We start from the raw sequence: 144,179 nt of genomic DNA on the forward strand, positions 1-144,179 counted from the left end.
TGAAACGGTGATGACTGGGCAAGCCATGTCGTGGTGTTCCATGGGTCCCATGGTTACTCTGCAAGGTCGCATTACTGTCAAGGATTAGGCATGGAAATGTGTGGTGTTTTTGGTGTTTCCGTGTTTTTTCCCACCCCCTGCACGTTGTATGTATCACTATAAAATTAATAACAAAGCAAAACTTTGTGTAACGTGTTAATAGCGTTATATTAAAGTGCCTCTAAAGCAAGAGAGTTACTGTTTCCCTCTGTGAATGACAGTTGTTTTAATTTACAATCACATATTCCATGCAGAGTGATTAATGGAAGTACAAACATACTCCTAAAAGCAGTTGGCAGCGTCGCACACAGGTATGATTGATAGATACTGTATCATGACGTGCGAAGGTAGGATCCTGTATGGATGTGCATTATTTTGAAAACAAAGAGCCGCCTTATACTTCACTCTCTTAGTAAAATAGTGTATTTTGTCATAATGTAATTTAATCTTAACATATTGCAACAATGTAGAGCTAAAAGAGCAACTTCATAAGCTCTGAAACAATCTACAGCGTTACTTTTGATATGATATCTTGGATCCATTCAATGTGATCATCGTTAGAATCTCTTTTCAAGTCGTAGCTGGATGCCACTTTTAGGCATCAGTATAATGGACATAGAGCTGTACTCGAGGTTCGTCACCGTTTTTTCCGTGGTCCGAACGTTGTACCTCGACAACAGGTAAGCGAGTCCCACCTTGACTTGCAACAGACCGAGCCTCATACCTGAAATAGAAAGACAAGTAACGTAAGGAGGCTGTGTATTAGGCAAGGCAACAGAGTGGTTAACTAAATCTCTATGTTATTGAAAATTAAACAATATTACGAGAGAATTCTATTTTTGTTCCAATGCACCTGTGTATTTATAATACTGCGTATTTACAAATGTTTACAAAGACAGTTGGACAAATATCAAACACTTGAAAGTAAAACTGATAAAATGGAAACTACAAAGTCGATGACATCAATAATAACAAAAAAATTCACCATATACAGTTACTTCATTTTAAAAGGCTTCGTAATTTCTCAAATAATGGGGAAAGTGGAGCTTGAGCTTTTTCCATCTATCATATATCGTACAGGAATGCAGCAGGGTAACGTTCTCGACAGACGGTGGTATTTCTAGGGGTGAACACTTGGTCGTTTTCAAGGTACGAATCCTACGAGAGATCACCGTTTACTGCATATGTGCTGTGAAAACGATGCCGTGCTCAGCTATCGAAATTTGGCAGTCTCGAAGACGTTATTTGGCTGCAGTCCCCCAGGGTTACTTTAATAATGAAGGAAATGTAGGCCTTGGTGATCACCGGAAACTGCAGCCTATGGAATAGTTTGAGGAATACAGGCTGTTTCAGAGAGAACAATAAATATTTTACAAAGTGGTTCTACAGACTAATTCGAATGAAACATGTGTCCAGGTTTTATTGGTAGCAGAGGTACAGCTGTTGGAATATAACCCACACAAATACGCACAGAAGGCACTGGACCAAGTAAAGGCAAGTGATATAGTACACATCTGATTTTCATAAGCCCATCTGCAATTTCATTGTACTTTCTAATCCTCTTGACAACAGCACGCGCTGTTTTTCTGAGTTCGTCTTGGCGTTTATTTGTAAAGGGAGCACTATTCGTAATCCGAACAGTTAGTTAGTCTAATGTGTTTACTTTGTATCTGCAGTCTTTGCATTCCAACTATTGCCATAGGCATAAAGCGCTGGAACATTGTTGGTCAAGGAACTTGGTCATTTCTATCGATCTATCTTCCACTGAATATTAGGTTTAGATTATCTGTTACTTGACGTCTATAATGGTAGGATCCCCGTCATGCTGGAAGAGCATACCCATGCTTGCAGTCAAAAAGGATCTCCTCCAATAATGAAGGAAGCTCTCTTTCAGGGAATTCTAGCTAATGGGGCCTGTACGAGGATGTGTTAGGCAAGAGGCCCAATTAGCTGATTGTCTCTCATGCCACAACACACATATACAGTGAAGCCTTGTTGAAAATATGTCTTCAAGACGGCATGTCGGCTTTCGTCGGACCACCGATGTTACTGAGGAGTGTTATTGACAGCATCACGAATAAAAATGGCTTTAGCAGCAAACAATACTGATGGCAGTACTCGGAGATTTGCAATTAGCCAACCACAAAATTCCAATCGTCTACCTTCATCTGTTTCTCCAAGTGGTCGAATTTGCTACAAATGATAAGGACTGAGGCCGTGAATACGCAGTGTTCGCCGTATGTTTGAATGTGAAACATCGATGTGTATAGAAATTCTGCGTAGGCTTGTTTGAAGGATTACGTTCTACGAGCTGAATAATTCATGAAATGTATTCGCAGTTGCCAATATAGACAACCATAAGTTCTATAATGGAATGAAGACAGTGAAAATTTGTCCCGGATCGGAATTCGAACCCGGATTTCCCACTTATCGCGAGAGGCCGCTTATCCGAGCACGACTCACAGCCGACCCGAACTTCCATAGTTATGTCGTCAACTGAATAATGTCTTCTACTTAATTTCCTCTCTGTTCATTTATATATTCAGATGAAAAATGAGTGCCGCGCGCTGCATCTGTCTGACACAGTTTAGTGAAAAGACGAGTAAACACTCATGAATGAAGTTAGGAAATCGTCTACCGTATTTCTTACAAGCAGCAGCAGTGTTTCCGTTACAAAACAATACATAAATACTACATCGGCATCCATCACATTCGTGAATACGTGCATTGTCAATCGCACAACAAATCACAATCACGAAACAATTCAAAAATTCAATTGTCTAAGCTCAAGCACAACTTTACGTAACTTCAAAATTGAAATGAAAATCGAAAAAGGAAGTCGCAGCTACTTGAATACCGACCCGCGAAATGAAAACTTATCTCCGTAGGCATTTGTATCTCAGTAACCACTAACATTACACACGTGTTACATGGAATAACGTATTAGAATTAGTCTATGTTACCAGCGTCTAAAATGTTTACTGTTCCTCATGAAACTCCCTGTATAGCAAACCGCGCTGGCTAGAGCAAGTAAACCAAATAGGTTCGTCTTTTTCTCATATTAAATTAGAGCACTTTCCAGCGAAAGGCAAAGGTCCCGAGTTCGAGTCTCGGTCCGGCACACAGTTTTAATCTGCCAGGAAGTTTCATATCAGCGCACACTCCGCTGTAGAGTGAAAATTTCATTCTAGATACATTTTAATTAGTTACAGTTAACGTAAGACATCAAACTTTTCAATTTATTCTAGTGTTACGTAATTCTCATAATACCGATACGTGTACCTTAAGTAGTAATTTTCATACATAATGAACATTATATTCTTACTTTTCGTATTGCTGACTTACAATTCACTAACATCATCATCATCATTATCATCATCATCATTATCATTAGCTGCAGCACCAAACTGGCACACAGTGCTGCATACAGGCCCTCTCTGCACTTCTTCGTGTCTTACAGTCTTCACTCACAGGCCTCTACACATTTGTATCAATGCAGTCTGCCCACCTTACATCAGGTCGCGATCCCTACCTTCTGACATGTCCTGCAATCCAACTAAACCGTCCGTGGTCCCTGCCAGCCGGCAGCCGTATTACTGGCACTATTTCCTACCGATCGCTATTTTGTTTCCTTTACATCCTGTTCCCTGATCATTTTCTTCACTTTGCTGTCTCTCCAAGCAATCTGGACAGGAATCAATCCGTTCCGAGCTGAGAGGCACTCGGCTTTCGAATGGTTTCCGCATCTAAGCTCCATCTCTCAGTGCCACAAGACAAAACTGCTAACACATGCTGATTGCTAACTTTGTATTCAGATAAACTGGAAGTTTTATTTTCAGAATTTTATTTAGTTTACAGGAAGCGCTTCAGGTCAATTTTTAGTCTTCTGCTCTTTCTTGGTTGTGCATCCAGTCGTCTTCCTCAACAGTGATAGATACACTAACACAAAAACTGAATTATTAAACTGTACCATCTTCTTTTAGATATGCCGTTTATGCGTTATTTATGTCTTATTACAGCTGATTTTACGAACATTTTTATACTTGCTTAATTAAGGTATTTCATTAATTAAATTCACTAGAAACAAACATTGCAATTTCATTAGAAAAATTAACAGTGGTTCAGTTACGTTCCATTTATCCATACTCCTTGTTTTGCCAATTTAAGGTTCAAAAAAGGGTTCAAATGGATCTGAGCGCTATGGGACTAAACTTCTTAGGTCATCAGTCCCCTAGAACTTAGAACTACTTAAACCTAACTAACCTAAGGACATCACATACATCCATGCCCGAGGCAGGATTAGAGCCTGCGACCGTAGCGGCTGTGCGGTTCCGGACTGTAGCGCCTAGAACCGCTCGGCCACACCGGCCGGTGCCAATTTAAGGATAAAACAAGTTACTCTAGCGCCGTGTCCTCGGCGTCTTTAGCGGCTACATGACTGACTAAACTGTTCACGGTTTAAAAGCCTCGTCATTTCGAAACGAATGGCTTGTAAGTCGAGAAGAGTTTGTTTACCCTAGCACTGCTGATAATTTTGGTGATATTGCATCTCCCTGTTAGACTTCTCTTTTAGTTTTGCACTTCACACTATTCTAATGAAGTCTAATAGAAACTGTTGCCTTAATGTGTATATTCTTCAGGAAGATAACTTTGTGTGAATCAACGCCTTGTTTCTCAAGGGCTCTTAGTAGAAGTTTTATTGAAAGAGAGTCAAAGGCTTACTCAAAATGTACGAATCCCAAGCGGAATGCTACCGTAACTCATACTTAGTGCCCTTTCTACAATTTCATTCACAATTTCTGAATAGTCCATTGCATTATACTGATTTCTACAACCAACTTTTTCCTTTGACAGATTAAAATTCCGTATTCTTTACTATATGGTTGGCTATAATTTTAACGAATACTTCGATGTGGAGACTGCTAGGTCTCTTCCTCTGCATCCCTACTCCGCAAGCCACATTACGGTGTGTGGCGGAGGGTACTCTATATCGCTGCCACTTCCCCCTTTTTTTTGTTCCACTTGCGAATGATTCGCAGGTAGAATGATTGCTCGTAATCCTCTGTGTCAGCTCGAATCACTCTAATCTGGTCTTCGCAGTCTTTTCGTGAGATACACGCCGCAGGAAGTAATGTAGTGGTTGACTCTTCTAGGAACGCACTCTTTCAGAACGTTAACAGCAAACCGCACCATGATACAGGGCGTCTATCTCTCAGCGTCCCCACCGGAGTTCACTGTGCATTTCCGTCACGCTTTCACACTTACTAAATGGATATGTAACGAAGCGTGCTACTCTTCTTTGGATCTTCTCCATTTCATCTATTAATCCTATCTGGTGCGGATCCCCCATTGACAAGTACTATCCAAGAAACGGTCGAATGAGTGTTTTGTTATTATTTCCTTGGCTGATAGACTATACTTCTCGAGGATTCTTCCAATGACTCTGTGTGACAGCTGCCTTACTCGCGATTAATTTTATGTGATTGTTCGACTTTAAATCACTCCCTACTCATTCTGTTAAATATATTATGGAAGATACTGCTTCTAGTGACTGTTCTGCAATCGTGTAGTCATACAATAAAGGATATTTCTTTCTCGGTATGCGCAATACGTTACGTTTGTGTATTTTGAAATCAGTAACCTCTCCCTGCACCGAGTGTCGGTCCTCTGCAGGTCTGCCTGCATTTCGCTACAATTTTATACGCTGCGACTACTCTATACAACAGCATCAGCAGCGAAAAGTTTCATGGAACTTCCTATGTTGTCCTCTAGGTCATTTATATGTACCGTGAAAAGTAATTGTGCTATAATGCTCCCTTGGGGCATGCATGAAGTTATCTGAAGACTTCTATGAGTCCAGAATGACATGCTGCGTTCTTTTTTAGGTTAGGTTAGATTTACTTTCATTCCAATTGATACTAAGTGAGGAGGCCCTCCAGGATGGAGAACACGTCAGAAAAACGATAATATGTGACAAATATTTACAACTGAAACAAATAAGCTAATGTACCTTCCACAGGTCCCAAGTGGAATGATCGTCATTTTTTTTAATGAACAATATATGAAAGGATCGTTTTACAACACTTGTTTACTAAGATCGCATTAATGCACTGAATTTAAAATTAAAAAAAAAACTTGTTTTTTGTTTATAAGGTAATAAACATATGATAGAAATACTACAATACTTATTTACAATGAACACATTAATGCACTGACATAGTGCAGAAGTTATGATTGTACTTTACACACACACACACACACACATACACACACACACACAGACACACACACACACAAAATCTGGAAACTCTTCAACTCAGTTAGCTGGATTCCGCTTGCTTGTGTTTCGTTCATTAGGCGGCAGTGCGGAACTGTATCGAATTCCTTCCAGAAGTCAAGGAAGACCCTGTATATACTGCTTTGTCGTGGACGATCAGACCGAGCTGGGTTTTACACGATCGTTATTTTTGGAATTCATGTTGAATGAATCTAAGTACTGTGGGACGTACCATCGGAGGTCATCAGGACATCACACGCATCCATGTCCGAGGCAGGATTCGAACCTGCGACCGTAGCAGCAGCGCGGTTCCGAACTGAAGCGTCTAGAACCGCTCGGCCACAGTGGCCGGCGGAATCTATGTTCACCTCTACAGAAGAGGTTCTAGGTCTCTGGTATTTCATGTCTTGTCTGCGTCCCTTCTCAATACGTAATGACTGTTACAGCATAGTTAAGTAGACAAAGTATTCCTAGAGTGAATAGAAGAACTTTCTCACAGTGAAAGCCTTCAGCTTGCGTTTGGAAATGTGCAGTTTGTCAGGAACAGCCCTCATCTCTTGTGGGAACCTGTTGGAAATTATCGTATATGGAGCATCCAGAAAATTTCCGTTCGAACCTAACCTCTTGCTTACAAGTCAGGCTGATATACCGACGTCGGAGTCGGGCGGGTTTGCACATACGCTGCAGGAAAAGCTCCGAATGGAAAGTTTTTGATGGATCCTTACAGCAGGCCGCTCGCCGGCCACTTAACGTTTCCGGCACAGGGCCCGCATGCAGAAAGTAGTCTGAATCACTGCTGGCGGCGCTTCTCCTCCGAAGACAGTCATTTGCTGACATTATAAATACATGAGCTGTCAAAGATCGTCGTCCTGGTGGAAAAGTTACTTGAAATCTCGGACTTTCAATATGGCGGTTTTTGTGAAAGATATTCGTATCTGTATTTGGAACGTCAGTGTCGTGCATAACAAAAAAAATTTGAATTACAGAATTTAATGACTGATGACCTCCGCTGTTAAGTCCCATAGCGCTCAGAGCCATTTTTTTGATACCAGGCGCTGTGAATTATATTTCCTTGATGGCCGGATTGGAACGGATTTTACTCAGCTTCATGAACTCAGGTGGGTAGATAATTGAAGGATAAGTAGCGGCTTTGATTCCTGAAGTTTACAGCGACATTCGCGTCCAAGGGTGAGGTCACAATCACATGCTAGCGTTATGGGCGTCGACCTGGCCGTAGCCAGTCTGAACTCTTGTGGTGTAAGAATTTTTCAACGATAGTGTTTGGCCAGAAAGGGAAGGAATTTGGTGGTGTACAGTTTTTGAGTACTATATCACGCGCCAGTACTTTGAGTTAAATCCAAAATCTCTCCACAGTCTCTCAAGGTGTGAGGTCATGTGATCGTTTTGACTGTAATCAGGTCTTTGGATGGGGACGTTACGTTTGGAGGCTAATTCGTTCTTGTCGAGAGTAATAGATCCCTTTATTCATAGAAACAGACTGCTGCACTACAAAGGAACTCAACTGTGTCATACATATGATACAGAAACATACTTCATCCAGTCAACAATACGAAGAGAGATAACGATAAGAATCTTGTCAAGAGTGTACCGCAAGTACCTCGTTTCAAGGTAAACCACAATCGTAAGGAGTGGTGTCACCGACGAGTTTAATGGTAGGTAGACAGAATACAGTACAAGAAGTCTCTCGCCAAATCAGTAACGGACAACAGACGTATAATTCAGAGCTATTACCTTGATACAGTGCAGAGAAGCCAGCGCCAAACACATGTACTCCTGCTCAAGGTAGACCACAGGGCACAGAAGCTAACAGGGAATTCACGATTGTACACTTGAAACGTTGAGACAGGTCATCTTTAATGCTGAGCCGCGGTACACAGCACACCGAAGATGATCCGTACATTCAGTAAGACAATGTAACATCTCCTTAATCCCGAACTGTGTTATGGGGCTTTACTGGACACACCGTGGGCATGAGAGCACTCGTGACTCCCTCCCATCCCATCCCTTTATCACCGGATGATCTAATTTCAGTCTGACGACATTAAGCGAGATGGCCGTGCCTTTGACTATCTTCTGACCATTTTCCATACTTAGCATTATTGGTGATTCAGCGGTGATATAACTGGAAGGCCCTCCAATGCCATCGCTGTCTCTTGGAATAGAGCAGAGTGTTATACCTAGAGGATAGAGTACCTCGGAACGCATGATGTTTACCGGTCGGTGTTTCACAGAATCACATGATGGAGCGCACACTAGAGACCACAATAAGCAGTTTCCGGTATTTACTACTGTATTTGTTGTTAAAATGCATTAGATGGTGTTTTGTGCACTTTTGTAACTATAACATATTCTACATATATAAGCTCCATGTAACATACACTGACGGAAGAAAATTCACAAATCAAAATGTAATTAATGTAGAGTAATGAATTTCGCGACCTCATTTATCGAGATTAACATTTTTAAGTGGTCAACATTGAAAGATCACAGGTTAATAATGTAAGTGCGAGGTAAGCCATTGCAAAAGATAAATTCTGGTACATTAATGACCGGTGTAACCGCCAGAATATTGAATGCAAGCATGCAAATTTGCGTGCATTGTGTTGCACGGGCGCCGGATGTCAGTTTGTTGTATGGAGTTCCATGCTTGTTGCACTTAGTCGTTCAATACAGGGACGGTTAACGACGGTTGTGGTTGACGCTGGAGCTGCCATCCGATGATGTTGCATATGTGCCCAATTGGAGGTAGATCTGGTGATGGAGCAGGCACTTTGTAGAGCTTGCTGTGTTACAACAGCGGTATGTGGACAAGCATTGTCCTGTTGGAAAACACCCCCTAGAATGCTGTTCATGGTTAGCAGCACAACAGGTCGAATCACCAGATTGTCGTACAGATTTGCAGACAGAGTGCATGGTATTAACACGAGAGTGCTCCTGCTGTGATACGAAATGGCACCTTCACCGTAACTCCAGATGTAGGTCCAGTGTGTCTAGCATGCAAACAGGTTGGTTGCAAGCCCTCAACTAGCCTCCTTCTAACCCAAACACGGCCGTCACTGGCACCAAGGCAAACCCAGCTTTCATCAGAAGACACAACAGACTTCCACCCTGCCCTTCAGTGAGCAACTAGCCTCCTTCTAACCCACACACGGCCGTCACTGGCACCAAGGAAAACCCAGCTTTCATCCGAAAACACAACAGACTTCCACCCTGCCCTTCAATGAGCACTAAAGTCGTATATGGCGGTGGTTTCGGACCAGTGGAATGCATGGTACAAGGCGTCTGGCTCGTAGCTGTCCTTGAAGTAATTGATTTGTAACAGTTGTGTCACTGTGGTGCCAGCTGCTGCTCAAATTGCTGTTGCAGATGCAGTACGGTGCACCAGAGCCATAGGTCGAACACGATGGTCTTCCCTCTCGGTAGTGCCAAGTGGCAATCCAAAGCCCAGTCTTCTTGCGACCGTACATTCCCGTGACCATCGCTGCCAGCAATCATGTACTGTGGCTACATTCCAGCCAAGTCTTTCTGCAGTACTACAGAAAGGGCATCGTGCTTCTCGCAGCCCTATTACACGTCCTCTTCCAAACCCAGTGAGGTGTTGATAATGGCGTCTTTGTTGCCTTAAAGGCAGTCTTGACTAACATCAACTCCCTCTTCCAATCTCAAAGATGACTAAGGTTCACGACCGTTACAGCGCGTATTTAAAGCAAAACTCATAGTCCTGCTGCATCATCTTTCAGATGTAGAAACATGCCTACCAACTTTCGTTTATGTCGCACAACTTCTTCTAGGTGTTGCGATTTTTTCCCGTCAGTTTACTATAACTAGTTAGAAGATCTTCATAATTCTTCAGTTACAGAAGCTTACGGTGAGCAAAATGCTGCATATTTTTAAAACTCGTTACATAATATATATGAAAATAGTAATGTTTTCGAAAGAACAGATACCATTGATGACCGTGCACCTTCTCTAGAATAAATGATAATTAATTGAAACCCTCAGCTGCCGACAGGTGCTGTTGATATACCTAGATCTGGACAGCTGAAATTGTGTGCCCCGACCGGGACTCGAACCCGGGATCTCCTAACATGGCAGGCGCTCTATCCATCTGAGCCACCGAGGACACAGACGAAAAACACGATTGCAAGGACGTATCCCTTGCGCGCTTCCCGTGGGACCCACATTCCCAACTGTCCACAATCTACATACGTAATGTTCCTAATGCATATTTGCCCATCCACTCATTACCCGCGCCAACTAAGGTGACGATTCCCGTAAGAGTTCTGGCAACCTGTGTGCATTCGCACAGACGAAGGTCAATGGCCGGGTAGCCTTTTAACTATACATGAAGATAGTAACTGTTCTCGAAAGAACAGATATTATTGATTACCGTGCAGCTTCTCTAGAATAAACGACGATTAATTGAAACCCTCAGCTGCAGACAGGTGTCGTTGATATATCCCGATGTGGACAGCTGAAAATGTGTGCCCCGACCGGGACTCGAACCCGGGTCCTCCTGCTTACATGGCAGACGCTCTATCCATCTGAGCCAATTTCAGTTAATTATCGTTTACTCTAGAGAAGCTATACGGTCATCAATGGTATCTGTTCTCTCGAGAACAGTTACTATCTTCATATATAGTTAAAAGGCTACCCGGCCATTGACGTTCATCTGTGAGAATGCGCATAGGGCGCCCGAACTTTTACGGGAATCGTCACCTTAGTTTGCGCGAGTAATGAGTGGATGGGCAAATATCTATTAGAAACATTACGTATGTAGATTGTGGACATTTGGGAATTTGGGTTTCACGGGAAGCGTGCAAGGGACAAGTCCCTTCAGTCGCGCTATTCATCTGTGTCCTCGATGGCTCAAATGAATAGAGCGTCTGTCACGTATGCAGGAGATCCTGGGTCCGAGTCCCGGTCGGGGCACACATTTTCAGCTGTCCCCATCGAGGTATATCAACAACACCTGTCAGCAGCTGAGGGTTTAAATTAATTATCATTTACTCGTTACATAATGTTTGGCCGTATTTCGTCCATCATGCACCATCTTGTAGGTTGAAAGGGAAGACCTTCTACCATGGAACAAATGATATTTACAAATGAACTGACAACGGAATGGTCCAATCTGACATGTCGAAACTTTCCCTGAAATATTTTATGCAGGAAGATCCTCTCAAAATTTGAGCTTCTCAGACGAACTAGGAGTACCAAAAAAAAAAAAAAAAAAAAAAAAAAAAAAAAAAAAAAAAAAAAAAAAAAAAAATAAATAAATAAATTTGAAGGTTGCCAAATTCAGTAGCTCGGCAGATGGCTGGAGAAATGTACAGCTGTACTGTAGCTGCAGTAGACTGCGCATGCGCAACATGACAGCGGCATATCCTTAGTTGACAGTACTTCGGTAAGCAGGTAACACGACTCGGCGCGATCGCAATTCGTGAAGCTAATTTTAGTTTTTGTTGATAGTTTCTCTGAAATATTTGTCCGCAGTTACTGCCCAATCAAATCTGCAGTTACTTCTGCGGTGGCGTAAGTGTTAAAAATGGAGTTTAAACTTATTCATTGTGTTTAACACTTAATGTTAAGCAGCGTGAAAACCCGGTTTTACTTCGTAAAATCTGACTGTGAAATGTATAAATGGATGAAAGACTTACACAAAGTAATAAATAAGCGTCATAAAGAAACTCGCAAAACTGTGAAATCAAAACTATTATAAAAATTTATTGCACAGATTGGTCCCACAAAGCTCCGACACCCGCATTAATAAACATACTGAACCACGAAACTTGAATAAATAACATGAACAACAGCTTCTTAGATGAGTTTTCTTGAGTTATGAACCATGTAGGGCTGCTCCTGCTCTTGAGAGGCAATGCACTATTACCGATGGAAGCCTTTGAGAGTGAACCTTCGAATTGGAACTGAAATGAACAATGCTGAGCTCACGTCTTTTTCCATCTGGTTGAGCAGATTCAAGACACCATACAATATAGGAAGTCACAAAACAACGAAGTTTACGTCAAGTAAACGTCTAGAGAAGGTGCCATTAATTCATAGTTGTCGTGAAGACAAAGCTGGATGTTATCCCTACATCTGATGTATCTATCGGCAATCGGCCAAGCTTCGTGAAAGAACTGCGAGCAAACCACACTTTAATATTTCGAGGCGAAGAAAGACAGTTTTTTGTGTAACTGATTAATGCTATGGCATTCAAATAGAACAGTGGTAGTGATAAGTGTGGGTGGATTATTGTTTCCACAGCTTCAGGGACCTCAAGGCATATTACGACCAAACCTTAAAGGAAAGGATCGTTCAGAAGCAAAAATCTTGCAACAGGCCTATCAAAATCTGGAAAAATAGGAAAGAATAATTTTTAACATCTCATTCAAAATGGTTTCTAATCAGTTGCAGAAATTAATTCATAGCTCTTGTTGCACTCTTGGCCTGGAAATAACGATACCCGCCTTTCAGGAGGATGACGAAAGGACTGTTGATACAATTGAGATTCCACCAAGAACGACAAGTGTGAGTCTCGAAAAAAACATTTTTTCGACTGTGGAAAGTATTTTTAAGGAAATTGTCGGACAGTATAATTGCCGATATCTCCATGTCATTTGAGAATTACCAGGAGAGCAGTATTCTTAAATTTCAGTCATTTGTACACTGCCAGTCTGTTTCGGAACGTTTTTACGGACTGTGCACTGTCAGTTTGTATCGGCACAGTTTTATGAACTGCTTGAAGTATGCTCGGCATGCAGCACAATAAGCAGGCAATGGCGAGGACCATTTCTATGTCTTACTCCATCGCAATTCTGTCTAAATAAAACTAGTAATTGCTATGACGTTTCCCAAAGCATTAATTTTTCTTTCGCCGGGTGTGCCTGATGTATGGAAAATGTTAGTTTTCGTCATTCGAATGATACTTCGCTTTATTGTGACGACTATGTGAAATGAACAAGGAACTGTTTCGGTGTTACTAAAATATACATTATTCAAAAATTACAAGAACTGTGCTACACGAATTGTAACAAAATGATGTATGTGGAAGAATTATTTCGTTTCAAAAAGTTGAAGTCACGATTGATGGAAGTTGTCTTAAGGTAACAGCAAACACTGCCTTGATTTATTATCCTCTACTAGTCACCTTGAAAGAACTACATACGCAACAGTTCAGCTGTCAATATGAACCGCCTCTTATTCAAAATATTAATGACACGTGACATTTTTTTTAATGTTTCACGTGTTACATATTCGTTTGTCACTCCGCAGCGCTATGCTCTCTTCTCACAGCCGATCGTGCGCTAGGCAAGCGGTTCTTCGTGCGACATAAACGAATAACTTCAACAGTTTTGGAAAAAAATATTTGGGTGTGTCTCAGCAACTAAATGATGACAGGTCATTTCTTTCATTGCGTTCTTCCTGCATAAAAATTTTCAGGGTGGATTTTGACATGTCGGATTGGACCATTTCCTTGAGTGTTTCTTTAATGTCTTAACAGTCTTCCCTGACTTGAAACGGAAATTTATGTTAGCTGGCAATAGCTTCGTGGAGTAATGATGTAGGTCATAAAGATGAAGGTAGGCACATCCATATTGATGATGATGATGATTACTGTCCGATAATAGATGTTCTAATACTTTTGCTCAGATAATGCAAATGCTCCGAAAGTTATTGAAAAGTGCATGGCACAGTGTGATCCGTACCAACATAATCCATTTTCATTCATATTCTTTTCACGTATTCAGCGAGGGAAAGCTGGCTATATATATGTCACTGTTACATTCCCTAAACTCTGTTATCTTATTCTAAAGATCCATACGCGATATACAGGGTGTTACAAAAAGGTACGGCCAAACTTTCAGGAAACATTCCTCACACACAAAGAAAGAAAATATGTTATGTGGACTGTGTCCGGAAACGCTTACTTTCCATGTTAGAGCTCATTTTATTACTTCTGTTCAAATCACATTAATCATGGAATGGAAACACACAGCAACAGGACGTACCAGCGTGACTTCAGCACTTTGTTACAGGAAATGTTCAAAATATCCTCCGTTAGCGAGGATACATGCATCCACCCGCCGTCGCATGGAATCCCTGATGCGCTGATTCAGCCCTGGAGAATGGCGTATTGTATCACAGCCGTCCACAATACGAGCACGAAGAGTCTCTACATTTGGTACCGGGGTTGTGTAGACAAGAGCTTTCAAATGCCCCCATAAATGAAAGTCAAGAGGGTTGAGGTCAGGAGAGCGTGGAGGCGTTCGATACAGTTCCGCACTGTCGCCTGATAAACAAAGTAAGAGCCTACGGAATATCAGACCAGCTGTGTGGCTGGATTGAAGAGTTTTTAGCAAACAGAACACAGCATGTTGTTATCAATGGAGAGACGTCTACAGACGTTAAAGTAACCTCTGGCGTGCCACAGGGGAGTGTTATGGGAGCATTGCTTTTCACAATATATATAAATGACCTAGTAGATAGTGTCGGAAGTTCCATGCGGCTTTTCGCGGATGATGCTGTAGTATACAGAGAAGTTGCGGCATTAGAAAATTGTAGCGAAATGCAGGAAGATCTGCAGCGGATAGGAACTTGGTGCAGGGAGTGGCAACTGTCCCTTAACATAGAGAAATGTAATGTATTGCGAATACATAGAAAGAAGGATCCTTTATTGTATGATTATATGATAGCGGAACAAACACTGGTAGCAGTTACTTCTGTAAAATATCTGGGAGTATGCGTGCGGAACGATTTGAAGTGGAATGATCATATAAAATTAATTGTTGGTAAGGCGGGTACCAGGTTGAGATTCATTGGGAGAGTCCTTAGAAAATGTAGTCCATCAACAAAGGAGGTGGCTTACAAAACACTCATTCGACCTATACATGAGTATTGCTCATCAGTGTGGGATCCGTACCAGGTCGGGTTGACAGAGGAGATAGAGAAGATCCAAAGAAGAGCGGCGCGTTTCGTCACAGGGTTATTTGGTAAGCGTGATAGCGTTACGGAGATGTTTAATAAACTCAAGTGGTAGACTCTGCAAGAGAGGCGCTCTGCATCGCGGTGTAGCTTGCTCGCCAGGTTTCGAGAGGGTGCGTTTCTGGATGAGGTATCGAATATATTGCTTCCCCCTACTTATACCTCCCGAGGAGATCACGAATGTAAAATCAGAGAGATTAGAGCGCACACGGAGGCTTTCAGACAGTCGTTCTTCCCGCGAACCACACGCGACTGGAACAGGAAAGGGAGGTAATGACAGTGGCACGTGAAGTGCCCTCCGCCACACACCGTTGGGTGGCTTGCGGAGTATAAATGTAGATGTAGATGTAGATGTACAAACCAAACTTAAGTGCCTGGAAGATTGTTCTTCGAACGGCCTTCAGACTATTTCTCCTCTGTTCGAATCACTAACAGCGCAGTAGGAAAAATGAACACTTAAATCTTTCCGTACAAGCTCTGACTTCTCTTATTATGGTCCGATGATCATTCCTCTCTGTATCGATCTCTGAGAACAAAATATTTTGCATTCAGAGAATAGAGTTGGTGATTAAAATTTCGTGGAAAGATCTTGATTTCCACCCCAACTCGCTTATCACATCCGTGACACTCTCGAGAATTTTGCGACAGTAGGAAATGTGCTGCCCTTATTTGGACTTTTCCATATTCTCTGTCAATGCTATCTGGTAAGGATCCCATACCGCACAGCAATGCTCTAGCAGAGGATGGAAAAGCGTAGTGTAAACAGACTATTTAGTAGATCTGTTGCATCTTCTAAGCGTCCTGCCAATAAAACATTGTCTTCGGTTTGCCTTTCTCAGAACATTATATGTGATCGTTCAAATTTAAGTTGTTCGTAATTGTAATACCTAGGTATTTAACTGAATTGACAGCTTTTAGATTTATATGATTTATCGTGCAACCGAAATTTAACGAATTTCTATTAGTGCTTAGGTGGATGCTCTCATACTTTTAGTTATCCAGAGGCAATTGCCACTTTTCGCATCTTACAGGTATCGTGTCTAAGTCATTTTGCAACGAGTTTTTATCTTCTGATCATTTTACAAGGCTGTAAATGACGGCATCATCTGCAGACAATCGAAGGGGGCTATTCAGATTGTCTCCTAATCGTGTATATAGATTAGAAACTGCAGAGTGACTATGAAACTTTCTTGGAGGTTGCCAAATATCGCTTCTATTTTACCTTCCGTCTAATACTATGTACTTTCTGACAGGAAACCACAAATGTAGTTGCACAACTGAGACTATAGTCCACAGGCACGCAATTTGATTAGAATTCTTTTGTGAGGAACGGTGCTAAAAGCCTTTTGGGGATCTAGAAATATGGAATCAATCTGAGATCCCTAAATCTTCCATTCACCTTCGGCAACACTGATTTTGCGTGATGGTGCCATTTCATGTTGCTTCTTAGTGGTACGCAGTAACCATAGCATGCCATTAAAAAAAATTACTGCCATCCAAATGTTTTTCAAGAGGTTCTAAAATAAGGATATATGGATCTATAATCAGATCGGTATTAATATATTGGGCACAAATATGGAGAACAGATGAGTACACAGAGAGAAAGACAAAGTTTTTTGAAACGAAAATTCTGAGGAAAATATTTGGACCAATATGTGAGGGAAGAGGATGTTGAAGAAAAAATAACAGGGGGATATATAAAGAACCAGATGTTGTTGCAGAAGGCAAGACAAGGAGGCTGAGAATGGGCAGCCATATCTATAGAGGAGATGAGGAGTCGAGATTGAGGGGAGTGTCAGAGAAAAAACCCAAAGAACGAAGACATTCAGGAAGGTCGAAAAATAAAATGGAGAGACATGGTGGCCAACGATCGTCAGATATTTGCTGCAGGGAAAAAAGACGCCAATAACAGGAGAAGCGTACTTGACGAGGCCAAACACCGACGGCTATTTACTGTAACCGAAAAATGCAACTACATTTTAGAACTCACAATTTGAGGACTTTATTGTTCTTCACATCGAGACACAAATTGGAACTGAAAGATATGACGCGAGATTACTCACCTATACAGATGCGGGGGCCCTCCCCGAACGGCAGGTAAACATAGGGGTGCCTCTTGGCTTTCTCCTCCTCCGAGAACCTCTCAGGGTCGAAGCGCTCTGGATCCGGGAAGTACTTGGGGTCGTGCTGGAGGCCCAGGACGGAAATGGCGACAGCCGTTCCTTTCTCCAGGACGAGTTCGCTGTCAGGAATCCTGTACTCTTTGTTACACTCCCTGTTCAGGATGGGCAGGGGTGGGTACTTCCGCAGTGTCTCTAAAAGAATTACACAATCGATGGATTAAGGATATGCTGTGTAATCTACCAGACTAGTTTACAATACAATTCTTTAGAATGCTGAAGAATTTGAGCCGTAATTCACAGGAATGATAATGTTTGTAACCCCTTTTAATAACTTCGTCATTCTTAATTCCCATGTAACACGAGTGTACAAATGTTGTTATACTTAAAAAGCATACTGTTGAACGTAATTTTATTATTTTGTGTATAATTGCTTTGAAGAATAATCTGAAGATAATGTGATAACTTGAAATTAACTTAAAGAATGTACGAAATATTTACCAAGTAACGAAATAAACCTCGGGTGAACAGCCTGGTATGAGTGTGCATAGGCCACAATATTTCGGAAATTGACCACGTTGCCATCATCAGGTGCCGCAGGTCAGTACGTCAGCGCACCTGATGATGGCAACGTGGTCAATTGCCGAAATATTGTGGCCTATGCACACTCATACCAGGCTGTTCACCCGAGATTTATTTCGTCATAAAATACGCCTGGAGAAATTGAAGAATCACTTTACCAAGTATCTAACTGATATAAATTTTTCAACATTTGTACGAGAACGTGCTAGAAATTTAGCATCAAAATTGAAAAAAAAAATGAAAAAGTATTTATCTTCGGAGACTAATTATGTGCACAAACAAATGTTATTAATTTTCATTTTGAGAATGTACGAGGGGCGTTCAATAAGTAATTCAACACTCTTTTTCCTCGGCCAATTTCGGCTGAAAAATGCGGAATCTGTTTTGGGACTTCGTGGTATATTCCGCCCTCAGCCCTTACAGGTTCATGAAGTTCAGACATGTGATGGCGCTTTACGTAGCTTTCAGAATGGCGTCTGTAACACGGACGTGCATTCCAAGCAGAGAGCTCATTGAGTTTCTGTTGGTGGAAAACCAGAGCATCGCAGTTATTCATAGTAGCTTGCAGGATGTCTAGGGAGACCTGGTAGTGAGTCGCTGGGCGAGGTGTCTGTCACCGTAGCAACGAGGTCGGACGGACCTGTCCTATCTTCTGCGTGCCGGCCGGCCGCGCACTGTGACACTTGCAGTAGTGGAACGTGCGGACACTCTCATTCGAGTGATCGACGGATCACAATCAAACACCTCGCTCCTCAGCTGGACATCTCTATTGATAGTGCTGACACACGCCTACCAGTTGGGGTACTCAAAGGTTTGTGCACTCAGGGCTCCTCGCCACCTAACGGAGGACCAAACGAGCAACGAAGGACCACCTGTGCGGAACTGAATGCGCGTTACGAGGCTGATCGTGACAATTTTTTGTTGAACATTGTCAGAGACGGTGAAATATGGGCTTATCAATTCAAAATGGAATCAAAACGGCAATCCATGTAGTGGTGTCGCACCATCCCTCCTCTGAAGAAAAAGTTCAAAGCCGTATCCTCAGCTGATAACGACAAGGCGATGGTCTTCTGGGACTCTGAAGGGTTATTCTGTCTGATGTTCTCCCTTTTCGTGTAACAATCAACTTGAAAGTGTATTGTGCTTGCCTCAGGAAATTGAAGAAACGACTTATGTTCGTGCCAAAAAGAAAAAAAAAAATGCAAACGAACTTCTCCTTCTCCATGACTACGCGAGGAGTCACAGAAGTCAGCGCACCAGAGAGGAGCTCACAAAACTTCACTGGACTTTTCTTCCTCAAGCACCCTACAGCCCGGATCTCACACCTTCTGAATTCCTTTTATTTGGTCCAAAGAAGGATACACTCCACTGGAAGCAGTTCGTGGATGATGGGGATGTTATTGATAGAGCAAGACGTTGGCTCCGACGTCGACCAGCTGATTGGTACCATGGGGGCATAAACGCCCTGCCAGTCAGGTGGCGTAAGGCCGTCGCATTGAACGGAGATTCTATTGAAAAATAGGTTTTTGTAGTCAGAAGAGTGGGAAATAATATAGGATATTGGAATCCTGAATAAAACCGAACCACTTTCAGAAAAAAATGTGTTGCCTTACTTATTGAGTGTCTCTCGTATTTGTATCAAAACTGTGGTAAACATGTTACTATACTCTGTAAAATCTTATCTCTGCACTCGAACTTTTGTAGACATTTTAATTTTGAACACATTCCAGTAATACTTTGAAATATTTCAATCGTTTTAACTCATTTATAGGCCAGCGGCGGGGGCGCAAAGTGATTTATTTGAGAGTTCTGGAGAGCTATAAACTGTATATGCACTCATCTCATTTCAAAATCCATTTTGAGTTTAGTAAATATGAAGCGATGTTATAATCTCGTACTCTTCGAAGTAATAAACAGAAAAGATGGCGCAAAAAGTTGTCTGATAATTATCTTACACATAAAATTCCAGGAAATATTTAAGCTACACTTCCACAGACAAGAATATTTTCAAAATTTATTTCATTGTACGTTACCACTCACTGTTATTTCTACACTGTGGTACATTGGCATTATGTTCCAATTGAATCACTTACTGTTTTTAAAGCCGATTTATGTGAATGATAACGATTATTAAGAAATATCGGACGATTACATTACAACAGCAAAATATAAAGGGCATGGAAGGTAGTTGTTTAAAGAAGAGAAACGGAACAAGATTTCGTAAATGATGAAGGTGAGGGAAAAATGTCCGACGTTGTAGTATGACATCCAATATAATTTATATGAACGAAAGTGAAGCATATTTAGTTAATTTGAAGCGTGATATTATGTACTGCAACAAGTTAACGCAGTGGCTTCGAATTCGAGAGGACGGCTGTTGAAATCCCTGTCCGACCATCTAGATTTAAATTTTTTTGGCTTCCCAAAGGGAAAGGACGGAATGACTCGTTTTAGAACAACGCAGCCGATATCCTATCCATCATCCCCGAACCCGATCCTGTATTCCGTCTCTAATGATCTCTTCATCAAACTGACGCTAACTCCAATCTTCTTTCTCATTTTTCGAAGGAAATACCGAATAAGGCCTAAAAGCCGGTGGACGCCAGCTGACATGACCAGTACACCGAGTATCTCCAACACGTCGACAACAAAACGCTGCTGTCAACGACGCTGGCTTCGTAACAGTGCTAGAAAACCGTCTTATCATACAGAGTAAGGCATTTAATAAGTGTCCTGGCTATAGGGAGTCTGGATTCATAGTGAAGGTTAAATTGACTTACCGCACACAACTTTGTCGAGGTAGGACATTTTTGAAATGGAGTCGTAGGTGATGTCCGTTCCATATTCTTTGAACACCGAGTCAATCTCCTCTTGCAGCTTGGTCTGCAACGAAGGATTGAGAGCCAGTTCGTGCAAGGCGAAGCTCATTGTCGTCGAAGAGGTTTCAAAGCCGGCTGCGAAGAAGACGAATGCCTGGGCAGCCAGCTCGTTGAGAGTCAGCTCTGCAGAAAAGTGAATACGGCTAAGAAAACAATTTAAATCTACTTCTGCATCTATATTCCGCAATGCACCTTACGCTATGTGACGGAGGGTGAATGTCGCACCACTATCATGTTCTCCCTTCTCTGCTCCACTTGTGAACGACCCGTGAGAATAACGAGAGTGTACAAACTAGTTTCTCTGATTTTTTAGTCCTGATATGTAGAGGGACATACATGAGTGGAAGTAACAAATTGCCCGCCACTTTTTCGAAACACATTCTGCAAGTTTCCTCTCCGTGATATAAAACGCCTCTCTTGTAGTTACTGCCAATGAAGTTTTCTGAGGATCTTCGTATCGCTGTCGGGCTTATTAAACCACCCCGTGACGAAATGTGTCACTCTTCTTTGGAGCTTCACTATCTCTTTTGTTAATCTTATTTACAAGGGAACTTTCCCAAATGTCAACAAACGTTTTTGATGGAACTTGGCGGGCATATGGAAGAAGTAAAATAATCCAATACTTTTTTTTTGTTTGTGTCCCATTACACTTTTATTGGGTAAAACATGCCCCAACAGGTAATTTGACGTATTAGGTTTGGAGAGAATATCTTCGAAACGATTATATATAAAAGTGTTTCCCATACGGAAGCTGATACGTAATTCATGTTCTTGAAAACTGTATAAACGAATTTCACAATAATTTGAAATTTTGTAAAATACTCCACCACCACTAATTAATTTTGAAAAATGAAAATTTTTGCAATATAAATGGAAGCTACATACATCCATGTGCAATAAAGCTAGTCTCTGAAACACCATTTTTGTAAAATACGCTCTTCACAATGTGCTGTCAGCGTACTTTCGACATACTAATTAAAATATCTAAACGCTCACTGTTAGTCTGATTTTTAATTTACTTGTGTTTATCTGAAAGGGAAGCAGTGGTTGGGAAGGGAGTGAGACAGGGTTGTAGCCTATCCCCGATGTTATTCAATCTGTATATTGAGCAAGCAATAAAGGAAACAAAAGAAAAGTTCGGAGTAGGTATTAAAATGCACGGAGAAGAAATAAAAACTTTGAGGTTCGCCGATGACATTGTAATTCTGTCAGAGACAGCAAAAGACTTGGAAGAGCAGCTGAACGGAATGGACAGTGTCTTGAAAGGAGGGTATAAGATGAACATCAACAAAAGCAAAACGAGGATAATGGAATATAGACGAATTAAATCGGGTGATGCTGCGGGAATTAGATTAGGAAATGAGACACTTAAAGTAGTAAAGAGTTTTGCTATTTGGTGAGCAAAATAACTGATGATGGTCGAAGTAGAGAGGATATAAAATGTAGAATGGCAATGGCAAGGAAAGCGTTTCTGAAGAAGAAAAATTTTTTAACATCGAATATAGATTTAAATGTCAGGAAGTTGTTTCTGAAAGTATTTGTATGGAGTGTAGCCATATATGGAAGTGAAACGTGGACAATAAATAGTTTAGCCAAGAAGAGAATAGAAGCTTTCGAAATGTGGTACTACAGAAGAATGCTGAAGATTAGATGGGAAGATCACATAACTAATGATGAGTCATTGAATAGAATTGGGTAGAAGATGAGTATGTGGCACAACTTGACTAGAAGAAGGGATCGGTTGGTAGGACATGTTCTGAGACAGCGAGGGATCACCAATTTAGTATTGGAGGGTACAAATCGTAGAGGGAGACCAAAAGATAAATACACTAAGCAGGTTCAGAAGGATGTAGGCTGCAGTAGGTACTGGGAGATGAAGAAGCTTGCACAGGATAGAGTAGCATGGAGAGCTGTATCAAACCAGTCTCAGGACTGAAGACCACAACAACAACATATTTATTTTATGTTTCACACTGTTGTTTTACATTTTACATTGATTTTCTTCTTCTTGTTTCTAAGTTTACCGTTTCACTTAAGGATACAGGATTCTTTTGTGGCTCAATATTATGAAAAAATCAACACACATTTCCTTCAGGCACTACATTTAACGTGTATGTTTTTCAGATTTTTATGTTTATATCAGGTAATGCAGCACACTTTCTAAACAAATTAGAAGCATTCTGAATATTTTTGAACCTGCTTAGGGTTATTAAAATAATTACCAAGAAATTGATGCATTTTTTTCCAAAATGCTTCCTCAAATTGCGGTAGCATTTAATCCAACGCTATACATTTGAAAGAGACCAAATTTTTATCAGATATATATGACATGATGGCTGAGTTACTAGACCTATTTAATTCCACCTATTACGTATATTACAAGGATAAAAAGTATCACATCTTACATTTTAATTTTTATAACTTTTTCCTAGTAAAAATTTTATTTTTCCTATAATTTAGTTGATTCTACAATAAAGCTTAGGTCTACTACATAAGTATGGACTATTGCAAGTTACAGAAAAACATTAGAGCAAAGCTTTATAAACTTTAGGAAATATTTATACCTCAATTCTGAAAAATACAACTTGTCGCAAATTGCGAATGAAGATATGAGTCCTATTAGACTGTGCCTCAGTACATTGGTGAAGCATAGTTTTCATCCTGCAGCATTTCTTTATCTTCAAGCTTGCTCTTGGCATTCCTTTTAGCACTTCTTGCTTCTCTGGTAATTTGAATGCACCTGTTGTCTGTCACACACAAGCAATTGAACTTCCATATTAGAGCCACATTTTATGCCTAAATTTCTCAGGACTTCCAACCTTCCTATCACTCCATCATTGAAACATATCACTGCGTCTAGAACACCAACATTTAATCTATTTATTCCTACAAAAACATTCCTCGGTCATCTTTCCCATATGCAATGGTTGAAACTTTTATTTGTATTCTGCATACCCCCATGAAAACAGGGTCACTCAGGTCTCTAAAAAGTAGTTTTATTTCATTCATAACAGGCTCAGGAAGAGAATGCTTGTGATGGTGTGTTTGACCACTTTCTGTTGCGTTTTGGTCACCACACCAAGAATCTGCTCCTTTAGAGCAAAGATCGTGAACAGGGTGGTCATCTGCGGACAACTTACGAAAGTAGTTGGCCCATACAGCTTTTGTCATAGCTGTAACATCATTCAGCGGTGCAGTTTGTCTAATCGCCAGTCCATAATAACTCTGAAGAAGGTCTATTTCAGTTTCTGTCAATCTGCCTCGGCCAGCCAGATTTTCTATCAGATAGCAACTTTCCTTTCATTTCTCTTCGTAGCTTCGTCAATATAGCAGCCATCCTCTTTTGCTTATGTCCACAACACTTCAGTTTTGTTAGCAAGGTGTCACCATAAACATTGAACTTATTAATTTTATTGAAAAGTTTAGAGTCCCAATAGCCTAGGTACTTCGTATATCTAACTTTATAAACGGGCACCGACCACTGAAATATTTTTAGAGCTCCATCACACTCCATACCTCCACTGTAACCATCATAATTCTTAAAATACTGATGTTCACTATGTCCTTCAGTGTTACCATGGTATGTGTGGCAGTACTTAGATATGCACTCAACATCAACAACTTTTCCATTCTCCAGACAAGAAGCACTTACAACACCATTCAAGGAACGATGTGCTCGACGTCCCATCAAGTGCAACAGCAATGTCCCTGGTTCCACTATATTTACAGTTTCTTCTACTGCACGTTTCATAGATGCTTTAGACATAACCGTCAAGGCACCTAAAAGTATTTTTATGTCCTTCCTGAACCTACTGGGAGGAGGAGGAAGGTCCATCAAATCGCAAAACGTTTAAGCAGCCTTTTTTCCTTTTCCTATTGCACACATTGCATATACTTATTTCAAATTCATATGAGTTATGCACAATGTTCGAAGTCATTTTTGAGGTAGATTTATTGCAGGATCTACAAAGAACAACTGATTTTGGCGCTAAACCCTTCCTGCTACTTTGTTCTTCGGTTATTTCCAGACAGAATACACCATCACCATCACATTGTTTTCATTTCGCCACTTCCTTTATCAAAGAAGATAAGATTCCCACATCAGCAACAATAAATCCACTACAAACAGCGTCACTGTTAACACAAAAATTTGAATCACAAGGAGGCATGCCATGTGGGAGTTTCTTCCCTGAATAACTATACATGGGTTACTTTCAAGAGTGTGGCTTGCTTTGTTTGTGAACTGGTTGCCACGGAATTTCCTTTTATTGAATTTCTTGATGCGTGGCGTAGTTCGTATTTATTGCACACTAAAGGATATGTACTTCCACAAACATATGTAGCACTTGGGCAACAAACATGCAGCGAAACGAAAGTAAATACAAGCAAAGATAATAATTTACAGACACTAGAAACCTGCACTGTTCCCAAAATATACAATGTATCATACATATAATCGGTGGAAACGAAAGTTCACAGTTCTTTTCGAAATAATACCGGCTTCTGTAATAGAAATAAAGGGGGCGCGGCGGCATACATGACTGTAACTTTAAAATTTAATATATGTAGGACATTTTTCATTTGAAACCCTATAATGTATATATCAATGGAATCAAGAAAGCTTATAGAATTTAATAAACTCAAAACATTCAATTTTTCCACCATTTATAAGTACCCTGTATCCTTAAGTGTATTTTGTTAATTTAAAATAATAAGTAACTCATTATTATGATATAAAATCATTACAATAATGATAATTTGTAAATAAATGTTTGAAACATAACGTTTTATTACACCGAGTGCATAAAATTAGCAACTTTTCTCACGCAATATACACGACAAAGAACACAATACAGAACAAAATTTGTCAGGACTTGAAATTGTCTCAAGCAATTTTCTAAATATCCTGATTTGTATCAGGCATATTTCAGTATACTGGTAAGCTATGGAGAAAAGAATTGATCATGTGCTAGTGACTACAGCTTTATTATATTTATAGCGAAATCATTTAACAGAACTAGATCTGGAAATATTCTCACAAGGTGCTTCCAACATCGAAAGCCTTATACGTACCACGACTATACCTGTGCCATCGTGTCCTTTGGTATCACAAGATGAATAAGTGCCTTGTCCTCGGATATGATAGTGAGAATTGTTTCTTTACGCTGACCACCTGCCTTTTCATAGTTTTAAAAGAAACCAAGAATTCGAGAACCTCTTTTTGAAGTCCCAAATGTCCTTGTGACAGCATAGAAATATCATAAACAAATGTCTGAGCAGGTCAAAAGATATTTGAAGGAGGTTTTCTTTCCCAGCAAGGGAGAAAAATCTGTATGATTGTTAGATTCTCAGGGTTGTCAGTGTGAAAGAACAGTATAGACCATCGTACCTCAGGACAAGGAGCTTGTTCAGCTGATGATCGCAAAGGGCTTGACAAGAGATACCGTATACCGTTTTAGATGTTGAAAGAACTGCGTTAGAAGACTTTAAGATCTACTTCTGCTGAATGATTTATATGTCAATCTCCACTTCAGAAACAATATAAATAATCTGCAGTCACATCCTACCAATATACTGAAATAAGCCTGACACAAATCAGGATACTTAGAGGATCACCTTTGAGAATTTGAAATGCTGCTGAATTTTATTTTGTTTTGTGTGCTCTGTTGTGTATATTATGTGAAGAAATATTATTAATTTTATGTGCATGCTGCAAGAAAACGTTATGTTTTAGGCATTACCATTATTGTAATGTTCTGTATCATAACAATGAGTTACTTATTATTTTCAATTAACAAAATACACATATGTGAAAGAATAAATTTAAAAAAAGAAAAGAGGTAAAATGAATGTAAAACGTAAAATCACAATTTCGAACATAAAACAAATATAATTCAAATAAATAACTAGACTAATAATGCATGTTTAGATATTTTAATTAGGTATGTTGAAAATACTGTGACAGTATATTGTGTACTGTGTAGTTTCCATAAAATGTATTTCAGAAACCGGCTCTGGTACACATGAAGCTTAATTACACATGATTGTATGTAGCCTGAAAGCTTCTTTAATTTGTGTCGCAACAAAAGTTTTCATTTTTCAAAATGGTGGTTGGATGTTTTGCAAAATTTGAGATTTTGCAAGTTTTCAGATTACTACAAAACTGTAGTATACAGTTTTCAAGAACATTAATTCCACATGAACTTCTATATGAGAAGCATCTTTTATATATCATCGTTTCGAAGATATTCGTTCCAAATCTAATATGCTAAATTACATTTCGTGGTGTGTTTTACCCCTTAAAAGTGAAATTGCGCACAAAGAAAAAACATACGTACTGGATTATTTCTCTTCTGCATACCTATCAAGTTTCATCAAGAACGTTTTTTGAGAGTTGGGAAAGTTTCCTCGTTTGTGAGGGTCCGAGAATGACAAAAAAATCACAGATATCTATTAAGTAAGTGTTTTGTAATCCATTTCTTTCTTGGATGAGCTATATTTCCTTAACACCCGCCTCTTATATCTCAGCCTGGGACCTGCTCTTCCTATAGTAGTTTTACTTAGCCATTCGACTATGTGACGTTATTGACGGTTATTCCTTGGTATTTTACGGTTGTTACTATTTTCAGTGTGTTTTCACCAGCTGTAAAATCGACCAGTATTGTATGACTTCGCCTAGAAAACAACAATTAATACTTACGTACAACACAGCCGCGTGAAGCCCCGTGTGCGTGTTAAAAATAAGGATAATAATTTTCTTCAGTGTGAGAGAGAAGTTGTTATTTGGTTACTCGCAGCAAGCAGACCAAAGTACTCAACCAAAACGTTGGTTTTACACCGCAGTGCTTTTATGGGCACGGTACTACTGGAGATGGTATGTCGTTGCTTTCCTCTCATCTTTGAGCTGACGTTATCTAGATGTAGCTGGTGTTCTATTTCCGAGTTACTGAAAAATATCTGAACGTTCGATCAGAGGAACTGGAAGCAAACATAAATGCTGCAGGACACGCGCTGTCACAGGTCCTGTGGCTGCGCTGACCATTCTTAAGGGAAAATCACCCGTTGCCAGATTTCAACTCTTAATAAGAATATTTTTCAAATTCATATCCGCATGACACCGCAATATTTTTAAAGCTCTTGGAAGTAAGATATCATTGACTTAAAACTGTGCACATTTCGAACTGTTATGGTTTATTAAACCGCAGTTTATGAGTTTCAAATAAATGAAAGAGTTTCATTTCTGGTTTATTCACTACGTCGTAAACATGGACTCCCTAGTTCCCCATCGTCTGAAGCCGAGAGAACTATGCCGCCTTCGAGCCACTTAAGATTTGTGTCCGGTCGCTGCTAGTATTGCAGAGGAGTACACACGTTCCCCCCCATGAACCATGGACTTGTCGTTGGTGGGGAGGCTTGCGTGCCTCGGAAATATAGATGGCCGTACCGTGGGTGCAACCACAATGGAGGGGTATCTGTTGAGAGGCCAGAAAACGTGTAGTTCCTGAAAAGGGGCAGCAGTCTTTTCAGTAGTTGCAGGGGCAACAGTCTGGATGACTGACTGATCTGGCCTTCTAACACTAACCAAAACGGCCTTGCTGTGCTGGTACTGCGAACGGCTGAAAGCAAGGGGAAACTAAAGCCGTAATTTTTCCCGAGGGCATGCAGCTTTACTGTATGGTTAAATGATGATGGCATCCTCTTGGGTAAAATATTCCGGAGGTAAAATAGTCCCCCATTCGGATCTCCGGGCGGGGACTACTCAAGAGGATGTCGTTATCAGGAGAAAGAAAACTGGCGTTCTACGGATCGGAGCGGGGAATGTCAGAGCCCTTAATCGGGCAGGTAGGTTAGAAAATTTAAAAAGGGAAATGGATAGGTTAAAGTTAGGTATAGTGGGAATTAGAGAAGTTCGGTGGCAGGAGGAAAAAGACTTTTGGTCAGGTGAATACAGGGTTATAAATACAAATCAAACAGGAGTAATGCAGGAGTAGGTTGAATAATGAATAAAAAAATAGGAGTGCGGGTAAGCTACTACAAACAGCATAGTGAACGCATTATTGTGGCCAAGATAGACACGAAGCCCACGTCTACTACAGTAGTACAAGTTTATATGCCAACTAGCTCTGCAGATGATGAAGAAATCGATGAAATGTATGATGAGATAAAAGAAGTTATTCAGGTAGTGAAGGGAGACGAAAATTTAATAGTCATGGGTGACTGGAATTCGAGAGTAGGAAAAGGTAGAGAAGGAAACATAGTAGGTGAATATGGATTGGGGCTAAGAAATGAAATAGGAAGCCACATGGTAGAATTTTGCGCAGAGCACAACTTAATCATAGCTAACACTTGGTTAAAGAATCATGAAAGAAGGTTGTATACATGAAAGAACCCTGGGGATACTAAAAGGTATCAGACAGATTAAATAATGGTAAGACAGAGATTTAGGAACCAGGTTTTAAATTGCAAGACATTTCCAGGGGCAGATGTGGATTCTGACCACAATCTATTGGTTATGAACTGTAGATTAAAACTGAAGAAACTGCAAAAAGGTGGGAATTTAAGGAGATGGATAAACTGACTAAATCAGTGGTTGTACAGATTTTCAGGCAGAGCATAAGGGAACAATTCACAGGAATGGGGGAAAGAAATACAGTAGAAGAAGAATGGGTAGCTCTGAGGCATGAAGTAGTGAAGGCAGCAGAGGGTCAAGTAGGTAAAAAGACGAGGGCTAGTAGAAATCCTAGGGTAACAGAAGAAATATGGAATTTAATTAATGAAAGGAGAAAATATAAAAATGCAGTAAATGAAGCAGGAAAAAAGGAATACAAACGTCTCAAAAATGAGATCAACAGGAAGTGCAAAATAGCTAAGCAGGGATGGCTAGAGGACAAATGTAAGGGTGTAGAGGCTTATCTCACTAGGGTAAGATAGATACTGCCTACAGGAAAATTAAAGAGACCTTTGGAAGAAAGAGAACCACTTGTATGAATATCAAGAGCTAAGATGGAAACCCAGTTCTAAGCAAAGAAGGGAAAGCAGAAAGGTGGAAGGAGTATATAGAGAGTCTATACAAGGGCGATGTACTTGAGGACATTATTATGGAAATTGAAGTGAATGTAGATGAAGATGGCTCCGAGCACTATAGGACTCAACATCTTAGGTCATAAGTCCCCTAGAACTTAGAACTACTTAAACCTAACTAACCTAAGGACATCACACACACCCATGCCCGAGGCAGGATTCGAACCTGCGACCGTGATGAAGATGAAATGGGAGATACGATACTGCGTGAAGAGTTTGACAGAGCACTGAAAGATCTGAGTCGAAACAAGGCCCTGGGAGTAGACGACATTCCATCAGAATTACTGACGGCCTTGGGAGAACCATCCTGACAAAACTATACAATCTGGTGAGCAAGATGTATGAGACAGACGGAATACCCTCAGACTTCAAGAAGAATATAGTAATTCCTATCACAAAGATAGCAGGTGTTGACAGATGTGAAAATTACCGAACTATCAGTTTAATAAGTTGCAGCTGCAAAATACTATCACGAATTCTTTACAGACGAATGGAATAACTGGTAGAAGCCGACCTCGGGGAAGATCAATTTGAATTTCGTAGAAACATTTGAACACGTGAGGTAATACTGACCTTAAGACGTATCTTAGAAGAAAGACTAAGGAAAGACAAACCTGCCGGCCGCGGTGGTCTAGCGGTTCTAGGCGCTCAGTCCGGAGCCGCGCGACTGCTACGGTCGCAGGTTCGAATCCTGCCTCGGGCATGGACGTGTGTTTGACAATGTTGACTGGAATACTCTCTTTCAAATTCTAAAGGTGGCAGGGGTAAAATGCAGGGAGCGAAAGGCTATTTACAATTTGTACAGAAACCAGATGGCAGTTATAAGGGTCGAGGGGCATGAAAGGGAAGCAGTGGTTGGGGAGGGAGTGAGACAGGGTTGTAGCCTCTCCCCGATGTTATTCAATCTGTATATTGAACATGCAGTAAAGGAAACAAAAGAAAAATTCGAAGTAGGTCTTAAAACCCATGGAGAAGAAATAAAAGCTTTGAGGTTCGCCGATGACATTGTAATTCTGTCAGAGACAGTAAAAGGACTTGGAAGAGCAGTTGAACGGAATGGACAGTGTCTTGAAAGGAGGATACAAGATGAACATCAACAAAAGCAAAACGAGGATAATGGAATGTAGTCGAATTAAATCGGGTGATGCTGAGGGACGTAGATTGGGAAATGAGACACTTAAAGTAGTAAAGGATTTTTGCTATTTGGGGAGCAAAATAGCTGATGATGGTCGAAGTAGAGAAGATATAAAATGTAAACTGGCGATGACAAGGAAAGCGTTTCTGAAGAAGAGAAATTTGATAAATCGAGTATAGATTTAAGTGTCAGAAAGTCGTTTCTGAAAGTATTTGTGTGGAGTGTAATCATGTGTGGAAGTGAAACATGGACGATAAATAGTTTGGACAAGAAGAGAATAGAAGCTTTCGAAATGTGGTGCTACAGAAAAATGCTGAAGATTAGATGGGTAGATCACATAACTAATGAGAGGTATTGAATAGTATTGGGGAGAAGAGGAGTTTGTGGCACAACTTGACAAGGAGAAGGGACGGGTTGTTAGGACATGTTCAGAGGCATCATGGGACCACTAATTTAGCATTGGAGTGCAGCGTGGAGGATAAAAATCGTAGAGGGAGACCAAGAGATGAATACACTAAGCAGATTCAGAAGGATGTAGGCTGCAGTAATTACTGGGAGATGAAGAAGCTTGCACAGGACAGGGTAGCATGGAAAGCTGCATTAAACCAGTCTCAGAACTGGAGACCGCAACAACATTAACACATGTTCCGCTTTCATCCTGCCCATGCTTGCCTGTTAGTCAAGCAGACCAGCTGCCTCACGCTATCAGCAGAATGGACACGCCAAAGCCAAGCTACGCCCAGCCCATGCAGGCTATAGGAAACATGCCCATCCATCTTCCCGCTGTGTTACGCTGCGCAGCATTTTATTCTCTACGCTTACACTGCAGTGACACGAGTAGAGGTCGGAAGTTGATGAAAAATCTTTTTATACCCTTGTACTATAAAATGGGGCTCAATTACATGTATATTCATTTTGGATCATTGTAGGCCAAAAAATAGTGTATTTCATTTGTCTTTTATTTCGTTTTCGGCGTATTTCGGGCTTATTTATTTATTTCGATATGAACGTTTTTCTCTGCAACTTCACCCTTTTTCTGCCAGTCCAGGGTACTCTAAATTCGGGCAGTCATCCGGTCACCTCCAATACATGTTACCTGTAGTAAGCAGAACCGCCTCTAAAGGAGATATCCTTTGCACCCAAGAACTGAAGATCTCTATTACACTGTAACCTTTGTCTGAAGTAAGGTTTGGGATTCTAATTTCTGTAACCTTAGTATGTTTCAGCCCAAAAATGAGCCCAGTTATACCAATTTTAATTACTTTTTACAGGATGCGCTTTGCGGGTTCACTGAAAAACTCATGCTTCTAAATTTCCGAATGAATTTTGGCAAACATGAATTTAGTTTTTCATTTTATGTTCGTCTAAAAACTACATATCTGAAAGAAGAAGCTCCTTTTTCATACTAAGCTTTCTTTGCACTATATTGCATACCACCAAAATGTGGTTTTTAATGTCCATAGAACCATCTTTTTTCCTATTGCAATCAGTGTTTGCCCTAAATTTAGAAAGCCAGTATACTGCTGAATGGCCTCAAGTCCTTAGGATGAATTCCAACAAACTAGTCAGCCATTAAGTCTTTGTCCTCTTTCAAAATATTTATTGAGTGAGGAGACTGCTGGTCAAATTTAAAACTATGTCTTGACACACTCGACGTTCTCGAATGAGTGTTCGGTAACTTCTTAAACAACTTGTTTCCCGAGACGCCTATCGATTTATTAGAAGTTGCGACATAAACACAATAAAGCTTTTAAGAGCTCTGTTTCGTGATTGGTGTATATTCGTCAATTCTTAATTTCTCATGAGTCTTCTTTAAGTTAAGTTTGTTCAGTTTGTTGCTCCCACCGTTATGATAAAAAAGCTGCAGTGAAACTACCCACGGAAACATATACAGTAATGTTAATATTCGGATACTATGAGATTTTTCCTCTATAAAATCATAACATTATGATAAACAAAATAAAAAAATAATAATCAAGTATTGTAGTAAGATCGATGTCCAGCACATAACAGTATGAACTTTTTATATAACTTTTAACAGTTGTTAAATAATACCGTTTAAATAAAACACTGTTCGATTTTCATGTTACTTTAATATTCGGACAGTTGAAAGTGTAGCACTTGTTTAGATCGTTCACGCCAAGTTATGGACTCTGGGTTAGAAGGTAGCGTTTGTTTATGAGCGCGGTCGACTGTGCAGATGGTACGGTGTCACGCAAAACTAATACCAGTTTTGATATGCTACTTGTGATTTTTCATAACGCAAAAGGTAAATTATATAGACAAAGTTATGACATTCTCAGTATGCGTAAGAGCACTGTGACTTATGTCGTCAAACGATTAAAAAACGAGGACTGTATAATCTTTACACATCAGTAGTGCCAACGAGAGAAGTTGGATTCATGTGACAAGAGGAATCTAATACGCATAGTAAAGAAGGATTCTACATTCAGTACACCCAAATTAGCATGTCGGCCTCTGAACGAGACTGGAAAGAACGTATATCCACAAGCCATTCACAGACCATTGAAATGTAGTGGCTACAATGGAAGAGTGGTTAGTAAGAAGCATTATGTGAATGAACGTCGAAAGGAAATTTAGAATTTTTAGGTTGGAAAGACGAAGAATGGTGTGGCGGAAGAAGAATAAATTTTAAGCTGACTGTAATGCATGGAAATGACAGTGTTCTTGTATGAGGCTGTATATCCACATTTTGACCTGTCTAATTAGTGTTCGTCGACATTATTACGGACAAATATGTCTATCTGAAAATAATAAAAAACAGCATACGCGAAAGTGCTGAAAAAGTGGGAATATCAAACACGTCCAAGTTCTACTAAGACAATGACCAAAGCATAAGGCTCGCATTGTGCAGGAATATTTGGTGTACAGTTCCCCGAAAATCTTACAACCATCACCTCTGTCACCAGACCTCAAACGTATAGAGAATGTTGAGGAGAACTAGAGCGACTTGTTAGAAAAAAAAAACCAAAATCATCCAAAGAAACTTTGGACTGTCGATTAAAAGAAGAATGGGATGATCTATGTACTGACTAATTAAAAAAAATCATTAGCAGTATATCACTGCTTTTGAAAGAAGTGATACAACAGTGTGACTACTCGACAGAATATTGAAACACATATTTTCAGAACAATTTGTCGTGAAGTAATTGGTTCTGAAAAGTGTCCGAATACTAAAGTTGGATTTTTAGTGCGACCTACTGTCAGATGCAGCAGACTGAAAGGGTCCCGCGAAGAACTGCTACAGTATACCACAGAAGCTAGCTGAAGGACATGCGCATTGAGACGAACAGAAATAACACGTTAGTTTACAGACAATAATTACGCGAATGTCACCACGATTTTTGATGGTCCTCTGGTTATTACAAAATGTGGGACATGGTCTTCAATATTGTCTGTGATCACCACGGACAGCAATGCATGCTATGCGACCCAAACGCAAAAGGACTCAGTTAACTCTATCAGACACTGAGGACATGCGTGTCGAAATCATTCCCGAACCCCAAAGCTCAGTACCCTCCTCTTCCTTTTTAACAAAAGCATATGCGACTCCAAATTCTTAAGCCGCAACATACTCCTCAGACACATTCAGAGATAAGTCTTTGGCAAAGTTATTCTTATTTCTAGCACTGATTCCGTTAACTGAGCAGTTGGTTTAAAAAGAAATATGCGGGGTGTTTGTTTTAACTTGATAGAACTAAATATCTCAAAAACGACGCATCGTACGAAAATATGATGTAAGTGAAAAGTTAATATTAGTAAAACGGGCATCTGCCTGTGCTACAACTGGCCACCTCCTAACCACACCTCTACCAGGGTGGGGTCATTTTGTATTTTCAAGTAGGAGCCTCCCATTTTTACTGGCTATTCGGATTCTACACCAAAAAATACGTACTGTTTACTCAAACCATTATTTCCCATTCGTGGTAGACGGTGCTGTAACCGACAATTATCAGGTATACCTGGTTTTGCAACAAAGAAACGACGCATTTGATTGTACATTTCATTTACGATGCAAATATAAACATTTGTGTTCTAGCAGTTGATACTGATGTACAAACGTTACCTGAGTGTTGCAAATAAGACTGTACAGTACAAATAAAATGGCTAGACATGAACGTTTCTGGCAAATAAGCTATTTGTATGGTAACGTCATTTTCTGTTCTCTGCGGCGTTGAATGTGGTGAGTCCCCAAACCATCGGAACGCTTGATTTCGGTGCCTATACTCGAACTCCGCATCAGCGTGACTGATTTCGTCCTGGCTACTACGCGGCTACCGGCGGAATACAAACGACAACCGTTGTAATAAGGTAAAATGATCATGAAGTAATAGTGACAGGCGTACCTGCCATGGATGCGCACCGAAATGATGCACCCTAATGGTGAGAGGCAAGAGGACTTACGGAAAACAAGAATGAGGCTGACTCACCGATGTCTAGCATCCCGATGGAAGTGGAAGACTATTACACCGACGTCGTTGTTCCTGGATCACGTTACAGGTAGTTTTTAACGAGACATTGAACATCCGAATATATTGCAATTGTACAGTCAAATATGCGACACTGAAATAAATATCAGACATAAATATTAACCGTTAGAACACAAACGTTTACATTTACATCATAAATGGAATGTAGAATCAAACGCGTCGGCTCTTAATTGCAAAAACACGCGCACACAATATTTGTGGATTATGGCGCCATCTACGACAACGAAAGACAGCGGTTTGAGTAAACGCTACATATTTTTTGGGGTAGAATCCGAATGCGCAGTAAAAATTGAAGATTCCCATTTGAAAATACAAAGTTGGCTCCACCCACCCAGTGGTGTCGGAGGTGACCAGTTGCGGCAGAGACAGGTGTCCCCTTTTCTGATATTAACTTTTCACCTAGAATATTTTTTTTTCGTACGTTACGTCGTTTCCAAATGATTCAAATGGCTCTGAGCACTATGGGACTTAATATCTGAAGTCATCAGTCCCCTAGAACTTAGAACTACTTAAACTTAACTAACCTAAGGACGTCACACACATCCATGCGCGAGGCAGGATTCGAACCTGCGACCGTAGCAGTCACGCGGTTCCAGGCTATAGCGCGTAGAACCGCTCGGCCACCACGGCCGGCCACGTCGTTTTCGATATATTTAGTTGTATAAAGTTAAAACAAACACCCTGCATGTTTAATCACACATTTCATTAAGAAATAAATGTTTTGGGAAGCAGTAGCTACCTCATTTCCTTAAACAGGCCTCTGCAGGACGCTCTTGAGTTCTCACTACTTGGGAAAACATTAGCCTGGCTTCATGAGTTACCCCAAAAATCCAGCTTGATATTATGGAATAAAAGTGGTCTTTTTTTATTTTTGTATCACGTATTTCAGAGAACATCCGCACTACACACCCAGACCCGTTTAGGTGGTGGTGGTGGTGGTGGTTAGTGTTTAACGTCCCGTCGACAACGAGGTCATTAGAGACGGAGCGCAAGCTCGGGAAGGATTGGGAAGGAAATCGGCCGTGCCCTTTCAAAGGAACCATCCCGGCATTTGCCTGAAACGATTTAGGGAAATCACGGAAAACCTAAATCAGGATGGCCGGAGACGGGATTGAACCGTCGTCCTCCCGAATGCGAGTCCAGTGTGCTAACCACTGCGCCACCTCGCTCGGTCAGACCCGTTTAGGCACTCCAGCAGAACCGGGCATGCCCCTCATAGTCGAATCTGTCATCAAGCTGAAAAGTTCAGGAGACTATACTTGATTTACTATAACTGCAATGTTTTTATCACCTGCAAACAAAACGAAGTTGGCATCTGGGAATGTTACTGACGAAAAGTCATTGATGTACTCAAGAAACAGGAAGGGCACTAAGATCGAACCTTAGGGGACACCACATGTGTAGTTCCCAACTGAATGAAGCCTTGTACCTTAACAGACATTTCTTTCCTAATGGCCGGCCGGAGTGACCGAGTGGTTCTAGGCGCCTCAGTCTGGAGCCGCGCGACCGCTACGGTCGCAGGTTCGAATCCTGCCTCGGGCATGGATGTGTGTGATGTCCTTAGGTTAGTTAGGTTTAAGTAGTTCTAAGTTCTAGGGGACAGGTGACCTCAGCTGTTAAGTCCCATAGTGCTCAGAGCCATTTGAACCATTTTTTTTTCCCTAATGACACCTTTTGTTTACTGTCAGAGACATACGATATAATCCCTTTTGCTGCAGTTACTGTTACAACTTACTATTCTATTTTACTTAAGAGGATTCTGTAATGCCGGCCGCTGTGACCGAGTGGTTGTAGGCGCTTCAGTCCGGAACCGCGCTGCTGTTACGGTCGCAGGTTCGAATCCTCCTTCGGACATGGATGTGTGTGATGTCCTTGGGTTAGTTAAGTTTAAGTGGCTCTAAGTCTAGGGGACTGATGACTTTAGATGTTAAGTCCCATAATGTTTAGAGCCATTTGAACCATTTGATTATGCAATCTACACAGTCAAATAACTTCGACAGATCACAAAATATGCGAGTAACCTGTAAGTTCTCATCTATTAATTGAGTGCATTCTCGCTGTATGTGTAAATAGCCTCCTCAATTGCGGAACCCTTTATAAATCCGAATAATGACTTCGACAACGTATAAGGGGCGGCCAACAAGTTCTTGTCTGAAGGCCGTACAGTCCAGAATCGGTATGCCAGTCAGGCAAAATCACCGCGATTATTGAGGAAATCATCCCAAGTTGTAGATATCTGTTTATTAAAACACCATGTCTTGCTGCGTTAAGAAGTCCGTAACTGCCTGCTGCACATTCTCGCCCGGCAGGAATTGTCGACCCTTCAAGCCCTTATTACTACCAAAGGTGGGAAAATTGCATGGGGAGAGATCAGGAAAGTAGGGCGGTTGCTCGAGTATCTCCCACTTGAGTTGCCGTAACTTATGCTTTACGACATTTTCTAAATTGGGACGTGCATTATCACGAACTTGTCGCACCATTCCACAGCGATGGTTTTCGACAGACATGCTGCCCCATGAACATTCTTCATTTTCCATTGGATGTCTCTTACCGTTTATCTTCCGGGAATCGGGAAAAGAATGTCAACACGTTGGTCCAGTTGGGACACATTTGGTAATAACGTCGGAATAACTCATGTTTCCGCATTTACCCCACGCTATTCGGAAAGACGCCAATGTCACATTAGGCTCTTGCCCACATGCCGGTGCTTATATAGCGGGGTCGGATTCGAGCTACGTTGTCTATACGCTGCAGCTGCCACCCGTTATATAATTTCTTATCAGATAGCTAAGAAGCCCACTGTGTATTAACTTTTCTAAAAATTTTCGGAAATGCTGCCAAAAGTGAAACTGGACGGAAATTTGATGTTATTTCTTTATTTCCTTTCTTACCAAAGAAAGCACATTTCAGCCATCAGGAAATGTTCCACTGACAAATGACTGGCTATACTAATAACTTAATTTGTTACTAGACTCAGTACAACTCTCTTTAGTTAACTTCATCGATATTTTATCAGAACCTCTAGAACTTTTTGATTTTAAAGATATTGTGGTGGACATTACTTCTACTGATGTAGTTAGGTTCACATTCATATTACTGAAGTTATTTGTAACGACTGGTGTGAGATATTCCATGGTGGAATTTGATGAACCGGACAACTCCAGCCAGTAACTCTACGGTACTTCGCGTCTCATGAAATACACGTTCCTCAGAAAAGAATTCATACGATATGCAGATGTATCGCACAAGACAAATTACTTCATTTCCCTTCCGCAAGAGCTCGGCTGTAGCCAAGTTAGTTTGCACAGCTCCTTCTAGCAACGACTCTCGACGACTTGCACGCGGCAGTCGGAATACAGTTTTATGTCTTTGCTCGGAAATGTTGTTACCACACAAATTGCATTAATTCATAGACTAAAGACTATGCCAAATTCAGAAGACAGCACGTTTAGTTATAGAAAAATCATTGTAAATTAATGTACTTTTGTTCGTAAAATCAGCTGAGAATAATGTTTACAGAAAGTATTTTCTCAAAGCGTACTTACTTTTGGTATCGATGGTTTCATTTGTGTACCCGTTGTCCTGAGCCTCGCTCTTGTCTGGGTCAACAACTCCCTTGTTTTTGAGCTGTATAAGCAAGTCCATAAAATCTTTCCTCGTGATATTGTTCTTCTCCCTGTAGGCTACGGTGTCTGCAACCATGCGACGAAAGTATTCGCTGACCTCTGTAGCTCCGCCCTTTATCCTGTAAGGGAAATGTCCCATTTCTGAACTGGTAAGCGAAAGATGAGCAACGTTCTCATCAATTGCTTCAGAAAAAGGGGTCCTGAATGACCTGAATGCTTGCTGCAATCACAAGAATGAGTAGAGACGGGAAGGAATAAAACTACATGATAATAAACCTAAAATATAGAAATAGAAATACTCTGACGAAAATGTGAAGTACAGGGTGTGTCTGCGAAAGACGCTCGGGCTGGGTCCGCGGGTCGCGCGGAACGGCTATTGGCCGCCGCCACCACATCCGCTAGCCGCCGCCTCGCCCGACTCTCGGACACTAATATGCCGGTACCCCCGCCCGGTTGGCCGTGCGGTCTAACGCGCGGCTATTCGGGCGGGAAGAAGCGCCTGGTCCTCGGCACGAATCCGCCCAGCGAATATGCGTCGAGGTCCGGTGAACCGGCCAGTCCGTTGATGGTTTTTAGGCGGTTTTCCATCTGCCTCGGCGAATGCGGGCTGGTTCCCCTTTTGATGGTTTTTAGGCGGTTTTCCATCTGCCTCGGCGAATGCGGGCTGGTTCCCCTTATTCCGCCTCAGTTACACTATGTCGGTGATTGCTGCGGAAACAAGCTCTCCACACGTACGCGTACACCATCATTACTTTACCACGCAAACATAGGGGTTACACTCGTCTGGCCGCGCAGCATTAGCCGAGCGGTCTCAGGCGCTGCAGTCATGGACTGTGCTGATGATCCCGGCGGAGGTTCGAGTCCTCCCTCGGGCATGTGTGTGTGTGTTTGTCCTTAGAATAATTTAGGTTAAGTAGTGTGTAAGCTTATGGACTGATGACCTTAGCAGTTAAGTCCCATAAGATTTCACACACATTTGAACATTTTTTACACTCTTCTGGCGTGAGACGTTCCCTGGGGGGGTCCATCGGAGGCCGAACCGCACAATAACCCTGGGGCCGGTGTGTGGCGGCGGAGGGGTGAAGTGGACTGCGGTAGTCGTCGTGGGGTTGTGGACCACTGCGGCTGCGGCGGGGCCGGAGCTTCTCCGTCGTTTCTAGATACCCAGTTAACATTCAATACAATACATACAATACAATCTGCCAGTAGTCGGCTGCGCGCGCGCCTCCCCTGAGTTAAGCTTAAACAATGTTGTCATCTGCTTAACTTAAGCTTACCTTTATTTACAGTAGCTGTTAAAAATGATATCCCTCTGTGGTAACAGCAGCCTGACACCTCCTGAACACATTAGCAAACACTCGACGAATTTCGGCTGCCGAAATCTGGGGAATGACCCTGTCTTCCAACACTTCGAGCCTGTGGGGATTGGTTGTATACATCTTGTCTTTTAACATTCCCCAAAGACAAAAATCACACGGATTTAGATCTGGAGAACGAGGAGGAGAGTCAACTATCCTACCATCAAAAACACTTCGTATTGCTGTCATACACCACTGGCCATTAAAATTGCTACACCAAGAAGAAATGCAGATGATAAACGGATATGCATAGGATAAATATATTATACTAGAACTGACATGCGATTACATTTTCACGCAATTTGGGTGCATAGATCCTGAAAAATCAACCACCTCTGGCCGTAATAAGGGCCTTGATACGCCTGGGCGTTAAGTCAAACAGAGCTTGGATGGCGTGTACAGGTACAGCTGCCCATGCAGCTTCAACACGATACCACAGTTCATCAAGAGTAGTGACTGGCGTATTGTGACGAGCCAGTTGCTCGGCTACTATTGACCAGACATTTTCAATTGGTGAGAGCTATGGAGAATGTGCTGGCCAGGGCAGCAGTCGAACATTTTCTGTATCCAGAAAGGCCCGTACAGGACCTGCAACATGCGGTCGTGAATTATCCTGCTGAAATGTAGGGTTTCGCAGTGTTTGCATGAAGGACAGAGCCACGGGTCGTAACACATCTGAAATGTAACGTCCACTGTTCAAAGTGCCGTCAATGCGAACAAGAGGTGACCGAGACGTGTAACCAATGGCACCCCATACCATCACGCCGGGTAATACGCCAGTATGGCGAAGACGAATACACGATTCCAATGTGCGTTCACCGCGACGTCGCCAAACACGGATGCGACCATCATGATGCTGTTAACAGAACCTGGCTTCATCCGAAAAAATGACTTTTTGCCATTCGTGCACCCAGGTTCGTCGTCGAGTACACCATCTCAGGCGCTCCTGTCTGTGATGCAGCGTCAAGGGTAACCGCGGCCATGGTCTCCGAGCTGATAGCCCATGCTGCTGCTAACGTCGTCGAACTGTTCGTGCAGATGGTTGTTGAATTGCAAACGTCCCCATCTGTTGACTCAGGGATCGAGACGTGGCTGCACGATCTTTATCAGAGTCGGAAACGCGATGGTACACATTTCTCATCCTTACACGAGGCATCACAACAACGTTTCACCAGGCAATGCCGGTCAACTGCTGTTTGTGTATGAGAAATCTGTTGGAAACTTTCCTCATGTCAGCACGTTGTAGGTGTCGCCACCGGCGCCAATCTTGTGTGAATGCTCTGAAAAGCTAATCATTTGCATATCACAGCATCTTCTTGCTGTCGGTTAAATTTCGTGTCTGTAGCACGTCATCTTCGTGGTGTAGCAATTTTAACGGACAGTAGTGTAGTAGCATTGGCGACGTGTGGAGTTGTTTTATCCTGTATGAAATAACATCTTTACGTTAGATGTTAGTTAAAAAAAAGTATCCAGTATATTGTTCACACACCTGTTAGAACTTACTGTCTTATGGGGAATGATTGGTCCAATAATTCGTCTTACACCAGTTGCGCAGCACACTCCCTTTTTCGCATCATGCAGAGGTTGCCGATGTAACTCTTGAGGATTTTCGGAGCTCCAACGTCGATTGTTCTCATAATTTACGTACCACGACAAATGCAGCCACGCTTCATCAGAAAAAAAAGCATCTCATGATCAACTTCCCCGTCGTGCGTAGACTGTAACAACCAACCGCAATAACGATGTCGAGCAAGAGTATCTGAGTTTCTCAGTTGATGCGCTACCGTCATTTTGTAGGGTTTCAGTTTCAGTTTGTTCACAGCTCTGTGAGCAGATGCTCATCACGCACCAGTCTGAAGTGCTAAGCGGCGCAAAGATTTTCTCGAACTTCTTTCCAAGGCCTCCTCTATCTCGTCAAATTTATTTTCCATTAAAACAATAGGTTCTCTAGGCCTTCGTTTGTGTAACACAGATCCGTCTCATGAAATTTCTTCACTAATCTGCGTATCGTCGAATCATTGATAACAAGCGCCGGCCAGAGTGGCCGAGCGGTTCTGGGCGCTACAGTCTGGAACCGAGCGACCGCTACGGTCGCAGGTTCGAATCCTGCCTCGGGCATGGATGTGTGTGATGTCCTTAGGTTATTTAGGTTTAATTAGTTCTAAGTTCTTGGCGACTGATGACCTCAGAAGTTAAGTCGCATAGTCCTCAGAGCCATTTGAACCATTTTGGGAACAAGCACACCGGGAAATTTTAATATGAATTCAAGCCGACATTCCACATACGATTCTGTTTTTGCATAGTTCAACACAAGAAACACTTCATGTATACCATGCCGAATGGACACTCGACAGGAAACTCAAAATAAAAGACCCGGACACTCAATCGCACATTATAGAAGACACTAGCACGGTGTTTCTGCCTGATGACCGGGCCGAGCGACTTACGGGCAGGGAGAGCCGCGGATAGGGCGCAGTTGCAATAATGACGTCTAGCAACAATATTTGAAGCGATTAAACATGAAAAAAAATCAAAATAAGACACCATTACATTCAGTTGCGCAGTGTAGTTGGCACGCTCGAAGTATTGGTGTCCGAGATCTACGCATAGCGCCAACCGGCAGACGCAGTGGTAACAGCCTGCATATGCACCGCGCGACCCGGAACCCCTCCAGGGCGTCTTTCGTGAGACACCCATTAGTACAGAAGGAACACTTGACGCAACGCCTCCAGACTGGTACTGCAGTTATTTCCACACTCTGATTAATATTTCATTATTATATGAGGTTTTTTTCAGTATTTTAGGTACAGTACAAAGCCATTCATATAGATGAAGAACTGTCTGAGTACATGATGGCTATTTGATGCGTCTAACGTTATTTGAACTTTTCAAGTGGGGATCGCAATGCAGTATGCCCAGGTTTCGTGCAAGTGGAGCGTATCGTCATCTTTCGGACTTTCAGAAAGGTAGAATCATTGGGATGAGGAGCATCAGAGCGACAGATTGCACGGACAGTGGCTGTAGAGCAAGGGCTGCGAACATGTGGTGATAAGATGGACTCAGGATAACAGTGAAAAGAAAAACAGGTACAGGTCCTTCCAGAAGGACTATGCAGCTTGAAGGTTGTAGGACTGTTGTACTGGCTGTGAGAGCAGCCTCAGTTATCTAGAGTTACTGAGCCTACTTCACCGCTGACGCAATAACAAGGTCAAGATCCAGAATCAGATGGGGCATATTGTGGCATTCCGTAGTGTTTAACGATGAGTCACTCTTCTGCTCGTGGCGGTGAGGCATTTATAATATGGGCGCCCAGTAAGTCGCGCTACACATTTTTTTCTGAACGGAGGCTGGTTTTATTCAGGGTTCGAGTACACCATATTATTCCCCACTCTTTTGGCTAAAAAACCGTATTTTTCAATATAATCTCCGTTCAACGCGACGGCTTGGGCCACATCACAGGGAGAGCCTGTATGCGTGGTACCACTCTACTGTTCGACTGTGGGGCCAACGCGTTGCTGCATCAGTAACCTCCCAATCATCAGTTTACTGCTTTCCGTGGAGTGCATCCTAATGGGGCCAAACCGATGGAAGTTGGAAGGTGAGATAGCTGGACTGTGAGGTGGATAGGAAAGAATATTCCGATGAAGTTTTTTAACTCCTCTAGGGTGGGCAGACTTGCATGCAGCCTTCCGTTCTCATGGACAATGAGCAGTTCGTTTGGATTTTTGTCGCGACGAAAACGCTGTATCTTCAGTTTCCTGGTGGTGGCACAAAACACTTCAGAGTTGATCGTTGCAACATGAGGGAGAATATCAAATAGAATAACCCCTTCAGAGTCCCAAAAGATTGACGCCATGACTTTAGCAGCTGACGGTGTGGCTTTAAACTTTTCTTCGGAGGAGAGGTTTCGTGGCGCCACTCCATGAACTGCCGGTTTTGTTTCCAGGATGAACCCATATGTCATCATCTGTGACACTTTATGCTCTCTTAAGAGGCAAGAAATCCAGCGCGCACATAACATTGACTGCCGCAGCTGGTGGGCGAGTGTGTCAGCACTACCGCAGAGATGTCCACTTGTGCAACGAAGTTTTTGACTCTGATCGGCCGATCACCTCGAATGAGACTGTGCGCACGTTCCAACACTGCAGGAGCCATTGCTGTGTGCGACCGGCCGGGCATGCAGGAGACAAGATAGGTTTGCGTGATCTTGTTGCGATGATTACGGATGCTTCGCTCAAAGGTTACCATACTTCTGTTCACTGCCATGTCTCCATAGACATTCTACAAGCTCCTATGATTGTCTGCGATGCTCTGGTTTTCCGCCGAAAGACAGTCAATACCAACTCTCTTCTTGGAACGCACCTCCATTGCAGGCGCTATTTTGAAAGCTACGTATAGCGCCGCCACGTATCGAAATTTCACGAAACTACATAGGTGATGGAACGGGAATGTTCCACGATGTTTCAACAAATCCAGGATTTTTTTTTTCAACCAAAATTGGCCGAGAAAAATGTGTGTGGCATTACTTATCGAACAAACATCACCAGCCATTTGAGTCTTAACTATATACATAGTTAAGGCTCACCGGCCAATTGACCATCTTCTTCTGTGCGGATACACAAACAGTGCCCGAATACTTGCGGGAATCGGCAAAAAGCCGCGAGTAATGAGTATAATGGACAGGGGCACTATGAATATAGTGCGAAACAATAAGTTGAGAGCCGGCCGGGGTGGCCGAGCGGTTCTAGGCGCTACAGTCTGGAACCGCGCGACCGCTACGGTCGCAGGTTCGAATCCTGCCTCGGGCACGGATGTGTGTGATGTCCTTAGGTTAGTTAGGTTTAAGTAGTTCTAAGTTCTAGGGGACTGATGACCTTGGAAGTTAAGTCCCATAGTGCTCAGAGCCATTTGAACCATTTGATTTGAATAAGTTGAGAATGTGGGTCTCACGGGAGGCGTGCCAGATATAAGTCCCTGCCGTCGCACTATCCTCTGTGTATTCGGTGGCTCAGATGGAGCCGACATGGTAGCTCAGCGTGTTCGGTCAGAGAGCTGGTTCGCCTCTGTAATAAAAAAACTGAGTGGAAGAATCAACAAACGAACTTTAACGGACGTCATGTGACGTCCGCAACGACCAAACACAACGATCAACAACGAACAAAATGAAAAAAAGATGGATAGAACGTCTGCCGTGTACGCAGGAGATCCTGGGTTCGAGTCCCACTCGTGGCACACATTTTGAACTGACCCCGTTGACGTATATCAACTCCTGTATGCAGCTAGGGGTATTCATTTCACTGTAATTTCAAACTAATAACGGAACATATGCAAGGTCGCAAATACGATTGGTGAAACACTTTTAACTAGAGATATTCATAGCAATTGTATGATAATTTTTAGTATACATCGTCGAACAGCTGTAGAAGGTCATTACGTTCTCGCAGGAAATACGCCCGCGCAAGTAAACGCGCTAAATGCACCATGGAGCCAAAGGCAATAACTAGAGTAAGCAGAGAAATAATTCCTAATCACTAGCCAAAACGAAGGTTCAAAATAGCTACAGAAGAAAAGTATACATAGTTGTATAGATCTGTTATAGTGAAATGATTGATTGGTGAATGCACACAAAGTCAAAAGTACACCTCATGTAGCAACTGTAACTAGGAATAGTTATGTTAATTTTTTAAAACTGGTACAATAGCCTGCCGGTATGGCCTTGCGGTTCTAGGCGCTACAGTCGAGAACCGCGCGACCGCTACGTTCGCAGGTTCGAATCCTGCCTCGGGTATGGATGTGTGTGATGTCCTTAGGTTAGTTAGGTTTAAGTAGTTCTAAGTTCTAGGGGACTGATGACCTTAGAAGTTAAGTCCCAAAGTGCTCAGAGCCATTTGAACCAGAGCCTGAGATATCACAAACTGATTTAGGGGATCACATGATTGAAAATATAGTGAAGCAAGGTGGATAATGAAATTAGTATTGCGTATTGCATCCGTTGCTGGCTATACCAGTTGCTACACGCCTCGGCAACGCACAGTCTTCGGCTGTGTTGATGGGGTATTGCAGTCCATGCTGCTTCCACATAGTGCCAAAGTTGAATCCGGTTTAGCAGTGGGTGGTGTATCCTGGGACGCTTTCTGTAGGCGAACAGGGAGGCCATGGCAGCTATTGAACCCGAAGGGCGACGGAGAAATCTTGAACATTGCATGCCACGTGTGATAGGGCATTGCAATCTGGCCGTCGGCAAGCTCCGAAAGTATGGGAGGAGAACAGACTCGAACACTTCAGAGATGTAACGCTAGCTGTTTAGTGTACCAGCAATGGGTACAAGGGGTGTGCGGGAATGGAATCCAATACCATCCCAAACCCTAGTGCATGAATCAGGCAGGCAGCAGAGGGATTCGTCAGTAAAAACAATTCCGTTCCATTTGGTTGTTCATGTATATGGTTCATCGCACCACTGGCGGTGCAAGCGCCTGTGGTGTTGACTCAGTGGTAAACGCAGCAATCGACGTCTTGCGGATTGTTCAGTCTGCTGCAAACGACGTCGAATGGTACGCGCGGACACTCCTTTTTACGCAACAGACCGAATTTGTTGTGATATGGTCCGTAATGTGGCAGAGTGATCCATCAGTGCCATTTGCGCAATATTCCTGTTATCAAATGGAGTGGTGCACCGACGTAGGTGCAATTGGTCCCACCGGTCCGTCGTTACCTTCTGCATCCAGCGATTACAGAACCGCATCTTTGTTGCTTGGTCCCATCTGATGCAATCATCGATTTCGCTGTAGGATAATTCGCAATCCCTAGAGGTAACTATTCTCAAAAATGGTTCAAATGGCTCGAACACTATGGGATTTAACATCTGAGGTCATCAGTTTCCTATACTTAGAACCAACTAAACCTAACTAACCTAAGGACATCACACACATCCATACCCGAGGCAGGATTCGAACCTGCGACCGTAGCAGCAGCGTGGTTCCGGACTGAAGCACCTAGAACCGCTCGGCCACAGCGGCCGGCTAACTACTCTCCCTCGGTCGAAATCCGAAGCGTGCTCGAAAGACGCTCGTTGACGTCTGCGAGGGATACTGAAGGTGCTTATGTAAAACAATCGCACGAAAGAGCAGTTCCATTACGTCCACATGGCCATCTGTCCTCCCTTTATACAACGCGTGCATGTGACACTACTAGCGCCCGTGATGTTGAAAGGTGGCTTCACTGAGTCACAGCGCCAGAGATTGCGCCAAAGAGTATGATTCCGCCGCCTCCACTGGGGCAGTAGTAGTTCAGAGGTTGCCGTGGGCAGTGCATGTTGAGAGGATGTCGATAGCAGTACTAGTTGAGGGCATGTCGTGTGCAGTTGTTCTGTTGGGCGAGACAGCAGATGCTGTTCGATTGGGGATGTTGTAATGATCACAGTGTATTTTTCGTCAATATATATGAAGGTAACAAAAAAAAAATTATTTCAGATTTCCTAAATAACAATGCCTCTTGGTCACAGGTTCAGTCAACAAAGCATCTAGCTTGTGCTCATGTATTAGACTGTAATTCTGGTTTCTATATTCAATTATAGTATTTCTGGTTTTTTTAATTACTTCATTGTAAATGTGTTATATCTTGTCGTAGTGAGGAAGAACCGTGCCAGATGTGTACGTTGAATCACACTTCCACACACAGAACAGTTACACTTGTGCTTTGTTGTTTCGTAGCTTTTATAGTTGCTGGGGACTTAATTAATCAATTGTGTTAACGGAAATTTCCCTTCATTCTTTGTTGTTATTCTATGCAGTCAGATTGCGTACTAATACTACTCAGGGCCAACCGGTTACGAGACTTCGTAACCGGACATACATCTACGAAAAATTATTTGCATTTTATTTAATTAAGCCCCCGTGCAATGTGCGCTTGCGCTGAAATGCTAATTATGTGCATCTCTCGTTGCCGAAAACGATTGCTGCAAATTTCACCTGATCTGGTTACTCCCATCAGGATGTTGCATTTTGGGTGGCCAGTAGTGTAGATTGTCTGTAGATAATTGCTTATCTTTGGCCAACCAAATGAATCACCACCTAGATCTTATAGACGACAGAGTATCTGTACCAATAAATGGCTAAGTACCTGGTAGTCTAAATGACTAACCAAACATTACTCGAGGAATGCACAGGCCCTAAACCAGCTTGCTCTATAACCTGATCTATCACCCATGCATACAGAAATGTGTAGTATGTGATGGGAAGACGTATACTTTCGTACCAAAATGCAGCCTGCCATCTTCAAGAGCTCAGTCAGCATGTGTTTCAAGCGTTGTAAAAAATTCGTCAGAGTCGGAGATGTTTGCTTTCCTGCCACATCGAATACAAGTGTGTGTTCGTGCTGGTGTGGAACACACTTCATACTGATGTTGATACTGAGCGAGGTGACGCAATGGCTAGCAAACTGGACTAGCATTCGGGAAGACGACGGTTCAAACCCGCGTCCGGCCATACTGATATAACTTTTCCGTGATTTCTCGACACCGCTTCAGTCAAATGCCGAGATGGTTCCTTTGAAAGGGTACGGCCAATTTCCTTCCCTTACCCGATTTGACCAATGACCTCGCTTTTTGGCCCCAACTGACGTTGATCATCAATTCCAAATGGAATTAATGTTGAACCGTTTAATACTTGTTACGTGATGAACATCACAAAATTTGATAAATATCTGATGGTGCTTCATGGTGTAACACTTTCCATTTACGTAGTGTATAACAGGAGACAAGGATAGTTGTAGAACTCTCTGCCTCCCTCCTCAATAAAACATGCTACAAAAATATTAACCTTACTGCCTTCAGTACACAACAAGAACCAGATCAAATAAACTCGTGGCACAGGGAGAAATTGTGGTTACGAATCAACTGTGTTGTGTGTTCTTAGTTTGTCCCTACCACAAACAGTCTCTCGCTACTTACCTGTCAGCAACAAACAAACAGATTCATTCCTTTACTAGGAATGTGGGTATATCAGTGGGCGCATGATGTATACTGGTTTCACAATATCAGATTTATTTGGCGCCCCATCCTCTGCATGCCATGAAAAGTTCAGACCCTAGCGTCAACATTCCCTGTATAAAACATAACTATTCTAATCACAATAAATTTTAAAAATACATCAAAACCTGACACTTACCTGCTTCGCTTTGCTCGTTGCTTCACATATTCAGTTCGACTAAATTTGACCCGACACAGACATATTGACAAAATCACATCTCAGTAACGACTGCCTTGGCTTTGCCTATCCACAGACACTCTCTCCAAAATTCGAATAACATTTTGTACGCTTGAAAGCACAAAAAGTGGCCACGCAAAATCGCAGATGTAATCAAAGTCGGGTCAGCACTGTCACGAATGAAATACAACATGTCATTTTTCCGGATACTTTGAGGACCTGGGAATAAGAATTATACTCGAAACATTACGCAAAAATAGTTTTCCTCCATTAAGTTTCTGGGGTGCAGCCGCATAAATTCTACTTCTAATATTTGGGCCATGTTCCGTTCGGCTGAAAAAGTCACTCGGAAGAGGACAGAACGGTACGTGGCCGAAATATTACAAGAAGAAGTGGATTTTAATGCGGGTGTACACCCAAAGTTTAATGGAGAACTCATTGGCCCGAGAAAACATGAACATGCACAAGAATTGTATTTTTTGCTTGCTACATTTATTCCAATAAGACACCAAAGCTTTTCTGCAAATAAAATACGGTGCTATTAAGCTATAGATATAGCTGATAGACCCTTTACAGGAACATGCATGTTGATCGTCACTATAGTTCAATGAACTGCTCGCTAGGCTTTTTAGGGAACGGGAGTAGAGGTTGGATTCAATTTAAAATTTCGACAGGGATGTAATAATAATAATAATAATAATAATAATACATTGATGAATTAATTGGATCATAGTCTAGCAGAAGGGCGAAGATGATCGAAAGCTGATTACTGAATCTAGACAATAACAGCAGTACGAACACTGAAGGTTTTCTTTTGATTGTATTACTGGGAATCTGCAAATTGATCATACTACGGCAGTACGTAAAGAAATTCATTTTTGTAAATAACTTGCGGTGTAATTAACACTGAAGGTGATACATTAAATTCTTACAATCTTCTTGTCACAGTGAACTAACACCTAATACGCAGCATTGTGCTTTTTTTGGGTGGGGGGTCAGTCTTGTGACTGGTTTGGTAGGCTCACTGCAGATTCCTCTTATGTGCCAACCTCCTCATCTCAGATTAGCATTTGCACCCAGCCGTTCAACTATTTGTTGGATGTGTTGCAATATTCTAACACTCTAAAACTCCCTCAAATACCATGGAAGTTATTCCTTGATATCTCAACAAATGTCCTATAGTCCTGTTCCTTGTTCTTGTCAGTGTTTCTCTCGTATTTCGTTCCTCGCCTAATCTGCACACAACCTCCTCAATTCTTATCAGCCCAACAAATCTTCAACGTTCTTCTGCAGCACCACGTTCCAAACGCTTCGATTCTCTTCTTTTAAGCCTTCCCCACAGTCCTTCATTCAGTTACATACGATCATGAGATCCAAACGTATAGAAATGTCTTCCTCAGAATAAGTTCTGTTTTTAATAATAGAGGTTCTTTCTGCGAAGAATTCCCTCTTTTCCTTTGGTAAGCTTCATTTTATGTCCTTTTTCCTTCGACCGTCATGTATTAGCTTGCTTACGAGGTAGCAGAATTCCTCCACTTCGTCTGCTTCGTGGTCCCCAGTTGTGACTTCAGAGATCTGCTAATCTATTTATAGTACTTCTCCCTACTTTGGTTTATCTTCTTTTATGTTCCACTCAATGTGTCCCGTAATTGTCCCTATTTCACTGAGGATAACAGTGTCCTCAGCATCTTATCCTCGATATTCTTTCATTCTTATCTCCTCTTTCCGTCTGTGCTTTTTCAGTATATATGTTTAGTAGAACGAATAAAAGACTACATGTTTATCTTTTACCCTTTCTAATCCGAGAACTTCCTTCACGATCTTCCATACTTATTTCTCCCTCATGGTTCTCATACACATTGTACGAGGGTCGCCCACAAAGTAAGTTCCGTTTCTATTTCTATCCGCGGCAGCCCTACGATCGCAGTTCCGAGAATGCGCGGCAGTTACTCTGAATCAAGGAGAAGACATGTACGCCAGGTCGCTGCTGCCGACGTGTGCTTTGTAGTGCTTCTTTATAATGTCAGCCGTAATTAAAAATGCCGCCGCGTGTGAAATCAGATCTGTGATTCGTTTTCTAAATGCAAAGAAAGGTAAACCAAAGGAAATTCATCGGCAAATCTGCGAGGTTTACGGACAAAATGCTATGAGTGATTCAGTGATTAGAAGATGCGTCAGACTGTTCAATGAAAGACGTGATCAAGTGCACGATGAAGAACGAAGTGGACGCCCGTCTGTGGTTACTGATGAACTGGTTCACACAATTGAAGAGAAGATTAAGCACAACCGTAAGTTTACACTTAGTGCCCTTGCTATGGAAGTTCCGCAAATCTCACGATCCCTAAGTCATGAAATTGTTACTGAAAACTGAAATTTCGAAAATTTTGCTCACGTTGGGTGCCCAAAATTCTTACTAAACAACACAATAAACAATGGATGGGTTCAGTTTTTGACATGCTACAGTAAAGAAGGCGATGGCTTTCTTTCTCGAATAGTCACGGGGGATGAAACTTGGGTATCGTACGACACCCCTGAAACAAAACGGCAATCAGTGGAATGGAAGCAGACTTCATCCCCAACGAAGGTTAAGCCTTAGCAAATCTTGACACTCCGAAAAGTGATGTGCATCGTTTTTTGGGACAGAAAAGGCATTTTGCTGATTGATTTCTTACCATGAGGCCAAACAATCAATGCACATGGTTACTGCGACACCATTAAGAAATTGCGCCACGCAATACAGACAAGCGCCGAGGATTACAGTTAAAAGGTGTTGTTTTTTCCACGATAATTCCCGACCTCACACGGCGAATGTGACCAAACAACTCTTACGGGAATTTCACTGGGACGCGTTTGATCATCCTCCGTACAGCCCGGACCTCGCTCCCAGCGACTTTCATCTCTTCTTACACCTAAAATCTGTCCTTGGTGGTCAACACTTCAACAATGATGACGAGCTGAAAGAACATGTTACCACATGGTTAAATACACGGGCGGCAACCTTCTATGAAGGAGGCATTCAAAAACTTGTGCCACGCTGTGACAAGTGCCTACAAAATTTCGGAAGCTATGCAGATCAGTAGTTTAACAGTTTTGGATTTTTGTACAGTAAACATTTTTTCTGTATCTGTACACGTTTTTTTATATAGCCAAACGAGACTTACTTTGTAGACATACCTCGTATATTACCCGACTTTCCTTATAATTTGCATCCATTTTCATGATAATTTCGAATATGTTGCACCATTTTAGAGAGTCCTAACATTTTCTAGTTCAGCAAATCATTTTTCTTAATTCTTCCATTACCGATCTACTAACAAGGATGTGTATACTTCTGGGTTCTTGATCTGGAGATGAATAGGAAAAAAAAAAAAAATGAGAATTAGATCATGGGAATAAATAAGTATTTAATGAGCGACTAGTCGCACCGAACATTATTTTTACATATTTTTTAAGAAAAAAAAGGTGCACCACGAAAAAATGAAGGACTTACGCAAATGTATTACAAACTGGTATTCATGCTGGTATCAACAGTAACTGTAAAATTGCAAAATGGTTAACTTTGGTGGCCGATGGATGAGTGTGTGACACTGCAGCGCAGTTTCACCGCGCAGCTCCCAAGGATAGTAAACAGGGGACTTGTCGATACCAGGGCATAAAATTTTTGCGAATTTCATTCTGCCTACTCAGTTGGACACCTAACTATGCTTTGCAGACAGGCGCGTGAACATTATATACATTTTTCAGCATTTGCGAAAGACGTGTAGTTTGGCTCAAAGAAGCCAGTTGGAGCGACCGGTGAACCACTCGACATTTGAACAGGAGCGATGCCACTATTCGACGATGTTGGCAGGTATGGGTAAACCATGGCCTGACACAGCGTCGAGAAATAAGTGGTCGATCTAGAGGGACGACAGAACGAGATAACCGAGAAATCGTCAGAGAGGCACTCAGCATCCAGGATTCATCATTATCATCGATCTGATGTGCAACTGGGGCTTCATTGGCCACAAGGACCATTAATAGTTGGCTCAGAGGGGCGCCCCTTGCGCCGACTGCCATTGACACGAAGCCCGTTTGCAGGCTTGTCGGGCACATTAGGTCTGCACTCTCACTGACTGGAGACTGTCTGTAGATGCCCCATACAGCAGTGGGATACCAGACTGTCTGTTGCCCTCGATATGGCTCGACAACCAAGAGTGGTGGCGTTGGGTGTCTTTTTATTTCATAGCATGTCCCCTTTGGTTGTCATCCTCGGCACTCTTACAGTACAGTGGTACGTCGGCGATAATCTACACCTCGTTTTGTTGGGAAAGCGATCCAGGGCATATACAGAGTGATTATACTTAAACTTCAAAAACGCTGTAGAAATAACACTACTGGTCAGAATGACGTCAAATTGCAACGGAATATTATCGAAGAAGGGGGAAAACGTATGGCAGAAGGAAAAAAAATAGTGTGGAAATTGATCAATAGCTGGCGCTGTGTGTGTCAGAATATGTAAATGAAAACACCTGTCATTCAGACGACTCATTGAAGTTGGTATAAACACGCCAGGTACACGGTTTTTCTTCCTTTCGCGTCTGCGACGTTCGCCATGACTGTCTCAATGTAGGATCACGCTCTGCTTGTAAAGCTGTATTACAAGAATGATGACTGCGCACACGTCGCTCTACAGAAGTTCCGGACACGGAAGGGTTTGAAAAATGTGGTTGGTCTGATGACTGCCGTGGGTCTGGAGAAAATGATTCGGAAATTCGGAAGGATGGGATCCTTTGGCGTGCAACCTGGTAGAAGGAGGAAACGAATTGATTCGACGTCAGTGGAAGCAGAGGCCAATGCAGGAGGAGACGAGTGGTGGTGTTCAAACGTATAGTGCACGGAGAATTGCCCGAATATTGGACATACCCGTGAGCACGGCGAGTAAAATCCTACGAAACATCCTTCTCTGCTATCCATTCAAAATTACCTAGGTGCACGAGTTGCTTCCTGTTGATGTTCCAGCAAGAGAAACCTTTCCTTTAGAATTTCTTGCTCACATGGAAGTGGACAATGGTTGGCCGTGGAAGGTTTTGTGGACAGACGAAGCCCACTTCCACCTGACAGGATATGTCAGTACACAGAATTGTCGAATATGGCAACAGAAAATCAAACTGCAAATAAACCAATACCACTTCATCCTGAAAAGGTCATTGTGTGGTGCGGCTTTACAGCATCATTTAAATAGGGCCATATTTTTTCGAAGAGACAGGTGTTTCTGGTCCTGTCACTTGTACCGTCACTAGTAAGAAATATGAGCGTCTTTTGCGCAGCCACGTCTTTCCAGCTCTCCAACAGCGAGGATGTGTGGATGAGATCATTTTTATGCAAGATGGTGCACCTCAGCACGTTACAAATCCAGTTAAGGAGCTGCTGAAGCGCCATTTCGGAAATGCAACAATTATCAGCCGCCATTTCCCTACAGCCTGCCCGTCCCGATCACCTGATCTTAACCCGTGTGACTTCTGGCTGTGGCGCTATCTGAAAGATGTTTTGTGCAGTGTTCCGACTGCAAACTTAGCTGCATTGAAGGCACGCATTGCAAAACACATTCTGAACGTGATCTCAGAAACACTTCGAGCAGTTGTGGAACATGCTGTTTCTCGATTTCAACTTGTTGCAGAAAACGCTGGACAGCATATTGAACATATTTTGTGCCAGTCACATGGAAATTAATAATCCGATTTGATTTCGATTGATGCTTTTTATGCCGTTTTTCGCCTCAGTACAATTAAATACCGCAGTGATTGATGCTTTTTATGCGGTTTTTGGCCCCAGCACAATGAAAAACCGTTTTTTCCCATCCGTTGTGATATGACCTTGCCATGGAGGATGGCTTACATAACTAACAATATCAAACCTCTACACCCATGCACACTTCGTAGTACAGTTTGTTTAACGTCAAACGTACACCTTAGGCATTATTGTATTATTCATTTGTCATTTGTAGTCGACCACTGTTAAATTATGATGCGTACAGCAACCTCTATTGCTACATTTTGTAACTATTTATTTTCTTCTGCCATACGTTTTCCCCCTTTACGATAATATTCCGTTGCAATTTGACGTCATTCTGACTAGTAGTGTTATTTCTACAGCGGTTTGAAAGTTTATCTCTAATTATAATCACCCTGTATTTAAGCAAGATAACTTCTGCCCGCACAGGCGAGAGTGTCTGCTTCTTGTCTTCGTGCTTGTCAAACCGTACCTTGACCAGCAAGTCAGCCTGATCTCTCCCCAGCTGGGAATGTTAGGAACATTATGGACAGGGTCCTTTAACCAGCTCGTCATTTTGATAATCTAAAGCGTCAGTCGGACAGAATTTGGCACGACATCTCTCAGAAGGACATCCAACTACTCTGTCAATCAATTTCCAAGTGAGAATAACTGCCTGCATAAGGCCCAAAGGTGGACCAGCCCGTTGTTGACTTGTTCAATTTGTGAACCCCCCCTCCTTTTTTTTAAGTAATGCATCCAATTTTTCTGAAGCTGCAACTATTTGTTTGTCTGTACATGTACATCACATCTACTGATTTCCGTCCCATTCGGATGATTCCTTTGTGGTGATTTTTTTTCTTTATTGCATTACGATCCCCCCCTCCCCCAGAAGGGGAGGGGGCGACTGGGAGCAGCAAAATACGCCGCTCTGCAGCCTACAGAAAAGTTAAAAAACAGAATCAGGACATATGAAAAACAAACAAAGCAGGCGATAAAACGGTGACTGTTAAGAACAGAAACATGGAGAAAAATATACGAAGAGAATATTAAAACCAAACGGTCGGCGATGCCGATTAAAACACATAGTAAATACACAGGCACAATTTAAAAAACACAGCGACAGTCTGGTTTCTGTTTGCACGATATAAAAAACACAACTAGTGACAGTATGGTGGCTGTTCGCAATACTGACAGGGGACGCACAACACTGAACACTCACTTAAAACAGCAGTCGGCTTCTACCAGTTTTTCCATTCGTCTGTAAAGAATTCACGTTAGTATTTTGCAGCAGTGACTTATTAAACTGATAGTTCGGTAATTTTCACATCTGTCAACACCTGCTTTCTTTTCGATTGGAATTATTATATTCTTCTTGAAGTCTGAGGGTATTTCACCTGTCTCATACATCTTGCTCAGAACTATACAGGTGACACGGTGGCAGATGGGGGTGGGGGGCAAGGACCCTGATCGATGAGGGGGAAATGGGGGGAGGAGAGGAAAGGAAAAAAGGGGGGAGCCGACGGAGGGAGGGGACATAGAAAAAGGGGCGGCTGGGCGGTTGCGACAAGGAGCGGGAAAGGCAGTGGAGGGGAGAGCATAAAGGACTCAGGGGAGAGAAGGGAAGCAGAGAGAGGGTAGGTGGGGGAAAAATAGGATGGAACGGGGGGAGAGGGAGCCTGGGGAAAAACAGAGGAAGGCGTGGGGGAGGTGAGGATCAGAGTTGATAGGAAGGATAAATGGAGGGGGAGAGGCCATCATCCGGGAGGAGGAGTTGACAGAAGCCACCTTGAGAAAGGTGATGAAGCTTCGTGTGCCATTTTTCTGTTTTATCTTACAGTGAATTAACATACAGTGATTAACATACAGTCACAGGCACGTATAGCACCCGTAATTACCTTAAAAGTCTGGTGAGTGTGGGACTGATGAAAGAGAGGATGATGCTGATGCCCGACTTTATGGTGGGCTGGAAGATCTTGCGCCCCCACTGGCGGAACTCGTTGTCGGGGTTCCGTTGGCAGTTGCACTCGATGCCGAAGGCGACGGACGCGATGACGTCAGTGGCGTACCTCGCGGCCAGTTCCCGCACTTCCACAGTGTCGCCGCGCTCGGCCACCGCCTCCAACACGTCTGCCATCTCGCGGCCGCAATCTGACAGCGTCTGCCGGCAACCGCAGTTAGCGACGCTGTTAACGCCACTGCTTAAGAGTTTCGCGGAGCGCCGTCGCCAAACCAGAACATTAATCCTGGAGCTTGAAAACGAACTATTTCCTTTTCTATGTACAAAAACTAATAGGTCAGTATACTGTATCAAACAACACAGTTTGAAAACACAGAGGACAATGGAAGTAAGGTGTGTTCCTAAAACGCCTTAATCGGACGTCCTGGGCACGGATACCAACGAAATAAACCTTCACGACGGCACATATACAGTAGCGCTTGCAGAATGTCTACGGAGGCCTGTCAGTGAACAAAAACATCATGACTCGTTGGGTGAAGCGCCCGTCATCATCGCACAAAGTCCAGCAAACCGGTCCAATCTCCCACGTGTGGGCCGGCTGCACACAATTGTAACGCCTCCAATGTTGGAAAGTGCGGACACTCTCGTTCAAGGTCATCGATGGATTACAATGAAACACCTCGCCACTCAGCTCGGCAGGTCTGTTGGCAGCGCTGACACATTTGTCCAACAACTGAGGTTTTCAAAGGCATGTGCCCTCTGGATTCCTAGCAGAAGACCATAAGGAACAACGATGGACCATATGTGTGGAATTGCTTGCGCATTACAAGGTGACTGAAAATTTTTTGGCGTGCCCACATACGCCACCACTATCATTGCTGCCAGCGTCACTGGCGACTGATTGGGGCTAGCTGGCTACACACCAGCAGTGCAGCCCACTCTCTCTTGCATCGCTTGTGCTCTGTGAAGGTTCTACTTGAAATTACAACTGTTTGTTATGACGAGCTTGGTTGTTATCGTTTTCCCCGCTGTTTCTGTCCGTGTCTGTGCAGTCTTTGGTGCTCGGTTACTGCAATGGTACAGGGTGAGTCAGCAGGCCCTAAAATGGGTTTACACAACCCGTATACTTTTAGATCCCTCCCCCTCCCCACCCCCACCCCCAAAAAAGGAAAAGAGAACACGACGATTTTTAGTAAATTTTACCTAGTTAAATTTTGCACTGAGACACATTATCGCTAGAGGCCTTAGTTTTGGATTGGACTATTGAACAGTGGAAAGACGTTGTGTGGAGTGACAAATCACGGTACACAATGTGGCAATCCGGTGGCAGGGTGTGTCTATGGCGAATGCCTGGTGATCGTCATCTACGAGCGTGTGTAACGCCATCAGTAAAATTCGGAGGCGGTGGTGTTACGGTGTGGTCGTGTTTTTCATGAAGGGAGCTTGCACCCCTTGTTGTTTTGTGTGGCACTATCACAGCACAGGCCTACATTGATGTTTTAAGCACCTTTCTGCTTCCCACTGTTGAAGAGCAATTCGGGGATGGCGATTGCATCTTTCAACACGATCGAGCACCTGTTCATAATGCACGTCCTATGGCGGAGTGGCTACACGACAATAACATGCCTGTAATGGATTGGCCTGCACAGAGTCCTGACCTGAATCCTACAGAACACCTTCGGGATGTATCGGAACGCCGACTTCGTGCCAGGCCTCACCGACCGATATTAATAACTTTCCTCAGTGCAGCACTCTGTGAAGAATGGGCTGCCATTCTCCTAGAAACCTTCCAACATCTGATTGAACCTTTGCCTGCGACGGTGGAAGCTGTCATCAAGGCTAAGGGTGGGCCAACACCATACTGAATTCCAGCATTACCGATGGAGGGCGCCACGAACTTGTAAGTCGTTTTCAATCAGGTGTCCGGAAACTTTTGATCACATAGTGTAGTAGGGGGAGACGATGACTTGAATGGAGTAAGCAGGTTCAAATAGATATAGGCTACTGTGATTATGCAGAGATGAAGGGGCTTGCAAAGGATAGACCAGCGTGGACAACGGCCTTAAACCAGTCTATGGACGAAAGACAACAACAACATACAACAAGAATATTATTCCAAATTTCGTTACTATTCCGTCATTATAGAGGTACGCAAAGAGATTTATAGCGACCATCTATCTGTAGAAATATTTAAATAAGCAGAGCTTTCGGAAGTATTTTTCAATAGTAAACTTCGAAACTATGTCATGAAAACTTTGCTTCAGCTGTCAACGACGCATGCCTTCTAAACTTATACATTTTAAAATATGATCGTAACATTCTAGGCATCAAGATTTAAAATACTTGATCATGGCACGTAACTGCGTCGAAACCGACAGTGTAACCAGACTACAACATAATTGGCAACATAATTGATTTCAAGAAAAGCAGTCGAAATTTGTCAAATTTTTTTGTTAAGTTTGTCAGACTTATTATAAGAAAAGTTTTGAAAAACTGTAATTGAAGAAAACAGCAAAATCATAGCGTTATAGCGATGTTTATGCCTATGCTATAATGCATTTAGTATGTTTCTAACTAAAATATATCAACCACCGACTTAAGAAATTACAGCCTTTCCAAAGGTGACATGCAGGAAATATACACTATGCTACAGCCACTTTGTCAAATGTTAAATTCCTCATCATGTTCTAAATGATATTAGCCTTCCAACAAATACGTATTTCAATTGACAGAAGGTACTTAAAGAACTTCAGGCTTGAAGAAATGCAGTTTTACAATGTTTCTGGAGAAAGAGATTTGACACATCTTAATGAGGGATTTTATATTAAAGTACTACGAATTCATATACATGTAAAACATGTACATACTCACCTTAAACATACCCTTCAGTTTGCCAGACGTGAATGTAGGACTCAATTTAACCCTCAGTTGTCGCCACTGTTTTCCAGTGAGGACAAACAAATGATTGTTTAGTGGCTCTTCATCGTCAAATACGACTCCTCGGTCATGGAACGTCGAGAAATCCTTCACAAGTATGTGGCGTATGATCTCTGGATCACGAATTAGAAGAATCGGTCGACAGAATCCGAAATGTCCAACATAACGCTCTCCTGCAAAGAGAAATTAATCTACAAACTGTAGAATAATAGCGGGAGCCGAATTATTAAAGTATTCAAATAAATACTGATGGTGGCCATTGCTGCAGATGGAATTGGGCCTTTTGTCCGTGTCATATAGTAGACGTGCGCTATTATTCAGTGAGCAATGGAATGAGAGAGACACGTGCTTCTCACTTTGCGACGTACCAGTTGTATGGCGCTTGAGCGATGTATGGCTCTATTAATAAATATAGCTGATTTATTTCATGCCCAGCAACAAATTCCACTCGAGTATTGTGTTTTAGCCGTGATCCTGCAGCTGAATTACCCGAGCGTTGATATGTAATGCGAATTATCAAGAAACATAATTTGAAACGTATTAAGAACAATAATAATAAATGAAAAAGAGTTTAATTCCAGTGAAGAACTGATGTACGCGAGAACAAAAGATTTAAGCTGAATGAAATGATTTATTCAATCAGAAAAAAATACTTAAACTGTTAAGAATGGTGATGTTACAGAGTTTCTTTTGAATAGGCAACAAAATTAATAATGGTTGTCGACTGCAGCAAGGCTTAGTGCTAGCAGGTTTCCCATGATCAGTTAAACAACACTGGTCCATAAAACAGAGTATCTGAGACTTCGTCCCATATCACTCAGAAATTTTGTAAGTATGAAGAGTAGTTAAGGTATTTTTGGTCACTTGCCGCCCAGAACTTCACTTTACCTGTATCTGGATCGTTCACCCAGTCGTCACAGAGCCTTCTCACAGAATGTCTTTCAAACTGCTTCCTGGCTCCCCAGAAACAACCAGAACAAATAAGCGGCAGCCTATTCTCGCCATTGGAAACATGAATTCCCACATTATGACAGCACAGTTTAACTTAAAATCTGACAAATGGACGACCATTTGATTACTAACAAATGTACAAATTAGATATATGTTTAAAGTGACAACTCACAATCTTACGATTCTGTTGATACCAAATACTACATACTGAGAGTACTTGCACAGTTTATACATAAATAAGGTATCAGGTTACTAACACATTCCCACTAATGACAAATACTCGTGATGAAATATGTAGAATCTATGAAATAAATGATCTTGGTGTGCTCTATTGAAGTGCCGTCTCTATTTCAGTCTGCTGATACCATCACTTCATGTAAGGACTTTGTTGTTTTCAAATTACAATTGTTTTTAATGCTGACCAAACTGACTATTCATTACATGAATTAGATACTAGTTATCACTCTTGAGATGTTCAATAGGATAACATATAGTGTTATAAGAGACTGCATTCATTTACTGCGTGACTGTGGTGGAGTTGATGATCTCACACATTTGCATAATAGAGATATGAGGTGGTAATAACTCAATAAGTAAAACAATTATAAATGTGAGGCATTCACGAATAATAGCTGTAGTGCTAGGCTGTCATCCCATGCCTAGTTAATTAAATTTAATATGACATTTAGCAGTTATAAATTTTCTTTGACTAGCATGACAACATTTATTTGCTGCCGACGTCTCCCATAGTTTTTGAGATATATGCAATATTAGTATTCAAACAAGCGTATCACAGTGCCGTGAGTTCGCTGATATATTTGTATTGGTACTACGTTGAACTATCACATCCATATCCAAAACTCTAACACATCTGCAACAAACCTATAGCCAAAGAGGAAAGGAGGCTTTGGCTGTTGTGTTCGTGCTCAAGAAATGCCACGATTATGTGTATGGCCGACATTTCATTGTGGTGACTAACCACAATAAAACTTTTCTACCGCTACTCTAGGTACACTCAAGTATTCTGGCCACATTGGCATGTCACTTCCAGAGGTGGGCATTATTTTTGTGCAGTTGCATGTATGACTTCAGATATCATTTAAGAGCTCAACATAGCAATGACGACAGTCTCTACTGGTTATCACTGGGCCAGGGTATTCAATTCGATTCAGAACCAGAGATCTGTGGCCATAAGGACACAGATGGGCGTGAAGCTGTAGCCACCCTTCCCTCGGATACAAAGGTCATCAACCATCACTCCTTGAAGAACCTAGTTACCTGGAAAATACTCAGACTGGCGCAATGAGGGAGTTCTCCACCCTTAGTCGAGCCCTCTTTTTGCAAGGAGAAACTGGTCGCACTCACGAAATGGTCCCTTCCACCTGGTGACACCGCATTCCATCCGTCGTACATTAGGTCATTGAGATGTTGTGTTCACGAAGAGGCTGGTGAGGGATAAATGCAGATATTGCCAGCATGGTAGTAGCCTGCGAAAGCTGCCAAAGCAAACAGGCAGCATCCATTCACAGCTATTTCTGTTGCATTACTGCTCGATTTAGATTTTTAGACCCCTCCTTGGCTATTCATGCTTGATCGTAATCGACGCAGGAACTGAACTCCCCTACGTTTCTCAGATGTCCTCGTCATCCTCAGCAGAGACTATGCTAGCTCTGGCATGGCTGTTCTCCATATAAGGACACCCTGAAATCATGGTTACTGACAAATGGCCTCAGTTCAAGTCTTCCATGTTGACCTCTTTTTGTTCTTGCACACAGTTTCTTTTCATTCTGCATCCAATGGATTAGCGGAATGTTTTGTTTGCACATTCAAATCACAGTTTGCAAAGCTGCAGTCCCATCATGATTCAGATGAAGCTGTCAGGTTGTTTTGGGCATCTTATTGCTCCATCCATCAGAATGACGTCAGCTCCGTCGAAAAGCTCCTCTGCTGGCAGCAATGGTCAAACTCCACATCCTCCATCCTACGAGCACTCCTTTTCCCCATCCGCGGTCCTGACGCCATCGTTATTCTGTCAAAAATGACATCGTTGCGTTGTTTTACTCCAAAAATCGCCGCCAGTGGGACCCAGCAGTGGGTCGACTACACGATGGCTCCATTTTCCACAATCATGTCACCCAGGCATGCCCGCAGAAAACAATGATACCTCCTAGCAGTGGATTGGTTTGTCACACTCTCAGTCCATACCCAGTCTAGACATCAACTCTGATGCATATCAACTTCACCTAACCAGGATCCCCAGTTCTACGGGCAGGGGACAGGTCAGCAACTCTTCTCTCATCGACGGTGTTACATCAGCGGATGATGGAGCTTCAATCATGCATGCTGCCTAGGCCAGAAGGAGACAGTGCCAGTGCTGCAAGACGTCATTGGCTCCATGAACATGTTTGCATCTGCAAACCGTGTTATTGGGAACAACTGCTCCAATATCTCTATGTGGTCTATGTATTTATGCGCAACAAATCGACTGTGTGGCATTCTTTACCGAAGTCTGGGGCAGGCGCCGACTGCACACACAGTCCTTCAATCAGTCTGGATTGGAACATTTGCTACATACTGTGCCATGGCACACCAGCCATTGTCCTGCGGGGGAGCTCCTATTGCCTGTCTTCACCTTCACCAGGACCTGGCCTCTATGTCAGAAACAATCATGAACTTGGTATCAGCTGTCGGCCTTCAGCAGGTTATTTGGTTCTTTCTGAGTGAATTTTAAACCTTGGCCGTTTCATCATTTCAGCGATCATCCCAATTTCGGACTTGCGTAATAGCAGTGCTACTCACAAACTTCCGCAAACTATTGTAGCGATTAACTTTTCTCCAACGTAGGAGTATTTTGGTTTACGTAATTTTCAGTGCAACTGTTATATATCGTCCACCCAGGCAGTGTTCCCATTGCACCTCGACTGGCGCGAGACTTAGTACAGGATCTTCAATAAATTTTGATCCCAATAAGCCGCTTTATTCTGTGTAGAAGTGGTTACGTTATGTCGCATTCGATGCGATGTTGATTTGCAGCAAAGATCGCTCTTCTTGTCAACAGCAGGCAACAAATTGTTTAATGAGTTTAATATGTCGATAAACAAGGCGATTCGCAAACCAATGCCGGCCGGAGTGGCAGAGCGGTTCTAGGCGCTATAGTCTGGAACCGCGCGACCGCTACGGTCGCAGGTTCGAATCCTGCCTCGGGCATGGATGTGTGTGATGTCCTTAGGTTATTTAGGTTTAAGTAGTTCTAAGTTCTAGGAGATTGATGACCTCAGAAGTTAAGTCCTAGAGTGCTCAGAGCCATTTGAACCATTTGAACCTAAACCAATAACACGTAATGTATTAGCGACGGTTAACTCAGCACGTGATTTCGGCTCTCATTGACGTAGATACAAAGACACTGTATAGTGTTGTCTGCTACTTCACGTTAGCAACAGTTACAAATCAATTAATACAGGTCGATCTGATTTAGTTTCCACCTATTCAAGTAGTCCAACCAGTCACTTCGCCGAGAATCTTCTTACAGTGTTTGTATAATACAATAGTGAGCAAAACTTAAGGAGAAAAGCAACTTTCGCATGTTGTATCACTACCAAGTAACACAACTCGATGAAACTTGTAGCGGCATAGGAATAACCGCTCCGGTGTAGTACGGAAGGTAACTGGATGAAATAAAGAACGAGACGAGCAGAAATGACAGCTTTTCTGAAAGACAACAATTACACTGGAGTTACCGCTATTCGTGATGGTCCCCTAGACATTACAAACCGCGTGACAAAGTTCTTAATAGAATGTGTGATCACCACGACGGCAGTTCATGCTGTAAAATGTGCTTCCGTGCTGGGCACAAAGTTGGTAAGGAGTTCGTGTGGTATGGTGTTCTGTTCCTCCGCTATCACTGTTCATGACTGCTGTATGGTTGTTAACGTATGTGGTAGTGCTGTAGTACGTCTCGCCAATGCATCCCGTACGTGCTCTATGGGATTTAAGTGTGGGGAACGGACAGGACAGTCCATTCGCTGAATATCCCCTGATTCCAAGAGATCCTCCACCAGCCGGCCGGAGTGGCCGTGCGGTTCTAGGCGCTACAGTCTGGAACCGAGCGACCGCTACGGTCGCAGGTTCGAATCCTGCCCCGGGCATGGATGTGTGTGATGTCCTTAGGTTAGTTAGGTATAATTAGTTCTAAGTTCTAGGCGACTGATGACTTCAGAAGTTAAGTCGCATAGTGCTCAGAGCCATTTGAACCATTTGAACCATTTGATCCTCCACCTGCGCTATTAGATGTGGCAGCGCATCGCCATCTATCAAAATGACGTCATAGCCGAATGCGTTCCTGAAAGGACGCACATACGGAAGGAGCACAGTGTTAGAACAACGTTGCCTGGTGAGTGTACCGTGTACAAAGGTCTCGAGCTCAGTACCCCATGCAACATTTACCTCCCCACATCGTAACACCTGGACCACCAATACAACCTTTCTGTAATGTTCTTGGATGCTTTACGTTATCCCATCTCTCGCCATACAAGGGAACGTTAAGCATTTGTCAGACACGACCGTTTTAGTGGTAGAGATATTACAGTGTAGGGAGGCATATGTTGCATGGGCGCCGGCTCGTGTGGCCGAGCGGTTCTAGCCGCTTCAGTCTGGAACCGCGTAACCGCTACGGTCGCAGGTTCGAATCCTGCCTCGGGCATGGATGCGTGTGATGTCCTTAGTTTAGTTAGGTTTAAGTAGTTCTAAGTTCTAGGGGACTGATGACCACAGATGTTAAGTCCCATAGTGCTCAGAGCCATTTGAACCATTTTGTTGCATGGGCGTACAGAGTTCCAAATGTTTGAACACGGACACAAACCGGTCAGCGTTAATGTGGCACTGTACTTTTCCTCATGCGCTTTTTTGCGGGGTTGCATTCAAATATGACTGCATTTTTATGGGTGACAAAGCGCTATCGCATCGAACAGCATAGGTGGAGGAAATCTGGGAACCAGGGGATATTCGGCGAATAGACTGTCCCGCCCGTTTCCGCGACTTAAGCCCCGTCGAGGAAATGGAGGATATGTTGGGGAGACAGACTGCAGCACATCCACATGCACCAACGACTACCCGGCAGTTTTCACTCGCGCTGCTATAGGAATGGAACGCCCTACCGTAAGAACTCCTTACGGATCACGTTTTAGAGCATCCACTGCCGTCCGTGGTGATCACACATACTATTAATAACATCTCTCGCCGTTAGGAACGTCCAGGGGCGAAATGAATCGCGGTAATTTCAGCGTAATTATTGTTTGTTCGCCTCATTGAGTATTTATTTGGGTCTCATTAAAGAGATTGAAAAGGTCCAAAGAGGAGCGGCAAGATTCGTGACTGGTACATTTAGCCATCGCGAGAGCATTACAAACCTCATAGAAAGTTTGAAGTGGGATACACTTGCAGACAGACGACGCTCTAAACGCAAGGGGCTGCTCACTAAAGTCCGAAATCCGATCTTCACCGAGGATGTAGAGCATATATTATTACCACCAACTTTCAAATCGCGCAATGATCACCATTCAAAATTAAGGTAAATTAGAGCTCGTACTAAGGCGTTCAGGCTCTCGTTTTTCCCTCGTGCAATCCGCGAGTGGAACAGAGGGCGCGGAGGGGGGGGGGGGGGGGGGGGGAAATATGACTTTGGCGTGAATTGTACCCTCCGCCACACACCGCTTGGTGGCTAGTGGAGTATATATGAAGTTTATATGCAGATGTAGTTACCTTATGTACATGTGATGGATGGATGGATGGAGAGGGTTTTAAGGGCGCACGACGGCAAGGTTTTCAGCGCCCGCTCAGTAACAGATTGAGACGGGTGTCAATAAAAGACTCAGAACAATAAGATTAAACAGAACGTAAGACACAGGAAAACTATGTGCCGACCCACACCGAAGCGTGGGACGAAGCATGCCGCCAGCAGTAAAACATAGACAACGCTGGAAGAAAGTGGTACAGGGAGCTAAAGCAATAAGGCAGATGGTAGTGGCTGGCTGATGGCAAGGAGAAGGGGAGGAGGCAGCCACTGTGCAATACACTAAAACCTCCAGCCCAAAAGTTTAGGCCAGAATGAAGACACATCACAAAACTTTAAAACCCTAGACACACACGTCTCATCATTAGCTAAAACACATGGCAGATCCCCATCAACTTGTGCTTCTGCCCTTGCATTCACGGTATAAAATGCAGCCTGCTAAAATGTGCCGGACAGAGATGTGCACACCACAAGCAACACAAATCGGGGGATCCTAATGCCGTAATAGAAAGCTATGTGTGAGAGGACAGTGCCCAATCCGAAGACGTGTGAGGGCCAACTCTTCCCGCCTGAGCACCCGGCAGGAGGAACGCCACGGCCGAGTTGTTGACTACACCAACCGCAGTTTATTGGCCGTCACCGCCAGCCATTCGTCCTCCCACAACTCCATGCACTTCCTGTGGAGTGCAGAAATGACACACTGCAAGGGAATAGGACACTGGACCACATCCTGTTCTCTGCAGGCCTCCTTGGCAGCCCGATCGGCCTGTTCATTGCCCCATATTCCTACATGACCAGGCACCCAGCAGAAGGACACCTCCTTACCCCGCCGTTGGAGTAAGTACAGTTGGTCAGATATCAGCTGGACCATCTCCTTAGTTGGGTACAGATTCTGCAATGATTGTAAGGCACTAAGGGAATCGGAGCAGAGGAGAAATCGATTGCCCCGAACACGATTCATCCGCTCCAGTGCCTTCAGGATCGCGTGGAGCTCCGCTGCGAAAACGGTATATTCATCAGGGGGGCGAATCCGGGTAACGTGACCAGGGAACACTACAGAACAGCCAATGAAATTCTCCTGTTTGGAGCCATCAGTGTAAGCGACGGTAAAACCGTGATGCGCACCTAAAATGTTAAAAAACTGAGATTGGAATGTAAAATCTGGTGCACTATCTTTCTTAAAATTAGTCAAATCTAAAATAAGTATGGGTCTCCGGAGGAGCCAATGTGGAAATCTGCTCCAATCGCGACGGAAAACATGAAAACCAGCCATATCCATCGCAGAGAGGCAATCCTGCGCGCGAATCCCATAGGGCCGCGTCGCTCGTTGCCGGTTATGAAATAGCCGTGCCAGAGGAAGCTGAGCAACGGTATGGTATGCAGGTGTGTATGGTGTGGACAAAGTTTTATACGCCTGGCGCACCGTAAGTAGCCGCCGCCGCATATGAAGTGTCGGTTCACCAGCCTCTGCGCAGAGGCTTGGTATGGGGCTGGTTCTGAATACCCCAGTGGCCAATCGAAGCCCTTCATGGTGCACAACGACGTTCTTAAGTAAGAAGGCCTCGCAGACCCGTACACCGTCACCCATAATCGAGCCGAGATCGCACAAACGCCCTGTAAAACTGGAGCAGACAAGTCCTGTCGGCTCCCCATGTACCATGGCTAAGGCATTTTAAAATACTTAAAGCCTTAAGTGACCGTCGTTTCAAGTCTTTAAGATGAGGTAACCACGTAAGCTTCGAATCGAAAATGAGCCCCAGAACTCTCACCGTGTCTTTAAAAGCGAGGACAGCGTCCCTTATCCTCAACTCAGGAAAGGTTAAAATCGAACGAGAACGGCGAAAAAGAACACACACGGCTTCTCGGTGGAAAACTTAAAACCACTCTTCTGCGTCCAGTCATCCAAACGTCTAAGAGTAAGATGCAACTGACGCGTTGTCGTCGCAAGGCTTTAAGAAGAGCAAAACAAAGAGAAAACATCCACAAACAAGGAACACTGGACAGGACTTTTCACTATGGAGGTGATGCTATTAATAGCGATGGCAAAGACAGTCACACTTAAAACGCTATCCTGAGGGACACCGTTCTCCTGCTCAAAACGGTCAGCAGGACGTCACCAATTCGGTATCTAAAATATCGTGGGGAGAGGAAAGACTGAATAAAAAGAGGAAGACAACCACGAAAACCCAATTCGTGAAGCTGCTCCAGGATGAGACGCCTCCAAGTGGTATCGTAGGCCTTCACGATGTCAAAAAATACACCTAGAAGGTGACGACGGCGTAGGAAAGCTTATTGTACATCCGCCTCCAGGAGGGCAAGGTTATCGAAGATGGAGCGAAACCTCCTAAACCCACACTAAAAGCGACTAAGGAGTTGCCGGGATTCTAACATCCAGACAAGGCGGCGTTTGACCATCCGCTCCAAGGTCTTTCCCATGCAACTGATGAGGGCAGCACTACGGTAGCTACTCGGGCTCGTGCGATATTTCCCAGGTTTTAAAAAATTAATTAAAACTGCCTCACGCCACGAGTCAGGAAAGTGACCTGACGCCCAAATGGCATTAAAAAGTGCGAGGAGGATTTCTTTGTTGGGCTTTGTGAGGTGCTGTAGCATACTGTAATGGATCCTGTCGTGACCAGGGGATGTGTCACGAGCTGCAGACAATGCAGAATCCAGCTCCCACATAGAATACTGTAACAATTCTTTCTATGTATGGGCCAAGTTTCATCGAGCTATGATACTTGGCAGTGGCACATCAAGCAACCCCTGTCGGAGGTTCGAGTCCTTCCTCGGGCATGGGTGTGTGTGTTGTCCTTAGCGCAAGTTACGAGGGTAATCCCAAAAATAAGGTCTCCTATTTTTTTAGAAGTACAGAACTCTGTTTGTGTGGCAGTTGGTCACACTGTTATGAAGAGTACTTCACGCGCTGTGTGTAAACATAAGTCCGCATCTCGTGGTCGTGCGGTAGCCCGGGTTCCCGGGTTCGTTTCCCGGCGAGGTCGGGGATTTTCTCTGCCTCGTGATGACTGGGTGTTGTGTGGTGTCCTTAGGTTAGTTAGGTTTAAGTAGTTCTAAGTTCTAGGGGACTGATGACCATAGATGTTAAGTCCCATAGTGCTCAGAGCCATTTGAACCATTTTTTTGTAAACATAACACGCCGCGTTGAGGCGCTGGCTTGGCTTGGCAGCCGTTGAGAATGGGGCTTCCGTTGGATGTTACCGCCAAGTGCGAATTGCGCGCAGTTATTCAGTTTTTGAACGCAAAGAGAATTGCGCCGATTGAAATCCATCGCCGATTGACGGAAGTGTATGATGAGTCGTGCATGGATGTCAAAAATGTTCGTAAGTAGTGTAGAGAGTTTGAAGCTGGTCGGACCGAAATTCACGACGAACAAAGGAGCGGGAGACCGTCAATTTCTGAGGAGACAGTGCTGAAGGTTGAGCAAAGCATGCGTGAAGATCTGTTGATCACCCTGCATGATCTCTGCACGTTGGTTCCTGAGGTTTCCCGATGCACCGCTCACAGAATTTTAATGGAAACATTGCACTGTCGGTAGGTGTGCGCAAGATGGGTGTCACGCATACTGACTGAAGACCACATACGGCAACGAGTTGATGCTTCCCTCGCATTTCTTCACCGCCTTGCAGCCGAACAGGACAACTTTCTGGACTCAGTTGTCACGGGTGACGAAACCTGGACATACCACTTTACACGCCGGCCGCGGTGGTCTCGCGGTTAAGGCGCTCAGTCCGGAACCGCGCGACTGCTACGGTCGCAGGTTCGAATCCTGCCTCGGGAATGGATGTGTGTGATGTCGTTAGGTTTAAGTAGTTCTAAGTTCTCGGGGACTGATGACCACAGAAGTTAAGTCCCATAGTGCTCAGAGCCATTTGAACCAAGCCACTTTACACCTGAAACCAAGCAACAATCACGCCAGTTCATAACTTTCTGAACAGCATGGCGGCGAGCTGGTATGACATGGGCATACAAAAACTGCCACAGCGTCTACAAAAATGCATCGACAGAACTGTTGATTATGTCGAAAAATAGTTAAATATTCAAGCTGTAAACTGATGTAAACCATTGTATGTAGAAAGAGACCTTACTTTTGGGATTACCCTCGTAGTTTAAGTTAGATTAAGTAGTGCGTAAGCCTAGGGGCCGATGACCTCAGCAGTTTGGTCCCATAGGCCTTACAACAAATTTCCAATTACATCAAGCAAAAGTTACTTTCGTTCTTTAGTTTTGCACACTGGTGTATTTACAGAACTGAAAATCAAAAAAGCCGATTCAGTACGAAATAGGCTACACAAAACACCCTAACTTATGGAAATCTTGCAAGCATCTGAAAATTGTCGGAAACGTATCTTTTCTCACGCTAATACACAATGAAACAATTGGTTTTGTACTTGTAAAAAATTGGAGACCTTACTTTTGGGATTACCCTCGTAGTTTAAGTTAGATTAAGTAGTGCGTAAGCCTAGGGACCGATGACCTCAGCAGTTTGGTCCCATAGGCCTTACAACAAATTTCCAATTACATCAAGCAAAAGTTACTTTCGTTCTTTAGTTTTGCACACTGGTGTATTTACAGAACTGAAAACCAAAAAAGCCGATTCAGTACGAAATAGGCTACACAAAACACCCTAACTTATGGAAATCTTGCAAGCATCTGAAAATTGTCGGAAACGTATCTTTTCTCACGCTAATACACAATGAAACAATTGGTTTTGAACGAGAAAATTTCTGAAAAGTACAGGTTAACTTTACAACTGAAGATATAATACTACATAGTATATCACGATTGCGAAAAGTACAGGTTATGTGTACAAATGATGTTATAGAACTGCGCAAAATGTAACAACAGCCGCACTAGTTTTCATAAAATCAACACTAAAAAATGTATAAATTTTACGTCAAGTTTTTGGATCCTAGTTTTCTAAACGATTTTGTCTGACGCACGTGATCATACTCTTAGACAAAAGTAATAGGTGAAGTCGGCTTATATGAGCAAATATAAGTAAATAAACGCACGAATTCCACGAATTTTGTAACATAGTGATTTTGTGTCTCCTTTTGCACCAAACTACCAAAGATGAACTTTGCAGCGTCAGTACATCTCACAGAAACGACGTGAAATATCGAGCACAACAGAATGGCCGTCTGCTTTGTGTGGCTAACCCATTTGCTCGTAGAATGTTCCCGTGGGCTGTGGTTATGAGAGATGAAACTGTGCACGTGTTACGTTTGCTTTCGACGTTCAAAGGCAACGGTACGATACACCGTCTAGCAGATTTGGTCCTCCGCTTCGTTTGTCATTAGCAAGCCTTTGAAGACCAGCGTATTAAGGAAGGCAATGCTCCGACATATAGCTCTGGGACTGTTTGACCATGATTCGGTAAACCCTCGAAGGGAGTGAGATTAGCTGTTTCATAACGAAGTCGCTTGATCTGAACCCAATGAGCCCATGTAGCATAGTTTAGAAGAGCTGTGCACATCCTGGTAGACTGTCTAGCTAAAATATATTGAAGGAAGAGAGACCCACAAATGAATGAGACACGCGCTCCGTAATCGAATGCCTTGTCTTTCAGAAACGATGGAATTCTTTGAAGCGCAAATCGAGACTTCTACTAACTAGTCTCGCCTTTCTTACACTGAAACTTGATAAACAGTTTAACCCTCTAACGGTAAGGTGAAGTTTCTTGGCATAAACGGTAAGGTGGGGTTGGATCAGACCCCACCCTCCAAATATAGATTTTTCGGGGTAAAATAAAAAATTAACAATGGGAAAAAGTTTTATTATCAATTAAACACATATAACATTTGTTATAACAACAAGTTTTTTATTTTTATAGTCAATAAGTAAGAATATAAAGTACTTTTGAAAAAATAGGAACATGATTACAAAAAAATACCTTAATAGAAATATTCTCTATAAAATTATTGAAAACATAGTAAAAATCAGTAGATTCAGTCATCAACTAGGAAATTTAAAAATTCTAAAGATAGGAACTAAATTAGAAACATCTCTTACTAATTGTAGAAAATAATTATAGTGTCAGCAGTTTCGAAATATAAAGTTCTCAATAATAAATGTCTTTGTACACATAATGTAATAGGAACAAATAATAAATGTATAATGTTATCCTGGAGACGATCACATACATCCCTGAAAGTACATATTTGGCACAATTTATCACATCTCAGTTTCTTTACAGCCAGGGCACATAATAACTTTATGCTCCCCCCATATAGAACGATTACACTTACTACAAAAAGCATTCCCCTTCCTATCTTTTGATCTGTCACAAAAATCACATCTTCTTTTCTTTAGTGGCTGTGCTTGGGTAGGCTTGTCTAATTCGATTGTTTTTTTTTTTCTAAAAGTTTTCCAATAGATGAATGGAGCTCACGGTGAAGATGTGTGTTATTCAGCCTCTTTTCCATAAGAGGTTTTGTCAAAGAGAGCGCAAGATTTTTGAGAAATGATATTCTCGCGTCATTTGAAAAGCTGTCCATTTTGCCATTGCTTTTGTAAATGATAAAACTATTTATAGCAGCGATGTCTAAAATAGCATAAAAGTACCGCATGGGCCATCTTCTTGATTTTCTTTTTGTGTCCTGCTGTGGCAAAGCATATCTAATACATCGACCCCTCCTTTAGTTAGATTGTAGAACTCCACAATTTCAGGCTTATTTGATTTTTCATTTATCTCTCCAGAGAAGTCCATAGACGATATCAGTAAAACTTTTTTTATTTTTCTTTGGGGTAAATGACACCAAAATTTTGTCGTCCTGATACATAAATGTTGAAGAGCCTACTGGAGCGGAACGTAGCATTGATGATGGTATTTGTGGTTTGTTCCTCCTCAGTGTACCTACAAATGTGAGTTTTTTTTGGAGGAGGGCGTCAGTCACCTCCAGTGAGGAGAACCAATTGTCCGCTGTAATTTTTCTATTAGAACCCCTGATAGATTTCGTCAGGCGCAAAACATACTGGCCAGGTAAAGGCAAGTCTCCAAGTCTCCACTTTATTCTGTTGTCCTTGCCAGTGTATGGAATGCCATGCAAAAAACAGAATGTCCTTGCGTCGCATGGTGACATTATTTTCAACCCATATTTGTCCGGTTTCGATGGGATACACGTTTTGAATGGACAGGCACCCAGAAAACTCAGTAGAGTCTCATCTACTGTGACATATTCAGATGAACTGTAATTTTTTTCATTGTTAGATTCAAACATGTCCCACACTTTTCTGAAAGCCGCAAATTTGTCGTTGATTTTTCTTGCCTCTCTGGTGGCTTTATCATCGAAGCGGAGATTTTCTAGAAGAAATGCAAACCTTTTCTTGCACATAGTGCAACGGAATACCGGAGGTCCATAGGTTGCTGAGAACATCCCATCTACACTGAGCATAGAATTTTTCAGGACACCACTCATGAAGAGAAGGCCCATCAACCCTTTTATTTCAACGCTCTCTGTTGGTGAATGAAACCACTGGACAATATTGTACTTTTGCCTAGATTTCTCGATTTCAAGATTTGTGTATAAATCAATTTTTTCTATAATTTTCGAATCTATAAATAATAAAAATATTTCCAATTCATTAGTGACCCCCTTTGCTTCCCCACGTGGACCAGGGAGATGAGTAATAATATTTGACGCTGGTGTCCTAGAATTGAATGGATGGGTTTGTTGGTCCATATTGTCTCGAAGTCTTTACTAGCTCTAAATTTCTCTCATCATCTACATCTGACTGAGAATTATCAAACTCGACTGCTCCTGCCGCACAATGAAATACATCATCCTCGTCATCAGTATTAGATAATACATCCTCGGTTTCTGAACAGTTTTCTACATCGATATTGTCGCCATCCTCTGACTCAGCCTCCTGTCGGAGAAACTCGTTGTATATCTCCTCAGGAGTTCTAAGGAGTTGACTCGCCATTGTAGTAAGATACTAGAAGAGAAAACAAAACTTAGATGTAATGTAAACATCAATATGGGGTTGAATCCTCCCCACAAAAGAAACTAGTAAGTGTGACGTAAACAGTAAGGTGGGGTCGGATCCAACCCGAGCGCGGGTAATGTAGGTTTCGGATAGAGAGGGTAGCTGCAGGTCACTCACCAGACTGACGTGGCCTCCTCGGCGTTCTCGGGACGACTGGCTGGTAGGGTAGCTGGAATCACAGCGCTCTCAGAAAAGGGAGTGGGGAGTTATAAACAAAACAGACTCGCTGGGGTCGGATCCAACCCCAACCTTACCGTTAATTACCTTAAGTACCTTAATAAAAGCATAATGTCCAGTCCCCTTGGATCTACCCGAACTGCGGGGTAAGCCATCAGTTGCCTGAGATATAAAAAGCTTTTAGTCTGCTATAAAATTTAGTAGTTATAGTACGATACGTAATAAAACTCACCGACCGAGTTATAAATGAAATGCCAGTTTTAGAGGCTTTCCCTTCCGCGCCTTCGGTGAAATGCTGAGCACCGCCATGATTATCACACTGTAATGTGCCTGAGGCTTCTCTCCTTCTATACTTCTCAAATACTACATTCATCTGAGACACAAATCACAACCATCACTACCCATGTAAAATAACTACTGGTGTTCTGCCCGCTTCCCACTCCATAAATTGTGTATTACAGACGCCAGTCTTACTTCACATTTAAATATCCATGAGACAAGGACTTCCAGTCTGTTAGAGTTTCTTAGGTTCTCTAGCTACTTCTGTCTCGAAGACTATTAGTTTGTTAGTTGGATCGATGAAAAGCAGGGAAAATATGAAACGGACAAATTTGTCCGCAATAAGACAAATACAAGGCCATTCTTGTAATCAAAGGCATGGTCCAACCAGCAAGGTGGATAAATAGAAACAATAACAGAACAATAAAATAACATTTATTTATCTTAAATTAACAGGACTCCATGTCCAGTTAGCAAAATATAATCAACTTTCCGCCACCCGTAGAAAGATACTGCTCCACTGGAAATGCAATTTAATGAACATGCGCCCCTTTCCCGTCTACTGCTGAAAAATTTTATTCAGTTCCTTATTATTAGACTGCCTGACAATAAAAGTGAAGTACCTCAGAAAGGGAGGAGGAAGCGAAACGAATATAATACGTCTTGAGGCAATAGGCGATGTTATTCCAGTGATTAAAAATTCCAGACAAATTTAGAAAGAACGTGTCATGACGAGCCAACTAATCATTACGACGTTGCGGTCCCTCTGGCCTAGATGTATGCACTGATTCGCGTAGATATGTTGTCACAAAGCCGTTGCATCCTTTCCTAATGCAAGCTGGGCCACAACTGTTGTAAATGGCACTAGAGATCCGAGATACTGGCACTGGGAGGAAGTCCACGTCCAAGCCTGATCTTGCCGGTCTCGGGATCACCTCAACATGAGGCAGACACCTCATAGATACAAGTTCCACGTGTGAACGAGCATTATCCTGTTGAAAAACGACACCAAACTAATGTCGCATAAGAGGTAATACATCAGGACGCAGGATGTATTTGACGTACTGTGTGCCTTCAGAATTCCCTGAGTAACTGCCAGCCGTGACCTGAATGTAAACCCATCCACAGCTTTGTTACGCCACGAGTAGCAAAGCTGAGCCTCTCCAAAACAGTAGATGAACGTAATCACCCTCAGGTCGCAGCCACACTAGCCCTTGGCATTCGGAGTGGTGCAGAATTGCGATTCATCACTGAACATACACTACTGGCCATTAAAATTGCTACACCACGAAGATGACGTGCTACAGATGCGAAATTTAACCGACAGGAAGAAGATGCTGTGATACGCAAATGAGCTTTTCAGAGCATTCACACAAGGTTGGCGCCGGTGGCGACACCTACAACGTGCTGACATGAGGAAATTTTCCAACCGATTTCTCATACACAAACAGCAGTTGACCGGCGTTGCTGGTGAAACGTTCCTGTGATGCCTCGTGTAAGGAGGAGAAATGCGTACCATCACGTTTCCGACTTTGATAAAGGTCGGATTGTAGCCTATCGTGATTGCGGTTTATCGTATCGCGACATTGCTGCTCGCGTTGGTCGAGATCTAATGACTGTTAGCAGAATATGGAATCAGTGGGTTCAGGAGGGTAATACGGAAAGCCGTGCTGGATCCCAACGGCCTCGTATCACTACCAGTCGAGATGACAGGCATCTTATCCGCATGGCTGTAACGGATCGTGCAGTCACGTCTCGATCCCTGAGTCAATAGATGGGGAAGTTTGCAAGACAACAACCATCTGCACGAACAGTTCGACGACGTTTTCAGCAGCATGGACTATCAGCTCGGAGACAATGGCTGCGGCTACCCTTGACGCTGCATCACAGACAGGAGCGCCTGTAATGGTGTACTCATCGACGAACCTGGGTGTACGAATGGCAAAAAGTCATTTTTTCTGATGAATCCAGGTTCTGTTAACAGCATCATGATGGTCGCATCCGTGTTTGGCGACGTCGCGGTGAACGCACATTGGAAGCGTGTATTTGTCATCGCCATACTGGCGTATCACCCGGCGTGAAGGTATGGGGTGCCGGGGTGCCATTGGTTACACATCTCGGTCACCTCTTGTTCGCATTGATGGCACTTTGAACAGTGGACGTTACATTTCAGATGTGTTACGACCCGTGGCTCCATCCTTCATTCAATCCCTGCGAAACCCTACATTTCAGCAGGATAATGCACGACCGCATGTTGCAGATCTTGTACGGGCCTTTCTGGATACAGGAAATGTTCGACTGCTGCCCTGGGCAGCACATTCTCCAGATCTCTCACCAACTGAAAACGTCTGGTCAATGGTGGCCGAGCAATTGGCTCGTCACAATACGCCAGTCACTACTCTTGATGAACTGTGGTATCGCGTAAAAGCTGCATGGGCAGCTGTACCTGTACACGCCATCCAAGCTCTGTTTGACTCAATGCCCAGGCGTATCAAGGCCGTTATTACGGCCAGAGGTTGGTGTTCAGGGAACAGATTTCTCAGGATCTATGTACCCAAATTGCGTGAAAATGTAATCACGTGTCAGTTCTGGTATAATATATTTGTCCAGTGAATACCCGTTTATCAACTGCAGTTCTTGGTGTAGCAATTTTAATGGCCACTAGTATAATATGACATCATTGATCAGCAGTCCATACTTCTCCGTCACGACAACACTCCAGGCGCACGCGTCTGTGTTGTCGTGTTAACGACAGCCCACACAAGGAAGTTAATTCCCTAACTCGGTTGCTGCTAGTCTCCAACAAACGGTGCGGGATGACACAGAATGTTGCAGGGAATTCCAATCGTAGGTGTGAAGGAGTTACGATGTGATTGGTGCACAGAACAACAATCCTCCATTTGCGGTGGTCAGGTGTGGTGAAGTGGAGCCCTGACGACGTTCCCATGAAATACAACATTACCACTGTCACATGCAAATGTCCCAGAAATCTCGATATTACATGATTAGACCGATGTAAAATGTAAACCCACAATGGTGCCCCTTTAAAATTGTGTCAGCTGCTGATAACTCTCTCTCAACCGAATATACGGTAATCCGTGTTCTTCAGGGGGGTTACTCAACATTTGATGGATCTGACGCCATTTACATACCCCACCACGCCTATTTTCTTTTACCGACCCTCCGACTCAGACGATCCAGTTGCTGAACAGTTCAAAGAAAACATGATTCTCTTTTCAAATAGATACCGATTCATTCCTTTTTTTCTTAGTTTTTGAGTCATCGGTCTTCTGACTCTCTTGTGTCAACCTTTTCGTCACAGAATAGCACTTGCAACTTACATCATCAGTTATTTGCTGGATATATTCCAACCTCTGTTTTCCTATACTGTTTTCACCTTCTACGCTCCATCTACTATCATGGAAGTTATCCCCTGACGTCTTAGCAGATGTCCTATCATCTTGTGCCTTCTTCTTGTCGGTGTTTTCCGTATAGGGCCTATTTCCTTCCCCACTGATTTTGCAGAGAACCTCCTCATTCCTTATCTTATCAGACCTCACTCATACAGGAGTTAGGGGTGACTTCAGTTTAGCGAAAATACATGTTTAAGTAGGTGGTAGGCGTAAAACATTGTCCGAAATCGTGCTAAATGCTTTCTCCGAATATGATTTTGAACGGCTAGTTCAAGAGCCCTCTCGAAGTCTGAGTAGTTACGAAAACATGTTTGACCTCTTCGCGACAAATAATCTTGAGCAGATAGGGAGCATCTTGACGGATCCAGGGATTAGTGGCCACAAGATCGTTGGAGCGACACTGAATACTCTAACATCCAAATCCGCCAAAAACAAACGCAAAATATGTCTATTTAAAACAGCAGAGAAGAATTGGCATAACATCTTGCTAAGAGAGTTCTCCATTACGTAACTGTACATCAAATATGGCTTAAATTCAAAGAAATAGTATCAACGGGAAGTGAGAAAGTTATAAAAAATAAGTTAATAGAAGATGGTACTTATCCTCCACCGCCATCAAAACCGGTCAGAACTTTGTTGTAGAAGCAATGAGAAAAAAAAGCATGCCAAACCTTTAAAAGAACGCGCAATCTCCAAGATTGGCGATGTTTTACAGAAGCTCGAAACTTAGGACAAACTTCAAAGCGAGATGCTTTTAGCAGCATCCTCAACGAAACTCTGTCTCGAAATCCGGCAGAAGATCTAAGGCGATACTGGTCATATGTGAAGTCCACCAGTGGCAAGACATAATCTACGAGGGGCGTTCAGAAAGTAAGCTCCGATCGGTCGCGAAATGGAAACGACTATGAAAATCCGATAAAGCTTTGCACAGATGTGTTGGGTAGTGTCTCTAGTACAACCCCAGTTAGCATCACGTCGCTCTTCTCATTTCCGAGCTCGCAGTGAGTGCGTAAAGATGTCTAGCAAATAGTGTCTGCCGCCAAGTACGAGGGCCTGGTGAGAAATTTCACCTGAAGCTATGCAGCTAACATTACATAACTGTCGTGCTGTTTCTTCTTCAAGACAATTCTCAGCCGCATTCTGCAGGGGCAATGAAGATGCTCCTGCATCGTTTTCAAATGGAAATGTGAGATTACCCACAATACAGTCCGCAATTGTCTCCCCCTGAGTTTCATCTCTGGTCACATGAACCGCTGTCTTTGAAGACAACATTTTGACACAGACAACGAGGTGTAGGCCAGCGTGGAGAATTGGCGGAAAGCACTGGCGGCTGCCTTCTATGATGAGGCTATTGAAAAGTTGGTACAACGCTATGACAAAAGTCTAAGTCAAAACGGCGACTACGTAGAGAAGTAGCTGAAAGGTGTAGCTAATTGTTACAAGTATAAGATTTCTGATGTTCACTGTGGTTTCAATTTGGCAATCAATCGGAGCTTACTTTCTGAACAGGCCTCGTATATCTATACTTCGCGGTACCAGTGATAATATTACTGATAACAGTGCCACTGGAAACTAATTACTAAACACGGTTTTCCGAAATTCTGTCACCAAAGACAGTGAATTAAATAATACAGAACTGGAATCAAGAGCAGCAGCCAAGATGTGTGGCTTAAAAGTAGACATTCTCGGTGCAGTGAAGCAATTTAAATCACCAAATTAATGCAGGTCTTCGAGTCCAGATTGTATACCAGTCAGATTTCTTTTAGAGAATGCTGACACAATTGCTCCGTACTTAGCAATCACATATAACTTCTCGCTCGTCCCAAGACACGTGTCTAAAGATTTGAAAGTTACATAGGTCACCCCAACACTCAGGAAAGGAAATAGGAGTCATCCGATGATTTAAAGACTCATATTATTGACGTCGACAGACAGTAGAATTTTAGAAAATATACTGTGTTCCAACATTAAGTCTTACCTCGAAGAAAACGTTATGTTGATCCATAGTCAGCACGATTTCAAAAATATCATTCTCGTGAAGCACAACTAGCACATTATTCGCACGAAATAGCGGGTGCTACTGACAGGGGACCTCAAATTGATTCCATACTTCTACATTTTCAGAAGGCTTTTTACATCGTTCCTCACAAGAGAGCTCTAATCAAACTGCGTGCCAATGGAGTAGCGTCTCAGTTGTGCGACTGGATTCGTGATTTTCGGTCAGAAAGGTCACAGTTTGCAGTATTCAAAAAAATGGCTCTGAGCACTATGGGACTTAACATCTGAGGTCATCAGTCCCCTAGAACTTACAACTACTTGAACCTAACTAACCCAAGGACATCACACACATACATGCCCGAGGCAGGATTCGAACCTGCGACCGTAGCAGTCTCGCGGTTCCAGACTGAAGCGCCTAGAACCGCTCGGCCACACCGGCCTCCTCTCAGTAATCGACGGAAAGTCTTCGAGTAAAAGAGAAATGATACTGGGGTTCCCCAAGGAAATGTTATAGGCTGTTCCTAATCTACATGCTGTTCCTAATCTACATAAATGATTTAGGAGACAATCTGAGGAGCCCTCTTGGATTGTTTTCAGTTTATACTGTTATTTGCCGTCTAGCAAAATCATTAGTAGGTCAAAACAAATCACAAAATGACTTAGACATGATATGTATATGGTGCGCAAGTGCCATTTTGCTCCAAACAAAGAAAAGTGTCAGTACTAAAAAGAATACGATAAATTTCGCTTGCACGATAAATCACACAAATCTAAAGGCTGTCAGTTCTACTAAATGCCTAGAAACTACAATTATGAACAACTTAAATTAGAAAGTTCACATAGACCCTGTTATGGGAAAGGAAAACCAAAGACTGTGTCTTACTGGAAGAATATTTAGAAGATGCAACAGATCCACTAAATAAAATACCAACATGACGATTGTCCGTCCTCTCCTAGGGCACTGCTGTGCCGTGCGGGATCCTTACGGGATAGGACTAACATCGCATCGAAAAAGTCCAAAGAAGAGCAGCTCGATGTGCATCGCCATATTTTCGTGGCGCAATGACTGACATATGAAATTTCGGGCGTGCAGCCGCGTAAATACGACGTCTTCTTCTAATATTTCGGCTGAATACCTTCCAGCCATCATCAGAGTGAGCCGAAGTGACTGACGCTCTAGTCAGTCCCCTCGCCTCACTCTGATGATGGTTGGACGACATCCAACCGAAATATTAGAAGAAGACGTCGTATTTACGCGGCTGCACGCCCGAAATTTTATAGATAAGAAGAGAAGCTCGTTTTGTATTATCGCGAAATAGGAGAGAGGGTGGCACGGTTATGATAAGCGACTTGGGGTGGCAGTCATTAAAACAAAGTCGTTTTTCGCGTTCTCCTTTGAATGCGAAAATAATTAATGACACCATCCTACATAGAAATAAACAATCATCACAATAAAGTAAGAGAAATCAGAACTCGTACTGAAAGAGCTAAGTGTTCATTTTGACCAAGCTATGTTCGAGAATGAAACTGTAAGGAACTAAAGGAAATAGTCTCTAGGTGGTTCGATGAATCCTCTGCCAGGCACTTAAGTGTGAATTGCAGAGTAGTGCTGTAGATGTAACAACACTAGACACTAACTAAGCCAGTGTTCACTGGTCGCCGTTTCACGGTCACAGAAAATTGCAGATCTTATCATTTATATACCTGCCGTGTACATATACGAAAATACACTGACACCCGAACATGACTTCGGGTGCTTTTTTTTTGTTTTTGTTAGGCAGTGTGCTTCCAAGCCTCTGCCTGTAACCTAAATATTATACCAAACAACCACTCTCGTCTAGTACAGAAGAATCGGTTCAGCATCTAACCTGTAATTCGAAGGGATGTATACCCCCTCAGCTAATTTTTTCCCGTCCTTGAACGATCGCAGGCTGGAGTGGCCGTGCGGTTCTAGGCGCTACAGTATGGAGCCTAGCGACCGCTACGGTCGCAGGTTCGAATCCTACCTCGGGCATGGCTGTGTGGTATGTCCTTAGATTAGTTGGGTTTTATTACTTCAAAGTTCTAGGCGACTGATGACCTCAGAAGTTAAGTCGCATAGTGCTCAGAGCCATTTGAACCATTTTTGAACGATCACCAGATTTTCACTATCTACTGTGAAACTACCTGACCATTTCAGAATTTACAATAATTTTAATACATTGTTTATTTTTTAGTCCCAGTTGTACATTGTTTTTTACAGTTTTACTTGTTTCGAACAGCCTGGATTATCTTCAGATCTAAAAACAGATCAGGACTAAGTATGTACTATTATTTTATAAAAAGTGGAAATGTTTTGTAAATAAATGTTGAATTTACACATGTAGCTGCATCAGGAATCCGCCGTGTCAGTATCAGAACTTCACACCAGAATACCATAGTATGTAACGGCTGTCAATATTTTAAATCGGTTGATAGTGGAGGGCGGGGAGAGGGTTAAAAGGGAGAAGAGGGGAAATGCAGAAGAGTGGTGCGAGGTGCAGAGATGGGGAGGGGGTGGGGGAGATCATGAATTTAATAGATTTGAATTTGGTAAATATGTAAGGAACTCGTGTAAAAAGATTGTCTTACGCTAAAATTATAAAAAGTAAAATGATGTAGAATATTATCATTAACATATCAAGAGTATAGAACAGTGGAGGAGGGATGCCCTGAGTATATCTGATATACATTTGGCCAAACGTTATTGTATATTGTGTATCAAGAGAGAGTTGTCTTCTAAAATTATAAAAAAAAATTATGTAATATTAAGAGCGTGGAACAAAAGATGTGTAAACTGTGAAAGGTATAAAATGATGGAATTATAAAAGGAGAATTATATAAAGTAATCAAAGATGAATTTGCCGCGCGGGATTAGCTGAGCGGTCTGGGCACTGCAGTCATGGACTATGCGGCTGGTCCGGCGGAGGTTCGAGTCCTCTCTCGGGCATGGGTGTGTGTGTTTGTCCTTAGGATAATTTAGGTTAAGTAGTGTATAGGCTTAGGGACTGATGACCTTAGCAGTTAAAAAAAATGAGTTAAGTATCTGAGAACATTAACAGTATAAGACTTCAGAAGTACACAAATAGAAAATGTATATATTTGGTTCTGTACAACTCAGTTATCCGCTTCTAATATTTCGAAACACTTAATTCAATTTTAGTTACTTTACTTAATCACACTTTTATGCGGTCCAATCATATTAATAAGACCATCTGTCAAAAATATGAATAACCATCTTTTGCAGTGAGGACGTGCAGGACGAGAGCCAGTGAAGTTCTGGGAGGTACCGGCTGAGATGTGGAGCCATGCGGACTCCAGCTCCGTGGCCAGCTGCACTATCTTCCTGGGTTAAGGATCCATGGCGCGAACAGCCCGATCGATGAAGTTCCACAGATTTTCGATTGGGTTTAAATCAGAGGCATCTGGTGGCGAGGCGAATACGGCAAATTCACGCTGGTGTCCTTCGAACCACGCACATGCACTTCGAGCCGCCATCTTTGGTGGCCCATATGCAGCTATGTTCGCTAAACGGTGGTTCAGGAGACACTGTCTGTAGCTCCTTGGTTTATTTGGATCGGTCAGTTGCTCAACAGTTGGACGTCTACTCGCTCGTACACATCTCCGCAACCGTCACTCACGCCTGTCATCCATGGTCTGTTGAGCACCACAATTGCCTCGGTGCTGGTTTTGGATAGTACCAATTTGCCATGCGAGGTGTACTGCAACCGAACTGTCTAAAAACTTTGTTGTTTCGGAAATTTCTCAACCCCTGACCCGAAAGCCAATGTACACTACTGGCCATTAAAACTGCTACACCAAGAAGAAATGCAGATGATAAACGGGTATTCATTGGACAAATATATTATACTAGAACTGATATGTGATTACATTTTCACGCAATTTGGGTGCATAGATCTTGAGAAATCAGTACCCAGAACAACCACCTCTGGCCATAATAACGGCCTTGATACGCCTGGGCATTGAGACAAACAGAGCTTGGATAGAGTGTACAGGTACAGCTGCCCATGCAGCTTCAACACGATACCACAGTTCATCAAGAGTAGTGACTGGCGTATTGTGACGAGCCAGTTGCTCGACCACTATTGACCAGACGTTTTCAATTGATGAGAGATCTGGAGAATGTGCTGGTCAGGGCAGCAGTCGAACATTTTCTGTATCCAGAAAGGCCCCTACAGAACCTGTAAAATGCGGGCGTGCATTATCCTGCTGAAATGTAGGGTTTCGCAGGGATTGAATGAAGGGTAGAGCCACGGGTCGTAACACATCTGAAGTGTAACGTCTACTGTTCAAAGTGCGTCATTGCGAACAAGAGGTGACCGAGACGTGTAACCAATGGCACCCCATACCATCACGCCGGGTGCTACGCCAGTATGGCGATGACTAATACACGCTTCCAATGTGCGTTAACCGTGATGTCGCCAAACACGGATGCGACCATCATGATGCTGTAAGCAGAACCTAGATTCATCCGAACAAATGACGTTTTGCTATTCGTGCACCCAGGTTCGTCGTTGAGTACACCATCGCAGGCGCTCCTGTCTGTGATGCGACGTCAAGGGTAACTTCAGCCATGGTCTCCGAGCTGATAGTCCATGCTGCTGCAAACGTCGTCGAACTGATCGTGTAGATGGTTGTTGTCTTGCAGACGTCCCCATCTGTTGACCGTTATCAAAGTCGGAAACGTGATGGCACGCATTTCTCCTCCTTATACGAGGTAACACAACAGCGTTTCACCAGGCAACGCCGGCCAACTGCTGTTTGTGTATGAGAAATCGGTTGGAAACTTTCCACATGTCAGCAGGTTGTAGGTGTCGCCACCGGCGCTAACCTTGTGTGAATGCTCTGAAAAGCTAATCATTGGAATATCACAGCATCTTCTTCCTGTTGGTTAAATTTCGCATCTGTAGCACATCATCTTCGTGATCTAGCAATTTTAATGGCCAGCAGTGTACATGCGCTCTTGCGAGTCAAACAAATCGTATCGTTTCCCCATTACGGCAACGATTGCATTGTTTCCTGCGTGGCCAGGGAAGACTTTGACTATCCTCCTCTGCTAGTGCTGCCACCTGCCGTCCATGGATAGTTATAGCACGCTGACGTCGAACGTAACCGATGGTCACGTTGACGCGACTGGGCCGTGTGTAATTTGATTATTTTGTACCTTTTGCAGTTTACACATCTTTTGTTCCACACTCTGAATATTTTAACGGTAAGTTCACACAACTTTAGCAGTATGTTCTCTCTTTTTACACAGTATCCTATAATGTTTTACCATACGTAAATCCAGTATGATTATGACATCCCTCTTCCACTTTTCTACACTCTTCATATTTTAGCGATAATTTTTTAGATAATTTTATTTTTTATGATTTGAGCCTAAGGCTCTCTCTTTTTACGCAAGTTACTTTATTGATTTAGCAAATGTAAATCTATTAAGCTCATGACATCCCACCCAGTCCTCTGCCTTCTTTCTCCTCTGGTGCTCCGCGAAAAACTTTATAACATAGCGATTTTTTTAGACTTTTTGACGATACTTACTACTTTCTTAAAATTTTAGTGTGATTTCTGTGTTATTAGTCATGTTTTAAGACTGAAATAATCAGCGAATAAAACAGATTGTTCCCATTTTAAAAAATTAATTAACTTACGACATGAACAATGTGTTCCATCCTCTTGTCAATCTCTACTTGTAAAATATGATTGACCAATGCTCATTAGATGACAAAGGGGTAGAAATTGGAGGACGGAAAAAATTATAGAATGAAAATTAACACAAAGAAAACAAAAGTATTGGCATTAGGAGGAAATAAAGAAATAAAAATTGTGCTGAATGGAGAAGTACTAGAACAGGTGCAAATTTTAAGTATCTTAGAAGCAGGATAGACACCGACTGGAAGTGCACCACGGAAATTAAAACAAGGATAGCAATGGCAAAAGAGGAATTTTATAAGAAAAGGAGAATTTTCTGCAGCGGTCTGGACAGAGAACTCAGGAAGAGACTCATAAAATGTCTTGTATGGAGTGTTCTTCTATATGGCGCTGAAACATGGACTTTGAGGAAGAAAGACAGAGAAAGGCTGGAGGATTTTGAGATGTGGACATGGCGGAGGATGGAAAGAGTGAGTTGGATGGACAGAGTAAAAAATGAAGAGGTACTGAGAAGAGTGGGAGAGAAAAGACAGTTACTAGATGTGATAAAAAGAAGAAAAGGAAATTGAACTGGGCATATATTAAGAAAGAATGACTGACTGATAAAAACAGTTTTAGAGCGTTATGTCGAAGAGAAAAGGAAGAGAGGAAGGAAGAGATTTCAGATACTGGATGACGTGATGGACGGTACAACATAGAGCAGCCTTAAGAAGGAAGCAATGGATCGCAGAAAATGGAGAGGCAAAGGACCTGCTAATATAGCAGAAAACTAATGATGATCCACCAAAATACAAAGATTCTCAAAGTGTTTCGTCAGAGGAAAAGTTTGGGAACTCGTGCTTCCTCCTAGCTTATTTACAGTTTCGTGTTGACGCTATCTCAAAAGGAGTCACCTACAAGAGATATACATACACTTCGTTTACGCTTCTCGCCGATTATTTGTTTCAGGAGGCACCAGTTTCTTCATCTCCCATAATGTAAAGATGAGCTGCACAACAGCCATCTATAAAATCTGCTGCAATGTCTACCTGTTCTCTTTTTTTGGCCGTCAGTCAATTTTCATGACTTGTGTCCTGCTAATTCTTCCTATGTAATGCTAGTACCCAAATCTTTCAATGTATGTTTCAGAAGCAGTAGTGTATTTTGAGCCAGTATATGTGGTAGTTGCTGTGTCTATGATATGTAATGCGGCAGTCAACCCGAAAGCCAAGCATTATCTACAATTTTTTTTTTTACGGTCTGAAAGCATTTTAAACAAATGTAAACGCATTTACTGTTCACCGATTCTGCAAAGGGTGTTTGCGTCTCCAACTATTTTTAGAAAAGATACAGAAGTGCCAATAAGCAATAAAATACAAAAATTTGCGCTATGACACGAAGTTCTATCTTACTGCAACTCGAAAACCTGGTTCATGTAGAAGTATCTCTGTTTGTCTGCAGGTACACACATTCACACACGTTGTCGTTTTGAAAGCCGTCCCTTCATCACATCTCATACGTTTACACGATCGAGTAGGACCTGTTGGGTTAAAAAATTTTTTACCGAAGACTTTATTTATGCTAGGTATCCTCATCATGATGTACACCGTACAAGAAGAATTTACAGTATACATAAAACTTTTGTCTAGCTTACCCGTGCCGCAGGGCTTGAACGTACCTGGTAGCTGTTTGTATAAGCGTTGTGTCGTAACACCAAGGGTCTCCTGGCCCAAAATGTTTTTCCTGAAGTTTCCGAACGGAAAGCTCGGCTCCACGAAAGGTACGCCCTTCTTCTTCCAATATTTGAAGCCATGTTCGAACCATAGGTAGATAGCGAGAGCAGCCGCGGAAACGACAAGCAGGAATTCTCTAATCCACGAGTCTAAGATTAGCGCCATCGTTGCCCTGGAATAAAGAGATTGAGTTAATATCTCAAATGAACATGTATAATCCAAAAATTCGAATTAAAGTAAGTAGCTAACTAGGCGATATGTTATGCTGCTAGTGTTTGTATTACAGTACAGACGTGAAGTTTATAAAGACTGTTTTATTTGAATCACTGGATCGTATGAATGAAATGGAGAACGTACTTTACTCTCGGAATTTCGGAGAACATTCACAGACTGTCATGGATAAAGTGAGTGCAGAAAATACTTCGCCTGAGAATGTTCTCGGTTAATGTAAAAGTTTGGGGGAAGATGCTCAAAGTGAAGAACGTTCTAGGATTTCGTATGAATAAAACTAGCGAGGTTTCTCAGAAACGGAGAAAATTCTCAGTTTTTGAAGTAAACTTTGTAGCGTAGTTCGTATTGTGTAAGTTATGTTGAGAGGTTAAGTTTTACCGAGCTTGTTTTCTAGTAAAAATACCAGATTTTAAACTGCTCAGAAGGTCAGAAAAAATACACTACTGGCCATTAAAATTGCTACACCACGAAGATGACATGCTACAGGCTCGAAATTTAACCGACAGGAAGAAGATGCTGTGATATGCAAATGATAAGCTTTTCAGAGCATTCACACAAGGTTGGCGCCGGTGGCGACACCTACAACCTGATGACATGAGGAAAGTTTCCAACCGATTTCTCATACACAAACAATAGTTGACCGGCGTTGCTCGTGAAAAGTTGTGATGCCTCGTATAAGGAGGAGAAATGCGTACCATCACGTTTCCGACTTTGATAAAGGTCGGATTGTAGCCTATCGCGATTGCGGTTTATCGTATCTCGACATTGTTGCTCGCGTTGGTCGAGATCCAATGACTGTTAGCAGAATATGGAATCGGTGGGTTCAGGAGGGTAGTATGGAACGCCGTGCTGGATTCCAACGGCTATCACTCGCAGTCGAGATGACAGGCATCTTATCCGCATGGCTGTAACGGTTCGTGCAGCCACGACTCGATCCCTGAGTCGACAGATGGGGACGTTTGCAAGACAACAACCATATCCACGAATAGTTCGACGACGTTTGCAGCAGCATGGACTATCAGCTCGGAGACCATGGCTGCGGTTACCCTTGACGCTGCATCACAGACAGGAGCGCCTGCGATTGTGTACTCAACAAGGAACCTGGGTGCACAAATGGCAAAACGTCATTTTAGCGGATGAATCCAGGTTCTGTTTACAGCATCATGATGGCGACATCGCGGTGAACGCACATTAGAAGCGTGTCTTCGTGATCGCCATACTGGCGTATCACCCGGCGTGATGGTATGGGTGCCATTGGTTACACGTCTCGGTCACCTCTTGTTCGCATTGCGGCACTTTGAACAGTGGACGTTACATTTCAGATGTGTTACGACCCGTGGGTCTACCCTTCATTCGATCCCTGCGAAACCCTACATTTCAGCAGGATAATGCACGACCGCATGTTGCAGGTCGTATACGGGCCTTTCTGGATACAGAAAATGTTCGACTGCTGCCCTGGCCAGCACATTCTCCAGACCTCTCTCTAACTGAAAACGCCTGGTGAATGGTGGGCGAGCAACTGGCTCGTCACAATACGCCAGTCACTACTCTTGATGAACTGTGGTATCGTGTTGAAGCTGCATGGGCAGCTGTACCTGTACACGCCATCCAAGCTCTGTTTGACTTAATGCCCAGGCGTATCAAGGCCGCTATTACGGCCAGAGGTGGTTGTTCTGGGTACTGATTTTTCAGGATCTATGCACCCAAATTGCGTGAAAATGTAATTACATGCCAGTCCTAGTATAATATATTTGTCCAATGAATACCCGTTTATCGTCTGCATTTCTTCTTGGTGTAGCAATTTTAATGGCCAGGAGTGTATATGTAGCCAGAAGGAAAAGGGAAAGGACAAACTGTAGAAGTTTATTTGGGTTTGACATTAAAAGCATTATTTGGCTGGTGAACTTCCGTTCCGAAAATGATGAAAGAAGAGCAGATGAGCTTTCAGACGAAATGATAAAAGAAGAGAGGATGAACTTTCAAACTACGTGAAATTGAAAATATTTTTGTGCTTTTTAGCTGAGCCAAGTTTTTAAAGTGGTGTGCAAGAAGATTTAGGTATACACCACAGGGCATCCAACTGCGTAACTGACATTCTCAGGTGTTCATCATCATGTCTTCTCACAGCATAATTCTTATATTATGTTATGTTATAAATAAGTAAGCGATTCATTAATATTGCTAACTGGTTTATTACAAATCTAGCGTTTCGTTTCTCGTATAGAAACCTCTCGGTCGAACGTTTAAGTACTCGATGCGCGAGCGGACTATTAGGCATCATGTTAAACAAAATTGTCTCGTATTAGAAAACCCCGACAGAGTTGTCGTTCGGAGCAGCTGAAAACGTGATGTATTGTTAAGACTTTGCTCACGTATTGTGTTCACTTAAGTTCAATAACAAAAAAATATGCCACATATCGGCAAATGAGGTAACATCGTCAGAAAATGTATTTTGGTAAAGGAGGTAGTATCGAGACGTAGTGCAACTATTCCGTAACACAGTGAAGGCAGTTCTATAACTGTACGCTGAATAGTTTGCCCGTTTTAGCGAGCTGAAGAAAAAGTAGTTTTACACGTGTGTTCTGTGCCGGACGCGGCAGACGACACACACAGAGAACCTTCTCAAGAAGGCGGGGAGGTGGTGAGAGGAACTCCCTCCTCAGAGAACATGCTGCGAATATACACTACCGGCCGTTAAAATTGCTACACCACGAAGATGACGTACTACAGGCGCGAAATTTAACCGACAGGAAGAAGGTGCTGTGATATGCAAATGATTAGCTTTTCAGAGCATTCACACAAGGTTGGCCATTAGTGTATTATTCATACAAAACTGAGAACTTTTTTCAGGGAATGTTCTTTTGATTCGACAGTCTTCTGTGGAGAATGTTCCCTGTTCTATTCGTATGACCCATAATTCCTAACCCAGAGCTAAATAAACCGATGACCACTAAATAGGTACCTTCAGGTGGTATTTTGGACATATGAAGTGTTAAGGAAACTACTTAAGTGGAGGAGAGACGAATGGGGAAATCATTCTAGGGATACGGGGCATATTTGGGAAACTCAGTGTCAAAATCGACTTTAATAAAGGGCAGATTAGATTGTTCTAGCCCGGTGTCTGAGTGTTTAACGTCTACGTCTCATCGCACAACATGGAGATCGAAGCCTTGTGCGCTCTGTAGAACAGGATAGACGGCGATCTGCGGCAGATATGACAGAGCGCAATACTGGTGCAGGCAAAAGGGCTATGGAGGACACCTTTCAGCGCTGACTGCTGAAGTAGTTACCCCGCTGTTGACACAACATCATCACAATTGTCATGGGCGCGATATCACCGAGACTGGACCGTGGCTCAGTGAAAGCGTGTCGCCTGGCCTGACCAATCACGTTTCTTGTTATAACTGATAGTTCGTTGTGTGCACATACGCAGGTCGGACAGTTAACCGGGACTCCATAGGACCTGTGGTAGTATTCGAAGGCAATGTGGCAGCTGTGCACTACGTGTACGGTATTGCGACCACCTGTATCCCTTCATACACACCTACATCTACATGGGTACTCTGCAGATCACACTTAGCAGCCTGGCAGAGGGTTCACTGAACCACCTTCACACTAATTCTCTATTATTCCATTCCCGAACAGCAAGCGGAGAAAACGAACACCTCTGATTTCACTTCCTTTATTATGAAGATCATTTCTTCCTATGTAGCTCGGTATCAACAAAATATTTTCGCATTCACAGGAGAAAATTGATGACTGGAATCTCATGAGAAGATTCCACCACAACGAGAAATGCCTATGTCTTAATGGTGTCCACACCAATTCCTGACACTCTCTCCCCTATTTCGCGATAATACAAGACCTACTGCACCTCGTTGAACTTTCTTCGTGTACTCCTTTAATCCTATGTACTAAGGATCCTACACCGCGCATCAGCACTCAAAAAGAGAACAAACAAGTGTAGTGTAGGCAGCCTCTTTTGTAGATCTGTTCCATCTCCTAAGTGTTCTACTAATACAAGTGTTCTTTCCAATTTAAGTTGTCTCTAATTGTAATTCCTGGATATTTAGTTGAATTTACGGCCTTTAGATTTGATTGATGTGTGGTGTATCGGAAGTTTAAACGATTCCTTTCAGCACTCACGTGGATTACCTCCCACTTTACATTATTTAGGGTCGACTGCCAATTTTCGCACCACAGATATATTATCTACATCGTTTTACAATTGCTAGATCTTTTGATGGCTTTATTAGAAGATAAAAGACAGTATCATCTGCAAACAACCTAAGACGACTGCTCGTATTGTCTCCTAAATCGTTTATGTTTCTACGGGACAGCAAAGGGTCTATAACCCTTCCTCGGGGAACACAATAAAATCACTTTTGTTTTACTAGATGACTCTCCATTGGTTATTACAAACTGTGACCTCTGTGACAAGAAATCAAGAATCCAATCGTATAACTGAGACGATGTTCCATAAATATGCAATTTGATTACAAGCCGCTTGTGAGGTGCGGTGTCATAAGCCTTCTGGAAATCCAGAAAAACCGAACTATTTGGAATCCCTTGTCCATAGCACTCAACACTTCGTGTGAGTAAAGAGCGAGTTATATTTCACAAGAACGATGTTTTCTAAATCCGTGTTGACTGTGTGTCAATAGACCGTTCTCTTCGAGGTAATTCATAATGTTCGAACACAATCAATCTCCCAGAATCCTGCGGCATATCGACGTTAATGAAATGGACATGTAATTTAGTGGATTACTCCTGTTGCCTTTCTTGAATATTGATGTGGCCTGTGCAATTTTCCAGCCTTTGGGTATGGATCTTTCGCCGAGCGAGCTGTTGTATATAATTGGTAAGTATGGATCTGTTGCATCAGTGTATTCTGATATTTTCTTCGAAGACGACGGCATCGTTTAGAAGGACAACTGTTCGTGTCACACGGCCAGACTCGTGTTGCAGTAGTTGATGAACTTGATAGTGAACTCACTTTCGTGTCATGGCCACGAAATTCGCATGATCTGAACGCGATGGAACAAGTGAAGGACGCCAAAGATACACCCACGAGCAACCTGCTCACAATTTACGGGAATTGTGTAACCTGTGCGTAGAAATCCGGCGCCACGAACATCCGGATACCTACCAAGGAGTTTTTCAACCTTTGGCACGCAGAATTCCTGCTGTACTACGTTCAAAAGATGGACAAGCTCTACTAAGCAGGTGGTCACAACTTTTGGGTTCATCAGTGCAGCTTATATCGTAATGTACCAGTTCTCTCATATCTTTTCGGTCAAAAGTGTTCAGCCAGTAGAGGATCATAACCTTAGAGTTCTGTGTAAGGAACCAGAGGTCCGAAAGAAATACTTCAATCTCTGTTGATACATCGTGGATACGGGACAGCGGCCGTCAGTTAGTTACCAATGAAAAATCAACAGACGGCCTATTTTTTCAGAAGTTGCTATTTTATTTGAGAGCGGTGTGCTGACCACACGCCCCTCCTATTCGCATTCTCAACTGAGGATGACACGGCGGTCGGATTGTCCCGATGGGCCACTTGTGGCCTGAAGACGGAGTTATTTTATTTACACGACCAATTTCGGTATCTCATTAATGCCATCTTCAGGCCCCTATGCACTCCATATATAGAGAATCAGATACAAAGATGCATGCGGTTGTAGTCAAATCTTCGCAGTCATGCTCCACAAAATATTCACGGAATTCAGATATTGATGGCTCCGGTTATGCATGCATCGCTGTATCTGATTCTCTATACACGGCGTGCATGGAAGCCTGAAGGTAGTATTAATTAGATGCCGTAACCGATCACGTAAATAAAATAAAAACTTATGTAAACATACGACTGTTTGATGATTTTTCTTTGGCAAATAAATAGTTGAAGTAGGGCGAGTTCTTCACTGAGCAATGCTTGTTTGTAAAATGCTCATGTTACATAACAAACAACTGCTTACAGAAGCGGCACTTGTGGCACTATGTTAAAGCGCTTGTCAATCGTGTGTGGCGTTGTCCTCAATAGAAGAAATTTGTCACCGGGTAGAGTACCTCACGAGAACCTGGGTACGTCTAGTCACTGAGAAAAACTTTTAGGAGAACATGTTGTATCGTGTGAGAAAATATTTGTAAATAACCGCCTGTCAACTTGCCCATGAAATGCACGTGCCGTAGAATGAGGTGCGGACTGCATTACTGGAGCAGTAATTTTACCCCTATAACCAACAAAGTGTGCAGATCATGGCCTGATGTAATTTGATGCTAAAGTTCAGTTCCGTTAATGGATTATTCAAGCATTTTGACTTTGAATACACTTCCTGACAAAAAAAGGAAGACACTCATAAGACGTGGCCAGATATCCGTGTAATTTCGTACACACGCTCACCATCGGCGGATATGTAAATGATTGGAGTTGCATTTCCCTATTGCAGGTAGAACGGCCACCAGGGTGTTGTTCGTGTTTAGCATAGTCGTCACTGTGGTCGTGTATACAAGAGTTGTGAGCAGCACAGATATCGAGTGGTCACTGTGAAGGACACAGAGATGCCGTATACTGCTGTGACACAGCGTTATCAGCACCGGACAGAGTTTTAACAGAGTCTCATGGTGGGTCTCCTTTGCGTCTGCTGGTCGAATCAGGTAATATTCAGATTTGTGGGGCATTCGGATGTGACAATGGTCCAATATTGAGTGGGAACATGAAGGTAAGCATATTCGTTGCGAAGCTTCCAGTTGATCACGCCTGATCACGGCAAGGGTGGGTCTCCGTATTGTGCACAAAGCACTTCCTAACCCCTTCACATCGGTACCTGTCTTGCAAGAGCAAGTAAAGGACTCCCTGTAACATTCCGTATCATTACACACCATTGGTCGGAGACTAGCAGCTTTAGGACGAGGGAATTACTGTTCCAGGCGTAGGCTGCTGTTAACACCACAACACAGACTGTTGTGTTTGCAGTGGTTCCTTACTTGGAATCATGGACTGCTGACGAATGGCTTTGTATTGTGTTCAGCTGGTGTCCAGCGATGAATTGTGGTTCCACATTGCCGGACAGTGTGGCCGACCGGTTCCAGGCGCTTCACTCTGGAACCGCGCGACCGCTACGGTCGCAGGTTCGAATCCTGCCTAGGGCATGGATGTGTGTGATGTCCTTAGGTTAGTTAGGTTTAAGTAGTTCTAAGTTCTAGGGGACTGATGACCTCAGATGTTAAGTCCCTTAGTGCTCAGAGCCATTTGAACCAGTTTTTTGGTTCCACATTAACACGGATTACCATCGCCAAAGAAACTGGTATAGGCATGCCTATTGAAATGGTTCAAATGGCTCTGAGCACTATGGGACAATTTCTGAGGTCATCAGTCCCCTAGAACTTAGAACTACTTAAACCTAACTAACCTAAGGACATCACACACATCCATGCCCTAGGCAGGATTCGAACCTGCGACCGTAGCGGTCGCACGGTTCCCTACTGAAGCACCTAGAACCTCTCGGCCACTCCGGCCGGCATCGCGGATGAGTATGGTGGCGACCTGGCGAGAGATTGCAGTCTTCGAATGTTTTGGGGAGGCAAAACGGTGTTATTCCTGCCATCATGGTGTTGATAGTTAGTGGGTTTGCCTTCTGGTCACGACTACGAGCGATTGAGGGGACTCCGACGGCATAACAGTACGTTACAGACATTCTGCGCCCTCAGGTCTTATATCTCATGCAGCTGTATCGTGGTGCCATTTTTCTACAGAACATTGCTCGTGCATATATGACATGTGTCACTGCGAACAGCCAACAGGATGCTGGAGTACTCCTGTGAGCAGCAAGATCTCCAGATATGTCCCCGATGGAATATATGTGGGACAATCTGGTACATGAACACCACCCCAGTGGCGGTACGGAGTACAAAGGATGATTTGTCCACCGTGTACAAAATCCAGGGATTGAGCGATGGCAGGATATGGAACAAAAAAGGTCTAACTAACTTATCTCCGCAATTCGTGGTTCCATGATAGAGAACAATTATAAATCAAACATTGTTACAGAGATTGCGGTCTAATATGCGGTGTACCATACAGCCACAGTTACAGTATGCATGGTTTCCTCCTAGAGTCTGGTACTGTTCCTCATACGTTAAGCTCTAACGCCCTCCCCTGCCATCGTAATTGGTTATGTTTTGTCTCATTCATTTCTGCTGCTGTTTATCTTGTAGTGGATAAGATGCAGCGTCGTACTCAGTGGTTCCGTATTGGAATCGAGAGCTTGCCGACATGGTGTTTACTTACGGAAAGGCAAATGGCAACGGTGGGCGGGCAGCGCGGGCGTATCAGTAGACCTATTCCTGCCGACAACAACCACCGCATTGAATGGTTGGAACAGTGTTTCGCCGTTTGCCTGAGATACGGTCCATTTAGGAAGCAGAAACTCGTGAAGGACGTACCCGAAATGTTTGGACGCCAGACTTGGAGGGAAATGTGATTAGCACTGTGGAAGGCGACCGCCGTGTCAGTACCAGGCAGTTGGCCCTTCAGTACAGGGTAAGCCAGACGACAGTGTGGAACATACTCTATGAGAGTTGTTACTACCCTTATCACTTACCCCCCGGCTAGCAGGGCAGTCTAACGTGCTGCTTTCCGGGCGGGAAGGCGTGCCGGTCCCCGGCACGAATCCACCTGGCGAATTAGTGTCGAGGTCCGGTGTGCAGGCCAGCCTGTGGATGGTTTTTAAGGTGGTTTTCCACCTGCCTCGGCGAATGCGGGCTGGTTCCCCTTATTCCACCTCAGTTACACTATGTCGGCGATTGCTGCACAAACACTGTCTCCACGTACGCGTACACCATAATTACTCTACCATGCCAACATTTGCGGTTTCACTCGTCTAGTGTGGGCCGTTCCTGGGATGATCCAGTGGGGGCCGAACCGCACAATAACCCTGGGCCCGGTGTGGGGCGGCGGTGGGGTGGGTGGACTGCTGCGGCCTGTTGTGGAGTTGTGACCCACTGAGGACTACGGCGAGACGAAGCGTCCCTGTCGTTTCTAGGTCCCCGTTTCGATGCACACTTATCACTTACAGGGTGTTCAGGGCTTACTAGTGACAGACGGTTTTGTCACTGGTTTCTTCACCAGGCAACCTCTATTCCGGAATTTGTGTCATCCATCCTATTCACAGGTGAGGCCAGTTTATGCGGAGTGGTAACTTCAACTTTCATAACAGTCATCTGTGGAATAGTATGCAGATGACAGGATGACAGCGAATCATCAACATCGGTGCATCCGAAATGGCCGGGATAATTGGTGACCGTGTTTTGGGACCAGTCTTCCTTCCACGTCGCCTGACAGCCGGAACTATCGGCGTTTCTTGCGGGTGACTGACTCCCGTGGCATACCGTATACAACCGTTGTCGGCGACCGTGACTCAGCAGCGTATACGAAAGAAAAATGACATCCTTCGAAATCGAGTCTGTGCATGCATCAAGGCTGGATGGATTGCAACGTCATGCTAATAAATGGGTGCATATTGCCATCTTCTCCATAAATCTGATACGATGTTCTGATCATTGAAATACTATTAAATGACCTCATAATCCATGAAATTTCATTTAGTTTTCTCGTCTCCTATGGTTGCTTAACTTTTTGTCAGGCAGTGTTGTTGCTGTGAGTTTACGTTGTTACCATAAGGTGTAGTGTATTTACGTTGGCTAAATATTCATTTCGACCATTAGTTCCTAATCAGTTGTTTTGACCATAAAGGCAAGGGACACCTTGTATGTACACGATGATCATTATTGCAATCTAACGCTTGCAACAAAGCCGAATATCGAGAGAGGTGTGGATACAGCGCGAGACAATATACATAATAATGAAAAGAACAGAAAATGAATCTCATTTCAGTATTGGAACTCAGGATGTTATTCAATTTAGTCCAGTAAATACGGTCGAAAGGTGTTACTGGGCAGTTTTGAATGGTAGTAATGCAGATCCAGAAAAAAAGGAATCATCGTAATTATCGAAACCATATGAAGTACAGAGACAGTTTTGATTGAACAACTATTATTTATTTTTTATTTATTCTATTATTTAGCCTGACCGGATTAGGGCCTTAAGGCCCTCTTTTGCATCTGACCAGGAACAACACATACAGATATATTACCAAAACATTCATGAAAATGATAACAATCTTAGAGACGATAATAATCTTAATAATAGTATTAATAATAATAATAATAATAACAAAATAATAGTTGACAATAATGAAAGTAACGATAAATGGTAATAATAACAGTAATAATAAAACAAAGTGCATTAAAAATAATATAGACTAGTTTAGGGCAACTTACATCATGTTTAGTATTGTCAGAAAAAGAAAGGATGAAGAATAATAAAATTGGAATGACAGTAATAGTGGCTGTTAGGAGAGGACTTTATTTAAGTGGATAATTCTGTAAGTGGGGAGAAGGGAAAAGTTCTAGGGGGTGGGGATTGAAGAGTGAGGGCTGCAGACCAGCATGTGGGAGAGATAGCTATTGCAAGAGAAGGTGAACCATTAGCTGCTTTTTGAAGCCTGGAAGTGATTTAATTTCTCCGATATTTTGAGGAAGATTGTTCCGAAGTCGGGTTCCGGATACAGAAAATGATTTCGAAAACATGACGGTGTTGTGTGGTGATACTGAGAGGATCTTACTTTGTTGAGGACGAGTATTTCTGCTGTGCTATGCAATGGCTGAAGATAAGTAAGAGGGAGCCTGATGATTGAGAAGACGATGGAGTAAACATAAAGTATGGTAGTCCCTACGTTTAGCAGCACGTAGCCACGATAATTGTTCATAGGCTGGAGTGATATGATCATAATAACGAACGTCACAAATATATAGTACGCAAGCATTCATCGCCAGTTCAAGCCTGTGAGAGTTTTCGTACGAAAGTCCTTGAAGAATAGCATCACCATGGTCGAGAATAGGGAGTGTTGGAGATTCTACGAGCTTCTTCGTAAGCTCGAATGGAAATACTTTTTTATATTTCTGTAGACATTGAAGGGATGCAGAAACTTTCTTACAGACTGCAGTAGTGTGTTCAGTCCAGTCTAAGTGGTGGTCCAGGATTATCCCTAAGTTCTTTGCAGAAGGAGAAAGGTTATTTCGGTGTCGTTTAAAATTAAGCATGGAAGAGATTCTCTTTGCTGTGTTGTAATAAGTCTTTTGTGGGTGACTAAGACTGCTTGAATTTTGGAAGGTTGTTGTGTGAGACCTAAGTTCTGCGACCATTCTGATAAAGCAAGTAAGTCAGCATTTACATGATCGATGGCTGTGTACATGTTTTCTGGACTTGCAGTGAGATATTAATGAAAGTTATCAGCATATGGGTGGTATCTGCAGTGGGAGAGAATAGTTGACATATCATTAACATACAATGAGAAAAGTAATGGGCCCAATACTGTTCCTTGTGGGACCCCTGATACAGTATCCTACCACTGAGACCTTTTAGTACCTACCATTAAACACTGCTGGCGGGATGTAAGGTATGAGGGGAAACACTGTACATCTTATTCAAATTATGATTTTTTATACTCTGGCTAGTGCAAAACATGGTTTATTTCTTTATCCTGTCCTTTTCCCAAACATGTATCTTCAGTTTGTCTGGTTTCATATATTGAAATTTTCGCAGGAAATACCTGGTTTGGCATTGCGCTTAAAAACTAAAACATGTTCTTTTTTGTTTGTTTTGATTGCTTGCCCAAAGCTACAATCATTGTGAAGTTGGAATTGTACAGGCTTGCTTGCTTTTATGGGTTTTTATGGACTGACAGCAAGTCATCTGAAAAGCAGTTGGAGAAATTTGCTTAAAGAACTATTATTTTAAGCACTTTTTCCGTCAATCTCCTCTGCATAGGAATAATTTATGTTGCCACAAGCATCGAGAGACGCTATGTAATTGACGCTACTCAATTGTTCAGCGTTTTGTATTTTGTCCAGTATAGCGCTAATTTTGACTGTTTGAGGGAGTTTTTGCGGTCATACCGCCGCCGATTCCCTCTACACACACACGCATACGCACGCACGCTCGCTCGCGCGCGCACACACACACACACACACACACACACACACACACACAGACGCAAACACGCATGAGATTACGAGACTATGTTATGCGGGGTGGAAAGAGGTGGTGAGTGTTTTTTTAGCGGCTGGGGTTTACTGGGTAAACAGAAATGACTAGCTAGTTGAAGTGCATAAGAAATGCAGGCTGTGTCTGGCCAAAGCATTATGGGTGGATAACTTTGTTTGAAATGAAACACGGAACAGCAAATACACCAGAAATTTTGCAGTGATGAGACGAGCTCATTGCAGTTTTAAGTATAATTCTAGACCCAATATTTTAAAGGTTATAGTACGCTTTTACTTACAATAGTTTATAAAATTAATAACAAATGAACCACTGAATCAGTATCTTTATATGAGGCTTCATATGAAAGTTGACGATGACCGTATGCACCACAAGCAGCTGCACAAATAAGTGTGTAAACAATTGCAGACGATTTATTAAATGTTAATGAGAAAATTCTCCATAGTCGCACGTAATATGAAGGCAGCATGAGCTCCCCACTTTCTTAAAATATTCCTAGTGGATGAGTGATAACAGTTTGTTATTTGGTATGAATTAGTAATGTTTCTAAAGGTTTAACATATTGCAATGCCGGATGCAGGCATGTATTCGTGAAGTTTATTAATAACTTGTTAAATACTATGGCGATATTTTAGTGAGAGGTCGCAAAGCAACCGTAATAAATTTCTCTGTGTTCTAGCATGTTATATATGTATGTAATTGTCTTTAACACTGAATAATTGTCAATATTTAAGTAATTAACGGAAATTCAGTAGTGTGAGACGCCACAGAGCATTCAATCGGTCGAGGAAAGGCGCGCAGGGACTCGTGTCAGCAAGCTTTTGTCGCTCCTGTTTAGTGTGTTATTGTCGGGAGGATGTGCGGCCGAGGAGCCGTGGTCAATGGAACTACTTCAGAATGCCATGACCGTAAGTTACACGCTCTAACTTTTTACACGTGACTTAGAATATTTGACTATGAGTTTTTTGTTTTGGTAATTGATTTTGCGAGGTGTAATTTGGTTTACGGGATTGAAGGCAGCTGTGAAGTGCGAATATTCCCTGTATTTATTATTTGTGTTCTGTCTGTTGAACTAGCTGGATGTTTTCTGCGCGGTGATTGTTGAGAATATCGAACTTTCGCCCTGCAGTGGGAAACTGAAGTTTCGAACTTTGAACATTTCTTGTTCTTTTTATGAAATAATGTGCAGTTAGATGCACTTTGCTCTCACGTCATGATGTGCAGAATGCTCTCTTTGCATTACATAACAACATACTTTGCGCTACATAAAGTAATCATTATTTAACGGTTTTTGTTTGTATCTGCAAATCCATGTGAGGCCAACATTCTCTTTAGTTCGATCTATAGCTACATGGTCATGGTTTGACTCAGAATATTATCCCGAACATTTTATCCAGTTAATTCACATTTTCTTCAGTCTCTTATTAAACCATACTAGACAGGCACATTAACAAAAGCTGAAGACATCTTTAACTATCACTAAAGTCACTGTCTACTAAATAAGGGTTTGAGGAATATTTCTGTATTTAATATTTTGGGTTTAAAGCATTGGTGAAACACCGGCCCATCCGACAACATATCGAGTCAAGACAACAGATTGTGTATTGTTTATTGAACTAGGGACATAGAAACGACGGAGAGGCTTCGTCCCGGCGTAGCCATCAGACGTTCACAACTCCACAACAGGCCACAGCAGTCCACCCACCGCACCGTCGCTCCACACCGAACCAGGGGTTATTGTGCGGTTCGGCCCCCAGTAGACCCCCAAGCAACGTTTCATAACAGACGAGTGTAACCACAAATGTTTGAATGGTAGAGTAATTATGGTGTACGCGTACGTGGAAACAGTGTTTGCGCCGCAATTGCCGACATAATACAACTGAGGCGGAATAAGGGGAACCAGCCCGCATTCGCCGAGGCAGATGGGAAACCGCCTTAGAACCATCCACAGGCTGGCCGGCACACCGGATCTCGACACTAATCCGCCGGACGGATTCGTGCCGGGGACCGGCATGCCTTCCCTCTCGGGAAGCAGCACGTTAGACTGCGCGGCTAGCCGGGCGTGCTAAGACAACAGATACTACAATTTGGTCGTGCATTACCCTCACAGATAACGGCCTACACAGCTGGCAGTGCAGACGGAAAAGTTTTCCGCAGCAGATACACCACAGATATACAATTTTAGATGAGTAGTAAAAACAAAATATACTTATCTGGCCTAAAACATAAAACCAGCACTAACTTTGTGTAATATTTTTACAAAAATAAAACGAAACACATTAAAGATGAGACATAGGTGCTGAAACTTGTTGAAACAGTCAGGCTGTTTCATTTCTTTTTTTACTTAACACACTTATCCATCCGTATGATAGGTCTAATTAATCAATAAATTCCGCTATATACGCAGAACAGTGGTATTATCCGCAACAGTGGATGATGATTGTCAAGAGTCTCCTTCGTCTTAATTGTAAAGTTGCACACTGAATTCATTCTGTTAATTAATGGGGAGTAAAAACACGGCCTATACAGTTTCTGTCGCCTTGGCTGCCTTCAGTGGGCGAGGCAGCTGCAGCATGCGCGCGGGGGAGCAGCGGCGGCTACCCGACTCCTGTGAGCGTTCGCCCACTATCGCATTCACTGCGGCAGAAGGAGGCGTGCGTCTTTGATAGAATTATCAACGCTGGAGGAAGAGTGCATTTGGGTGCTGAGTTCAGCGAACTCGCACTGTCCTCGATACTTTGGGAATATGAATGCATGGGTTTCTCCCAAGGACAGACCACCCACGAAAACGGCGTGTCCCATGCGGTAAAATCGCAGTATTGAGCAGTAACAACGGGGCGCCTCCACAAGTGAGTCTTTTGTCTAGTGCCAACGGGCCGCTGACGTCTTGAGCGTAAACATGGAGAAGACAAGCTTACATAAAGTTTTTGATGGGACACAATCTGATAGGTTGCAGTTTGGAATCTTTGGGAACGCTGATGCGTCATAGGACGGCACTCGCAAATTTCTGAAAGGAGGAGTGGGGTAGTTTGGCGTTAGGAATCTTCCAAAAAGCGATGCCACATCTTCCAGAACAAAATTGTAAGGACGTTTCTGACTGGTGGAAAAGAGTATGCGGTTTCAGACTGGACAGAATGGCAGTTTTGGCTAGCACGCACCGGGAAAGGACCGGGAGCCATAGCAAACGCACTTATCCGCCTGGAGCCACAGTAAATACACTTCGTCATTGATAGGAATACAGCACAGAGTTCTTCACCGTGAGAGGGGCAGTTTATTCACGAGCAGATGGGCTGCATAATTCACTGCCGCCTGAGACTTCACCGCTCCTCGTCTCCCGTAAATGATGGAAGTGTCGCAGCAATGGGGTACGAAGTTCGTACGGGATGTCTACATCTACATCTACATTTATACTCCGCAAGCCACCCAACGGTGTGTGGCGGAGGGCACTTTACGTGCCACTGTCATTACCTCCCTTTCCTGTTCCAGTCGCGTATGGTTCGCGGGAAGAACGACTGTCTGAAAGCCTCCGTGCGCGCTCTAATCTCTCTAATTTTACATTCGTGATCTCCTCGGGAGGTATAAGTAGGGGGAAGCAATATATTCGATACCTCATCCAGAAACGCACCCTTTCGAAACCTGGCGAGCAAGCTACACCGCGATGCAGAGCGCCTCTCTTGCAGAGTCTGCCACTTGAGTTTATTAAACATCTCCGTAACGCTATCACGGTTACCAAATAACCCTGTGACGAAACGCGCCGCTCTTCTTTGGATCTTCTCTATCTCCTCCGTCAAACCGATCTGGTACGGATCCCACACTGATGAGCAATACTCAAGTATAGGTCGAACGCGTGTTTTGTAAGCCACCTCCTTTGTTGATGAACTACATTTTCTAAGCACTCTCCCAATGAATCTGAACCTGGTACCCGCCTTACCAACAATTAATTTTATATGATCAGTCCACTTCAAATCGTTCCGCACGCATACTCCCAGATATTTTACAGAAGTAACTGCTACCAGTGTTTGTTCCGCTATCATATAATCATACAATAAAGGATCCTTCTTTCTATGTATTCGCAATACATTACATTTGTCTATGTTAAGGGACAGTTGCCACTCCCTGCACCAAGTGCCTATCCGCTGCAGATCTTCCTGCATTTCGCTACAATTTTCTAATGCTGCAACTTCTCTGTATACTACAGCATCATCCGGGAAAAGCCGCATGGAACTTCCGACACTATCTACTAGGTCATTTATATATATTGTGAAAAGCAATGGTCCCATAACACTCCCCTGTGGCACGCCAGAGGTTAACGTCTGTAGACGTCTCTCCATTGATAAAAACATGCTGTGTTCTGTTTGCTAAAAACTCTTCAATCCAGCCACAGAGCTGGTCTGATATTCCGTAGGCTCTTACTTTGTTTATCAGGCGACAGTGCGGAACTGTATCGAACGCCTTCCGGAAGTCAAGAAAAATAGCATCTACCTGGGAGCCTGTATCTAATATTTTCTGGGTCTCATGAACATATAAAGCGAGTTGGGTCTCACACGATCGCTGTTTCCGGAATCCATGTTGATTCCTACATAGTAGATTCTGGGTTTCCAAAAACGACATCATACTCGAGCATAAAACATGTTCTAAAATTCTACAACAGATCGACGTCAGAGATATAGGTCTATAGTTTTGCGCATCTGCTCGACGATCCTTCTTGAAGACTGGGACTACCTGTGCTCTTTTCCAATCATTTGGAACCCTCCGTTCCTCTAGAAACTTGCGGTACACGGCTGTTAGAAGGGGGGCAAGTTCTTTCGCGTACTCTGTGTAGTATGATAGGCATGTTAGTTCAGATTAGTAAATCACTCACAGTGTGGTGTCCTTTCGGCTAGGATTTTACTCTTTGGGATTCTATTTCTCTTTACTCATTAACCTTGCAATACAGTCTTCACCAACACTTCAGTCTCGCGATTAGCAATTATTTAACGCACTTTTATTTAACACCGTTTCTTGTTCGTTCGGCCTGTTTTATGAGAACTTTCTCAGTTCTGTCCCCCTGAATATCCACAGTTACAAAACGCTCCTGTGTGCGTATGCACTCATTCTCCTGTGATGATATTTGATCGTTGTTTGTCAGGAACAATAACTGAATTCATAACCAATAGATGTACATAATTTGTAAACATTACTTCGTTGCAGTTGTTGGTAGACCTCGTCACTACTAGAGTAACGATTTCTTAAAATGTTTAATCAGGCCACACAGCTACAGTCTATGTGTTAGAGCCAGCCCTTTCCTTTAGTTTCCTTGTGCACAGTTTCTTTACATACACCTGGAGCGTAGTGAGGGACCTGCACCTTGAGAGGGGATACTCAGAGTATGCCAGTAGCAAAGGAGATTAATTAGAACTTTAACCCAGGGGAGCCTTGCCAGATAAAGAACAGAAAACAGAAAAAAATCGTGTTTTTCGGAAGATGGAGTTTAAAAAGCCCACAGTTAATCCACAAACAATGGAAAAACTGTAAGCAGGAGGTTACAATCTCAGCAAAACATTTTATACAGCTTATGAAAGTCTCAGAAAACGTAAGCACTGACTAGAAGTACGGGATGACTGAAGACAGGGAGTACAGGGGAAATACTAAACAGAAACCAATCTGTCTCTGGTGGAATGAGATAAGAGACAACACCAGGGAAGCGGAATACATTACTGTAGCTGTAGGTGCTGTGAACAGAAGCAATTAGTTTAATATTTTGAGGAATCAGCCTCAGTTGCACAAATTTTCTGGTCTTTACCAGGTTTCTGCTAAATAAATCTAACCTTCTTCAGAAGCATAAAATTACTATAACATGCCAGAGTAAGGCAAAGTCAGAATTAAAATTAAAACCTATATTACCGTGGTACCATGTCGAACAAAACTACTTAGCTGAAGTCCAGCCCATGCGGTCGTTCGGCAGCGGCAACTAACGTTTGCACTGACCGTTGCACGCGGAATTGCACTGAGAACATAGCAACTCGTGCACGCGCGCAGACGGAGAGTCAAGGCTGTATATCGTTGGCTGTCTGTATGTCACGTGTTGGGAAGTGATAACCGTAATTGTAAGCAAACTAGGCATTATGTAGATAAAGTCCCTCTGAGTATTAACTACATGCAAATTGTATTGAATGGTAGGAAATTTACCTAGTTGGGTATATAAAGTATAAGGATAACCTTTACGACTTTCAGCAGATATGGTCATCGTGTAAAGTATCCCCACGGAACATGCCTTACTTGTCTCACTTATTTAAAACCTATCAATAATTTAACTAGGGTGTAACTGGGCGTACAACGCCCCTGTCATCACACGTAACTAGTATTGAGCGACATAGGTCAAGCGTATTAATTAAAATGTGTCGGAGGGTACAACGTCTCCGTCATCACGCTTACATGCTATTGACCGACATAGGTCAAGTACACTAAAATATAGTATACGATGTACGTTAGACGGGAAATATTTTCTATAGGTAACATTGTGAGTAAGGCGATACACATGTAACGTTATCGTTATCATTACAAGGGAAAATTTAGAGCAGCTAAGTTCTACTTTACTTTGCTGCATAATTGTTAAATTCATGTATGCTAATGAGCGACATAGGCCACGCATATTAATTATAGTGTGGCGGAGGGTACAACGTCTCCGTCATCACGCTTATGTGCTATTGACCGACATACGTCAAGTGTACTAACATATAATCTACAATGTACCTTTGACGGGAATATTCTTCCACAGGTAACATTGCAAGTAACGCGATATGTGCGTAGCGTTATCGTATCATAGAAAGGGGAAGTATTTAAAGCAACTAAGCTTTACTTACTGTGCTGCATAATTGTTAAATTCGACTATAATGGCGTCCAAACTCTCGTGAAAGAGTAGTGGGCCAAACTTAAATTTAAAGATAAGCGTGAGGCTTGATGTCTGAACATGGTATGCGGCAACCAGTAGAGAAATATGGTAGTCAGTGTAGCAGGGACAAATTAAACCAACCGTAACAAAGATTGGAAACCTTCGAAAAAGTTTTTATTTCTCAGCAGCAGCTGATCGTTCAGAAGGTTTTCCTTATCGGATAGCAAGTGTTTAAAAATCTGCATCTCCTCTAGAATATCTAGCCTTGTTCCTTTTACCCCACAGTACCACAGCTCAGTATTAGTTGGAGGATTGGTTGCATGGGCCATTTGGACGAGGTGCTCGGTGAAAGTCGAACCCCGTATGCCGTCACCACTTCTCGTTGGCATATGCTCTGTATATCTTGCTGACAGCGCTCTCTCTGTTTGGCCGATGTAAAAGCTAGGGCAGTCACCGCACGTGATTTTATGTACCTCAGAGAGAGTTTGTTCTTAGCTACTTTTAAATAATGGATTAAATTTTTCTTATGGCTGTGGGGGATACTTTACACGATGACCATATGTGCATAAGGTAGTAAAGGTTATCCTTAAACTTTATATACCCAACTAAATAAATTTCCTATCATTTAATACAATTTGCATATAGTTAATACACATAGGGTTCAAAAATGGCTCAAATGGCTCTGAGCACTATGGGACTTAACTTCTGAGGTCATCAGTCCCCTAGGACTTAGAACTACTTAAACCTAACTAACCTAAGGACATCACGACCGTAACGGTCGCGCGGTTCCAGACTGTAGCGCCTAGAACCGCTCGGCCACCGCGGCCGACTACACATAGGAACCTCCTCTACATAATGCCTAGTTTGCTTACAATTACGGTTATGAGTTTCCAACACGTGATATACAGACAGCCAACGATATACAGCCTTGACTCTCCGTTTGTACACGCGCACGAGCTGCTATGCGCTCAGTGCAATTCCACGTGCAAAGGTCAGTGCCAAGGTCAGTTGCCGCTGCCAACCGACCACGCGGTGGAGAGATGCCGGGGCTGGACTTCAGCTAAGTTGTTTTATTCGACATGGTACCACGTTACTATAGGTATTAATCTTAATGTTGACTGTGGATTACCCTGGCATGTTAAAGTAATTTTATGCTTCTGAAGAAGGCTAGATTAATTTAGCCAAAACCTGGTAAAGACCAGAAAATTTGTGCTACTGAGGCTGATTCCTCAAAATATCAGTCTATCGCAGTTGCTGACGGGGTCGCAATATGCTAAAACTTCTTAGCAATTAGTTTGTTAGAATTTCAAGAATGACAGCAAGACAGCGAAGCAGTTTCTTGTTTGCACAAAATTAAGAGACAGAGTAAGGGGATTTTTGTGCTGTTGCTGGGGTCGTACTAATGTTTCCTCGCATGGGAGCCCACATTACATACTGAGATGGAAGTTTACTATCCTTTACTTCTAGAGAGGCGTAAACGTCAGGAATAAAGTTCCGGACGGTATACTATTCAGTCGGTTAGTTATTTTCATGTCACGTGGATTTTTTGCGTGATAAATCGTAATGATGTGGAACTTGTCATTTTACATTCATCGCAAATTAATTTGCGTCTGTGGTTACATATTGAATATTTCTAAGGTTCTTTTTCTTTTTAAGAAACAAGATATACAGATGTGCATTAATAATTGCTACCCACCACCTTTTATACATTAAAATAATAGAAATACTTCTACAGAATAGAAAGAGTTGTGAAGAAGAAACTTTTTCAGTTTGTTTTCAAATTTTGTTTTGCCCTATGCCTAACAGCTGTGGCCGCCAACAGCAGTACAACAACCCCCAATTCAAGCGTGGTCTTACTGCGTATCTTTGCCAGACCTACAAAGGAGCTTTATCGCTGAATTTTTCTCATATAGATGATGTATTCTGCCGAAAAAACAGAAGAAAACACAGTTCCTTTAACAACTGCTTATGTCTGTATCTCAGTGTTTAATAAATTTGGGAAAACTTGTCTTTATTTGATGATCCTTGGATGCTAGTCTTCACCCCATAATCAACAACTATCTAACATTCACAACTGGATAAAGTTTTATATGCAATGAAATGAAATGAAGAGTAGAAATTGAAGCCGCTCTACGTGCGAAATCTAACATTTACTGGAAGAATGAAAAATCAAGGTACCTCTGTTTGTGTCAAAAATATTGAGAAGTTATTCTGATCCTACAGAATTATACTGTCTGTCCCATCACCACATAAAAATGATACAAATTAGGAAATAAAGTTTGTTAAGAACTTTGTAAGTGCCATACTAGGAAACTGGCTGGTTCTAAGTGCCAATAAGAAATTTTTTACATGTTGTGTCTTGCAAAGAAGCAAACAGTAACCATCCACAATGAATAATGCTATTTATTGACATAAATAGCGTTATTACCTGTTCAGAATCGACAGGCTTATTTTCAGATAACTGTTCACGTTTGTATTAAATTTATTGCTGTGTACATTAGTTGTTGGTCGTTTTTTCCATCAACTAATGTAAGCAGCCGTAGGTGTTATACAAACGTGGACAGCCATATGAAGATGTTGGTTCTAATCCATGAACGGGCACTTTTCGTGTAAATAAATAGAAGTATTCACTGTGGCCGATTGCTATTCTCTACATCTACATGATTTCTCTGCAATTCACACTTTAGTGCCTGGCAGAGAGTCCATCGAACCATTTTCATACTACTTCTCTACCATTCCACTCTCGAATGGCGCGTGGGAAAAAGGAACACGTAAATCTTTCCGTTCGAGCTCTGATTTCTCTTATTTTGTTATGACCATCATTTCTCTCTACGTAGGTTTGTGTCAACAAAATATTGTCGCATTCGGAAGAGAAAGTTGGTAATTTAAATTTCGTAAATAGATTTTGGCGCAAAGAAAACCGCCTTTGTTTCAGTGACTGCCGCCCCAACTCGCGTATCATATCAGTGACAGTCTCACCCCTGTTGCGCGATAACACGAAACGAGCTGCCCTTCTTTGCACTTTTTCGATGTCCTCCGTCAATCCTACCTGGTCAGGATCCCATACCGAGCAGCAATATTCCAGCAGAGGACGGACAAGTGTAATGTAGGCTGTCTCTTTAGTGGGTTTGTCACATCTAAGTGTTCTGCCAACAAAGCGCAGTCTTTGTTTCGCCTTCCCCACAATATTATCTATGCGGTCGTTCCAATTTAAGTTGCTCGTAACTGTAATTCCTAGGTATTTAGTCGAATTGACAGCCCTTATATTTGTGCGATTTATCGTATACCCAAAATTTATCCGATTTCCTTTAGTACCCATGTGGATAACCTCGCACTTTTCTTTGTTTAGTGCCATGCAATCAGGCGGGCGCTGTGGTAGCTGGTCCTGCGTTGCTACGCATTTGTTTCGCATGGTTGTGATCCCCAATCACTGACTGACTAACCCGACGATCACACATTCATGGTTTCATAATTATGTGGCGGCACCTGAAGACGAAGCTTTAAGCGTCGAAACAGGTCGTGGAATAAATTAAGACAATTATTAGCAGCTGAAGCGGATTTCTATTCTATGTTCCCCAATTGAGAACGTTCACCTGATAAAATATTTTGCACACTGGTTAAGTTTAACTCGTAGGTAGTTATCGCATTGAGAAGAAACCAGCAGCATTTCACCAGTGCAAAGCAAGTGTAACGCTTGAAAGCGTTCGGTGAGTCGCAGAATACACAAAGTGAAATACCTTCAGCCACTTATTTATCAGTAGACGGGTACCGTCAGTGTTCCGGACGACGTATCCTACTGCGTCGGCGGCAAAGTAACTATTAAAGACGCTGTGAATGGCGCTGCAACTTATATGACTCAGCTTTCTGGAGGCTGAGATACCGGGCTTTACCACGAGGTCTTTGGGGACGGAAAATAACTGCGCCTGCACGTAAGGTCACCTTGTCTCACAGTCTCGTCTCCGACATCTGCCTATCGGGCAGCCTTTCTGCGCAAATATGCTGCCGGAATATGCTTGTGTAGAGTCGTTTCATGCCGATACATCATTTTCTTGTGAATTTCTGTAATACTGAACTTCGGTCTGAAGCTGTTCATCATCTAAATTCCATTATACGTATACAGCCAACGTCTTCCTTTCCACTTAGGAAAAAAATACCACTGACTGCAATGACAGTAAAGAACTGTAAATCTATCAGGCATGTAAAAGACTCTACTGATACTCGAAACTGTTTTCAAGACATAGTGGAATGCGTGAAGTTCTTTCATCGTTTCGAGGAGTGCTCGTTACACAATTCCACCGAAAATATACTCCTGTACCCACAACTCAGGAGACATCTTTAAGTAATCGAGAACGGAGAAATCATGTCAAATACACGCGCTGCAAATGTTAGTATTAATATTAATTCCCATTCAGACGGCGTTTAAATAATTTTACTGTGGCCTGTAACCGTTAACTTATAGCTAGATGACGAATGAGTATCCTGTTGGTACACTGCGTCCTTGCAGCTGTTATCAAGCGATAACTCAGTCTCAAAATTAGTCTGAAGAAAATATGATGTTCGTAAATTTCCTTTTCGTTACTCTTCCATACGACTGTTGAAGTATTTATTAATGAATCAGTTACCGCAGAATACTACTATGGTTACAGGAAGCGATTTAAATTTTAAATGTTTTTTCATTATGTATAAGTGGCTTGTACCTACGACTCTGAACCGACTGTAAATCTTTATTGTACGCTTATGAGTAAGTATTGACTGGAATACTCTCTTTCAAATTTTGAATGTGGCAGGGGTCAAAACAGGGAGCGAAAGGCTATTTACAATTTGTACAGAAACTAGATGGCAGTTATAAGAATCAAGGGGCATGAAAGGGAAGCAGTGGTTGAGAAGGGAGTGAAACAGGGTTGTAGCCTATCTCTGATGTTATTCAATCTGAATATTGAGAAGGCAGTAAAGGAAACAAAAGAAAAATTTGGAATGGGAATTAAAATCCATGGCGAAGAAATAAAAACTTTGAGGTTCGCCGATGACATTGTAATTCTGTCAGAGACAGCAAAAGACCTGGAAGACCAGTTGAACGGAATGGACAGTGTGTTGAAAGGAATTTGGGAGAAGAGAAATTTGTAGCACAGCTTGACTAGAAGAAGGGATTGGTTAGTAGGACATGTTCTGAGGCATCAAGGGATCACCAATTTAGTACTGTAGGGCAGCGTGGAGGGTAAAAATCGTAGAGGGAGACCAAGAGATGAATGCACTAAGCAGATTTAGAAGGATGTAGGTTGCAGTAGGTACTGGGAGATGAAGCAGCTTGCACAGGATAGAGTAGCATTGAGAGCTGCATCAAACCAGTCTCTGGACTGAAGACCGCAACAACATGAGTAAGTATAGGTAAATATAGTGAAGCTGTGTATCACAAACATTTTTGGTACCGACGCCCTCAATTTGTCATAATTTTTCCATGATGCCAAAATATATCTATCTAAAGCAGATGAAGTGAGCAGTTGATGCGATTAGATTTGTTTAAAATGTAATAATAAATGAAGCACGCAATTTACATTAAAAAGCAAGTGATACAACAGATTTATCATTAACATAATAGATGGGAAGTATGTGCGTGTTGTTAACCACTCAGCTTCTCAAATCATACGCTGCTAGCCTCATTTATTGTTGGACTCGACATTTACTCCACACACCACCTGGTAAAAAGCATATGGACAACCATATGAAATTTAGAACTGATCACTAGATGTCGCAAGAGACGGACCCGCCAGTATAAAGAGAGACGGGGAATATGGTTGTGTTACTGGGGAAGCAGTGGCAGCAGAACTGGTGGAACTGGAAAGCTCGGTGACTTCGAAAGTGGACGAGTCATTCGATGTCACCTGAATGACAGATCCATCAGAAACATCTCAACCCTTCTACAGCTGCCCTGGGCGACTGTTGGTGATGTGACTGTGAAGTGGAGACGCAAAGAAACAACCAGAGCTAGACCAAGACCAGCATATCTCACGTACTGACGATCAAGGAACCGCCGAGCATTGAGGAACGTGGTTGTAAAAAAATCGCTCGAAATCAGTGCAAAGATCCGCTTGTGATTTCCTAAGGGCTAACAGTAGTCCAGCTAGAACAATGACTGTTCAAAGGGAGTTAAATAGAGTGGGGTACGACGGTAGAGCAACTCTTCATAAGCGACACATTTCTGTAGTGAACGCTTAGCGACGCTCGAGGTGGTGTGACGTCTCTGGACAGTGGATGACTGGAGTGATGAACCACGCTGTGTCCTACGGTAATCTGGTCAAATAGTTTGGGTTTGTCTAATGCCTGCACAACCTTACTTCTCATCACGTGTAATGCCAAAAAATGAAGTATGGAGCAGGTGATCCTACAGTATGGGGTTGTTTTTTATGGTTTGGATGTGGTCCCGTTATTGCGATTAAGAGAACCCTGAACGTGGAAGAATACGAACACATTTTATGGCACTTTTTAATACGTAGAATAGCGAGTGACGAAGACTGTATAAGCATCACAATGTAAACCTGTCATAAATCAGCATGTGTCAAGCAATGTTTTACGGACAATAACATACGTGAAATGAACTTGCCTACACAGAGTACCGACCTGAACCCAATGGAACACCTCTGCGATGAGTTCGAAAGTGCTTGTCACTCCAGACACCAGCCGCCAACATCACTCACGTCTCTGCTTTCGGCTCTTAAGGAAGAAAGAGCTGCCATTCTTACAAAGGCTTTCAGACACCACATTGAAGATTTTCCTAGCAGAATCCAAGACGTCATAAAGACTAAGAGTGTACAAACACATATTAATGGCCACTAATACGTGTTCGGATACTTCTGATCAAATAGTATATTTCATTGACCGCCATAAATCTAGCTTTACACAGTTATGATGCTACAAATGGAATTAATGTTCGTTGAAGTTCACAATTCTCGAGTGGATATCCCAAACCTTGACTTAAAATTTCTGTCGCAAGACTACAGAATCAAATTTTCGTCCTCTAAAAAATGAAATTTAGATGAATCTTAGGCGTAAATCTATCTGAATTAATCGATATTATCAAGTTGGCAGCTGGAGCGTAACTGTAATCTTCGGAGGCTCGGACCAAGTTCCTAAAGTAAGTTCCCTCCTTATCCCTTCCCCCCCCCCCCCCTCCATCCCCTGTAACGCGCCGACTGGCGGTACCCAAGATTGAACTTACAACGACAATGTGTAAGTAGGCTGTTTAAGTTTTTTTATTGGTAACGCCACCTCTGTATGAAAATCACTGGCTGTGCTGTGTGCAGTCTGTGGCTAGTTTTGCATTGTTGTCTGCCATTGTAGTGTTGGGCAGCGGCAGCTGGATGTGAACAGCGCGTAGCGTTGTGCAGTTGGAGGTGAGCCGCCAGCAGTGGTGGATGTGGGGAGAGAGATGGCGGAGTTTTGAAATTTGTCATGAACTGCTATATTTATATATGATGATATCAAGGTAAATACATTGTTTGTTCTCTATTAATATCTTTCATTTGCTAACTATCCCTATCAGTAGTTAGTGCCTTCAGTAGTTTGAATCTTTTATTTAGCTGGCAGTAGTGGCGCTCGCTGTATTGCAGTAGCTTGAGCAGCGAAGATTTTTGTGATATCATCATATATAAATATAACAGTTCATGACAAATTTCAAAACTCCGCCATCTTTCTCCCCACATCCACCACTGCTGGCGGCTCACCTCCAACTGCACAACGCTACGCGCTGTTCACATCCAGCTGCCGCTGCCCAACACTACAATGGCAGACAACAATGCAAAACTAGCCACAGACTGCACACAGCACAGCCAGTGATTTTCATACAGAGGTGGCGTTACCAATAAAAAAACTTAAACAGCCTACTTACAAATGTATCGTATTGTACCAACGTCACCATGCGTTAATGTATGGCTTCCCGCCGCAAAAATACTTGGGCGAACCAATCGACCACTACAGCTTTAATTAGTTACAGTTTTTAATTTCACAGTCGATGTTATGACTGCGGATCACTATCTGATTCAGTCATAGTGGAGCGCCTGGCGACTACACGAAGTCTAGCTTCTACCGTAATCGCACTCTTAAGGAACAAAGTGAAGACAGATCACCCTTAGTATAATTACTCCTGCGGCAACGTCAACCACTAACTATGTAGCCGGCTCGAATATCGAATAATGAAAGACAGCACCCTTACATTACACATCGTCGTTATCGAACAATGACACGATTACACTACGAATAGAAACATCCAAACATTCGAATGAAAGTCATAAACCATAATTGCGAGATGACCCAATTGCGACAACAACTCTCGTTATTTAAACAACTGGTCAAATCAAAACAACAAATCTCTATAAATACAGTACCTATTTATATTATGTCATGATAAATGTCATATCTAACCTGCAATTGTTCTCCCACACAACGAAATTCTCACAATGCATTACATTATCTCTGGAAAAGACTAGTAACTTTTTAATTACTTACAAAATTCCTATTCCATATATCGTCGTCTTATGACCAATTTTTATTAAGACGCTTTTACCGATATCTATATGAATTAAAATAGTTTATACTACCACTAAATCTCTTTCCGCTTAGCCCAGCGTTGCTACGTAAATAACACGACATCGCGTACTTCACCGATTTACCAATCTTAGTTATAGGTATAATCGTTTACTGTTACGTAATAAATTACGGCAACGTCCTTTTTTTTTCTTTATTGTATTTCAATTCCCCATCGGGGCGGGCTGGCAGCAGCATATGCGCTGCTCTTCAGCCGATAGACGTAGAACAAACAATAGAAGACATTTAAAAAACTATAACAAAGGAGAGAATATGGTGAACATAGATATAAAAAAAGGGGGAACATCATGGAAGGCAATAGACAAAAAACGGGGTGACTGTAAAATGGAGATAAAAAACTGGTTAAAAGAAGCACACACAAAAAGCCACACACTGCGACAATTAAAAGAACACAAGGCACAGTATGACTGGAGCATAAAAGGTATCGACGGGTGGCGTAGCACATAACCAACACTGACGGCGAACCTCAAGGCAGTACACAATTAAAATCACACCTCTTGACGCACAGGAGAAACGGCACTAAACACAACACTGATGTGGCACACTGACGATGATGAAAACAGAGGATCTGCCAGGCGCAAGGAGATAAGGGAGACCGGAAGAAGCGAGGGAGGGGAAGAGATGGGGGAGAAAAGCGGGGGACGCGCTGAGGAGGGCCAGGTAGGGAGGGATGTGGGAAGGGAAGAGGCAAGTATGGGGTGCAGGGTCTCGGGGGGGGGGGGGGGAAGGAGGAAAATCCGCTCTGAGAGAAGGAGGGAAGAGGAAAAAGGGGGCCCTGGGGAGGGGGGGGGGACAAGGCCAGGTTATAGTTGGAAGGAAGGGTAGATGTCACGGCAAAGTTCGTCATCCGCGAGGGGGAGGTGTTGGAAATTGCCCTGATGAAGGAGATGGAGGGTGTGGAGGTGGAGAGAGGGAGGGATACAGCGATAGAGGCGCGGCAATGGGCGGAGGGTGGAGAGGAAGGAGGAAACCAGAGGGTGGGGGGGATCAAGCCTGCGGACAATGTAAAGGATGCGGAGATGTTGGAGGAACAGGAGGAGGTGGGGGAAGGGGATCAGTTCATACAGGAGCTGTGTGGGGGAAGGAAGGCGGATACGGAAGGCAAGGCGGAGCGCATGGCGTTCAAGGATTTGGAGGGCCTTGTAAAAGCGGGTGGGGGCGGAGATCCAGCCAACGCTGGCATAACAGAGGATAGGACGGATGAGGGATTTGTAGGTGTGGAGGATGGTAGAAGGAAGCAATCCCCATGTCCGGCCAGAACGGCAACGTCAATTCTACTTGCATTTATATATTTATCGTGAATCCACTCAATCAATGAACTTTTGATAAGGTAACCTTACAAATACCAGCGTATACTTGTGTCCTGCAAAGCAGTATTAAGATCTCTGAATTTCAACCTTTTCTTTTCTCGTAAAATATGTACAGGGTGGTCCATTGATAGTGACCGGGGCAGATATCTCACGAAATAATCGTCAAACGAAAAAACTAAAAAGAACGAAACTTGTCTAGCTTGAAGGGGGAAACCAGATGGCGCTATGGTTGGCCCGCTAGATGGCGCTGCCATAGGTCCAACGGATATCGACTGCGAAAAATAGGGACCCCTATTTTTTATTACATATTCGTGTAGTACGTAAAGAAATATGAATGTTTTAGTTGGACCACTTTTTTCCCTTTGTGGTACATAGCGCTGTAATAGTCACAAACGTCTAAGTACGTGGTATCACGTAACATTCTGCCAGTGCGGACGGTATTTGCTTCGCGTTAAAATGGACATTTTACGAATTGCGGAAAACATCTCCGGCGGTACACCGCAAGGTTACCGCCCTTCGATAGTGCCATTTTCGCGCTAATCGAAGTGCTAGGGGTTCCAGGTGCCAGCCAGCCAGCAGCAGCAGCAGCAGCAGCAGTTCCCGGTCCCGGCCTGCAGCAGTGGTCCCGCAGCCAGCCAGCCAGCCAGCCAGCCAGCCAGCCCTCCGGTGGCAGCAGCAGTCCAGCCAGCAGCAGTCCAGCCAGCAGCAGTCCAGCCAGCAGCAGCAGCAGCAGCAGCAGCCGCCGCCGCCGCCCCGGCCCCGTCCGCGGCAGCAGCGTCCCTGCCTCTCGCCGTCGCCGTCGCCGTCGCCGTCGCCGTCGCCGTCGCCGTCCGTCGTCTCCCAGTGTGTGTCCTGTCCTTTTAGTGCTGTGTTTTTTCTTTCTTCTTCTTGTCGTCATGTCCGCCCCCACCACCACCGTCACTACTACCACCACCGCCATCGTGTATACGTCCCCTTCCGCCGCCTCCACCACTATCACTTGGTGTGCCCAGTCCCACCCCCCTCCTTCCATCCCTCCCCTCCTCTCTATCCCTTCGCCCTCGCTCTTTGTCGCCCCCTCTCCCGCCTCTTCCTCTCGCTCTGATCCTTTCCCCCCACTCCCCCAGCCTGTCACTGCAGCTCCGGCTAGGGTGGTGGCCCGTCGGGCCACTGCCCACGCCCAGCTCTCCCCGTCGTCATCGCCATCGCCATCACCACCGCCACCGCCGCCGCCACCACCGTCATCATCGTCACCATCACCATCACTGCCACATTCGCCTGCACCGTCAAAGTCACTATCTCCGGCGCCGACTGCTGCGTCCGTGCCGGGACCTGTCCCTTCCCACCACCTCCCCATCGTTCCCGTCCCTCCTGTCACCACCCGCCCATCTGCCGCTGTCAAACGCCCTAGTGGCGCCTCCACTTCCTCTGCTCCTAAAAAGGCTCCACCCCGCCCTCCATCCCCACCCCAAAATGCCATGGACGTCTCCCCACCAGGCCCCGCTCCCTCCTCCTCCTCCTCCCCATCCGGTCTCTACAAATATCTCCTGTCCCGTCCCGATCCTTCCTTCCTCGAGGCCCGGAATCTCTCCCTCCTCCTCCGCCAACATTTCCCTGGCGCCCCCATCTCTCTCCTTACTCCCAGACGGGATTCTGTTCTTATCTCCTCCCCCAGCCCAACCCTCCATACTGACATCCTCTCCCGCCTTCCCATCACCCGTTTTGGTCCTCATGCCTCCCTCACCCCTGCTCCCTCCCCATCTCCTACCCGCCAACCCCAACCCCTGCGTCGCCCGCCGACCCTCACCGCCGTGATCACTCGGCTTAGCCCGTCGATCACGGAGGCGGAGGTGCTGGCGGAGCTGAAGGCCCATCCCACCCTGGAGGTGCGGGCAGTCCGCCGCATTTTCAAAGCGACCGGCCCCACCCGCCTTATGCGGGTTTTCTCTGAGGACGCCCCCTCCATTGACCGTCTCCTGAAGGAGGGTGCCCTCCTCTTCAATCAGCGGTACAAAGTCGACCCCTCCCGTTCCCCCCCTCAATCCCTGCGCTGCCAGAGATGTCTGCGCTACAATGCACATCCAACAGCAGGGTGCCGCGAGGCCCCCACCTGCCCGCATTGTCGGCAAGCGCACTTCCTCCGGCAGTGCCCCAACCTCCAATCCCCTCCCTCCTGTAATACCTGCAGCCTCCCCCACCCCACCTACTCCCAAAAGTGTAAAGCCCGACCCTCTCCTACCACTCCTGAACTCACCGTACCTGTCCGTCCCCTGGACGCCCCCACCCCTCCTGGCAATTCCCTTCGTCCCCCCCGCACTGCTGAGGACATCATCAGGTTCCTCACCATTGTCCTCCAAAACGTCCATCCCTTTCAGCGCCCCCACACCTTACAACAGATCTCCCTCGCCGCCCGTTCCATATTCCACCTTAAAATGTACGCCACCTTTTCCAATAACCAGGCCCATTTCACCTTCTCCCGCCTTGACACCCTCGTATAAGTCCTTATCATGGCGCGACAGCATCGTATCCTTTTCAACAATATCCGCTCCCTTCCCGCCAACAAGAACCTCTTCCTGCACACCCTTGCTACCCACTGTGTGGATGCCTTCCTCCTCAATGAAACCTTCCTCCAACCCCACCACTCCATCCACACCTCCCCCTATCTCCTCCACCGCTCCGATAATCCCCTCCCAGTTGCGCGTGGCGGAGTTGCCATTGGCCACCACCGCCAGATCCCCGTTCGGCTCCAGCCTCTCCTTCCCGACCCCACCGAACACCTGATCCTTAGTCTCTTCTTCCCTGGCCTTACCATTACCTGTGCCACCATCTATGTCCGCCCCAACGCCCCTCTTCCTTTCGACTTCCTCTCCCACATCGACCGTACCTTCTCCTCCTATGTGATCGCCGCCGACCTCAACATCCATAGTCGCTCCGCTGCCCAATTACGGCGGTGGCATCGGTTCCTCTCCTCCCTTCAAGGCGACCTCATCCCCATCCCCCAGCACACCCGTCCCGAATCCAACTCCACTCCCGATGTTATCCTCTCCTCCCCCAACCTCCTTGGTCGCATTACGGTGGATGTCCTGGAGCCTATTGGTAGCGACCATCTCCCTGTCCTCCTCACCGTTTCAGACGGCCGTCGCCCCCGCCCCGACCCTCGTCATGACCCTCCCCCTAAGTACATCCATGACTATTCCCGTGCCAACTGGAATGCCTACCGGAATACCCTCTCCACTCAGGTCGATAGCCACCCTCTCGCCTACCGCCGTCCCGATGATGTCACCCATGCCGCCTCCTTTCTCCAGCAGACCTTGTCTGAGGCCGTGGAGGCCCACGTCCCTACTGTTGCCATCCACCCCCACCGTCCTCCCTTACCACCACAGGCCGTCCTCCTCCTCCGTGAATCCCGTCGTCTCTACTGTGCCTTCCTCCGCACGCGTGACCCGGACACCCTACGACGCCACCGGCAACTACAGCGACACATTCGAAATTTGCTCGCGGCCAAGAAACGCCGGGACTGGCGACAGACATGCACCCGTTTAAATGCTACCCTCCCTGTAAACTCGTCCAAGTTCTGGACCGCCTTCCATCGCCTTACCGGAACTAAACCCTCCCCCTACTATCCTCTTCTCCACGATGATCACCCCTTCCCTGACGCCCTTAGTAAGGCCAATCACTTTGCCTCCTACCTGTCCGATGTGTTTTCCATCCCTGATGATCCCCAGTTCGATTACTCCCTCTTCCCAGATATCCGCGATCGAACTGACACCTCTGTCCCTCCCCTCGCTCCTGGTTTCCAGTACTTGGACAACATTCCACACACGGACCTTAATGCCCCCATCACCACACAGGATCTCATCAATACACTCCGCACCAAACGCAACACCGCTCCTGGTCACGATAGCGTCACCTACCGTCACCTTCGTGAAGCTCCTGTCTCTTTTCTCTCCACCCTGGCCCGGCTCTACAATGTAGTCCTGTCCACCGGTTACTACCCCGACCTGTGGAAAACCTCCCGTATCCTCATGTTCCTCAAACCTGGCAAACCGCCGTCCGCCGCCTCCTCCTACCGTCCCATCAGCCTTACCTCGGTCTTCAGCAAGGTCCTGGAATCTATCCTCACCCACCGCATCCACCAGCATCTCCGCCAGCACCGCCTCCTCCCCGTTACCCAGTGTGGCTTTCGGCCGTCCTTCTCTTCCGACGATCTTCTCCTTCACCTCACTCATCTCCTTTCCGAACAGCTCAATTCCCGTCGCTCCGCAATCTTCCTCTCTCTTGACCTCGAACGCGCATATGACCGCGTATGGCATTCCGGTCTCCTCTTCAAGCTCCAAACCTTCGCCCTTCCCATTAACTACGTTCGTCTGATCGGTTCCCTTCTCTCCCGCCGTCCTTCCCATGTCACCATCCATAATACCGATTCCTACACCTTTTTCCCCTCCGCCGGTGTGCCCCGAGGCCTCTCCCCCCTTCTGTACCTGTTGTACACGGCGGATATGCCGCCGCCGTCACCCCCCGTCCACCTTCTCCAGTTTGCCGATGACACCGCCTTCCTTGCCCTTGCCCCCACCCTGCAACGCTCCCAACACCTTCTCCAATCCCATCTTGACCGGTTCACCGCTTGGTGCAACCAGTGGTTGCTCAAGGTCAATCCTTCCAAAACTCAGACGATCATTGTAGGCAAAACCACTCCCTCCTTCCGCCTCCTTGATTTCTATCTCACCGTTTATGGCCATCCCATCGCTCTCACCCCCACCCTTAAGTACCTTGGCGTCACCCTCGACCGTCGCCTATCCTGGACTCCCCATCTCCAGACAATCCAAGCCAAGGCACGTTCCCGACTCCGTCTCCTCAAGCTCCTTTCCGGCCGAACGTGGGGTCTGGACCCCTCCACCATCCTCCACACCTATAAGTCCCTTATCCGCCCTATCCTCTGTTACGCCCATCCAGCCTGGATCTCCGCCCCCCCTTCCTTTTATAAATCCCTCCAAATCCTTGAACGCCATGCTCTCCGTCTTGCCTATCGCATCCGTCTCCCTTCCCCCACGCGGATCCTGTATGACCTTATCCCCTTCCCCCACCTCCTCCTCTTCCTCGAAAGGATACGAATCCTATACACCTCCCGTAAACTCGATCCACCTCACCCGCTCGTCTCCCCGATCCTCTCCCACCCCCGCCCACTGCCGCGCCTGTACTCTCATGTCCCACCCGGTCTCCATCTCTCCACCCTCCTTACCCTCTCCCAAGGTGGCTTCCGCCAGCTCCCCCTCCCTGATGATGTCCTCCTCCCCTGCATCTACCCCTCCTATCAACTTTGATCCTCCCCCCCCCCCTCCTGTGTCCTTTCCTTCAGGCACCCTCCCTCCCCCCCCCTTTTCCCTTCCCTTCTCTTTCCTTTCCCCCCTCCCTCCTACCCTCTCCTCCGGGCTTCACTCCCCCTTCCTCCCTCCCCCTCTCTCCTTTGCCCATGGCATCTCTGCTCTCCCCTCTCCCATTTCCCCTTCCTCCTCCTCCACCTCCTCTCTTGGCAGGTCCCCGGACTCGTACACGCTGAGTGGACATTCGCGCGCCGGAGATCATCGCCATCAGTGTCTCGTGAGTGCCGTCGTGTTTCGTGTTCAGTGTTCCCGTCATACTCCATCGTTCACCTGTGCCATCGCCATCTTCAGTGTTAGTGCGTCGTGACAACAGTTTGTAGTGAATTCTCGTCAAGTGTGAACGGCTCCGTGTTTGTCTTTATGTGTCTACTGTTTTATTACTCACCGTTATGTCACATTTGTGTATTCTTTCTGTTCTTTCTTTATCTCCTCTACGGCTGAAGAGCGGCGTACCATGCTGCTGACAGCCTGCCTGTTTGTACGGGTTTGAAAATACCAATAAAGAAAAAAAAAAATTGCGGAAAAGATCGACATCGTGTTGATAACTGGCTATTGTGATCAAAATGCACAACGGGCGTGTGCTATGTATGCTGCTCGGTATCCTGGACGACATCATCCAAGTGTCCGGACCGTTCACCGGAATGTTACGCTATTTAAGGAAACAGGAAGTGTTTAGCCACATGTGAAACGTCAACCACGACGTGCAACAAATGATGATGCCCAAGTAGATGTTTTAGCTACTGTCGCGGCTAATCCGCACATCAGTAGCAGACAAATTGCGCGAGAATCGGGAATCTAAAAACCGTCGGCGTTGAGAATGCTACATCAACATCGACTGCATCCGTACCATATTTCTATGCACCAGGAATCGCATGGTGACGATTTTGAACGTCGTGTACAGTTCAGTCACTGGGCACAAGAGAAATTACGGGACGATGACAGATTTTTTGCACGCGTTCCATTTAGCGACGAAGCGTCATTCACAAACAGCGGTAACGTAAACCGGTATAGTATGCACTATTGGGCAACGGAAAATCCACGATGGCTGCGACAAGTAGAACATCAGCGACCTTGGCGGGTTAATGTATGGTGCGGCATTATGGGAGGAGGGATAATTGGGCCCCATTTTATCGATGGCAATCTAAATGGTGCAATGTATGCTGATTTCCTACGTAATGGTTCAAACGGCTCTGAGCGCTATGGGACTTAACTTCTGAGGTCACCAGTCCCCTAGAACTTAGAACTACTTAAACCTAAGTAACCTAAGGACATCACACACATCCATGCCTGAGGCAGTATTCGAACCTGCGACCGTAGCGGTTGCGCGGTTCCAGACTGAAGCGCCTAGAACCGCTCGGCCAGTCCGGCAGGCCCTACGTAATGTTCTACCGATGTTACTACAAGATGTTTCACTGCATGACAGAATGGCGATGTACTTCCAACATGATGGATGTCCGGCACATAGCTCGCGTGCGTTTGAAGCGGTATTGAACAGCATATTTCATGACAGGTGGATTGGTCGTCGAAGCACCATACCATGGCCCGCACGTTCACCGTATCTGACGTCCCCGGATTTCTTTCTGTGGTGAGAGTTGAAGGATATTTGCTATCGTGATCCATCAACAACGCCTGACAACATGCGTCAGCGCATTCTCAATGCATGTGCGAACATTACGGAAGGCGAACTACTCGCTGTTGACAGGATTGTCGTTACACGTATTGCCAAATGCATTGAGGTTGACGGACATTATTTTGAGCATTTATTGCATTAATGTGGTATTTACAGGTAATCACGTTGTAACAGCATGCGTTTTCAGAAATGATAAGGTCACAAAGATACATGCATCACATTGGAACAACCGAAATAAAATGTTCAAACGTACCTACGTTCTGTATTTTAATTTAAAAAACCTACCTGTTACCAAATGTTCATCTAAAATTGTGTGCCATATGTTTGTGACTATTACAGCACCATCTATCACAAAGCGAAAAAAGTGGTCCAACTAAAACATTCATATTTCTTTACGTACTACACAAACATGTAATAAAAAAAATAGGGATTCCTATTTAAAAAATCGAAGTTGGCATCGGTTTGACCTATGGCAGCGCCATCTAGCGGGCCAACCATAGCGCCATCTGGTTTCCCACTTTAAGCTAGACAAGTTTCGTTCTTTGTAGAAGGCCTTCCCTTCTCGACACACACACCAACCATTACCAAACCACTTCAACAAAACGTATAACAACCCAATTACCTCTGGGCGAGCCGCGACCACTAATCCCACAACACGGACAGGATAACGGTTCCACAGGTTCCCAAAAACCCTGCATCTACAATCTACTTCTCTCTCTAACCAGGCTCATGGTGGATTTACCACAACAAACTTTACGACCGAAACTGTCCACAAGACGACAATCAATTGACAGCTCGTGCACCTAAATTCGCTTGAACTACTGTATCACCAGCGACTATACAGAAAATCCCACAGAATCTCTGTGTATTCCGTTGCTCAGCGTTGGGAGGAAACAACCGTCGCAGCCACGTACACTCCTGGAAATTGAAATAAGAACACCGTGAATTCATTGTCCCAGGAAGGGGAAACTTTATTGACACATTCCTGGGGTCAGATACATCACATGATCACACTGACAGAACCACAGGCACATAGACACAGGCAACAGAGCATGCACAATGTCGGCACTAGTACAGTGTATATCCACCTTTCGCAGCAATGCAGGCTGCTATTCTCCCATGGAGACGATCGTAGAGATGCTGGATGTAGTCCTGTGGAACGGCTTGCCATGCCATTTCCACCTGGCGCCTCAGTTGGACCAGCGTTCGTGCTGGACGTGCAGACCGCGTGAGACGACGCTTCATCCAGTCCCAAACATGCTCAATGGGGGACAGATCCGGAGATCTTGCTGGCCAGGGTAGTTGACTTACACCTTCTAGAGCACGTTGGGCGGCACGGGATACATGCGGACGTGCATTGTCCTGTTGGGACAGCAAGTTCCCTTGCCGGTCTAGGAATGGTAGAACGATGGGTTCGATGACGGTTTGGATGTACCGTGCACTATTCAGTGTCCCCTCGACGATCACCAGTGGTGTACGGCCACTGTAGGAGATCGCTCCCCACACCATGATGCCGGGTGTTGGCCCTGTGTGCCTCAGTCGTATGTAGTCCTGATTGTGGCGCTCACCTGCACGGCGCCAAACACGCATGCGACCATCATTGGCACCAAGGCAGAAGCGACTCTCATCGCTGAAGACGACACGTCTCCATTCGTCCCTCCATTCACGCCTGTCGCGACACCACTGGAGGCGGGAAGCACGATGTTGGGGCGTGAGCGGAAGACGGCCTAACGGTGTGCGGGACCGTAGCCCAGATTCATGGAGACGGTTGCGAATGGTCCTCGCCGATACCCCAGGAGCAAGAGTGTCCCTAATTTGCTGGGAAGTGGCGGTGCGGTTCCCTACGGCACTGCGTAGGATCCTACGGTCTTGGCGTGCATCCGTGCGTCGCTGCGGTCCGGTCCCAGGTCGACGGGCACGTGCACCTTCCGCCGACCACTGGCGACAACATCGATGTACTGTGGAGACCTCACGCCCCACGTGTTGAGCAATTCGGCGGTACGTCCACCCGGCCTCCCGCATGCCCACTATACGCCCTCGCTCAAAGTCCGTCAACTGCACATACGGTTCACGTCCACGCTGTCGCGGCATGCTACCAGTGTTAAAGACTGCGATGGAGCTCCGTATGCCACGGCAAACTGGCTGACACTGACGGCGGCGGTGCACAAATGCTGCGCAGCTAGCGCCATTCGACGGCCAACACCGCGGTTCCTGGTGTGTCCGCTGTGCCGTGCGTGTGATCATTGCTTGTACAGCCCTCTCGCAGTGTCCGGAGCAAGTATGGTGGGTCTGACACACCGGTGTCAATGTGTTCTTTTTTCCATTTCCAGGAGTGTATATGAGCAGTGGCCTAGCAGACTAAATAGCCACGCGTATTCCTTTTCCTTTTCATTTTCTGCAATTTTATATTTTCTCTTTACATCAGTTAAATTCAGTCTCTCCTCTGATAGCCAAAGATTTCTACTAGACCTTGACTTTTTACATATTTGATCCTCTGCTGGGTTCACTGTTTCACCCGTGAATGCTACCCAGTTTCTAGTCCATTCCTTTCCCTTGTTTCTGTCTATTGTTGTCTAATGCTCCCTACGAAACTGTCAACAAGCTGTGGTTCTTTCAACGTATCCACATCCCACCCCTCTAATTTCCTACGTTTATACAATTTGTTCAGTTTTAATCTATATTTGATATCCACCAAATGGTGGGAATGTCTCAGAGTTTAAAATATGGTTCCGAAATCTCTCTTACAATTATACACATTTCAAAAAACATTTTGCATCACCCCAGTTCTCAGAACTCCTGAAGATAGACGTTGCTGTGAGTATTGTATCACTGACACCGTTCCTTTGACTGTTCAGAGATGTCACTAAACGCGCCCAAAGATGTAAACAACCATGCATGAGCAGTGCCTATTAGACGGAGTGGGTCCGACAGCTGATCAGTTCCAGTCATTCCACCAGGAAGGAGGTACACGGCTCGTGTTGCCTGTAGTTCAATCATGCCTAGACGGTCAAGGGCCAGGAAGGGCTCTCAGAAAGGGAAGTATCCAGGCCTCTCGGAGTGAACCAAATCGATGTTGTTCGGAGATGAAGGAGATACAGAGAGACAGGAACTGTCGATGACATGCCTCGCTCAGGCCGCCCAACGGCTACTACTGCCTTGGATGACCTCTATCTACGAATTATGGCTCGTAGAAAACCTGACAGCAACGCCACCATGTTGAATGATGCTTTTCGTGCAGCCACAGGACGTCGTGTTACGACTCAAACTGTGCGCAATAGGATGCATGATGCGCAACTTCACTCCCGACGTCCATGGCGACGTCGATCTTTGCAACCATGACACCATGCAGCGCGGTACAGATGGGCCCAACAACATGCCGAATGCGCCGCTCAGGATAGGCATCAGGTTCTCTTCACCTATGAGAGTCGCATATACCTTCAACCAGACGATAGTCGGAGATGTGTTTGGAGGCAACTCGGTCAGGCTGAACGCCTTAGATACATTGTCCATAGAGTGCAGGATGGTTCCATGCTGTATTAGGGTGGCTTTTCGTGGGGCCGACGTACGCCACTGGTTACCATGGAAGGCGTTGTAACGGCTGTACGATACGTGAATGCTTTCCCCCGACCGATAGTGCAACCATATCGGCAGCATATTGGCGAGGCATTCGTCTTCACGGACGACAATTCGCGCCCCCATCGTGGACATCTTGTGAATGCCTTCCTTCAGGATAACGACATCTCTCAACTGGAGTGGCCCGCATGTTCTCCAGACATGAACCCTGTCGAACATGCCCGGGATAGTTTGAAAAGGGCTGTTTATGAACGACGTGACCCACCAGGCACTCTGAGGGATTTACGCCGAATCGCCGTTGAGGAGTGGGACAATTTCGACAACAGTGCCTTGATGAAGTTGTGGATAGTATGCCACGACGAATACAGGCATGCATCAATGCAAGAAGACGTGTTACTTGGTGTTAAGGGTACCAGTGTGTACAGCAATCTGGACCACCACCTCTGAAGGTCTCGTTGTATGATGGTACAACATGCAATGTGTGGTTTTCATGGGCAATAAAAAGGGCGGAAATCGGAAATGATGTTTATGTTGATCTCTATTCCAATTTTGTGTACAGTTTCCGGAACTTTCGGAACCGAGGTGATGCAAAACTTTTTTTGAGGACTCTTTCATGTTCACAACCATCTTTATGATTCTTAAACCAACTGTGGCGGGCTAGTTCCATTTTCATACCTTTCCCCCAGTTTATAGTTTCCGACTACCTTACCTTGTCTTTCTTTTCCAAATATTGAATTCCAGTCTGGACTGTGCGGAGGTTCGAGTCCTCCCTCGGGCATGGGAGTGTGTGTTTGTCCTTAGGATAATTTAGGTTAAGTAGTGTGTAAGCTTAGGGACTGACGACCATAGCAGTTAAGTACCATAAGATTTCACACGCATTTGAACATTTGAATTCCAGTCCCTTGTCACAACTAAATTTTCCATCTATTAAGTATCTGAGTAAGTTCTTTTATCTCATCTTACATTCTTCCAATCGCTTCATCACCTGATACGCTAGCTGGCATATAAACTTGTTTCGATGGTGGTTGTCGACTTCGTATCTGTCTCCGCTACGATAACATTTTCACTGTACCATTGTGCTCTTCATAGAAGCTTACCAGCATTTCTGTTTTATTATTTATTATTAAAGCTATTCCCGTATTAGCCCTGTTTGATTTTGTTTTTATGAACCTGTGCTCACCTGAACAGAAGTCCTGTTATTTCTGCAATCGAACTTCACTTATTGCCAGTCTATCTAACTTTAACCTACCCATTTCCCTTTTAAACTTTCTAACATGCCTGCCTGATTAAGATATGTAACAGTCCACGCTCAGACCCGTAGAATGCCAGTTTTCTTCTTTCTGATGACGATTTCCTCCTGAGCTGTCTCCGTCCCTATCTTCCTACCGGAATATTTTGTCCAAGAAGATGCCAACATTATTTACCATACAGAGATCTGAATGCCATCGGGAAAAATAACGGCTGTAGATTCACTTTGCTTTCAGCAGTTCGCAGTATCCCTCTCGGCAAGGTCCGTGGTTCACGGCCGTGTGCTCCGCTTCTAGTCACCCCGTAGTCGACAGTAAAATACCTATACTTAGATTATATGATGGTTCTCCTCCAGAACAGGCCGTGAAGCCTCAATGGTACCGACCGGCTTCCGTGTCATCCTGAGCCCACAGTCGTCACTGGATGCGGATATGGAAGGGCATGTGGTCAACACACCGCTCTCCCGGCCGTATGTCAGTTTCCGAGATCGGAGACGCTATTCTCAATCAAGTAGCTCCTCAGTGTGCCTCACAAGGGCTCGTCAGACCGGATGGTCACCCACCCAAGCGCTAGCCCAGCCCGACAGTGCTTAACTTCGGTGATCTGACGGGAACCGGTGTTACCACTGCGACAAAGCCGTTGGCTTGTGGTTTTACTTAGATTTTAAAGTGGAAAGTGATTTAACCCTGTGATCTTTCCAGTTTCTTGGTGCTTATTTAGTGCGATTTGTTCTTATTTAGCGCTATTTGGCTATTCTATTTATTTCTGCGGATTCAGTAGCATTTAATCTACAGGCGTTAATTTTTAGGATGTTTATTTTGAAATCTATTTTAAACAATGTATTGTATTCTTTACTCACGTTAGGTGTGTTCTGTATTTCCTTCCAGTCTAAATTTCACAAATATATCTTGAAATCCTCAATTTCGTCATTGCCTTGGCCTCAACATTTGCTCACATCTAGTCCCTTCCTTTCTTCGTTTGTTTACCAGTTTGGCCGTGATTGCTTAATAATTACTGAAAGTATTTTAAATACGTCTTTGTCACCAAACGCGTTTCATTTATGTAAATAAAACATCATCAGTGGTATGTAATGGAAGTTATTTACAATTTCTCTTGGTTTTCAGATAAAAAAACCAATTCCCTAGAAAATTTATTACTTGTGGTATTTCACGCCTAGTTCTCGCTTATACGAGAAAGCGCCGCCTGCTTGCACCTTTTTCGACATCTACATGGATACTCTGCAAATCACATTTAAGTGCACAGCAGAGGCTTCGTCGAACCGCCTTCACAATAATTCTCTATTATTGCAATGTCGCAGAGCGCGCGGAATAAATGAACACCAATTTCTTTCAGTGCGAGATCTGATTCCCCTAATTTTAAGATGATGATCGTTTCTCCCTCTGCAGGTCAGAGTTAACAAAATATTTTCGTTTTCGGAGGAGAAAGCTGGTGACTGAAATTTCGTGAGAACATTCCACCTCAACGAAAAATGCTTTTGTTTTAATTATGTCCGCCCAAAATCTTGTATCATGTCCGTGACACTGTCTCCCATATTTCTCAATAATACAAAATATGCTGCTCTTCCTTGAACTTTCTGGATATACTGATTGAATCCTGTCTGGTATGGGTCCTAGATTTCGCAGCAGCAGTGCAAAAGAGGACGGACAAGCGTAGTGTAGGCAGTGTCTGTAGTAAATCTGTTACATTATCTAAGTGTTCTGTTAATAAAACGCAGTCTTTGGTTTTCCTTCCCCACGACATTATCTATATATTCTTTCCAATTTAAGTTGTTCATAATTGTAATTCCTAGATGTTTAGCTGAATTCACGGCCTTTAGGTTTGATTGATTTATCGTGTAACCGAAGTTAAGCGGATTCCTTTTGGCTCTTATGTCGATGACCTCACACTTTTCATTATCTAAACTCAATTTCAAACTTTTACACCACACAGATAACTTGCCTATATAGTTTTGCATTTGGCTTTGATCTTCTGACGAGTTTACTAGGCTATAATCGACAGCATCATCTGCAAAAAACCTAAGATGGCTACTGAGATTGTCTCCTAAATAGTTTATATAGATAAGAAACAGCAGAGAGCCTATAACACTACCTTGCGGAACGCTAGAACTCATTTCTGTTTTACTCGATGACTTTGTGTCAGTTACTACGAAGTGTGACCTCTCTGACAGGAAATCACGAATCCAGTCACATAACTGAGACGTTATTCCATAAGCACGCAATTTCACTACAAGCCGCCCGTGTGCCAGAAGCCTTCTGGAAATCTAGAAATACGAAATAAATTTGAAATCACTTGGCAATAGCATTCAACACTTCGTGTGAGTAAAGAGTTAGTTGTGTTTCACAATAACGATATTTTCTAAATCCATGTTGATTGTGTGCAATAGACCATTCTCTTCGAGGTAATTCGTAATGTTCGAATACAATATACGTTCCAAAGCCGTGCTGCATATTGACTTTAATGATTTGGACCTGTAATTCAGTGGATTACTCCTGCTGCCTTTCTTGAATATTGGTGGGACCTGTGCGACTTTCCATTCTTTGGGTACGGATATTCCGTCGAGCTAGCTGTTTTAAATGATTGTTAATTATAGAGCTGTTGCATTAGCATACTCTGAAAGGAGTATTCCTTCATTTGGCAGTGTCTATCCTGGCCTAGTCCCACATTGCCTTGCAAAAGTATGCATTTCTTGATGTGAAGCACAACATGATGTACACCACTACTGATTGCATATGTCTGGCTAAATATGTCACGTGTGGATTGTAGAAGGTTAACAACATTACCGCTATTTTTCCTTTCATCTAAAAAGTTCTCTTCCTCTGCGATTCGTCGTATGTAAGTTATGTCGTTTAATTATGTTACTATGCATTTATTTCATGTGAAAGAGAAACGAAGGAGTAGTGATGGAGTTGGATTTCTAAATGGTGAGAAGATGGGAGAGAGCCGGGAGAGGAGGGCCAAGATGCGTGAACAGCGAATCCAAGTCAGTGGAACGAGTAAGTTGGAGGAAAAGGGGTGAGGAGCAAGAGTTGAAATGAAAGGGGGGAGAGGTAGAGTGAGAGTGAGGAATGCTAAAGAAAAAATGTTTTTTTCTCATTACGTTATTTTTAAAAGCTTTGAAATAATTTTTCGTTTCCAATATTTTTCAGAACATTGAGTAACTTTTTAATTTTTGTTTTGTTATGTGTATAAACAACTTGACTTGAAACTTAACTAATCTTTGTCATGTTCATACGTTTCACTATTGTGTTTGTATTGTGGTATTCCTGTTCATGGTGATCTGTAAATATTGAGTGGTTTCTACCGTATTTCCATGCTCTGATGTATTCTTTCAAAATCAAATGTGAGTGAAATCTTATGGGACTTTAACTGCTAAGGTCATCAGTCCCTAAGCTTACACACTACTTAACCTAAATTATAATAAGGACAAACACACACACACACACACATGCCCGAGGGAGGACTCGAACCTGCGCCGGGATAAGCCGCACAGTCCATGACTGCATCGCGTTAGACCGCTCGGCTAGTCTCGCGCGGCTGATGTATTTTTTACACCTTGTGCTAAATGTCATGTCAGTCATCACAATGTAGATTCTTTCACGGTCCCTGGAACTGAGCTGGTAGATATCAAATTGTTGGTATCTGTCTGGTTTTGTCTTCAGTTCAAGGATGTGTTTCTGTAATTACTTATTTGTTTTTTAGGCAACGTTTTTTGAATATATTACCTATTTTGTATGTGAGTTTGCTGTGGTAGGTCATTGTACGCCACTTTCTTGTGACGATGGTGTTTGTATGTGTTGATGTGATTTGGTTTGTTTGTTTTATTATTTATGTCGTTATTTTTCTGTTACGTTTATCTGCTAATGTGTCTTTTTTTAATGTTATCATCTTTATAGCGGTAATGAGAAGCGTATAGTTGAATCTGATTGCGTTTGTTTGGCATGTATCTGACCGCAGCTTGTTTGAACTTGCATTTATTATTGTTTGTTGTTATGGATTTTCTGCGTTCCGTTCTATAGGTCTTAATAACTGCTGTGCAAGTCCAAATGCAACATAATTTTGGCTTGAGAAAAGGAGGTAAATGATACGCATATCTGTCTCAGAAGGACTTCAAAAACCAGCTATGTTTCTATTAACACAGAGCAATACTTCACTAGGCTAATTGATGTGAGTGATTCTTTGTATTTTAATTACTCCTTGTTTTTCCTGTTTCAGTCAGGTGCAAGGGACCCCTTAAACTCGGTGGTCCAGTCCAGCGCCTGGGTTGCCTCAGCCTAGTTCGCCCCTGCTTGAGGAATATTTCAGGCCATCTAATAAACTGTGATGGGTGATGTACAACAGACTTTATATCGTGTGGCAAATCAACCAACGTCTTAGAATATTACCAACTTTTGCAACAGCGGTAGTCAATCTTCTATATTATCTTCATAATTTTGTTCTGGAGTTGTGATTTTTTTTTTAACCTGAAATATTCTCGTTAATTTCAAAATGTGGAAACTGCATTCTTTGGGTAAGAAAAGTCCAACACATGTGATTTTTCAGAGATGTCGTACGAATATGGTACGTTAACAAGCTATTCCATGTACACAAAGTATTTAGCAGACTCGATTTTATTTCTTCTTCAAAAGATATGCACATTTGCTGACGTAACCGTAACATACGGGAGATAGTACTGCCACAAGAGACCCACTAGCAGTAGTTAAATAAATACGTGTGTTCGGTTCCTATACCCCCGTACAATGTTTTGACAGATCTTGCTCATAACTGGCCAAATTTCCTTTTATACAATATTCGACCGACAAGACTAGATTCAGCGGAGGGCACAAATAGTTTGCTGTGAGTACTTCTCTTTGAAAGACTCAGTGCATCTTCACTGAATCTAGAACATTGTTTGGAATAGCAACCAACAAAAGCAGCCAGACATCCAGCTACAACAGTCTGTAGTATCACCAAACCACTTTTCCCACTCCACTTATTTTCATTCTTTAAAGTGTTTAGTATCTCGGACAAGAATTGAGCTTTTGCGGTTGCAGTTATGTTCTTACAAAAGAGACAATTCCCCACAACACAATTACCATGTAAGATCAAGTGTGCACCCTTGTTATTAAATATGGCCTTAAGGAGCTGAAACAAATTTTCTTTCTCTTTTTCAAATATTTGTGCCATTTAACATAGTTTTCTCGTCAAATCGCCAATTGTGAATTTTAATAACTGTGGGATAATATACGCGTGTTTGTTGTTGAAGAGAAAAATATCAATTGTGTTTTTTAAACTAAAGGAGAAACAGAACTGAATATTATCTAATATCACAGCAACTCAACCCCTCAGTCTCACTACTAAAGACTTTAATATAAGAGAATTATATCTTTGAACATAGCTGCTAAGGTTCAGTGACCGTGTCAGAATTATATTGGAACAAATAAGCCCTCGGTCACAAATATTAAGTCAAAATTGACCAGGTTTCGACGCTGCTATGAGCGTCGTCTTCAGAATTAAACTAACTGTTCTAAAACATATTAGGTATATAATACGTTAATGAAATTAAAGTTTGTACTGACTGGAAAGAGATGCAGTACTTACAAGTATGTTACCTTCTCTACTAATAATAATTTGAAGAGAAACTTCATTCATAATTTGAAATCCATTCACTCCCCTACAGAAAGTTCTGGCGTTTATAATATCATCTGTGATACCTGCTCCTCCTATTATATAGGGCAAATTGAACGTGCTTTCACCATCAGATATAAAGAACATCTTTTGAGAAAGAACGGCACTAGTCCCCCAAATTCATCCTTTGCCGATCATCTCTTAATTACTGGACACGTGCCTAAAGCCATAGGCGATAGCAATATTCTGCATACCGAAAAGAAGGGGCGTAGGTTAGATGTTTGAGAGGAATTGGAGATTTTCAAACATCTCTCTCGTCATGATGGCCTCATTCTCAACGAACAGCTGCAGCTGCGAAATAAAAACTTTTTCGACTGTATAAAGCCATTGCTTGATCTTTGATTCAGATTTCCTCATGCAGTTTACCGAAATGTTGTTTTTCTGTTACATCTTTGCCGTTTTCTGGAATGTCATAACTGACGTTTTTTACGTTACAAAATATATCTCTGTTTAAAGCAGATAAATATATAACTTCATCCTATTATTATTAGTGCTTACGTTATGTCTGAATCAACTGCATCACAATTTCATGTGTCTAAGTTTGAATGTACAGCAGCCTAGTTGTTTCTGCGGCTACTAGATGGCGCTTGTAGCAACACCACGTTTACTTGCCCACACTTTCTAACGTGGGAACCTCAGTTTTGTTGCAACCCTTGTTCACTCAAGTACGAGCAGCCCTTAGCGGCTCGCCATCTTATTTACAACTATTCATGACGTCGCCTTTCCGGCTTAGATTTTTTAAAATGTGACTTGTAAGTGCTGCATCTCTTTCCAGTCAGTACAAACTTTAATTTTATTAATTTATTTTGTACCTAATATGTTTTAGAACAGCTAGTTTAATTCTGAAGACGACGCTCATAGTAGCGTCGAAACCTGGTCAATTTTGACTTAATATTTGTGACCGATGGCTTATTTGTTCTAATATAAGAATTATATCTGTTTCGTCTACTACAATAACTGCAGTATCACGTTACAGTCAGGGAATATTCATCTATTTCCGATCATGAGCGTGCAATGTGCTCAAAACAATTTCAACTCGTTCCACAGAGTTAAACTACACTACGCGCAAATGATATGTTGGAATAAGGATTTTCGAATACTTTGTTTTTTAACAGTGACTTACTTTCTTCTGTCACCGGATTTCAATTCAAATTGCATTTGAGATGCTTTAACAAATGCAATTAATACTGAAGTCCACACAGTCTCCTATAATTATATTTATCAGAGAAGTAAAATTAACGTACTAACGGTTGTCGTAGGCGAACAGCTACAATAATACGGCAGAATTTGTTAAGTTCGGGCTTAAATACACAGAGTGTTTCGATGTCCTTGCATTAAACGTCTAGGCGTGATCGATCACCTCATGGGGAACAGCTTCTGATAGACACAAATATTTGCTTTCGCTTTCCGCAGACAGTCATTCGTCTGCCTTGGGACGACGAGATGTCACCGAAATAGCAGGATCAACTAATCAGCTCTACTGCATCTGCATACTGCTTACCCCAGTAAACTGATACAGTGATTTTACGACCTATACCTTTTCAGGGGGAGCAGGCGTCTGGATTATAAACACTACTCATTGTATAGATAGGTCGCAGAGTGTCTAAGGTCTGCTGCGTCGCACGGGCGTAGCCAGTGATATGATAACACATGGCGTTACTGGGAAGAGTCAGCGAACATTTTAACTCTCACGAAAGTTGTTCCTCATTACGTAACCTGTCACACCAAGAAGTTTGATGCAAAGACTTTGATTACTCGGTATGCATCACCAGTAACCTGTAAAATGTAAGATATTAGCTTGCTCCCTTCATTTGGCGAGCGGAAGTTGCTAGTTTTGTGTACAGGGTATAGTGCCTTTAAAACGTACTCTCATCCCTACTTTAACCCTCATTAGTCAAGAATTTTCCTGGTCATGGTCCTCCCTCCTATCATTCTACCACTGCACTAAAGTTTGTGACTAGACGAATTATTTCCCATAATTGACCATTTTTGGTCTTCATTGGGCTATTACGCCACCGGCTTCGTCGGTTGCTTCGTTACCATTATTAATTTAATCTTTCCTGTGATACTATTGACAGAAAAAAGAATTCTGTAAACGTTATGCGTAAGCTCATTACGTTTACATTTCGATCTCCATTCAACGCCTACAGACGCAATGGTTTCGCAGTGTGAAGTCCAGACAAACAAAACAACTTGTCAATTTTATGCTGTTAATATCAATACAGTTATGAGGTAATTTTACACTAAAGTCAATTTTACAATTTTTAAGTGTACGACTAAGGTGATGGCATAATAACAGCCCAGTCAATGAGCAAAAAAGGTCGAATATGGGAAATAACTCGTGTAGTGACAAATTTTTGTACAGTGGTATTGTGATAGTAGGAACTGCCTTGAACAACATACTGAAAATCCTGACCGGTGGAGCGTGAACGTCGGATTGGGTATGCATTTGAAGGCCACATTCGTACGTTTTTCTTGAATAACTCTAAAACGGTGATCTGTACCGAAAACGTGACCCCATAGAGAATTAAACTACGTTAAATTTGCTATAAAGGTCACATTCATTCTGTCTCCAAGACCAATACTTTCCACCGAGAGAGCGAGAGAATTCTGAAGATCTCGCACACCGCGCATGCGCTGTAACTTAGGTTGTCTTTGTGGGTCCATTTGTGGTAGTTGATGGGCCACATGTGTTTTGTATGAAACTGTACGTGTAGACGTCCTCTGCACCGCTGTGGTACTTTGCAAACAATTATATCTGCGATTGCACGCAGTTAAAGCTTCAAGTGTGGCAGTATGGCTCACTTGGTTTAGTTACGAGTGTTTACTAAGCTCAGATGCAGGCCTGGACGCTCAGCTTTCAACTGAGACGAGTAGTTGTTCGATACACAGACTGAGATTAAGAGTGAAAAGTACTATTACCACCAGAAAAACCGAAGGCAGGTTCGTATTGAATGGCATTTTAATACGAAGAGAGATGATGCTAAATAAATTGAAGCATATCTCGACTGAAGAGAATGTGCTTGGAACAAGTAAAGCTTCACTGGGTCGCAAATGTAGTTTTACAAATGTATTTATTTCATGCTTCTGGTATTGGAAGTTACCTGGTTGGGTAGAAAAATGAATTAGATTAGATTCAATTTTGGTTCCATAAATCCAAAATGAGATGTCTGTGGGTTTGGAACATGTCAGAAGGTATAAAATAATAAACAAAGAACATGTGAACACTCATATCCATGAACATTTGTCAGGAGATTGTGAAAATATGTGAATATTTACAGAATTAATACGCTGGCAGAATTAAACATAGTTATGCACTTTTAAAAAATAATAATAAAATATTCATTTATAAAGTAGAAGGAGTTGCCTACCAAAAAGTCTTTCAAACTCTGTTTAAATTATGCATTATCTGAAACCCAGCTTTTAATGTTTGCTGGAAATTTACTGGAAATGTGCGCTTCTGAATACTGGACACGATTTTTGACCATGGCAAGTGATTTGAGGTCTTTATGTAATCTGTTCTTATTTCTAGTATTGGTACTACGTATTGAACTATGGATTGGAAATAGAGCCATATTACTTGCAACAAATTTCATTACAGAATAAAAATTCTGAGAATCAGTAGTTATAACACAGTTTCTTGAACAGGTTTCTACAAAATATTTTTGAATTTACACGACAAATGAGTCTTATTACCCGCTTTTACTCCCTAAAATCTTTTTCTCAGTTTGACAAATCGCCCCAGAATATGATCACGTATGACATAATACTATGAAAGTAAACAAAGTACACAATTTTTTTAAATATTTATATCTCTTACATCTGACATCATTCACATTGCAGGTACAGACTTATTTAGGCCCTTCAGCATTCTGTAGAGTGCCCTTCCCAACTGAATTTATTATCGAGTTGTAATACCAGAGCTGGTCGGAGTGGCCGTGCGGTTCTAGGCGCTGCAGTCTGGAGCCGGGCGACCGCTACGGTCGCAGGTTCGAATCCTGCATCGGGCATAGATGTATGTCATGTCCTTAGGTTAGTTAGGTTTAATTAGTTCTAAGTTCTAGGCGACTGATGATCTAAGAAGTTCAGTCGCATAGTGCTCAGAGCCATTTGAACCATTTATAATACCAGAAATTTAACAGTGCCAACCTCTTCTCTCTGCATGTCTTCGTATGTTATACACATGCTGGAAGGAAATCTCTCACAGTTTCTGAAATGCAAGTAATGAGTCTTTCCAAAGTTTAATGTCGGTGGATTAGTTTTGAACCATTTATTAATTTCAGTGAAAATTTGATTAGCAGCCCTTTCTAAATCTGTACTTGACTTGATATTTATTGCAATGTTTGTATCATCTGGAAACAAAATAAACTTAATATCTGGCAATATAATGGATGAGAGGTCATTAATGTGCACAAGAAAAGCATTGGGCCCAAAATGGAACTTTGAGGAACACTGCATAAATTAAATTCCAATCAGATGAAAACTGATTGCTTAATCCACAGGTATTTCGCAACGTCACCCTTCCTGGCAGCACTGCCAGTGACACCATGTTATTCTAATTTACTTACGGTAACGCTACAATTTGCACAGTCAAAGGCTTTAGACAGATCACAGAAAATGCCAGTAGCTTGCAATTTGTAATCTAATGAACTATGTACATTCTCACTGTATGTGTATGTAGCCTTTTCTATATCTGAACCGTTAACGAACCCAAACTGAGACATTAACAATGTATTATTTGCATTCAGATGCTGAAGAACATTCTTGAACACAACCTTTACAATTATTTTGGAAAAAACCAGAAAAAGTGAAGTTGGTCGATAGTTTGGATGTATCCCCTTATCCCTTCATGTAAAGAGTATAGTTTAGTCAGTCTAGTAATATTCTGCCTATAAGAGATTTATTACAGAAATAACTTATGCTAGAACCCGACTCACATGAAGACCTAAAAGATTAACTTCTTTGACATGTTATCATAACCACTATAATACTTCGGTTTTTAGGATTTTGTGATAGAGATTGCTCCTTTGGGAAATGTCATTTCCGTTTTATGGATGTTATCTGTAGGGACTGTCTCAGATGTTCCATTGCACTGTTTACTGAACCTGGTAACCCAAAGCTGTCATTAACAGCAACAAAGTACTTGTTTAAGAGGTCTGCAATATTACATGCAATTATTAACAATGCCTACTGTATTTTTGAGCCATGTGTTCCTCTTCCTTTCTAGCATCACTTGCTCTGCCTTCAATATATCCCATACCATTTTTATCTTGTTGCGTGATGTAATAATTTTTTTCTCATAACAAAGCTGCTTAAATTTCTGGATTACTTGCTTCATTATTTCGCAGTACTCTTTATAATGCATTAGAATGATAACATCAGAACTGTTCCTAGATGTAGATACAGATTCATTTTTGTTCCACATGATATCTTTATTCCTTGTGTGATCCCCAGTCTGTTTTTAGACTTCTCTTTGATTTGAGTAACATTTAAAGGAAACCAATTTTCAAATGAGGAAGTAACTTTATTAATCAATGCTTTGTATTTTCCAACTGAGTCAGAAATATTGTAAAGATTTATCCAGTTCATGTCTCTGAGCAATTTCCTAATTTCTCAATTCTTGACCGTTTTGTTCACCCCTGTTCTCAGATTTAATAGATTGTTTATCCTGACAAGTTTCAAAATTTAACATAAGATGCTACAGATCATGTCCAGATAGCCAATTAACTATTGATTTTGTGATATGACTTTCTTCCCTAGATTCGTCTACAAAGGTATTATCAATAACAGTCTCTGGGCATTCACATAACCTAGTTGCACAATTGACAGTAGTAATTAAATTGAATAACTGTTACTGATTACAATAATTATTCACTGACATAGCTTTTCAATAAATCGCCATTAAAGTCACCAGCAACCACAATGTCCCTGTTTTTTACTGTGAGATAGTGTGGTGAAACAAGCGCTGTATCATTTGATACAGAGGAGAGCGAGTGTGCCAGTACTTACCCAGTTCATTGCTAGTAGTGCCACGTCACCATAACGCTTCTGTACGTAGCACGCAAGCATTGCACCGTAATTACAAATGAAATTAAAAGTTAAAGTTGCTTTTTCAAAAGTTGTGAACAATGCTTTAGTGTAATAATGTTTAAACTGTCAAGTATCAGATTGATTTGGTCAAAATTTTACCTGAATGCATTGTTTTAAGAAAAAAATAAGCGGCGCTAAATAATAAAGCTAGGAAGCCAGAAACTGGTCATAATGTGCAGATGTATGTCGAAATTAACTGGTACAAGTCTCAATGTGATTAAAACAATATTTTGGCCAGAATCCACGGTTTTAAGAAAAATTGAAGTCGCTAAATATTAGACTTAGAAATGTTAAAATTTGTATGACGCTTCAGCTCAACATAAAAATAACTACGTGACCCCATTACGCTAGCTGTAATAGTTTTCGAGTAATTTACTGAAAACTAAATTTGGGACAAAAACGTTCTTATTTGTAGTAGATTAAGTATCTGTTATATTAATGTTAGGAAGTTTTGGTTACAGCAGTGACGAAACCTACTAAATAACACAGCTATAAAAAGTTTCAGGACCTTGATGTTAATAACAACTAATACAAGGCCTCTTAAAGTTGTAGTTCAGAAGTAATGTTCTACTGCCAGTTCCGTTCTAAAAATTCTAGAAAGCAAAGTTTTAATGCAGGCGTGCTAAAAGTTTTTCTGTGATTTTAATCAACTTAACTACATGCATGCAAAAATTACGAAGATTCTAAATTGATCCATAACATTGTTATTAAATACTGTGTGTCCGAGAAAGCAGCCGTTTAGAGACTGCTACAGCGTGCATAGGGCGGATGACAGCAGGTGTTCCCTTGGCAGTCCGCTGCGCTACATATATAAATACAGCCCGAGAGGCAAGACTAGGTTTCACTTCGCACCCAGCCACTTAAGATCGCGTCTGTCGAACGCCGGATTGCGCGCTGCCTCGGGTGACGTCAGGACAGGCTGTTACAAAACTCTTATTTTCAGTAATAATAGAAAGTAAACTCGCGAGGATTGTACACTCTCCTAGATCGCTTAGATTTCACTACAGTAACTGTTAGTGTGCCGCCCGTAATGTTAACAAATCCGTGTGGCAAGTGCTGACAACTATTTTACACTTTTGGGGCGAGCATTTACATTGATTATCAGTAGTCAGGAATTTAATAGGAACTTACCGTAGGGGACGCCTCTGAACTAGAGATGGGGGATGCGCTCTTGAACTAATTCATAGAGTTGAATCTTTCAAAGGAGTGAACAATCAGTGATTCAGAAAGAAAGAACGGTAGCTCCAAACGTTTCCCACGGCAGAGAGAGAGAGAGAGAGAGAGAGAGAGAGAGAGAGAGAGACGGAGCATATCAGCAGCGCCTCTGCTGGTCAGAGCACAGTGCACGCCACACAACGCAGCCGGCGCTGGCCTCTGCCCTGCTTCTACCTTGGCTGCCTGCATTGTGCAGTGCCCCTTTGGATTTTGTGTTTCACATATGCCGTGCCGTCCATGTGCGTCGTCTGCCGCGCGCAGTGTCTGGTGCAGCTTAACTTCGCATCGCACTCTGTCGGCGATCGTTTCAGTCGCACGTCCTGCCCTCTGGGCAGTTGATGCGAGCAACAGGACAGAGAGCCACCTAGCGGATAATATAGGAACTACTTGCAACAACCTGCTCGCAAGGGAACAGACGATTTGTTTCGGAGCGGGTGAGTTCACCGCTCCCCCCACCCTCGGAACTCGCCCGCTCAACGCTCACCCCACCGTTTCGACTCTAGCCAGAGCGTTGAGCAAAGCGACTCGGGTGTCACTCTGGTCTCTGCGGTCTCAGCTCACGCAGTAATATAGCTCGCGGCTCGACCCGCTCGACTCAGCGCCTCTGCATCGGAGTTCGTCCCTACTAGATATTGTTCTTCGTAGTAATACCGCTATGTATATTACATTATTATGTTATGTATACATCAATTGTTTTTATTTTATTTTTATTTGTTTAAACTGATTAGATTAGGTTCCTGATGACTCCTCTTACTATAGGATTTTTATTATGGACACTCGAATTTACGCTTTAATTACGAGCGAACCTTGACTTCGGGGAGGCATTGGACATCGTCTAACACTGCAATTAAGAGAAAAAATAAAAGGTTATCGCGTATCGGACAAGATTTGAGACTGGATTCAAGATCTCCTTGCAGACAGAACATACCACGTCGCTCTTAATGAAACGTAATCAATACTTGTAAGTGCAATTTGCAAAGTATCTCAAGTAAGTGTGGTAGGACAGTCGCTGTTTACAACGTTTATCGATTATCCAGTAGAAAGTGTCGGAAGCTCTTTAAGAACGTTCGCAGATGATAGTAGGATCTATTATCTGTAAGCAGATAGCAACACCTTAAGACAGTATCGACATTCAGAATAACGCACAGAAGATTGATGAGTGGTAAAGCCTCTGGCAGCTGATCCCGAATGTAAATAAATGTAACAAATTCAGCTTTCATAGGGAAAGAAATCCACTATTGTACAACTACAATATTGTGACAACACATTCCTGGGAACAGTATCTACAGTAAAATATCCAGGAGTAACTATCCAGAACGACCTTAAGTGGAATAACCATATAAAATTAATAGTAGGACAAGCAGACACCGGAAGAATCTTAAGGGAATGTAAACCATCGACGAAGGAAGAGGCTTATTAGCTATTTGTTCGACCGATTTGTGAGGATTTTTTATCACTTTGGGACACTTACCAGGTGGGACTGTTAGAAGAGACAGAGCAGATCCAATGAAGAGTGGCGCGTTTCGTCACGGGATCGTTTAGTCGACGCGTGATCGTTATAGTGACGGTGATCAAACTGCGGTGGCAAACGGCATAAGAGAGGCGTTGTGCATCACGGAGAAGTTTACTATTGGAGTTTCGAGAGAGTACTTTCCAGGAAGAGTGGGGTAACATATTGCTGCCTGCCACGTACATCTCGCGAAATGACCACTAGGAGAAGATTCGGGAAATCACAGCTAGCACAGAGGCTCACGGAACATCATTCT

At 43.2% G+C, this 144,179-nt stretch overlaps 1 protein-coding gene across 1 annotated transcript; it reads right to left on the minus strand.

Annotated features, from left to right (window-relative positions):
* Window positions 1-504: 504 nt before the first annotated feature.
* Window positions 505-111,506, minus strand: LOC124615925 (cytochrome P450 6k1-like). Its single transcript, XM_047144109.1, has 8 exons — window positions 111,456-111,506; window positions 88,427-88,653; window positions 60,397-60,635; window positions 57,464-57,726; window positions 39,173-39,372; window positions 20,802-21,023; window positions 17,383-17,634; window positions 505-763 (listed from the first exon to the last, which is right to left on the minus strand). The coding sequence occupies exons 2-8, from the start codon at window positions 88,644-88,646 to the stop codon at window positions 597-599; spliced, it is 1,563 nt and encodes a 520-aa protein (XP_047000065.1). The 5' UTR covers window positions 88,647-88,653; window positions 111,456-111,506; the 3' UTR covers window positions 505-596.
* Between the last annotated feature and the right edge of the window lie 32,673 nt (window positions 111,507-144,179).

The sequence above is a fragment of the Schistocerca americana genome, chromosome 5, assembly GCF_021461395.2.
Source record: "Schistocerca americana isolate TAMUIC-IGC-003095 chromosome 5, iqSchAmer2.1, whole genome shotgun sequence".
Classification (NCBI taxonomy): Eukaryota; Metazoa; Arthropoda; class Insecta; order Orthoptera; family Acrididae; genus Schistocerca; species Schistocerca americana.

Excerpts from the sequence above, each read along its gene's own strand:
- LOC124615925 (XM_047144109.1), bottom strand. The coding sequence starts at position 88,646 with ATGGCGCTAATCTTAGACTCGTGGATTAGAGAATTCCTGCTTGTCGTT. Across the intron at positions 60,636-88,426 it reads CTTATACAAACAGCTACCAG|GAGAGCGTTATGTTGGACAT; the intron begins GTACGTTCAAGC and ends TTCTCTTTGCAG. Across the intron at positions 764-17,382 it reads GGGCCCCCGCATCTGTATAG|GTATGAGGCTCGGTCTGTTG; the intron begins GTGAGTAATCTC and ends TTTCTATTTCAG.